Below are 144,179 nucleotides of genomic sequence, written 5' to 3'. Positions count from 1 at the left end.
AAGTTGAACATAAGTTAATCATATAGTTAAACATTAATTTAATTGATTTTTAATCAAAATTCAGTAACTGCAACTGAAAAGCCTGGGAGTTTCTAAATTCCTAACTGCTTTACATAATTGGCCTTGAGTACAGTACAAATATAGTTACCGAATTAGTTTTACTTTTCTTACCATTTGCACACTAGCTGTTCTATGGTGTCTACACCAATTTAGTGTATTGTATCTATGGAGGTGCTGTGTTGTCACCATAGGCTGCTTTTCTAATTTGTACTACCTAACACCCCCCCCCCCCCCCCCCCACCACCTTATGTACATCAAATAAAGAGGAGTTTATAGCTGAAAAGAATGATAATTATTCAGTCCACAGAAACATATAAGAATAGTAGTTTTCTGCAGTATAAACAGTTGTTTTTCTGTACTTGTAAAAATATATTATGTCTGAAAAAAAGGTCTCAAATTGAACTCCCGAGGAAGCGAGCAGTGTGTCTGCAAAACGCTTTGTGAGACCATAATGCTCCACTTTTTTTCACTATGATTTAACATTTTTAATACATCATTAAATTTTATGACATGTGAAATAAAGTTTGCTGGCATTTTAATTCTGTGTTTGGTAACTGGATGTTACCCACCACCGCATGTTAGGACTGGAAAACTGCAATATGATACTTTTTTGTTTTCAGGTTTAAAAAACCTTTATATTATGCCTTTATATTACGTGGGGGAAAAATAATCTCCTATACAGGTAAAAATAATAACATGCTATCACTGAATATGCTGGTTTCCAACTAAATAATAATATAGAGCCTTAATCTTTGCTATCAGCAGTTAATAATCTAATAATTATTACGGTTTATAAACAGACAATGGGGTGTCTGGTGTAGGCCATGCAAGGGTTAAAACATGGGCTTGACTTTGAGCTGTGACATCACATCAAGCTGCAGCTGAACTTCTCATTTTGTGCAGTGAGAAACATTTCCTGCTGGAATCACAATGAATATTATTGTAGATGTCCTCTTGCTGCTGCTTACTATTCTCTACTCTTACTTGGAGTCCTTTGTGAAGTTATTTATTCCTGTGAAAAGGAAAACTGTGAATGGAGATGTTGTGCTGATCACAGGCGCTGGCCATGGCATAGGACAAAATACAGCCAAGGAGTTTGCTAAACTTCAGTCTGTGCTAGTTTTGTGGGATATCAATAAGGTGAGACTATGATCAGTTTTCTTTTCTGAATGGTGGTAAATGACATCACTGGGCAACCTGTAGTCACAAATAAGCATAGTGCATTGGCCTGTAACAAGGGTTCAGTTTCTTGGGTCTTTATTACATTTATGTAAATGTTTAAATGTATTGTATAGCAAAATCCAGTACTGACTGAGAAACAAAGGCAAATCATTATCACCTAAAGTATTGATTATCATTAGGCTACATTTAGATGAGTGTTTGAATGATACTGCAGTCAACAAATGGCCTTGTGAACTTAGTCTTAAGCTACGTACACACTTCCAATTATTATCGTTGGAAAACGAACGACGAACGATCCTGCACGATATATACGAACGATCGTATAGCACCGATCCTGCACATAGAGATAACGACATGATCGTTCGTAGATATTGTACACACAATAGATACGATCGTTTGAGCGATAGAGGAACTATGTGCACGACAGGAAAGTGAACGAACGTTCGTTCATTACGCATGCTCAGACCATGGACGATCAACGAACGACCGTACACACGAACGATGTTCAACGATCGTCGTCCAATCCGATCCGCCAGTCCGGTCGTTCGTTTCCAACGAGTTTCCTCGTTCGTCGGCGTCGTTGGTTACTTTTTTACGAACGATTTTTTGCCCAATCGATTGTTCGTCGTTCGATTGGAACGATAAAAATTGGAAGTGTGTACGCACCTTAAGTCTTAGGCTCATATCACTATGTGATAGTTCCTGTGTTGATATTATTATGTTATTACAGTTGTTATAACATGAATTGAGTATATTGTGTTCAAGAAATGACAAATGCATCACCGCGTCTATCATATTTTTTTTATTGTTTTGTATGCATTTGTTTTATTTATTTTTTATTTATGCTTTAAAATCTCAAATATTTCATTTTTGGTACATAAAAATATACAATATAATAATAATAATAATATAACAAGTGCTGTAACCCAGAATAAACAATCAGAGTTTATCTTCCATCCACCTGACTAAAGTATAATCTCCAATTCTATTATGCATTGTCATTAATAATGTTTTGTTAGTGTCTGCCTAAACAATCCAAGCAGATAGATGATCCTGGTATTTCATATATGTTGGTAAGTCTACAATCAGTGTAGATCTGAATATACAAAATGAACCTGATGTATTAAGGATCTCTAGGACTAAAGAATACTTTGAGAGAACCTGGGAAATCCAGCAATTCTGGAATGGATTTCATAAAAAGCTATTTATTGAAAATGTTTTCAGTCCTGGACCAGAACCATTCTACATTTGCTAGATTACCCAGGTTTTCCCCATAATAGTTTATCTTCTCCAGTCTTGGAGAGCTTTAGAAAATTAGGCCAATTATATGGAAATTGGACAGTCAGAGTTAATTAAGCCTTGGAGTATGGAGTCGGATGATTGTCACTGAATAATTAGTGACAGATGAGCAAACAAATGTGTGAGTGGTCAGCTAAAAGATCACTGAAATGTAATTATTTGTGGGCTATTATACTGCAAATATCATAACTGTTGTACAGCACTAAGTAATTATATATATATATATATATATATTTTTTTTTTTTTGGATGGATTACTGATTGAATCATTATAGCTGAGAACATTTTAATATCATTTAGATTTGTGGACCCACTTTGTCTCCAGGGCAAACCTTGAGAGAACGTGACAGATGTTGAAGGCAAGCAGTAGATAATTGAGGATAGACAAGTCAGGGCAGGGAGAAGCAAAGTCTGAATACAATTGATGTAGTTGAAAGAAAAAGATTCAAATTGCTAGGTAGCCAGACAGGTATCAAACACAGAGAATATTTGATCAGACACATACTAGACCTGCTATGTGTTTAAGCACTTCTAGGTAGCACAGGCAGGTAGCAAACACTGATTGTTAATCTCCTTATTCTCCAATGCGTTTGTACATCTGCAGTACATCAGTCAGTTTAGGATTTCAGGTTTACGATTTGCAGGAGGAGACACTGGGGGGATTACTCCTCGGGGGTGGGCTATGATTTTGCACAACACCACTATAGTAGTTATTACGGTATGCATAAAACTAGGACGTCCCAAATCACAATTTACAATTAACAAGCTAAAATTTTACACCAGAGAGCAGTGTGATCCAACACACACATTGTTTCCCATTGCAATATGCTACATCAAACAGCCCTTACAAAACAAATGGCCTTAAATATACACCTCAGAACACGACAATCCCAAGTTGCATTTTCTCGAAGTCAATGCAATGCTCAAGACTGTGTACATGTACTGTACTGTGTAGTATATGAGCAGCTCATATGCATTGAGCTGTCATTACCAATGAATGGCACAACAGTGCAGCAATGTACTGCTCTTGTATTGGGGTGTAAATGGGCAGGAGAAAATTACTGTAGTATCACAGCTGTTTATGTTTGTTCTTTACTCTAGCGTTAAAAGAGTTGAAAAAATTGATATCAAGAGTTTTAAAGCCAGAAAGGAAAGAACTTCTTACTTATTAACTTAGTTGGTTATAAATTCAGTGTTAGAAAGGTTATTGGTTAAAATATGGGGTCATTGGTTAGTAGACTCATTTAAAAGTTAGGGTTATCTTTATGTTTAAGGTTTTAGGTAGCTGTTTGGGTTATTTCTTCAGATATAAAAACAGAAATCAAAACATTTGTATAGTGGGTATTTCTTAAAAATCCCTTGCTTAAAAAAGTATTTTCGGTTATACCTACAGGATGAGGCTTTTATCATCTTTTGTGCAGCAGTAGACTCAGACTGGAATAGGTAGACAGTGATAGCCCAAATTGCTGGGGGTGCATGTGCTGGCAGGAATCTGAAGATCTATTAGCAAGCAACTTTCTATACCATAGGCACAACCCCTGCCTATCACCCTTAACATAACAATAACTGTTGGTAAAAGCCACAGGTTTTGCATGGAATGCATGTAGTTGATGTACTTATGGGCCTTTGCAAGGAAGTCTATGTTATATAAGTATTTTGATTGCTGCAGTGTCATACTGCTTGGACAAAGGGCCTGATTTATTAAAGCTCTCCAAGGCTGGAGAGGATACACTTTCATCAGTGAACCTTGGTGATCCAGCAAACATGGAATGGATTTCTTTAAAGTCATTTGCTAGCAAATGTTTTGAATCCTTGACCAGATCCATTCCAGGTTTGTTGGATCACCTAGGTTCACCAATGAAAGTTTGTCCTCTCCATCCTTGGAGAGCTTTATTAAGATAGGCCCAAAGAGTCAAAATACTTGGTATTTTACAGCAACCTATAGCACCTGTTGTTTGAATGACTGTACTTATATAATACTTTCACTGGTTCAATACATGGAGACACAAGTTATCTACAGCTACTCCTCTGTTTACTCCCCCCAACATGTTCATTTTAATACGTCTGAGTCATCAAACATTTGAGTATACTTTTTTATGTTTTATAATTTAGAATTTCTGGTTTCATAAGGAAAATAAAAATCTGCTCACTGGCAGATGAGCTCCACTGTTTGATATCCGAATGAGGCAAAGGGTGAAGGAAATATAACCAGTGGGGGCCAAGTCATAGGTCGGGGCTAAATCCTAAGAAACTTGACAATTTTAGTCATTTGTAGCAAGTGGTGACTGCTAGCTTGGCTACCCTCTGCCAAAGCAATACTGTGTAGGTACCATTATGCAAAGTTGGCGATAGACTGAATCAAAACTTCAGATAGTAGCTGGTGTCTGGTTGTTTAAAAAATCATCATCTTTTGGTTGATGGTGCTACATTGCATATGAAGTCAGTAGGGACACCCTAAAAACATTAATTTGTTATTCATTTGTACAAAGGACTGCTGCTGGGTGTTTTTTCTTCTGAACCTAAAAGAGCATAAAACAAACCATCACTGACCTTTCTAGCTGTGTGTGTTGTCAGTTAATGTATTCCTAAATATCTAAGATTAGGCATCAGTCATTTTCTGAAACATCTGCTATGTGTTTACGGTAGAGGTCTGTCAGGCTACATAAATTCTGTTGCAGTGGTAGGTACTAGTTAAAGAACTAGGATATCAGTGCCTCTCCGGTGAACTTTGAAGAGGAGTTTTTCCATGATGTCTATACCTTTTTTTAATGTGCTTCTTAGCTTAACCACCTGGGCGTTTCACTGATGTCTAGATTTCTGTACCAAAAGCGGTACACTGTTTTTCATGAATTTTTTTTTTTTAATTGTAGACCTGTAACTTACAGAAATATGTCCGAACAAGGGTCTAGTAGATACGGTATCATGAATATAAAAAACGTTTGAAACACACAATCATGTAAAAAAAAAAATGTACTTTTAATAAAATTAAATAAAAAACACAAGAAACAGCCTAAACAAGAATACATAAATAAATCAAAAATACTGAAAATGCGATAATTCCGTATACTGTATAGTAATGAATTTTTCTAAAAGACCTTCCTGGTGTGATAAATTTTAAAACGGAGTCCAACGTCACATACCTATAGACAAAACCACATAAATATATTTTATATTATCTTGTATTGGATTGGATACAGGACTTTGAATTGAATCCAATACAAAATATTTGCGCATACATTGACATCATCAGGAATCGCCGAGGGACGTGTACGCGAATGCCAGGTGTTCTAATTTTTTCCGAACTTCTGTACTTCCATGCAAAAAGTGTTAAATTTTTGACATGGAAATTTATTTTAGATTGTAGGCTATAATTCACCGAATTACTCAATAATTACCTTTAATTCACCTAATTACCGCATAACGCACCGAAATATGTTTAAGTTTTATAAATTTTATAAATAAGTTTTTGTATAAGTTTTATAAATTTAATAATAATTTTTTTTTTATAAAACATAAAAAAAATCTTTAAAAAAAAAAACCTTTAAAAAAAATAGTGTATAATGTAATTTAATTGTACAGTAGCTTATAAAATATATATATATATATATATATATATATATATATATATATATAATACAATTATATATATATATATTATATAATGATTTCTTTGTATTGGACTCAATACAGCTTTTTTGTATTGAGCTCAATACAAAGTTATTTGAATTTCCTGCCCCGCCTCCTGCACCGACGCATGCAGCGACGTCAGCGGGAAACCCCAGGGATCTTCACTGCACTCGCCGGAAGAGGACAGACGTGTCCGGAGGAGCTGCGGGGACAGGGTAAGTATATTTTTTCAATTGTAAGCCGATTGTCATACAATGTATGACAATCGGATTGCAATATAATGTTTGTTTACCCACCTGAGAAAAGTTCGGGTTTAACACTTTTTGCAAGTGTTTTTACCCCAAACCAAGGTCAGGTTTAATGGCCAGGTGGTTAAATTGCTTTGGTGGTTTGTCCTAGTTTAAAACTACTGTTTTTTTACTCTCCCACTCAACACATCATATGAAAATGGCATTTATTGAAAAAGTGTGAGTATACAAGTAAGGGGTTGGGAGGTGGCACAGTTAAGGCCTGTAATAAAACTTCTATTTGGTGGCTGGCAACAACAACAATGTGGCAAGGTGATTAGGTGATATTTTGCATATCTAAAACATTTGAAAGGTGGTTTAGTAAACTAACTAATTTAATTTAGGGTGTAATATATTTATAACAAAAGTCTTTCTAATGTGTTGAACAGAAGAGTATTGAAGAAACGGCAAAGGAATGCAGGAAACTTGGAGCCAAGGTTTACACCTATGTGGTGGACTGCAGCAAACGCCAAGAAATTACTACAGCTGCTGATCAGGTAAAATGGTATTATTTTAAATTAAAAAATATGTATTTTTCAAGAAGTCTTTATATGACTGTTTAGTGCAGATGAATCAAAAAACATTTATACAGCCTGATCAAAACTTTTCCACATTGAAGTATTAGTATACAACCCCATGGGACCAACATATATTATGCTAATGAAGTGCTCATAGCTGTGCAAACTCTGATGCAACAGGATCAGAAGGCCTGGACCAAGGAAATGATAATGAATTGTTTTTTAGGCATCACACATGAGCTCAGTGCTATGGATTGCCTGCTAATTATAGTTATGATCTTAGTTCAGACTGAGAGCCCGCCAAAGTGATTATTAATATTATTATTATTATTATTATTATTATTAATAATAATAATGATAAACGGTATTTATATAGTGCCAACATATTACGCAGTGCTGTACATTAAATAGGGCTTGCAAGTAACAGACAGATACAGACAGTGACAGAGGAGGAGGAGGAGAGGACTCTGCCCAGAAGAGCTTACAATCTAAGAGGTGGGGGAAATAATAAACAAAAGGTGGGGGGATAATGATCTTCTGCACATTGTCACTGAAGTATTTTCGAATCTCTCCTTTACATATTTACATATGTTGTGTTATATGAATGTGCCAATTAAATGAACATTTAAATCTTGTTGATTTTTCTCTCAATTAGGTAAAGAAAGAAGTGGGAGATGTTGACATTCTCATAAATAATGCTGGAATTATATTCTGTGCTGATCTACTGGCACTAGAAGATCATCAAATTGAGAAGATATTTGAAGTCAATGTTCTTGCTCACTTCTGGGTAAGTGTGCATTAAAATGATTTTATTCATGATTTAACTACACAGGCAACAGTGCAAATTTTGTATGTTGTCTTCTTTATTGTGAAACCAAATATCTGAAATAGTATTACTATGCCTTTTATATTATGCTAAATGATGTATTATATTAGAGTTCTTGGATCTGTAGCCTGATTATCCACATTCAGCTTTTTTCTGCTTAATACATAATTTAAACCTTGATGTGCCAAACTCAACATGGTTGGTAAGGAATGGGTCATGGCACATATTTTCCAATGTGAATAGATAGGGGGGTTATGAGTAGTTACTGATTATTCCTTTTACTTTAGAGAAAATGGTTGTTCAGCATATGTGTGTATGGTGCATCCACCAGTCAGATGAGCCAGAACAAACATCACAATTATGTGTCTGCAGCCAAAAGTTGACTGCTGGAATATGGATTCTAATGAAAATGTGTACCTTGCCAATGCCTTTCTTATACCTAAACCCAAGATCCAAAATATTACACTGTATATTCAAGCATTTTGGGACCTAAATATTGTGGCTGCATTAGTTCCAACTTGTACTGTAGCTTTATGTCCTAATCCTTGAAATATCAACTACACCTTTAGGTAAAAACCCCTAATGCAATGTTATTGAGGGAAATTATGTCTCATGCTATTACATGTCATGAAAAATTATTCATTATGCAAAAACAATACAGAACAATAAGCAATTCAAACAAGTGGTGGATACATTTTATGCATTAACCTAGAATCTAATTATTACAGACTACGCGAGCCTTCCTGCCAGCAATGATGAGGAAAAATCATGGTCACGTTGTTACTGTTGCTTCGTCTGCTGGTTTTGTTGGAGTCCCTTTTATGGTAGATTACTGGTATGATTTTTAGAAAATAATGTATTACTATTCATGTTACAGTATTTTATTTGTGCGTATAACATTTATTAAAATGCGGCTAAAGACTAGATAATGATGATTCATGTTACCTAAATTCTGGAACAAATGTAATTCTTCCTTAACTGCACTAATAATAAAGTAAAGATGTTAGCAGTTATTTCCTAATAGATAGCTGATATTTTTATCTGGTCACGATTATAATTTGCCCTAGTACTGCATACTGTTACTTATAATATGGGGCACTATCCTATGGACTCCTCTTTGCTACATTAACCAGAAATAACTTCATGACGACAGGAAAGTCATTAATCTGACTTTGATGGTACTTTTTGCCTGGAGATAACAAACTTTGAGATTGTTTGCACATGTCACCAAATTTGTTGTAATAGACTCCTCTGTCTTTATCCAATCATTCCACTGTGCCTGACATTCCTTCAGCTGACTGTAGTTTTCCTATTTTACATTCTTTAAGGTAAAATATGGTGTCTTTGCAAAAAGCTCATATTTTAAGTTGCTTTTCCAGTTTTTATGCGATTTGTTTTTACATATTTTACAAGCTTGCCCAAGGGTTTAGAAGATTAGCTCCTATTGATAAAATTGTTTCATTTTTCATTTTTTACATGTATATCTAATTAAATGTTAAAAAGATAATGGAGCCCATTATGAATGAACTGGTGATCACTTCTAGTTACCAGCAGTGTTATTACTTCTGTCATATGCTGATCACCAAATTACAACATGCACGTTGTAAAGTTGTACAACATGCGCACACTTTTTACGCATGTTGTTTACAGTGACAGTGATCCAAAATGTGTACATAGCCTAACTTCATTTGCATAAACCTTTGCCTTACAGCTCTACTAAATTTGCGGCTCTTGGATACCACAAGGCACTAACAGCTGAGCTTGTAGCACGGCAGATGACTGGAATCAAGACATCATGTCTATGCCCTGTATTTGTTGACACTGGATTTGTAAAAAATTCAAGCACAAGGTAAATACCTGAGAGATCTAAAATGTAACTTTAGCTCATATGACCAAGAACTAATTCACCACCTTTGTTGTTGTTATGCATGCAAAACTGTTAAAAAAAACTTTCACTTAAAATAAAAGTAAGGAAGTATGGTCTTTGTTGACTGCTTGTTCTGATAGCCAGGAACTAGCATTTTCATACTAGTCCAGTGTCCTCAGTACTTTGAGGCACTGGACCTGATTTATTAAAGCTCTCCAAGGCTTGTGAGGATACACTTTCATCAGTGAAGCTGGAATAAATCTGGTCCAGAATTCAAAACATTTGCTAGCAAATAGCAAATGACTTTGAAAAAAATCCATTCCAGCATTGCCGGATCACCCAGCTTTAGTGATGAAAGTGTATCCTTTCCAGCCTTGAATAGCTTAAATAAATGAGACCCATTGACCCAGAATAATGGTGCAGATTAGAAGCTCTGCCTTTGGTGACATGCATGCATATTTTTTTATTAATATTATTTGGGTTGAGTAGGAAATAAAATATTCCTAGTTTTCTGTCCTGGAGACACATTGGGCAGTAGTGGAATTCCATCTTAAATAGTTGTTACCATTGAAAGATTTCCTTTTCATTGTTGTTTTGGTAATAGCTGTATAATTTTGAACTACCCATCACCTTCTGTCCAACAGTCTTTAGAAGAAATAAGGAGGGTGAATCACGCAAATGGGGACACAGCACTAAAAATATATAACCAATAACAAATTTGTAAGGCGGGTTATTGTAGTCTTCCCATTCTTCTAAGCAGAGGTTTCCTTAAATGTTGATGCTTGGAATTATGTTTATATTTCAGACTTGTTCCTACACTGAAACCTGAAGATGTTGCAAAGAAGTTAGTGGATGGCATTCTTAGTAATAAGAAATTGATTTGTATTCCACCTTCTGTGGCATTCGCTTCTGTCCTGGAGGTGTAAGTATACTTTTTTTTCATTCCGGGATTATTTTTTTTCCTACAAACATGCAAAACATTAATTTTATGACTTCAGCTCCCGCTCTCTAAATATATAATATACATTTTGTGACAACAGACAACCTATAAGAAAAATTTGACAGATGAAAGTTTTTAGTAAGCAATACAAAATCTACTTTAGTGCATACAAACACAATACTGTTCCTATTTCATTTTGTAAAATTGAAAAGACTTAACTGTGTTGGGTAAATGCATACCAAATATAAATTATATCAAGACCCAAAAGTGTGGCGGTGAAGCAGCAAATAACTACAATACTCAAAATTGTCCATAGGCCAAGCTTTAAAAACCTTTGCACATCAACAACCTAAATAACAATGATTCAATCCACTCCAGACATCTGCAGCAATACACAACATGTGTTGAGCAATTATTGTTTATGTTAAATTATTTTGTACACATGCACCACCACAGGCAGATTAGACACAAAATTAGTAAAAAAAGTTTCTTAGTAGAAAAGAAATGCAAATTTGTCTTTTCTAGCATTTCTTCTTTTAAATAACTAAAGTTTTATTTCATTATAGCAAAATGTCAGAGTGCACATTCAGTATGCATTTCTATAAGGTTGCTAGATACAATTTTCAAATGTGTTTAGGCAAAAAAACAGCTAAGGTAAAATAAAAGGTAAGAAAGTGGGAATGATATTGTTTAACCATAAGAATATTGTTTAATCATAAGACTGTTCTTGGGTATAACATATAGACCATTAATTAATAAAGCTCTCCGAGACTGGAGAATGTTACAAGCAGTGTTCAAGGTGTCTTGATCAGGGGTAGATAATACTGATCCAAACAAAGCAGACAATGTCACACATAACAACTTCAGCATTGTATTGTTTGTTCTTATATGTTCAAAGCTTGAGAAATGCTTAGAACTGCAGCTTGACATTCCTCTTCTGCCTTGCACACTATCCTGTTGGTCAGCGAGCCAGTCAGCCAGCATTAGTGATGTGTCAATAGGAATATATGGAAGCTTGCATGAGTATGCATATCTGAATGCCAATGGCATGTCCTCCAGTGTTTTGAGCATTAGCCTTCAGCTATTAGCCCTCAAAGAGTGATAATTGACACCTCCTGTAAATATTATTTATATCTTCTATATTTGTCACCCATAAATGATCAGATCTCTTGTCAACCTCTCAAAGATTGGTGTTCAGCATATGTGTGTTTACCTTCCAGTGACCAGCTCCAAGAATATCTGTATTAAGTCTGCTTAACATTTAACCCAGGGTTTCACTGAACCCTAGGGATCCTCCAGAGGTTGCTAGGGGATTCCTTGTTCAAAGAGGAGTTTGTTCTTCTCGGGTTAGTTTACCTGCCACCAATTATATTTTTGGCTATCTGTAAGGGTGGCTTTCTGCCCACTGGCCAAAAACATATGAGGCATTCTTCCTACTGATCACCACACTAAACTACTGGGAATTGTAGATATAGTAATTATAGAAGGGGTTCTTTAAAGACCTGAAGATTATTTCAAGGGTTCCCTCATGTTACAAAGGTCGAGAAACATTGACCTAGATCAGGGGTCAGCAAACCTTTACTATCAAAAGAGCCATTTTGCCTCCTCTTCCACTAAAGAAAAATAGTCTGGAGCCGCAAAACATAACACAGTTTATAAACTTTTAAAAGTTTTAATATTTTTTTAATTTTACCTGTTACAACAAGTGTGCATGTGTAGGCCTACTTTGAAATAAATTAAACACTGAACTATGCCCCTAGAAGCCTCCAGCTTCTAACGTATCATCCTGTTACATTAGAAGCTGGAGGCTTCTAACGTAACAGGGTAGATTTTTTTGATGGGCAGAGTTCTTTATGTTCTGACGATGCCTTAGCGGTGAAATTTTAGGGGTGTTAGCCACAGGTGTCCCTCATTTGCAGCTTTAATTTTGTTCACCTGTACCCCCCAATCTTGAGTAATTGGGGTTCAGGTGCTAGAAGCCTCCAGCAATGTGTAACAGGGTAGATTATTTTGATGGGCAGAGTTCTTTATTTTCTGACAATGCCTTAGCGATTAAATTGTAGGTGGTGTTAGCCATAAGTGTCCCCCACTTGCACCTCTATTTTGGCCACCTGTACCGCCTTCCCCCCGTTCCAGAGAAATTGGGGTTCAGATGCTAGATGCTTCCAGCAATGTGTAACAGGGTAGATTTTTTTGATAGGCAGAGTTTTTATGAATTTTTAGGAGGTGTTAGCCACAGGTGTCCCGTACTTGCACCTCAAATTTTTTTCACCTGTACCCCCGTTTCCAGATAAATTGGGGTTTAGGTGCTAGAAGCCTCCAACAATGTGTAACAGGGTAGGGTTTTTTTGATGGGTGGAGTTTTTAGGAGGTGTTAGCCACAGGTGTCCCCCACTTGCACCTCTAATTTTGTTCACCTGTACCCCCTTCCTGTTCCAGAGAAATTGGGGTTCAGGTGCCTCCAGCAATGTGTAACGGTAGATTATGTTCTGATAGCCTAACAATTAAATTTTAGGGGGTGTTAGTCACAGGTGTCCTCCACTTGCACCTACATTTTTGGTTTTTTACATCTCCCCATTCCAGAGGAATAGGGGTTCAAAGGAGGGGGATGTCATTGTACACACCCATTTGTACACGCCCCGTGGTAAATTTATTTCACTGGTAGATTTTTTTCATTAGAACACCGGATAGGGAATCCCCCTCCTCCGCAATGTCTTGGGAGGAAGGGGATCCCCCATCAGAGATCTCCCCGCGGCAGCCGAAGGGAGCCACAACGAGGAGGCTAAAGAGCCGCATGCGGCTCCGGAGCCGCAGGTTGCAGACCCCTGACCTAGATCTTTATTGTGTGCGTTTCCCCCAAGCTCTTATTCCTTATCCTATAATCTTATATGTGCCCAGTCACCAGTCATATGGATGTGTCACATTTTCAAATTAGGAATAAATAAAAAGTAACAAGCTCACATATATAAGTAATACATTTTTAAAAATGCTGTTACTTAAGAGTTTGATTTTGCAGTAAATTTGTGTAGAGGCTGCTTGCGGTTCTCATTATCTCTGGATGAGCCCAACAGGACAGGAGAGTGGCTGCAATTTTGTCTTCCTTCCTAAAAGAAAACTACATAACCCATGAGTCCTTGCACATTGTTAAAAAGAACTATTAAAAAAAGTATCATAAAGCATAAAATAATTGTTGGATATTATGTAGCCCCCTGAGCCAGCCCTGGTTATATGTTTTATACTACAGTAAAATGTGTTAGTTTATTTGTTCAATTTTCTTTTTTAACAGGTTCCTACCAGATCGGGCTTTGAAGGCTCTAAGTGACTTCAACAATGTTAAATTTGATGCCAAAGTAAAACGCATTGAGAAGGACAAATGAAATGATGTCACCAACATATATAGTTCTTTACAATATTCTCATCCTAATAAGTTTATTAAGAAAGGTTGGCAAAGCCAAAAAACAATGTGCAACAGCCCATAGCAACAAATTAGGTATTGTTTACATAAAAATTAAAATGCAAATTGAATTAAATTTAGCTACATTCACATTTAAATATATATCTATTCCATGGCCACAACCAAATAGACAAAATCTGGGATGAACCTACATGAAGTTGCCTATTGGGCCAGGGATTGGGTAGGATACTTCTACATCCACCATTGGCCTATGGACTCCAGAACCAGATTGTCCTGATTCTGGTGTTGTCCTTATACAAATGGATACAAGAAACCAAGAAACATCTCTTTTTTGGAGGTGCTATGTGTATCTGCTGGCTTCTTGTATGTTGAGCCATACATGATAATGGTGCATATTGGCCAAGGTTAATTTAACACTGGTGGTTCAGTGATTATTTGTACATAACAACAATGATTCAACATGAAAAGAACCTTCCTAAAGGAAAAACGAGTTTACAGAATTGTTTAGGGACTTTTCTGGTATTGCATAAATACTCATTAGTACACTGCTAACTGTAGTTGAATAAAACATGTAAAAACCTAAAACAAACAAAACAAGTTTAAAAGACTTCTTATTATGCATTTCATGGGTTGCAACCTCCTCACTACATACATTCACAATATGTTTAACCTGTTACACAGTGAAACAAACCAGTCTCCTACATCTCTCTCCCTCAGTGGAACGCATACTGCATTCAATCGGGGGGGTGTGTAGAGGAAAATCTGAGATTGGCAGCTTAGGGTGGAGAGAGAGAACGGTTTTCCACACCTATAGATTTTTCAGCTGCCGGCCACTCGAGAGATCATAGATAGAACTCTGGAGATTTTCCAGTCAGCTATCAGATTGTCTTTAGTTCTAAAAACAGAATCCGATGGCAGAGAATAAAAATAGGCTAAGAAGCCTTGTATTTCTGCAGGTCCCATGTGTTTTTAGAGTGTACTACATTTAACTGTTTCTGTGTATTACAGCTCTATACATATTAAGCAGAGTGAAAGGAACCATCTGCTTCATATGTATCTTACATTGAACAAATAAAAAGTATGCAATGTCACAACACAATTTCCAGTGACACTTTATCTGTACAAAGATATTTCCTATACAATTGATTGTATACAAATAAGAGAGTTCATCTACTTTTTGTTTTTTTTTATTTTATAGGAATGACTTAAAAGAAATTGCTTTGTTCAAGCCTGGATATTTTGTAGCGTCAAATTTAAAAATCCAATTGGTTTCTTTTTGTAAAAGTATTTTGTCATATTCGCCTCCTCTTATTTTTATGTGGATGTGGTTTAGGGCAGGAAAACCTAATTGCATTGGGATTGAAGTTATGTTTTAGGGCTATATGTTTACTCAAAGGAGTAATACCTTTGCTGTTAGATATTAAATATATATGTTCAAACGTAGATTGTAATCATTTAAGTGTATTTGTTAAAGGAATGTTTTTAACTCTATTTCAGTCCCTGGCCATATGAAAAAGACATCATCGATGTACCTTTTCCACATTAGTATGCGGTCCAGGTACATCAACATAGAATCCTGTGAAAAAATATCTCTTTCCCAACCACCCAGGTAAAGATTGGCGTAAGTAGGGACACACCGGGTGCCCAAAGCTACGCGCAGTACCTGGAGATAGGTTTGAGTTTCAAAAAAGAAAGTATTTTCGTTAGGGTAAATTTCAATAATTTGAGAATAAATTCAACATAGGTCCATTGGGTCTGGGTCCTTTCTAACAAAAATGTTTTAATGGTCTCAATTCCTTTTACTTTTGGAATGCAGGAATATAACCCTTCCACATCTATTGTTACCAAAAAAGCATCTGATGGTATAGTTAGATCATCTATAAGTTTCAATAGTTCAGGTGTATCTTTTAAGTATGATGGTAGGCTATACAAATGTGGCCTGAGAAATAGATCTATTAATTCTCTAGCTTTATTTGTGAGATTCCCTATCCCAGAAATTGGTCAGCCTGGTGGGTTCTTTAGATCCTTATGAATTTTTGGCAGAGAGTAGAACGTGGCTGTCCTAGCATGAGGTACTATCAAAAATGCCTGTGTCTTTATAATTCCATCTTGAACTGCTGAGACAATTCGAGTGTTATACACTGTTATGAATGTGTCTGATTTAATAGGTGAGATTGGTTTATACCATGTATGATTATTGAGAATCTTATAACCACATATTTCTATAGTGGTCATTGTCAAGTATTACTATATTTACCCCTTTATCTGCAGGTTTTATTGTTATAGATCTATTGTTTTGAAGGGAAAATAAGGCCTTTTGTTGTTTACCTGTTAAATTCATGGGGTATTTTTTTATCTTGATCTTCCTAATTTCTTTTGTCACTAAATTAACAAAGGTTGATATTAGAGGATGTGAATTAAAATTTGGAAAGTTTTGGGTTTTCTTTTTAACTTGTGTGATATTAGACATGATAGGAGAACGTGACTGTTGCTGAATCTAAATTTACGTATTACTCTTTTTCTTCTTTGATGTCCTCATTTTCATGTAGCAATTGGGGGGTCACAAATCATTAATTGTATTTGATTTGAAATCATATATGTCTACATATGTCTTCTTACAATGGCTTAGGTTTAGCAAATAGAGTCTTATGGAAGATTTTTTTTGGGCGAAGAGGTGTAAATCTTTTACCACTGAAAAATGATTGACACTATGATAGGGACAGAAATGTAACCCTAATTTCAACACTAATTCCTCTGTGTGTGTAAATTTATAGCTTGATACATTAATTATGTTAATTATATCCTAAATAATTTTCCAAATAGTTTTTCTAAGGGGCGTGTAGGGTAAAATCTGAGATTGGCAGCTTAGAGTGGAAAGAAAGATTTTTCTGATATAGAACATTCACCTCCCCTAACCTGATGAAGTAGACCCTGATCTGTAAAACGCATCGCAACTGCATATTAGCTTAGTTGGAATCTGTTCCACAGAGTTAAAACTATTGTGTATTTTTGTAGTGAGGAGGTTGCAATCTATGAAATGCATAATAAGAGGTCTTTTAAACTTTTTTGGTTTGTTTTATATTTTTACATGTTTTATTTAAGTATTAAATAAAAATGTTTTAATTTTTAATAGTTTACTAATGAGTATTTATGCAATACCACATAAAGTTCCAAAATAAAAACTCGGTTTTTCTTTTGGTGTATAAACTGGGAAGAGGTTGGTTAAAATCCACTAATCACTGATCCTTTTGTGAAATGAACATTCAACAACAATGACTAGTGCAATATCAATAATTTAATGTAGAGAAAAGTAAAGATAGAAATACACTACAAATAATGTTTACCTATATCATTTATATCAAAATGTGGATTAATATACTAACATTAATAAAAAAGGCAGGGCCTAAGTATTATAAGACTGTGAAAGGAAGTCACTGTAAGATAACACTTGTTTTCTCCAGGCAATGTTCATATTAAAAAAGTTGAAATGTTAAGAAACACCATAGAATGTATAGATGTATTTTTTCATTAAACAGCATCTACATTTTAAACATGACTTATATGTGTACCTTAATCTAACTTGGTATCATACAGTTGTATGTTTTCCACCAATTCCTGTCTAGTAAAAGGTTGCCACAAGAATAGGAAGTGAGGGGAAATATCTCTACTTTACTACAACGTGCATTGGGCCTTATTTATTAAAGCTCCACAAGACTGTACAAGATAATATAGGGGAACTTGGGAGATCCTGCAAACCTGTAATGAATTTGGTCCTGGATTAAAAACAATAGGACGTGATTTTAAAAAATCCATTCCCGGTTTGGTGGATCGCCCAAGATAGTCTGTCTTGGAGAGCTTTAATGATTCAGGCCTATTGTGTGAGTAGGTGTGCTGCAGTGCCAGATATCATGAATGGCAGGCAAACACACCTTCAATTTGCAGATGCATTAGAAAATGTTACTGTAGAAATCACATGCTATATTGTGTGTGTTGATTGGTAAAAATATACTCCAAGTACCGTTTAAGGTGCAGTGTGATGCTTTTGACAGCCCATTCAAATGAATAGACCGCCTTAACGCAACAAACATAATTGAGTCAAATAATGTGCAATGCAACACAGCTGACCTTTCGTTTAAATTGGCCCAAAGGCCCTGATTTATGAAAGCTCTCCTAGGCTGGAGAGAATGCACTTTCATCAGTGAAGCTGGGTGGTCCAGCAAACCTGGAATGGATTTGGTCCAGGATTGAAAACATTTGCTAACAAATAGCTTGAGTTTTAGGAAATCCATTACAGGTTTGCTGGATCACCCAGCTTCACTGATGAAAGTGTATTCTCTCCAGCCTTGGAGAACTTTATTAAATCAGGGCCAGAGTGTCAGACCGAGCAAACATATATAGGGGATATAACTGAGATATTAGGATTATGTTTTTTACCTGATGTTCAAAATTTACATGCAAACGGCACTAAAAAGCAACAGACAGCTTGCACTAATCCCAATCAACTGTTTTTAAGCACAAAAGCTTTTTGACATTCTTTATGCCACAAAAATGGGGAAACATTTTGTTGGAAATTCATTCTTTTTTCTTTCGGAACAGCTCCGCTATTATCTCAGTGCCTAAAGGTAATGGGTCAGGGGTAGACTCCTGAAATCAAATTTCACAGATCTATGTCCTCCTGATGTACAACTGTAAATCTCGAATCAGCTATACAGGTAATTTGTTAAAGGAATGTAGTTTGTTCACTTTAGGTAATTTAAAGTGAATTATCACCCTGCAAGGGATAATTTACTTTGCTTAGAAAATGTGATGGAAATTGACTTTGCTAAGTCGAAATTTTACACAGCTTTAGTATATTATTACTATTTCTTGCACGTGTCAGACTGTCTTATATAGTAAATCATATAGGTTAGTAACAGCAAGATTACATTTTCCTTTACTCACAAGGCAATTTAACTATAGAGGTGGCTGAGAAAGTAAGAATTGGCTCACACCAGTATAAAATATTATCAATATTATTATTGTCAGAGTAAAAGATAACATATCTGGTAATGAAATTAACTCAAATGCATTCATTTATGTTTCTTATTGATGAGATCATTAAGTAAACTTTTTAAGATCAGCAATTGTCTTCTTGCCTGGAACATAAAGTTTAAAACAAATGACCAATTTATCATTAATTCACAATAAAAGATAACATATTCAGCTAAGCCATGATCTACTATATAGGTAACAAGAAAGCAACTAAGAAATCCAGGATGGCAGTTATTACAATAAAACTAAGTGAACAAAATGTATTCCAAAAAATCAGCATTGTAAAGCACTTTTCTTTTTACTGCAAGATTTATTACTGATGCAAGAACAAGTGCCATTATATTGTAAAGAATATTAGGGCAAGGTAATATGAAGATTTCCTAGCTAGAAAAAGAAAGAAACAAATTAACCTGGCAATAAATATTTTCTGGAGGAAAATCTTCTAGCTCCATATGTTTTGACTGAATCTCCACCAGAAATTAATTCCTGAAATCTGGAGCATATGTGTAGAACAGTTTCCTCTAGAAATGGAGGACATGACAGGAACTGACAGGGTAAACAGGTATAATATGGCATTTTATCCAACATACAAAACAAAATCCTTTTAATTGTATATTTAACAGGTACAAAGGTAGAAAATAAAAGGAAATTATAAGGGTTTATATGTTTATATTTATTCCATGGAATCTGGAGCAGAGTTTCATTTGAGTTCAGTAAATTTATAATAAACAAAGAGCAGCAAAGGCTATATATCATTCATTATATATTCTATAACCATAGCTGTGCTAGAATTGTTGAGCAGTTACACAAATACATAAATACAATACAAAAATACACATAAAACAACTCACATTAATTATGGAGAATTTATAACCTCAGGGGTGACCTAAGAAAAGAAGTACATAAATTATTTACATTTTTCGCAATATTTCTATCTTGGATGCATTAGTCTTTTATCTATCTTACCTCCTTATTATTCTCGTAGTTAGGCATAGTAGTAAAATCTTCATCCAAAACCAAAGGATCTATTGGGCTTTTTGTTTGCAGCTGAAGTCCACCTAAAGGCATCATCATTTCTCCATTCATTTGAGGAACAATGCATCCGAAAGTCTATGAATCAAGATAAACAATAGAATACATTTTTGGCATTCACAGAAAGTAATACGTTTGTATAGTAAATCAACAGACTGCACATTTCAGAGCAGAATATGTGATTTTGATATTATGATATACTACTAAATTTACCAAGAGAACTGTATATTTATATACAAACAACAAGAACGTAATTATCTAACTGACAAATGAATGGTAAAATTGTATGTTTTACAGGTAGTAATCATGCCTCATGAGCTGGTGTGTGGGTTTATTATAACTAGTTCTATAAGTAATTAGGATTTAAACAAACTCACAAAACATAGGGTACATAGAACAATGTATACCAAAAAACAGTTAATCTACAGTAAATGACGTTGATAACTGCACTTAGGAAAATATGGCCTTGGATGACCTATGGTGGCCCAAATACAACATTCTCACATGTATTTTCAGTGGTTTTGTCAGTAAAGGGCTCACTCCCACAGGTGATCTTGCTATTTGGGTACCTAAGTACAAGAATTCCATATGTGTGATCTTGTCCTAATGGGACAGGAATGAGAAATCATTTTTTTTTTACCATTTACTCAATATAGACAATATCAGATGCTGCTAACAGGTGCTATCTGTACTTTGACCATAAAGTGTGTGTGTGAAAACATTCCAATCTATATATCTCACAGAAATCCTGCAGAAACCCCACCATAATCCATTTTATCAATACAGTCGTGTAATGTATTTAATTTACTGGCAAGGGTTTTGCACCATCCCCAACCCTCTGTTCTTTCTCTCGAAAACTGAAAAAATAGCTTTAGGTATACTTTATATATCACAACTCGTAACTGTTTTACAGGCATTTTACCTCTTCCATGGGATGTTGGTTTACAACCAGTTTTGGAGAAGGTTGTTGTGGTGGATAGATAGAAAAGGCTGGCATCTGTCAACAATAACAATAAAAGCAAATCATAAAGGGAATATTAAACCTACATTCTGCTCTGCAGGTTAAGTCTAAAACAAAATAATTACCCTGCTTCCTCCTGTTAGTCTAAAATGTCTTCAATTAGTCCTAATAATAACCTATATCCTTTGTAGAAAACTGCATGTTCTCAATGCCTGTGGCTACAATTCATGCTCCTTTTAGAATGCCCTCATTTGTACTCACACTATTGTGCTGTAGAAAGCTAAGACTAAACACCCACATCCCTGACAATGCAAGAAATTATGGGGCATGTAGTTTTCTTACAGGAAGTGGATATTGCAGCTGTTCTGCTGCCCTTTAGTATTTAGTTCGTAAAAGTGAAAACCACCAACAGCCTTTACACAGATTGGTTGCTTAAACCAACAATCGCCAACTGGTGGTCCGCGAGAAGATTTTGGGGGTCTGCGGCTCTGGTCGCCGGCCAGAGGTGCGGACCACGTCCCCCGAGCAGTTACCAGGCTCAGGGAGGTGGGCGGGCTGTGTCCCTGCACACAACCCGCCCACTCTCCCATCACAGGCTCAGATCTTCGATGGCAGAGTGGGCGGGTTTACAGCGTTAGGACGTCACTATGGGGAGGTTGCTCCCTTTCGATTCACAACCGCGCCACCCATGCGCAGTAAGAAGCCGGTAATTTTAGTGGTCCGCGGGACCAAAAAGGCTGGCGACCGCTAGCCTAAACTAACACATTTTCATAATAACATAAGTACTCCCCAGGTGCCCCAATCCCCCAACCTAACGCTGCAGTGTTCACCAATAGTAAGCCCCTGCTCAGCCTCGGGAGACTGGTTTCATCTCTCAGCACACGGTTGCCCCAGGACTTAATGGGCAAGGGATGGCTCCTGGGAAAGGGCTTGCAGAGTCCACAAATTAAGCAGTACAAAGTTCTTTAAAGGCAAATCCAGAGTATAAAGCCAAAGTCATACATGGATGATCAGTCCACCAGAGGAGATACAGAGGGGGTAGGCAGAGTTGGGGTCACATGGGGAAGTTGGTCCAGGCTGCATACAATCGATAGGTCATGAACAGCCAATGAATGCTCCAAACACACCCTTTAACATGAATGGGTTTTTTTGTCAGTTTTTAGGCGTTTTGGGGTGTTTGAAATGCATTTCCCCTATTCTAACACTTTTTTGCCACATAACTTGGTTTGTATTTTCTTTATTAACACTTAAAAGAATCCATACAAAAGCTGTATTGGCATTTATAATTGTTTCAAAGTAAAGTCAGTGTAGACTTAGCCTAAAGGATCCCCACTGCCGGGGAATGTTTTTACTAAATCTGAATGTGAGCTTTATGTGCATACACACAGGTAAACTGTAGCCAATTAGAATTAGTTACAATCTAATCATACCTGGCCTTGTTTTTGAGGCGTTCCATATGATACCACGTAAGACATAACCTACAAATACAAAACAGCAAACATAAAAATATATGTAGCACATTGCTTTGACTTACATGAAATTACCCTGAAGCAGATTTTTAAAAATAACATAAAATGGAATGTGTTATCTGTCTTAAATAGTGGCCAGTCAACATTTTCACAGCAAGGAAGGTTTAGGTCATTATTTGTGTGTTCCACTATGTCAGAGAAAATCTCCTTACAGAGTTCCTAATTATTACATTTTGGCTTTGTACTGGGCTTCATTAGGTAGTGAATGTAATTCACCAAACATTCTCTGCTAATGGTGGATGTGTATAAATTACCAGTACAGTGTTAACAGTAACAGTACATTAATTAAAACACCGGGAGTACTATACATGTTTAGTGAATGTTACCTTTCTTTTTCATAAATGATAGTTATTTTCTTATACATTCGTAATGAGTAAAAGGTATATCATCATGGGTGAAACATTTCAGTATACACAAACATGTGTATTTTCTAATCTTAAACACAGACCTGCCATGTTTATTAATAAATGAAACCGTAGGTATAGTAAAATGCAGTACTAGTAGTGTTATGGTATAAAATACAGGGCATGATATGAACATATCAGTTTAAAAACTGCTCAAACATGAATGATTACCATCTTCCAAAAAGGAAGTAAGGAAAATGTGTATTTAAGATAAATATATATATATATGTATTGTACTTACTTGGTTTGGTTTTGGCTGATTTTGTGACATTGGGTCCAGTAGTTGGGATTGTGTCCCTACATTTGGGACCACCACCTGATTTGGCAGCTGTGCAGCTAAGCCAGGATATGCGCCAAAAAGAATCTGCGGTAATCCTGCATATTTTTGCTGTAACTGTGGTGGGTATATTCCAGGTACCAGAACATTCATGGCTCCCCCCTGTGCAAGACAGGTAAAATTATGTTAAAAATCACAATGTGCTGATCTATATCTTTTTTGATATGGAAATGCTGGTTGCTCCCATACTCCCTTATTGAAAAAGCAGTCGTTTGATGCTATGAAATGTTTTGAATGAATACCATTTCATGCTTTCGGATAAGAAAAAGAGTGAATACAATTTTGTTACAAGGAGTTATTATTAATTACCCACAGCCTAAGGGAGTGCTGGATATGTTACACATATGTGTAATATGCTAAATTGTAATATTGAATTTATGACATCAATATGTACTGCTTTAAATATTTGTAAATAAAAATTGGATTTTTTAAAATTAATTTCGACATGTGCTTGTGTTCTCTGAATAAAAGTCTCTATTAATCCTGTTAAGTGGATAATTGAAATGGTGTTTTATTATATATTGGGATTGGACACACCGTTTATATAGTGGAAGGTACAATTATTTACTATACCGAGAATAATTTCAGAAGAACTCAAGCCATGGTATTGCTTCCGTTCTTGTGTCCTCAATGGTCTTGAATATTTGCTCCTTAAAGGATAATAGGGATAAACAAAAATCTAGCCCAAGCTCCCTTCAATTTAGTGGGGACAAATTGGCAGCTTGATATTTCAATAAATGTAGTTTGTGGGAAAATGGAAGAGTGCTTTGATGACCAGGCAATAGGGACGTTTATTTTGCTCTTCTTATTCAATTACAAAAATGTTGGGATGGGCTTGGAGTACAGGACGTTATCAGCACATATTCCTGGCAAGATCAATAGGTATATTTTTGCACTTATTGAACTAGTATAGCAAAATGCTTTCAATGGTAAATCTGAGTAAGAATGAGCAAACAAAAAAGGGTTCCTTTTTGCTAGGGTTCTCAAACAATAAAAATCTTTTTCAATGTTTTTTTTTTTTGCATGAATGAAATAAATGTATCACTTAATAATACAATATACAGTTTATAATGTTCTGCATTCATTTTTCTGATTGCTCAGCATGTTCTTATATTTACAGCATCCAAAATCTGCCATTCTGTTTGTCGGGATTACAGAATTTCTTGTGGTGTCTCTAACCAAACTTTGGGCCTGATTCATTAGGCTTGAGAGGATACACTTTCATCAGTGAACCTAGGGGATCCAGCAAACCTTGAACGGATCTGGTATGGGATTGGAAGCATTTGCTAACAAACAGCAAATTACTTTTAAGAAATCCATTCTAGGTTTTCTGGATCACCCAGGTTCACTAATGAATTTGTATCCTCTCTAGCCTTCAAGAGCTTTAATAAATCAGACCCTTTGTTTCTGCAGATTTTTAGGTGTGCCACAACTACTAAATTATAAGAAAAACAGTAATATATTAGGTTGCCTCACAAATGACTGTTGTCCTCAGCACAGTTGCCACCCTATTCATCCCTTGTGGCAAGGTGACAATGACTATATTCTTCTATATTCAAAGTTTTTAAATAGGTCATAAGGAATACTTATTTCTCTTACATATATGAATACATTTCTCTTTATAAATGTATTGTCCAGACATTTCATCATTAATGTCCCTTTCAGTTTAATAGGGAACACAAAAATGTTCCTACCAAGATTAACATTTGAGAAATGAAGACTGTCATTCCTAAAACAATATTAAATATTTTGTTGACTTTTGGTTTGTATTACCTGAGGAATATTTGGATTACCAAGTCCCAGCAGAACCTAAAAATAAAAGTAAAAAGCAGACTCACTAATGGATTTTTAATTCTATTTTTGTAAAAATAAATTTAGAGTGTAGATTTTTATACCTCATTACTGTTACTTCCAAGCAGAAGACGTTGTGAAAGCAGCTGAAAAAAAACATATATGCTTAAAAACAAAAATACTAAAAGATACATGCCTGAATTATACTTAATTGTACTTATTTTATACTTACTGGAAGAGCAAGTGATGGGCCGAAAATGAGAACAAATATTGCAAATGTCTTCATTTTCAAGTTAAGGCTAAAAAACACAAATTGTAATATTATTGTCAAAAAGGCATTGCCTAAATATTAGAGCTTCTCCTTGTACTCAGGATTGTTGAATGGTTCAATTATCAAGGTGAACATGCAAACTAAACACTTTTATTCATTCAAGAAGCACTACAAAGACCAGTTCCTTCCAGGGTACCCTTACAACAAGATTATTGGCCAAATATTCCATTGGACATATAATACCAATGGAGTGTCTGAGCACTGAAATACCCTGCTTGTCATCTACCCATCTAAACAGAAATGTACATTGTTTAATGCATTGTAACTTTGTGTAACTGATTTGTCTGCTTTATGCAAATAGCAATCATGCAGAACTAGATTCTTTAGATTCAACACATTACATTGGATTCCTATTTCTTGAACTTGTATGTCCTGGCAATCCTTGGTAAATTAAGAAGCAACAGAATCATTAACAAGTAAAAAAAAAATTCTCAGAAAGCTCAGCCTTTTTCTTTATTAAATTCTAGATCTACTTTAGGGATATTTAAAAAAATAAAAGCAAGAAACCAAGAATTAATAAAAACATTACCTTTGGGTTCAAATTCGTAGCAGAGGTATGCCTTGTCCTACAGTGATCCTTTTCCAAAGAAAATACTCAATGAATTTTAGATGACAGCTCTCCCTCTTTTAAACCTTAGTACCAGACTCCAATGGGCCAATTGCAGAACAAAGAATATGACTCACTGGATTAAAGATTATAATTAGATTTACCACCTTTTCTGTGTTCATTAGGTTGTTTTGTGAAAGTAACAATTATATATTGTACGTAATGCAAAAATTTGACTTAGTTAATTAGTGATATACAAAAGCAAGAATTTATGTTATACCAAGATTGACTAAGTATGGAATCACTTAGGCTGTCAATTAGTTCCAAGTAAGTAAATCTCATAGGAAGGTTCATTAGGTGAACTCAGGGCTTACTAATGGCTAGTTGGTTGCTTATATTGTTATATGTAGGGGTTAGAGTTATTGGTTAAATTAAAGCATAATGCTTAAAGTCATATTATTTTAGGCAGATTTTTTGTTTGTTTTTTCCTTAAACAATAGAACATATGTACAGCTCAGTGTATGGTCTTGGCATGATTATGTGCAGGGGTAAAATAACCTTTGAGCGCATGCATAGGATTTACATGTTCTGGACCAGGCCAATAAAGTTAAAAGAATACAGAATAAAGGGTTGACATTTCTAGATTGTATGACTTTTCTAGGTAAACTGTCAAACTGTGAAATTATGCAGTCCTTACTTGTACATAACAAGAAAAATCTCATGGGCGCCCAAAATTTGTATTTGCATTGACTGGTAAACTTTATATATACTGAATATACACTTTTGTTTAGTAAATCTTGTGGCTTCTCCAGTTTGGGTATAGAACCATGATTCAGTATCATCACCTTTGTTTCGGGTGCTCCTCCCCTTTTCTGCAGGCTGAAGAAATGTGTTGCCTAGTTCAGACTGATGTGTGGAAGCCACTGTTTTCCATCTGGCACAGGTGAACTGAAAAGTTTTATCTGCACTACGACTAAAAGGATCTCTCTTTTGAGTGTCTTAATTTGGTGCGTGGATTTTCCTATCCTACTGAGCAGCTGCAATGACAGTGTTGCCATTAAGACGTAGTCCGCCTATTATTCCAAAGCCCAGGTTAACACATATTTAAAACATTGCAGTTGGCCTATTTGTTTGTTTTTACCATAACATCCCATTTACAGGAAGAAGGTCACATGTGAGTTAGGAAACCAGACAATGGCAGAAACAATTCTGACGCAGAAGAGGTGGGGAGAAAATTAAAACTGAATGTAAACTCTACCAACACACTTTACGTTTTGACATATTTGTTGAGTCTGTCTATAAGTGCATACAATACTTGTTGATTCTGCCAGAAGTCTTGTCAGCTGAAGATGTTCTGTGCTCCCTTTATTTATTCAAAGAAGGGATAGGGAGATGTATGAGGGGGTACTGAGAAGTTCCTGGCTTTGCCCCCTTTGAGATGAAATAGAAAAATGAGTGCGGGGGCATATGACAGCCTAACATCTTAGCATGTAACTATGCAAATATCAGGTCTTTGTGGTTCTTAAAACTGTTTTTTCTTTTAGTGAGAAGCTGTGATGGCAGAGGCACAAACAAGTTTTACGTCGTTGGAGTTACAGGCCGCCATGAAGTTTTTGTTTCTCCAGGGGAAGTTAGCAAAGAACATTCACACTCAGATATCACAAACACTGGAGTAGAAGTGTCCTTCCTACAGCACTGTCAAAACCTGGATATCTGGTTTCAAGACTGGGCATTTCACTGTTGAAGATGAGCCCCGCAGTAGGCGCCCCCCAACCTCAACTGACCCGGCAACCTGCAATGCTGTCCATAAAATAGATAGCCCAGATACTTGACATCTCACGGAGGCGTGTTGGGTTTGTTATCACCACTATCCTAGACATGCGCAAGCTTTCAGCGAAGTGGGTGCCGATATGTTTGAACAGTGATCAGAAGAAGGAACGAGTTGAGGCATCCACAGCTGTTTTGGCCCATTTTAAAGCTGCACAGGACTTTTTGGCTAGGTTAGTGACTGCGGATGAAACCTGGCTCCACATCTATGATCCTGAAACCAAGAAACAGTCAAACGAATGGCGCCACAGTGGGTCCCCGCGGCTGAAGAAGTTCCGAATCCAGACATCGTCCAAAAAAGTCATGGCATTCGTTTTTTGGTACAAAGACAGTATTCTGTTGGTGGACTACCTCCCTCAGGGCTCTCGTATCACTGGACAGTGTTATACTAACCTCCCGGACCAGCTGAAGAAGGCAATTAAGATGAAACGCAGTGGAAAGTTGACCAAAGGGATCATTTTTTTGCAGGACAATACACCTGCGCACACGTCCAACGTTGTGCCTGCCAAATTGATCACCCTGTGTTTCCAATTGGTCCACCATCCCCCCACTCATCTGTATTGGCCGCTTTGGACTATTATCTGTTTCCGAATTTGAAGAAACACCTGAAGGGGCAACGTTTTGAGGACATTTCTGATGCCAAAGATGCTGCAGAGAGCTGGTTTGCAGCCAACCAAAGGACTTTTATTTGAATGGCCTAGAAAAGCTGCAACTACGCTGTACAAAGTGCATCAGTTTTAGGGGGGGATATGTTGAATAAATGTGTTATTTCATAACTCTGGCTCTCTTCTTTCTGGGTAAAGCCAGGAACTGGCCCAGCACACCCTCGTAGAGTGGTAGAGCTAAATAGGTAGAGCTAATAACACACTGTCAGTGTCCCTGAGCTGTGTTGTCACATCAAAGTGGAAGGGAGGAGCACATTATTTTTTGACACATCACCAGGTATTTTCCTATAGGACAGTCAGACTACCTATTGCTTTAATATTAGGTAGTCTGGTGGTGGGGGCAGGTATGTCCTTGGCTTTCTCTTTACAGAATTCAATACTAACTTAAGATTGCCCTTTGCCAAAGACAAAGGAAATGATTTAGGCTTCCCCACTATCAGTATAGTGTAAATTTATAGATTGGTAAAATATAAAACATAATATTCTTGGTAATAATAAACTGTTAAATTTTAACTGCAGGTTAGATTGCATCTTAAAGTTCAAACGGGTATATGGGGTACATAATAAGAAGACATGTATTCTAGTGGGTGAATTTTTAATAACATTGATATGATGTAATAAAACACATAGATTCAACTGTCTGAGACTAGGTTAGAAAATAATTATTTAGTTATATGTCTGAATCAAACACCTATTATTACAATTAAAGCAGATTAAAAAAGAGTATAGTTTGGCTTTTTTTTATAATACATGTCACCGTAAAGAAATGTTTTTATGTGGTGAGTGGATAATAATGTTTGATGTCTTCTATTTTTTCTATAATTACTTGATAATGTAATGTATTTAATCTTCTGGCCAATATTTTTCAGGTTTCAGGTCACATGCCATTATTAAAGCAGTTAACAACCAAGCAGTAATGAGCACTGGAAACTGGAAAGGTTATTTGGGAACGCAATTTTTTTTTTAATATGTTAAAAAAAAATCTGCATTTTGAAGGCCAAATAATGATAATGAGTACCTTTTTAATGTTTATGTGCCATAATGTACAATTGCCCCAGTAGAAGCACTGTGACAGCTACAATGTCCCACATCATACTGCTGCCAATGACATCTTCGTCTGGTCTTCAGGGTCTTGAATATCTTTGACCATCTTCATTTGCCGGGTTTGGATGATGTTACCCTCATATATAAGTATATATATAGTTAATTCATCCCTGCTAAGTGTACTGTATTGAAAAAATGGTGACAGGTCAGTAGAAACATTTTTGGCATAAGAGACTTTTATACTTTAATAAAGAGACTTTTATACTTTAATAAGCAGACTTAAAATATTTTAATATTCTGTTTTTCTTTCCTTTTGACAGTAGTGGTTTTCTCCAGGACTGCAATCCGTTCTAAGTAATTATAAATTATAGACTCATAAACACATATGTTAGCAAAGAACAAAAAGCATGCAGATTCTGTTCTGTCATCCTAAGATTGTTTGAGACCTGATTAGTGACTGTACGACATGCACTTTCACTGTTCCTTGTAGGATGCCAACTCACTGGACAAAAAGCATTAAAAGTCTTTTTTTTTTTCTTCAATGGATAGAGATAAAAGTCTTTGGAAAAGTTTTGTAACGCCATTATTGTTTTTTTTTTTTACTCCAAAAACTTCTATGTCCACCTGATGTTTTTTGTAAATATTTCTCTCTCAGAAATGTATTGTACAGAACAGGTAAATAACCTTTTACCATGTGTTATATAGGACATCTGAAATGACAAAACACCTAACTCTTTCCTAGATCACATCATCCTAGAGTTTGACATTTTTCATTATTGACATTGGCTAGTATGTAAATTAGCAAACGTGTTCATGTTTATTCATACTGTTGGTGAATGTACTTGAAAAGTAACTAGAGATGGACTAATGTTAAAATAAGTATTTGAAAGGTAATAACGAGACAAAGGCTAATGTACCGAGAAGTGCACCACATACACAGTGTTACTTATGTGTAAACAATTGTGTTTGTAATATGTATTATGTTTGTACTAATATGCATTTGAATTTGAGATTGAAGAAAGGGACCTTTAAAAAATGATGTTTTGTCTGTTAAATGAGACTTCAATTAGGATCCTTATCAAATTTATGAATTACAAACATTAAATTGATTGTGTAAAAAATGTTACTAATATTATATTAACTTAAACTATTATGCAAGTTTTTAAAGTGAGACATTTGTTACAATGCCATGTTAGTGTGGACATTTGTGTGGAAAAGAAAAAAGTGTTTGTAACTGCATGTTTATCTACAGGAGTACATTCAGGGTTTGCAGAGATAACATACGTTATTGTGATATATTTTACTATTGTATTGATTCATATATGCAGACTGTGCATTGTCCTTAAAGCCGATAACTGAACTCCAGACACACACTGAAATGCACAAATGAATATGTATAAGGGAGTTGTTTTAATAAGTCTGTCCATTCTGTACTAAGACCTAAATCTACATGCATATCTAGAAAAAAACAGCACTGTTGACAACACCCCGCGCCTGGCCTGTTACTTGGAGAAACCTATCAGGCCACCCGTCTGCTAAATTCAATTAAAAGAAAAAAAACACATATACATAGTGTCAAGCTGCATCATTTTATGCCTTATATATCTGTTTAAAGATTAGTTAAAAAAGCTGTAATGAAGTAAACATTATGGCCGCCATTATTTAAAATGAATGCTTTTTAAGATGCTAGTTACATGGCTCTGTAGCTTCCATACTTTCAGGATAACAACTTCAGTCAGAGAATATTCCTTGGCACTAATATAAATATATACATTAATATTAGTAAACACACATAGATGTCAGTATGGAAATATCACTTGCTCTTTTCTAGTCCAGGTAAATGTTATAGAATCAAAGTGTGACTTTTGTAATCGGTGTAATTATTTTTCCATTCTGTATCCTGTAAATGAAGTCACGTTCTTGGACTGACCATGAAATATTAGGCTTCATTCAAAACAAAAGGTTTTCATCAATGTCACCTGTAAAATAAAATAAAGTTATGTAGATATATTGGATTGGAATGTAAAGTCACTATCATGTGTACAATGTGTCACTATGACACATGTCACCAGCACACACTTATAAGAATTGTGCATATTTTGTTAGGAAGATGCAGAGAAGAAAGAGAGGAAACAGACTGTGATGCAGTTAACAGACCCCAAAAAAACAAGGGGGTTTACCATTGAACTATATCATAATCATTTTAAATGACTACAGTGCAACCTCCTCCCCTCAAAAAATGTTCCTATTTGAAGTAGTTGTGGGATCACATGGAGAGTAGTTGACTGGAGGTTGCACAGAGACATGTATGTCTCCCTATTATCAGATACAGCAAAACATGTAGAGTTTAGAAAATGGCCTATTATAACATAGCAAAAACAAGCACTATTGTAAAGTGGAAAGAAAGGTGATCACAAATTATAGAAACAATAATTGCAAATAAATATTACCATCTCCGATTCCAAAACAGTGGCACCATTCCTGTAGGGAAATGTGCTTATCATTATTTGTGTTACAGCCCTGTAAAAATGCTGTCACACAATGCTCCATCGGGATCAATGGAGCACGCAGTGCAGAAAGTTCTGATCGTGTAAGCAGCCTGCAAAACAATACAGAGCAAGCAAGATACATGAAAATCTCACAATGATCGATGTGTCTAAATAGAAAGCATAAGTAGATTTGACAATATATACAAATATTTTTTGTTCTTTGTTGTAAACAATAACCCACTTGCAGAATTCCAGTTTAATGTGTGCTGGAGGTAAATATGATCATTATTTAATTGTATATGGTTGGCATAGTACTTAGACACAAAATCTTCTTGCAGTCACAGCAGAAAATAATCTGGCAGTTTATCCACAAGATTAACACAAGATTATATGATATCACTTTCAACTGGATACAACTGTATGGACCAGACTATACATTTTTTACACATAAAAAGGCAATAGAATAAAGGTGTCATATTGTGTAAATGGAGAGATTACTTTTAAATTGAGCATGCACACTGAAAATGCAGAGTGGATGAACTACCCAATTTTCTATTACATTCACAAACTATCACATTTTCCTAAAAATACATGTTTAAAAAAAACTAAACTCATGGAAACAGTCCCCCCCAGAACATAGCAAGGCTTTGCAGATTAGAAAGCTACCAGAATGCACCTGAGTGAGGATAAAGTGAACGTATTGAATACTATGTTTGTACAAATGTCATGGGATTAATTCCATCAAGGATTGAGCATTCTATCCCACATGAAAAAGTTCTATATATTAGTGTTAAATATTATTTCATAAAAAAATATACAAACTGTAAACTACCATACCTACTACTTACTACTTACTAAAAACTAACACTTTTGAAAGGTAGCATTGTATTGCTTTACTGTTATGTAATTTTATATAGTACAGGACCAAGAGTAATCCCTGCATTATAAAAACATACCTGTCTATTGAATGTTGATCAAGCTGGTTAAATTGCCAGTGAACAGGATACACATACATGTGGTAGTTTTTCTGAAAATCCTTTACTAAGAGTTCAATGTTATGATCACCTTCCTGCAGACGCTTCTCATTCTCATAGATTTTTTTAACCTATTTTAAAAAATCATAATATTTTATTTATAGTGAAAAACTTTAAGGATAATGTTGATTGAAACAGAACTGATTACTTCATTTATAACCCACATGGTGTAGTCCCCCTTACATTGGTCATGGAGGATAACTCTTTATTTGTGGTCAGTAAGAGAGAAGGGTCAGTGAATAAAGGGCCCCCCTCAATTGGTGATCCAAATGAAATTGGAAATGTGTAGGCTGACGAAAGGTAATACATAAATCATCTGAATTATCTAAATGTTTTCATTTTTATTACTTGAACCCTGAATGGGCTTCTCCAACATTTCCCATCCTTTTAGCCATATGATCTGACCATGTTATTATTACACATTATTATTACACAGTATTTATATAGCGCCAACATATTACGCAGCGCTTTACAAAGCCTGTAGGCATATCACTAGCTGTCCCTCAAAGGGACATCTGTAAACAAGCTGATACTGGCCACCTTCCAAGGGAAGTTTTAGGAAGAAGCACTGAACTAAGCTGTATTAGTGGTCATTTAAAGAAAAAGCTAATGGGCCTCAAACAATATTGGTTTTCAAAGTTAACCATTCATATTTTCACATACCCTTCATATTTTTGTTGGATATAAGTAATACGACATACAGTATGGTATTTTTAGGGGAAAACAATGTGCACTTATGTTTTAAATTGGTCCAAAAATTAACATGTTGAATTCAAAGTGGAGCAGAGCTGTAGAAGCTGTAGAAGTATAAAGACCTTGAGTTCCTCTATGTTTACATAGTAAAGGGACATAGGTAGAGAAATCACAAAATACATTTTATGTTATTGAATATAGGATAACCTTACCTTGTTTCTCTGCTTCTCTGAGAGAAGGCCAGAATTCTCTAGGCCCCTTTCATACAGTTGCACGAGGACATTTTTCAGCCAGTCTCTCATTCTAAATGGAAAATGAGCAAGTTCATAGTCTGTACATGGTGGAATATCTGTGCAAAAGGTAAAAATACATCAGACTTTAACACATAGTGGCACAGGAAAATGAAAATAAATAATATGTACTACACTTCACATACCTATTAATAATAACTTGCTCTATTATTATGTTAGTAAAGCATGTTGTTCTTCATATTACTGACCTGTGATTTCATATTTTCCCTGTTAAAATCCTCAATAATAATTTGAAGCTTTAACCAGTTAAAAATACAACCTTGTTATTATATACAGAGCTTATATTGGTACAGGAAAATTCCTCTGGATTAGATTTATGCAGAAATGAAAGGCCATAATCATTCCAACCATGTAAACGTGTTTTATATACAGTATTACTAAGTATATACACTGTACATAGTCTTGTCTTTACCTACAAATGTATTAACAAAACACTTATTTATGCATTTATATGCATTTTATATGGATATTTTTACATGTAAATGCACATATTCACTCTTCCTTACACTTTTCCAAATAAAAGTTTGGAAACTTTTATGTCTCCCTTATATTTAGGAGACATTGTTGCTTTATCTTTATTATCTTCCATAATATAAAAAATATGATGTCACTTGTGATTTCTCATCAATTCTAATGTAAAAACACATAGTGGTAGTATTATTTTGCTGAATGCTTGAAGCAGATCAGGCTAAACACATTGAGCCTGATTTATTAAAGCTCTCCAAGGCTGGAGAGGATACACTTTCATCAGTGAATCTGGGTGATCCACCAAACCTGAAATGGATCTGGTCCATTATTGAAAACATTTTCTAACAAATAGAAATTAATTTGGGGTTTGCATGATCACCCAAGCTCACCAATGAAAATGTATCCTCTCAAGCCTTGGAGAGCTTTAACTAATCAGGCCCATTTTTGTTTACAATATTCTGCTTCAAGCACTCTGATGTAGTACTATTTAGCAAAATACCAGGAGCTGATGGTTTCAGAAGCCCAGGTATTAATCATTCAGCTTCTTGAAACGTGTTGGATGCACCTATGCCTGGACACTATTCCCTGTGCTGTATGAGAATTTGAGACTGAAGTGATTAAACTTAAAGGTTTGTAGGGTCCTATTGTGTATAAATAATACAATATATATTTAATAAATTTTATTCCCTCACATTTGCATGGCCCTTGATAGTCCAGATGAAGATGACTTCCCTCCTTTGTTCCTTCTAGCCGACACTTTCTTGCAAAGAGATAGCAGTCACTGCTGTAAGTCTTGTTATCTGTGCCACATACCTGAAAAATTACAAAAGAAGTGATCATATCATATTTATTCTTCTGCTACCTATTCTACAAAATGCACATGGTAGCCAGTGAAGTAGACTAGCTCAGTATTTTGTGTGACTGATCATGGTTCTTACTATGGAATTCCAAGGTCATACTGTATAAAAATTAAAGAACATCAGCATGTTCTGCAAATCTAAAAAAACCTGGAAAAGTCCAATTCTAAAGGAGAAACTATACAGATTACCCAAACCACCTGGCTATTTTAAAACATATGGGTCTATTTAGCAATGTTTTCACTCAAGACTTTTATTAGAGGGTTGTTTTTATTTGTATGCTTATATAACATATTTGTTTTACCAGCATCTAGTAAAGATTCCACATATAAAATTGAGACCATGGAGCATTATGAGACCATAGCCTTAGCTGTTTGCTTTTAGACTCTTTCTTTATAATACAGCAGACAGTGAGATGAAAACTGATAATTACTGCTAGTAGTTTTGTATAGAGTAAAGAAGGGGTAAATCCCCTATTGGGTTATTTTTACAGTGATAGCTTTGTCAGTGTGGTGATGCTCCTTTATTATCCAGTTAGTAGTATGAATGCAGTTTGGTGACCAAGATGTATGGTTTAACCACTGTGTAGATGACTGCAATCTCTGATCTGTTTATGCTGTTTGGCAGTGATGTAAAGATCTTTTAGTGTTTAAAGCAGTAGATTGCAGGGCTGTTATCCTTATCTTTTCTACACAAATCTGAACCCTAGCCTTATATTTTCCCTTGAGTAGTTGTACTTGCTGTACCCCTGTCTTGATACTGCACATTGTAAGCTTTTCACCTTGTGAAGCTATAGTAAGTCAGTCTTCCTTATTTCTGCCCCAGCTTTACTAACCCTGGTCTACCCCATTCATTCATTAATTAAGGTTAACCATCACATGTGGGCATTACTATGACTGTTTTAAAAAAAAAGCTATGTACAGCACCCTGCTATCTGCTCTCACCAATATGACCTGCCAGCACTGCATAGAAAAGCAAGGAGTCACAGGACATGACATGAACGACATTTTAAAGGTTTTATCTGATAATTTATTAGAAGGGACAAGAGGGGAAATTTTAGGAAGCTAAGAAGAAAACTTTATCATTTCTGTAAGGAATTTGGACTTCATAACATAAATGTGAGCTGGGGTATTTAGCTACTATATAGCCAGAGTCATAACTCAAAAGCAGCTACATAAAACCAAACAAATCATTTGCATAGTTCTATCAAACACCTCTGCAGACAGAATTGTATTGCCTTATTACACACATCTTTGTTTTATATTTTATACTGCTAAGAAAATCTCATTCCCTTTTATCTTCCCAAAAGATGTATTCTTTGATCAGGCTCTTCTATACTGAAAAATGAGAATAAGTATATGTACAGTGTGCACATTATTTCCCCTTACCCGATCATTTAGATTGGTGGGTTGGCAGAGGTCTGAGTCTTGGCAAGCACAGAATGGGTTTGCACTTTCATCAGTTTTACACATCTTTCCCTTTTTACAGTGAAAGTTGGCACATGGATCTAAAAGAAAATATAAATGTCATTGAAATCATGACTCATGTATGGCACCTAATAGAGGCTTTTATCACTGTCACTATCTATTTTCATTTCAGTGCTATCCATTTTGTAGGACTTTTCTTTTCTACGGTCAAATACAAGTACAATGGAATAACATGTGTGCATTATCTCATTGTTTTCCTAAAATAAAATGAAGCCCAATCATACTTGTAATTTAAGGCATTAAAAAAAAACTTTATTGTATGGGAATGGAAACAAACATCCCTCCATATTCATCTGCTATTTTGTAATTTACCCCAGCCAGGGGTCTAACAGTGGAATTGAAAAGGAGTAGTGGTATAAGTGATTCAATGGTGTGTGGAGGGGGTTTCGATCCCACCACCAGTTTATTTAAAATACCCGGTTTACATGGACGCTACAGCTATATTTTTATATTTTTTGCAAGTGGCATTCACAAAGGATGTGCAGTATTTTAGGTTGGCCTGGTACACAGAGAAGAGCAGCATGGAAACCACAGGGCTGATGAGAGTGTTTGCAGCACTGCAAATCCCTATGCAGCACTCATAGTGCTCAATTTCAATTTGTAATAAGATTTATTCTGCCATCTAGTGGCCAAATATCAGAAAAACACAAAAGTCACAATAAAAAATGCTTTATTTTCTAAAGGTATGAATCAAGTATTTTATATATATATTTATATATATATATATATATATACCTGTACACTCGACCTGTACCTTGTGTTTCGTCGACAGAGGAAGAAAGAACTCTGAGCATTATTAAGCTCATATATATATATAAAAAAAAAAAACTTGTGCAAAACTGGAACTTAAAATGAGGTCTGGATAACATAGAAACATAGGAACAGAATGTTAATAGTACCCAAGCTTGCAGGACTAAGAATGAAACCTAATAGTATTCCAAAGTGACACATATTCTCCACATATATTCCACAATTGTATTATCTTTTATGTATTCATCATCATTTATGTACTCTTCCTCCAACCATCACAGATTGACCAGTGTCACTTACCAGCTAGTTTTGTCTGGTTTGTGTCATTTTTTATGTTTTTCTTCAAACTAGAACCAGTGTCCTAAAAAAAAAAATGTTGTAGTAAATGTTTTTCCCTAAAAGATATATGAAAGCTGCCATTCCTCACCTTCATCTGAAAACAGCGGGTCAAAACACAAAGAGATTTGCTATACCCAACAGCCATATAATGTTTTTTGTACCTAAGCAGTTCCTCTGAAATATACCTTTTATATTTTGACAGGAAGATGCTATGGCACTACCAAGAAATGCCACTTTCACAAAGAGACACAGGGCAGGACAAGGCATGGAAAGTCAGTAATAGCGAAAGGGCAGCAGCAGGGAGACGACATGAAATACTGGTGGCTATTCATGTGAATACATTCTGTGGTTTTCAGCTTCCAGAATTCACTTTCTGAGGCCCTAACCCAGAACATGTTTGCAAATCAGGAAACTTAAAGGATTCAAAGTATTTTAGAAAGAGACAGCAAGTAGACCATAATTAGCATTGCCAGATAAAGACATTGGCAATAGAAGCCTCCATCATTTTTTCTAGTTGGGTGTAGTCCAAAGTTGGTTATAGGCATAGAGTCTTTGGCAAGCTTTTGAAACTAGCGGCTCTTTTACTCCCATGGTGTGGAACTGTGTGGCTGGCAGCTCCCTGGAACACAGCACACTGCTGTTGAGGTACTGGGAGTGGCAAACTCTATTGTGGGTAACCTAGTTTGCTTGCAGCTGCAGCCGCTGCGCAAATCTTACAAAACAACAACCACGCAGCCAAAACCTGTGCTTCCTGAACTTTACTAAGGCCCCAGCCAGGTGCAGTCGCATGCAAGAGGTTGATATCATGGTTGGGATCACATCAGATTGCTGTGGACCACAGGTCTGAAATAGTGCTAAATTTCTTCTTCTTCAGGCATGGAGAGAGAGAACTGTATTATACAGTCCTAAAACAATATTGTGGTATGCCTGAAGAAAAGAAAAATCTGTCCTAACCCCTTCATTTATACCCAGAGGCATAGAGGTTAATGCCTATCACACAATGGGGCAGTCATATGGCTCTATTTTTCAAACAAGGAACTTCCTTTAACAATATTTAGTAGGAATCAATTACCGCCATTCAAACACTTGGACCTGGAAGATTGAATGATTGAAGGAATGTCAGATTCCATGTTTTATAAATAGAGCCCATAGAGATGTTCGTCTCACAAAGTCATCAACAGCTGCCAGTATGTACAAATGTATACATTTTTTTTAACTTACATGAATATTGTGCCTACCTGTACAATACTGTTGTTTAGAAGAATTTCAGCATGTTCATTTGAATGAAAGATAGAAGTTTGATCTGTGCTATTTTCCCTTTGCCCATATTTAATAATTTTGTTGCGGTACTGTGGTGTCACATCAACTCCACTTACAGTGCTCTTCTTGGATTGGTCAACAGTTTCCTCTCCATCTGTTTCAATCTTCTGCATGAAACTATTATCTTTTGGTGTTGTCATGTTTCTGCCTTTGTTTGAATGTATTAAAAAATGATTTTCACTTTTGACCCTATTATAAGAATCACCTTTATCAGCTTTTTTGTTAGTTTCACTTACTAATAAAGCTCCACTTTTTTTCAAAAAGTGATCTTTGGAAGTTTTATTTTGGAGTTTATTATTCATGTAATAGCCATTGGTACTATTTAAAACATATTGTAGGTCTTCATCAATCTCTTCTGGAATATATATGTATTCTTTATTACTATCTCCATCCGATTCTGCATTCAGAATATTTGACTTCATGTGCAAATTTGCATATACATCCGAAAGTTCATCTGAAGGTAATCCATCTCCACTTTGTTCATCATCACTCTCATCTGACTGAATTTTGGGTTTTTGCTCAGAATTTCCTGTGATCCAAAGAACATCGGTATCTTCATTACTGTCACTGGTCTCTTTGCTCCTACCCTCTTTGTCGTATTTATTAGTATATTTGTTTTGTTTCTGTTTGCCATCCAGATCAGGTAGACTATTGATTTTACTTTCTTCACCATTTAAATTTATTAAGGATTCTAGTAGAAATGCATCTAATTCGTGTTTGTTATGACCCATGCTCTTTGTATTTAATCTTCCCTCATTTTGTCTTGATGGCTCGTTGGTCATTTTCTCCCCGGTATTGCCTGTAGTTACTTGTTCTTGCATACTTCCATTTAACTAAAAATTAATAGTACATTTAATAACCGTAGAAAACATTAACAGACATTTCACTTGGAATGAAAAATAATAACATTTACTTCTCAATTTTATGTTCTGTTAACATATATCAACAAATTTTAATTTCTGTGTCTCTGAAAGACATTTGTACCTACAAAGTGTCCTGATTTCTTTATATACAATTTTATTCCCAGGGCAAGTCTCATTACAAATATATAAAAAAATATAGCTATTTTTTTGTGCATCCCTACATTTCCCAATATAGGTTTTTATGAACAGTGCTGATGTATTCACTGATCTATCAATATAAGATATAGAATTATGAATAACATAGTTACCTTAACATATATTCATCCCAAGGTACTAAAGATGACTACTTCAAAACTGACTGCTCGGTTGTGAGATGCAACATATTTCAATTTTTTTTTTCAGTGTGATATCAGAAAACAACATTCAAAAGGCACCAATACTTTGAATAATGCACATAACTTTAATGGCTGCAAAACACGTAATCAGATTTTATCTAAACAACATAAAAATTAGAACTAAACATTCAGCAAAGCATTTATAGCAATTTTTTGAAAAATGTAGTACAAACAAACAAAGTGTTTATACACTGTGTCCCATCAGTGGATTCTGCCTCACTATTACCGTAAGCCAGTTCTGGGGTTTTGCAGCATGGTTCAATTGATAAACATTTTCTTCTTAGTAAAGAGATGAACCCTAAGAAAACCAGCCCAAACATCTGCTACATCTTTGTCAGATCTTATTTAGGTTAGTGACTAACCTGTGAAAAATATATATCTTTTGATGCAAACAAATCTGTTATAGTTGTATGCATTATATATCTTACTGCACAGGTAACGTACCTACTTGGTATACAAATAGTCGAAAAAACAAGCAAATTTTTTTGTGAAGCCTTGGATTACAATACATAACATTTATTAGGAACAGCTCATCCATTTGCAACCTCTTGTCTACAACACAACAAGCTTTTGTGTGTATATCCTTTTCCAGTTAAGTTAAGAAGAGACTACTTCGTGTCCTACACCAGGGACTTTTGCATGCATAATTAAATTTGTAGACACAGGACACAGAAAAAATTTACCACTTGGTGAGTTCCTAAAAAAATAATGCAGGGAATTCAGTACCCAAAATGGATTTCTTCGTGTTGCTAGGAGTTTAACAATTTAATGACAACTCTGCTGATTGAAGGTTAAGTAAAACATACCCTTTGTTCTTGCCTGACGTCATGTTTTACATTAAAAGATGTTGCCTAGAAAAAAATGTATATATGATTATCAAACAAATTAGATTTACTAACTCTGTATACAGTAGATATTTATACACCAATCAGGTATTATACAGTAAACATAAAATAATCTCTTTTTTTTTTAATCAAAAGTGTAAATAAAACAACTATTCCAAAAGATTTGTGTTTAGACACGGTATTGCTGTTCTCTGCATAGAAGATAACTCTGATTGGTCAAAGGAAATATCTAATAGATTTTCATATACTATGGATGAAATATAGAAGCTAACATTATGGACTTGCTGAAGACCTTCCAGCCATACTGACTGTCTGATTTATTATTTTGCAGCAACCTAGGTTTGTGGTAAGATGAAACTAAAACTATATAGTGTAAGTTTCCCTTGCAGTTAAAGCTCATCTTCTGTCTGAATATTTCTTGTACACTAAGCAGTGCTACTTTATTCAGAGCTGGCCAATTAGGATTACTGATAACACTAAACCTGAAGGAATGAATTGACAAGAAAATCAAGACTCTCACATTACGCCTGATTTATTAAAGCTCCCAAAAGATGGAGAGGATACACTTTCATCAGTGAAGCTGGGTGATCCAGCAAACCTGGAATGGATTTCCTAAAAGTCATTTATTATTTGTTAGCAAATGTTTTCAGTCCTAGACCAGATCCATTCCACATTGTTTGAATCACCCAGGTTCACCGATAAACGTGTATCCTCTCCTGTCTTGGAAAGCTTTAATAAATCAGGCTCATTGCACTGAATGGGGGGTTAGGGGGCTTTTGCAGGTGAGTCTGCCATAATGAGCAAATTATGGCAAAAGGCTACATTGGATTTTAGCCCTGAATGAATGATATTGCAAGACCTGTAATATATTCTAGTGCCAAAAGATGTAAAATCCTAAATATGCTGTATCATCCTGTGAAATCGTCTGCTTTGGCTTCATTCAACTCAAGTATGTGTACACCAACACACTCTCTACTGCTTTCCAAAAAAAAAACTGAATGAATACTGAAACAAAAATCAGAATATTTTACTGCAGTTTTACCCCTTTGCTCAGCTTTTTGCTTTTAAAGGTTTTATTTGCTTTCATTCCATTTTAATTCCTGATCATTTTTCTATTGATTTCCTACTGCACAAAACTAGAAAAGGAATTGTTAGTAAGAAAATGCAGCCTGAAACTACCCTGCATTGTTTGTAATTTCAGTATATCACACAACACAAGTACAGCAGAAAAAGTAAAAATGAAATCAGTTCACATAGTAAAGTGGATTATCCACTTGAAATGGATATTTCAATTAAGCAAGTGAATGAAGTAAAGCTCCAACGATTTTACACAAATCTTATCTTTTTTTTTAGATTTACTTGCACATGATTGGGTATTTTTTGCTAAGTGGACTTTCATTACATACCTTAAACTAAATAAAATATCCCGTGCATAGGTAATAATTATTTTGCTATGTGAACAGCCCATATTCCTCTAGTAAATCATTCCCAATATAATGAATGTCCTACCCGGCTTAATCCAAAAAAATGTTTCAACCATGTTGTCATTTGTAAGAAACAAATTTGTGCATTCACTTTCTAACCTGCATCATAATAGTAACAGCACCAGTCTCATTGGTAATGCAGTCAATTTAGTTCTTCTAATCTTGGTAAATTAAATCCAACGGTATGTATTTCATTTTTCAAAAGATAAAAGCTAAAAAATACTCACTGATGAAGCAAAATAGATCCCAACAACAAAGGATAGTACTATGAAAATGTTCATTATTTTCCCTCCTATTAGATAAAAGATAGAAAACACAAGAACTACATTTTGTAAATATGAAATGATTCCGCCTTTAGGCAAGACAAAAACATTCATAATTATACAGGTCACCGTATATAGCTTCTGTAAAAAGTGGCAGAACTTAAAATACTGATTTTTGGCAGGAGAAAAAATAATATAATGTCCTCTAAATTCATAGCATCAGACACATTTTAGTAATTGTTTAGTAATGCTATAAAAATTGCATTGTTTTTCAAAAAACTTCTTTATATCTTTGAATTAGATTGGTGTGATCTGCAGAGAATCATGTAACTAAGGATTCAAAGCAATCATGAGTCATAATTGGTATCATTCTATGCACCATAGACAAATAAACATAATAAAAAAAACTGCTATTTTTCAGATCAATTTGCCCATCATTAGTGATTATGCCAAAAAAAAACAAAAAAAACTGTGCATTGATGTTAATGTGGCCTGTGCATCCCTGTGTATGTTATTTAAATATATATCAAATAAAATCATACCTTAGTAAGTGGGAACCTACAGTATATCCAAGTTGCTCAGTATAGCATTACCAACAATAATGAAGCTAGTCAGGATCTGAAACATTCAGAGTAAGGCAAGAAAAAACATTCAAATCCCTTTCTCTTTATGATTGTTCCCTGACTGGAAGCTAACTGAAGCCCACTGAAGTTGAAATTGTGCTGGCCTGTCATACCCAGTTTGTTTGTAGAGTAATAGCATTGTCACAGACAAAAGTTCAACTAAAGTGGCTGCTGGTTAGGTTTCTAGCAGAGTTATTTTAAGCCTATAAAGGGCTACAGAAATTAATGAAAGGTTCTAAAAATTACCTGCAAAAGAAGATGTGGTTCTCCAGTGTTCCATGTCTCTTGTCTCACTTCCTAAAGCACACTCAAAAACTATTCAGGGACCAGGGGGCAGCTTCCATACTTTTATCCTGAAAAACACTAAAAGGAGCTTAAACTCTAACTTAAAACTAACTGAAAACACTACCTGTGGACACTTACCCTTAAAACGTCTTTTGACTACCTATTCCTACCAACTGACCTGAACAAATTATGTGATAAACAAAGGGTCTATATTGAATAGAGAAATAGTCCTGATTGTTGCTGGGTTCCTGCCTTCCTTCAGTGTGACTGTCATTGTGGCTCTGAAAAAGAGGCAATATAGATTAGATTTTATTTCTGTACTGTTTTTCATAATCTTAGTAAAGGACCTGGGCTACCATACCATCCAAAGAGGTTTGGTGGAAGTAGCTGAAGATTTTTTTTCACTGGAATCTGGAAGCAGGGAGGGGGCAGCCAGCCATTAGCTTAAAGTTCTCAAGATAGGGGTGATGACGGTCATGTAACCAGGGGGCAGTTATGGGAGAGTGCAGTGTTGGGCAGAAGGTTATGTAAATTTTTAAAGTGGCCTGTGTATAGAGGGGAGGAGGAGGAATGTGGGGAGAGAGAAGTGGGAGTTTCGAGGACAGATAGGGTTGTAACAGTAAATGTAGGAGCAATGTTTTAGTAAAAAGAGGACAGACTAGGACTAAAATAATAACAGTAAAAGGGGATAAACTGGAAGGGTATTTTGTTAAATACATATTTTATTATATCACCAGGGTACACTGGACACTACATTATATTACCTGTCATACATAAAATAAAATACTTTCACTCGACCCCCGCATCCCTCATGACACTGTTTCATATTACCCATTACAACAAAACTAGAGACTGTTAAAACATTTGAAATCAGTTTGACAACTTCAGACTGAAAAACATTTCCTTAATGGCCCAAGTTTTATGGAAGTTCCAACAATTACAACAAATGCAAAAGAAGGGAAGGGATTGGATTAGACATCCTCAACCTCTGAAAATCCATCATGGAATAGTTCTGAGCTGACTGTAGCTCAGGCAACCCCCCTCCCTTGGATTGGGATTCCAGATCTGTGTGCCTGTTGGTAAGACTCTTGGATGCAATATTTCTCCAGGTGGTCTTACATGTGTCTGGAGGCGGTCCGAGGACAGACTCAAGTGAGTTTATTGCATGGATTAGTATGTAGACAGTCTTTGGTTTCCGTGAGGAGGGTGTAATCCTATGCAGCTCTTGCTCCTATGTAAACTTGAAAGTGTCTAAGTAGTACCAGAGGGTGTTCCACTTGTCCTATATCTAATTTGGGACCTCAAAAGATGCAGGAGTAAACAATATACCATGGGTTACCCGCAGAGTCCAAAGTTCTGTTCAAAGTTATTCAGACACATTTGAAAGCAAAAATCACTGCCAGCATAATTGCAGTGTCCAGGCTCCTTTTCCTCCTTTGAGGTTTTCCTTAAACATGGCTGCCCGCTACTCTCTATCTATTTTGGAGCCCCAGACGAAGTAAAGCTCTGCCCTGGTGATGGTTTTACAAGGGTTTGTCCCAAGGGAGCCAGGTCTGGATGAGGTACTGCAACATAGGAAGGATCTCACTATGGAGTACCAGTGATTTTCCTTTGATGTGAGCTCTCTGATGCTCCAGAGTCCAAAGTCAGAGTCATTTTTGACAGTCTCTGCTCCTAAGACTTCAAGGCCATGTCCTCAGCTAAAAAACAGATGCCAAGGATCTTGAAGAAATCTGGTCTGATGTTGAAGGGGATGGATGCAGGATAAGGCAAGATACCAGTTCCCAAAGAGCATGGACTTCAACTGCTCATAGCTGACTTTTGCCCCGGAGCTTAGCCAAACTCCTTGCAGGACTGGACGGGCATGCCAATGGAATGCTACAGACAGATTGTCCATGTAGAACGAATACTTAGCAACCCCTCTGTCTGCCCCCAGAGCAGTGATCCCTCTGACCTCTGGATTTTGTCTGATGCACTCTGTGTAGATAGCATATATATAACAAACAGAAAAAATAGGTGAGAGGGAGCATCCTTGTCTGACCCCAAAGAGGATTGGGAAGGGGTCAGTCTTTCAGCTGTTCACCAAAACCATGCAGCAAATGTCGGCTCGGGTAACTGTTTTTCTGTGCTGATCAAATCTCTAGATTTCAGGAAAGCATTGGTACAGCATTATATATATTCTTGTCATTATGAAGTGCTAACCATGTGACATTTCTTTGCCTGTTTGTTTTTCCAAAACTGTCCAGTCTTTCATGGCCAAAACAGCCTGGCAAGATCTAAGTCTACTTCGTTCACACACACAGGAGTCCATAGACATCTATCTACAAAGTTTGCCCTTGCCACCCATTTCATCATCCATACCTTGAAATTTATAATATTCATATTCATTCATATTCAATGAATAAATTTGTTTTTGATAACATTTAAAGAGATGGAAGGCAACTGGTTTGGTGAGATCTGGGGTAGTTCATTTCTTCCAAGCAATCATCCACCCATTTGCTTCTTCATACCCGGGGTTCTTCCCTGTGCAGTGAGCCAGTTGTGAAGGTCCAGAAACTTCTCCAAGTCCAGAAAACCTAGCCCTATTGACTTGCATGGTTTCTTAAGAGTGTCTCGCTTTAATCTCCCCATTTTGGAGTTCCAGTGGAAAGAGTAGAGGACTTTTGGTTTTCATAAACCATACTTTTTTTTTTGGTAGAACAACAACTAATAGATAAATGATCAGAGGAAAATTGATCACTATAATAATTAATCAGTGAAAGGTTGCAGGATTTCTAGAAATCAACCTGCCTGTCTAATAAAGTCGCTGACACTTTTCATTCCACTTCTAAACTCCACTCCAATATCAACTTATTCTTACCTGTGCACAGTTGCTTTGTGTACCTGCAAGATTTCAAATGGCATTCTTACTCCAAATAGTTTTCATCTGGGATACACTAAAATAAATGTTGGCATGCAAACTGACTCGGTCCAACTCTTTTAGTGATGCAGCCAGGAAAACAAGGTTGTCCATATAAGCCAATAATTTACCAGGGTGTTCCTGACCCCTGGGTATCATGCATGCTGTGATTGCAATGTCACCCACTTGGATGTCCTTCATAATCGCATCTAAGTAATATCGTTTCCATTTCCTTGTCCTTTGTGTGTACATATAGGTTGGTGAATCCCATTTTACCTACAAGAATATAAAATACATTTGTGGGGATGTGCATGGAACTATGCATAACATATGTATTTACATCAATCACCAAAAACAATAAAACCACTGACAGGTGAAATAAATAACATTGATAATCTGGTTATAATGGCAGTTGTTTGATTTGAACTCTGTTAGTACACAAAATCACAGTAAGAGGTCACTGTTGTAGCACTCTGTTCAGCAATTCATCTCAGTTATATCTAGTCGCTAGATATGAAGAGGGCTTGTCAATGGAAATTTTGTTTATTTTGTAGGGAATTCTTTGTAGTATAATATCGCTTACAAAAATTTCTCTTATGCATAGACCTTGGGCAATTTTGATGAATTTTGACCAAACTAAAAATAATCAGCATCTTGCTTAGCATGATTTTGTTTAGTTTATGATTGTGCTAATAAATATTAGCAGAAGGACAATAAAGTAGGATTTTTTTCTCAAGGCTGCCTAATATAATAAAGTCTGTCTATTGAGTCTACTAAGTGTGATTTTTTTTACAATATGATCTTGCTGCATGTCATAGACAAAATGGGGACCTGTCACAGTATTTCATCTCCCTACACCCCCTGCCATTCTGGCCCTGGAGAAGGTGAGGGTCCTTACAGTTGTCTAGTTGCCTCTTCCCACCCCCCTACCCACCAAAAAAAAGTTTTAATTCTTAATATCACACCATACCCCTATTTAACTGCCACTGCCAAATGCTCTATTAATGTAGTGACCCGGAACAAACATAAAAAAAAAATGTTCGCTGAAGTCTAACATTGTTCTTGTTTATTTGTTTTTGATCCAACAACACTTGTATGGCTTTGAAATAAATGTATCTGCTATAAAGCTAAATAGAACAGAATGTGAAATACCTGATAAACAAATTTTATATACATTTATTACAGAAAGTGCAATACTCTCTAGGGGCATAAACATATAATTATATCATATATATATACATAATATATAAACTATATAAAGTGCAGTGCAGACACTGATTTGAAGTGGGAGACTCTGATACAAAGAGGTAAGGGGCTGAGAAAGGGGAAGGAGTCCTAAGTTGAAGATGCCGGCTTAAACAGTTAATAAGGCTGGTCTTAAACAGCAGGGGCATTGTCGAAATTTAACAATGGGCCAATGAATCTGAGGGTAAAAGACCATCAGTGGCTATGCAGATTTGCCCAAGAATAAGGGGACTAGGTCGAAATTCTGCATCAGGGCCTATAGGTCTATAAGCATACCACTGCCTGTCTCTCAGATATACTCCTGGGTAGACTACCTATCATATGGACTTTCAAATAAAGACTACAGCTGCCCATTTCGATATACACAAAACAGAAGTGGCTTACTGCTGTCACTATGAAGGAACTCGCTTTCAGAAAAGCCATGCCTGCATGTAGAAAAGAAGTGAACTTAAAAGGCAGAAAAGTAGAATGATGAAAAAGTATAGGGATGAAAATAGTGTATGCAAAAGTGCCCCTTTTACTTAATATTCCATGAACTTAGCCACATCCCTAATATCAATATGCAAGAGTATAGAACCAAGCTGTTCCAAGAGTGAGAATTTCCAAGGATGAAAATAGGCCACCTGTTGCACATTTTTCATGTTTATAATATGCAAACATAACATGTGCAAAAAAATGATTTTTTAAACCTTTGAGTTTAACTCTGTTAATTGCCTCCAGTGCCTAAAATTTATAAGCCCTTATGCAGAAACAAAAGCAAAAACTCCCCCTCACTTTCTTTAAATAAAAATGGTGCAGGGCCAGTGATGGTTGTAATCACAAAAAAGTTGTAGTAAAATATAGTTCTATAGATCCCTGTGATATCAATACTCCAGATAAGGTGAATATTGACAATTTTGTAAAAAAAAAAACTGTTCTGGCTCGTGATTTTGCAGGTTACTATTTTGTGGATACTGCAAACATTAGAAGAGTTGTTGATGAACTACAGGTAGTCCCCAAGTTACATATGAGATAGGGACTGTAGGTTTGTTCTTAAGTTGAATTTGTATGTAAGTCAGAACAGGTACAATATTTTAATAAATGCAATTAGGACAGATCTTTGTCTAAGCATATTATTAGGCAGCGTGGTGTCAGTTATTGTATAAAATCCTCACTGTGAGTTAATCACAAACAAAGCAAAAAAAAAAAAAAAAGAAACTTTATGGAGCCTAGACATTCATTAACTTCTGGAGCAAGCTGATATGCAAAAAGAAACAGCTGCAGAGTTTGTCTTGGTCATTAAAGAGTTACAAGATGTTACAGATCAGCTCAGCTCTTAAGATCACCCACAACCTCAACTGTGTTTAGCATAAGATTCTTCTGCAAGTCATGCAATCTGCCCCCTCCCCCCATCAAGAATCTGTCCTGCACACAAGCAAGCAGAGAAACCCCGTTCGTATCTAGGAGTCATTCGTATGTCGGATGTCCTTTACTCAGGGACTACCTGTACTTTGAATGATACTGACCTGTTAAATGTATCTAGTAAATGTGCTGGACTGCAGCAAAACAAATCTAGCAACCTATCAAACATCCTATGACCCCACCAAACCAATACCAACCCCGCTTATCCCTTATTTAAGTAGCCACACAATACTTTTTTGAATAAATGGCCCGTAGGCCTTTTATTACAACAATAAATAGTCAAATAAAATTTAACAAATACAAATCCTAAATATAAACCATAACTTAAAATAAATAACATAAATAGCCACACCAATAAATTAACATTTCTACCTTATTAAACATTAATTAACCTTATTGCAAAAATTAACCAAGTCTTTTAGCCTTACAGAGTGCTGGTCCTCCTAGGCACCCAGTTACCCCAGTGGTACCCACTGTCTTGCCATGATAAAGGTATATGTAATTTCTCCCAGCCGCAAAACCTCCCAGCTTGGGAACTACATAACCTTCCTATTAACCACAGACCACCACCAAATACTAAACAATTTACTAAACCAAAATTTACCCAAAATACAAGTAACCCCAAGGACCTCAACCGCATATCTGTCAACCAGAACAGAACAAAAAACTCAAACCCACACAAAAACATAAATAAAAAGACAGGATGGAGGGAAACTTTTCTTCTTGCCCCTTCCTAAGTTAATGACCTCCCACTTCCTGGTTCTGACCCTTTCATCCACTTGCCTCTCCTTCACCTCTTCCCCCCATTTATGTCACCTCTCACTAACTTCCAAGAATAAATCAACCCTTTGCTAGCCTGTTTCCCTGTATGCCGGCCCTCCTTTATGCTCCTTTTACTCGCTCGCTCCAGGACTGACTTTACAGACACTACAAACGAAAATATGTTTCAAGTTGAGTGCAGCTTATAAATAAAGTCCTATAAATTTGTGTCATGATTTACCCGGTCTGCTAAATAGAAGTTAATAGAAAACAGGTTGCAGGCTGGAAAATATATATTGACCTGGCATGAAAACATAAATTACCTTGATAACAATATGTTCCTATTCTAAAGTATTTTATAGCTTTTCTCCTTCGGGAAATCCTTTTCCTCATTGATATTCACATTTTTTTGTGTTAAACCACTGCACTATTCCTGTGTATAAGCTATGGATTTAAACCCTAATGTGAAGGCGGTGTTTGGGACAGTGTTAAACCTTACATGGGGTTAATGTCCTGCTCCCCTCTCATTGACAAGGTTATTGCCCAAGGCCCTCAAACACTCAATTCCAAGCATTGAATCCTGAGAATAAAGTTACATGGTGCCTCAAGCATGAAAGCACATTTTCAATGCAGGAATGGAGTAACTGGGCAGTATGAAGAAGTGGATGGGGATGGGGACTGAATTTTTTAGGAGAACTTTTCACCTTGGCCTAAATGGGCAAACATTTAAACTTGTAGGCCTTATTTCCAAAGACAGTGACATATTACAAAATGACTTGACACAATGGTAGCAGGCACATACCAGATTAAAAATACTTTTGAAAAATATTTGATTATGCACTAAAGCTTTGGAAAGAGCATAGCTTTCTGTATGTTGATGAATAATTACAAGATTTTTTTTCTTTATTAACCCCCCACCCCCCAATTAAAAAAGCCCTTATTTTTACTTACCCTGTCCACATTTTGATACCTTTTTGATCCAGCCCTAGTGGTCCATGGTAAAACAGCAATCATATCATTCTGTCCAGCCTGTTGTTTACATCTTTCCTACGGGGTGCACCATCAGGCAGGGTGGGTTTTTAGTTCTCCAGGACTGGGTGGTGCTCACACATGATTACATGAGCTTCAATCATTCCTGGATCCTCCTGGAGGAAAAAGAGAAAGCTGCAGTGACATTACCAAACCATTTAAAGGACTGATAGAAAATGCTTTATATAATAAATACATACATGGCCAAAATATTGACACCCTTGCATTTATGTCAGAAAATACACCACTTCCTAAATTGGGAGAAATAACCCTCCAAATCTGGGGGACCTGGAGCAGCTGGCAAAGGAAGAGTAGTCCAACCTTGGAAGGTACAACCAAGTAATGCAACCTTGATTGTTATAGGAAGTGATTTCCATCAGTTATTTCTTCCAAACAGTATGCTAACAAGCATTAAGCTGAGGGTGCCAGTAATTTTGTCCAGGCCATATTTGACGTTTTGTGTGAAATGTCTCTGATTTTTGTTTTTGTCTTGAGGAAACCAGGCATCGCTCATCACCTGCCCAATACTATCCCAACAGTGAAGCATGGTGGTGCCAGCATCCTGCTGTGGCGGTGTTTGTTAGTAGCAGGGATTGGAAGACTAGTCAGGGTTGAATGGACCAAAGTACAGAGATATCCTCAATGAAAACATGTTCCAGTCCTCAGGACCTTAGATTGGGCCAAAGGTCCACCTTCCAACGTGACAATAACTTAAAGGCACAGAGTAAAGTCAACACAGGAGTAGATTTGGGAAAGCTCTGTGAATATCCTAGATTGGGTCAGCCAGAGCCCTGGCTTGAACCCCATGGAACATCTCTGCATATACCTGAACATCCAATCTGACTGAGCTTGAGAGATGGCAGGCTCTGCAAAGAAGAATAGCAGAAAATCCCCCAATCCAGGTGTGCAAAGTTTGTTTCATCATACCAAAAAAGGCTTGCGGCTGTAATTACTACCAGAGGTGCTGCCACTAAGTACTAAGGGGTCTGAACAAAAATAAAAAAAGTGAATGGGACCTGAATACTTTCATAAGCCACTATATGATAAATATATTACATATATGTATATATATATATACATTTTCATTGTACAATAAATTTAATAAGTAATACTCCAACAAAACTGCACAGAATACATTTAAATTAAATTCAGTAATAAAATTAATAAATCAACTACATAATAATAAGTAAAAAAAATACTACAAAATAATTACATACAAATATTCATCTAATCCACAGGCTTTAAATCATTTGAAATTAGACTTAATAAAGTATATTGCAATTTAATAAAAAAGATCAAAAGATCAACCAATTTTTGTTAATTTAAATGTGGTTCAATAATTGTATATGAACACATATGGTTGCTGCTGTCAGTTTGCCATAAGTAAGCAAAAAAAAAAACAAGTCAGCAGCCAACTGCATAAGTTATTTTTACTTTCAGACTGAGGGTGGCCTACTGGCCTATATTTATGCTTGTACTAGACAGACTTGGTGAAAATATTTTTGGGTTATGGCTTGGCCTACTCTTGGGTACAAAAATTATCCTACATGTCTCTTCCTCTGCTATACATTCCATTTATTTATTAGGGTAGGAAAAAGTTTAACTTTTGGACAGTGGTGTATCTAGACTATTTTGCACATGGGGTGTTTTTTCTGACAACCCAAAATTTTGAGCGTGTATATTTTATGATATAATGTAAAGATATAACAATGATATTATTTATATTTTATCATATTTTATAGTTTATTATTTTTAAGGAGGAAGGAGATAAATAAAGTGAAGAAGAAGAGAGATGAGATGGGAGAGGAAGAATAATAGACAGTAGTGAGAGGCAATAGACAGTAGTGAGAGTTTGGGAGACTGAATAAGATGGGTAGGCAAGTTTGAAAAATGGGTTTAAGAGCTCTTTTAAATGAGTAGAAAGTAGGAGCAGGCCGAACAGGACGAGGAAGACCATTCCAGAGAGTCGGGGCACCAAGTCTGAAATGGTCTGAAGTTTTTGCCCCCCCCACATTTGTTGTTTCTGTATATCCAAAGTAATAGGCAATTACAATTTGAATTGTAATCATATGACTGCTATTTTCTATTTGCGAAAATAACAATTCAACTCAAACTTTTTAAAGTTGGCTTTAGAAAACATTTTAAACTTCTAGCTCTGTGCCATTTGTATACTCTTCATGCATTAGTTCCCACATTTATTATCGTTCTGCTTCAAAGGCAAAAATTATGCTGCAAATGCAAAATTATTCAGCAGGACTGAATTCCACTGAGTGATTGGGTGACTGCCATGGAAGCTGTAAAACCTCGAAATAAGTTATCGCTATAATATTAAAGTAAACCAACAGGTAATTTTATAACAGCAGCTGTAAGGGTTAATTTACTGCCACCCTTGTACGTAAGCCCCAGCAGGTCTGTTCATTCACAGAGTGGCACAATGATATAACATAGAAGCTGTTAGCCATGATGGGACTTGTAGTTGGCTCTGATTCTGACTTCTGACTGCCTTGACAGTCCGAAGCTATATTGGCAGGACCCAATGGCACCCCCAGGGTGGGCCGCCTACACCACCTTACCCTCACGGTACCCCACTACTTTCAGATTATCTGTAAAAAAATAAAATATAACAGCTAAGGTTAACAATTTACTAACATGTTAACAATTATGGTGAGATTACAGTGTGTTTGCCACTTCTGGGTTCCTCACATCAGGAACTGCTGCCTCCCTGAAGACACTGCATGGTAACCTCCCCCTCCATAGGGAATGAATAGGAGTGCTAGTGAGCGGTACTAGCTTTGCATTTACCACAATTGTATATTTAAAAGTTGGATGGATTGACCTAAAACCTAATGATATGGCAGTATTTAAACAATTTAGAACACCAATTTAAATGCTTGTAAATATATGAATTGTATAAACAGTAAAAAGTATACAAGGGAATATGTCTGTAAAGGTTATCTTTTATCCAGAAAACATAAGTGCTACTTTCCCTACATCTTACATTGTAAGCTGCTTTGGGCATGGTCCTCTTCTTCATTTGCAACCCCTATTTATGGTACAGATCTGCGTTATTTGTTGGCGCTATATAAATACCAATAAGAATAATAGCAGTGTAAAAGTCAGCCATGTAAATTAGTAAATTTAGTCATTGTGGGGAAATATAATTGAAAAAGGGCCTTGCTGTTTCTACCTTAACATATTCCATGGTGATTAGGTAAAGGTGACAGAGTTACTCATTCAGCTTTAAATTCTGGGGTAAGTTCCTGACCCTATTTAAAACTGAAGAATTAGTTTGGGTAAGCTAGCAAACACCTTTAACAAAACAGAACAGAAGTTTGATGAATGTGACTGATTACCACTAGTGAATATAAACGTAGTAGTATCTCCCATACTTTCATATTTTAGGAGTCAGTTAAAGCGGATCTAAACCCAGGGGATTTTCATCTGTTCCCATCGCGAGCACCAACATCTTCTTCCGTCTCTGTGGCCATCTTGATTGGCCGGGTCAGGATGATATTTATTCAGTCCCAGCACCCACAAGGGAAGCTAGGATGTGCTGGGGATCCTTGTAACCAATCCTGAGCTGTGCATGTGCAGCTCAGTGAATTTTGACAGATGGGACAGTGATCAGACAGGTAAAATACCTTTTGCAGGGGACATCACCTGCCCCTTTCTACAATACAGCCCTGCCTATTGCCAAACTTTTAAAGTGGAAAAGACTTTATTACAAGAAAATAGCTACAACAGCCCCATAATGTTATGGTAATTAAGCGATTTATTTGTTTAATGTTCATTTACTTATTTTTATATGATATAATATATAAAATATAGTAAATAAAAATTGGCACACACAGCCACAAACTGTTGACAAATTGAAAAATTTATTTGGAGGACAAACCGAAAAAGTCTATTTCTATAAACAGAATTAACAAACCTTAAATAATTAAGGTGTAGAAAGCTAGTGTGTGAATTACCAGCACAAAATAAACCCAGGACTGTATTTATTTGTGTGTTTTTTTTTTTTTTTTTTTTTAATATCTGCACGAAATTAGCTTTAAAGCACCTTTTAATTCTCGATCACCTAGGCAAAAACTATCAGTCCTTAAATATCATAGCTGTTTTTTCAGTGCACGTTGTACAATTTTCTAAAGAGAAGTAGATCCTCTTTGCTTTGTAAGCTACTGAATTACCAGCACAAAATAAACCCAGGACTGTATTTTTTTTTTTTTTTTTTTTTTTTTTTTTTTTAATATCTGCACGAGTTTAGCTTTAAAGCATATCTAAAAAAAATCTACTATATTAAAAAACTATCAGTCCTTAAATATCATAGCTGTTTTTTCAGTGCACGTTGTACAATTTTCTAAAGAGAAGTAGATCCTCTTTGCTTTGTAAGCTACTGATTAAACATGCATGTATATGAAATAACATCACGTTTTGTCCTTTTATTGTTCCACTTCCTTTGTTCCATGGCTATGCTTTCACCCTTGCCAACAGTAAACACCTATTACCGTTTTTGGTATTCTCAATTACACAATACCATGACCAGGGCTACAATTATCAACCTGCACATACATGCAAATCATCAACTGGGAACCACAAATAAAAGCTTGTTGCATTTTACTTAACATAAAAACATTAATCTACAGCAACTATACAGTTATGGTATTTTCAGTTTTCTCAGAAATTTGATCTCCCATTATATGTATATTACTGTCTACATTGACTCCTGGGATAATTGATAGTTGTGTCCTGTGGTTGCGATTTTACAAAACAAGCAGGAATACATGCAGAAATAACTTTTCCGATGACAGCTTCTACGTGGAGGAGTGATAAAATCATACATACACCAAATATGGACTTCCTTCCATTTACGCAGGCCCCTACTCTGCATGGACAAAGGACTAGTATACCTAAACTATAAATATATATGATAGAATAGTAAACCACTATTTACTGAATAATGAATCATTTTACCTAGGAAACTCTGAATGTAGTTCTGTTAGTATTACCTGAGCTACTTCAAAACATTGATGTTGGCAAGAACTGTATTTGTTAGAAAATATTTTAAAATAATTTGAAATGCTGTTACATAAATAATATTAGGTTTTATTTGTCAGACTAATAACATACTGTTCTGGTAATGACTGAAAGGGTCACTCTGACCAAACTAACACTAGAGATTAACAGGTTGAATGATCAATTTATTTTATTAGATTTCCTATAGTATGAAGCTTAGGTCACAAAACACTAGATTCCTTTTATTTTGAAATGGGAGAAAACTGTTCCCTACAGATACAAGCATAGGTCAAGTGACTTGTTTTGCCTGTAGGCCTGATTTATCAGAGCTCTCCAAGACTGGAAAAGATTGATTATCATGAGAACCTGGGTGTTCCAGCAAACTTGTTATGGATCTGGTCCAGGATTGAAAACATTTTCCAAATAATAGCAATTGCTTTTTATGAAATCTATTCCAGGTTTTCTGGATCACCTAGGTTTACCCATAATAGTCTATCCTCTTCAGTCTTGATGAGCTTCAATATATCACGTCCGTTGCCTCTGATAGCAATTCTTTGATCCTGCTAAAAAATATGTTGTTACCTTGCCCATTCATAGCAAAGTTATGGAGCCTGGCTCATATAGAAACTACACCCTTTAATAGGCTTGTGAGCTTCCTGTATAGATAACGAGGCAGCAAGCATGCATGGAATTTGGTTTGCCAAAGCAGAAAGGGAACTAAAAATGTGTAGCCTCCTTCCCTTTTGACAAAAACCAGACTCTTGCCTTTCCCCAGTGGTGGCAAGGGCCATCGTTGGGGGAGAGGGTTTCATTTTTAATGCCTTAAAACAAAACAAAAACAGCCTTATTATTGAAACCAAAAAAATATTAGGCTTAGGACCTTCCTGGATAGGAAATGGGGCAGAAAGCATGTGTGTCCCCTCTCCTATCTATTAAATGTCCTCTGGTATCTGGCTTGCCAAATAAGGAAATAAGAAAAAACTAGCCCTTATCCTTTTTGGCAAAAAATACCTTAAAAATAGCAAGGACCACTCATCCCCACAAAGCAACTCCTGTGTTGTGGGGGTTTGCGGTTGGGGAGCTTATTTGGAAAATGAAAGGTGGGCCTATATATCTGCCCAATCACCCTAGGTAATTAGTATAGTACCCCTAACCCAATCCCAAAAGGGTTAAATCATTACTAGAAAAAATGACACCACATAGGATAAAAAAAATCTTTATTATTTTTTTCTTTACTATTATTTATTCATGTGGGATCAATTGATGTGTAAATAGAAACCAAAACCATTCTTTTCAGCAGCCTAAAATCCAGTCTTGGATACTCATTCTGTCTGCCTGGTAGAAACTGCTGTCAATAAACTCAGCCAGGACATCTGGAAATGCACACACTTGTTAGCAAAATTTAAAGGTTTTATGGGTGAGGAAAATTGTTACAATTGTCTACATTCCTAGAATCCCTATTGATCCTCATCCCTCAATTATTTTTCATGGCAAATTTTTGACAATGTAAAATGAATGAAGTAAGCACTGCTTATTCTCTTTAAGGCAGAATGTAAATAAAACCATGCAGAACACAACACTTATATGTTTATTACAGGTTTAATTAGATATATTTCTAAACTGAGATTTCTTTGGTATACAGTTAAATTACTAGGTTTACATACATAAAGAATGGGCAAAATAAAAAATGACAGTGCATCTCAATAATAACGCATTAGTTTTTGTTTTCTTTAATCAACCCCCCCTCCCCAGTTTATTATTCGTTGTCCCTATTATTAGAAATAATTTGTTTCACTTCATGGCCAATTCAGATTTATTTGGTCTATTGATGTTGGACTGTAGAGAGGAACTAAATTTTACAAATAAAAACTTTGTGGGCAGGTTCATTAATGCAGGGAAGTGTAACGTCCCTTCTTAAAAAAAAATTAACTTACCTGTTTGATCACATTTTTTTTACATTCACCTGTCTTTGCTGTCTCTCGCAGTCTCCACCATCTTCTTCCAGTCCTTTTCCGTGTAGTAGCTCTTTTTACATTCACCTGTCTTTGCTGTCTCTCGCAGTCTCCACCATCTTCCTCCAGTCCTTTTCCGTGTAGTAGCTCGCTGCATGAGTTGATTCAGACCTGGTGGCCCCAGGGAATGCCTGAATACCCAACATATCCCAGCATCCTATATTAAGCTTTGCATGTGCAGTACAGCATTGCAAACAAGCAGGTAAGTATGTTTAATTGCAGATGGAACATCTGCCTTCTCACCCTTTTATTTGTGGAACTATGGTTCAACTTTAAGCATATTTGGTAATGTTGTATTGCACTAAAGCAGGCCCAAAAACTTCAAAAGACTATCAATGCACCACAACAGACCTAAGATCGGGTCGTACTTTTATTTTTTGAGTCAAACCACCACAATGCCTGACAATGTGTTCCTGTTGGTGTGGTGTGTTGTATTTATGTTGCTGTTCACAATTAGTTGCACATCAGTACATGTATGCATAAAACAGAAAAACTGTGATTTACTGCAAAGCATATGTTCATGCAAAGGTTGCTGGGGGTTCCTTGAGCAATGAGCAATTTGCGTTTCTCAGGTCAGTTCAAGGGACACCAGTGACATATTTGGCTATCTGTAGGAGTGGCATTCTTAGGCTACGTACACACGTGCAATAATTATCGTTGGAAACGAACGACCGTTCGTCCGATAATCGTTAATAAAAAAAGTGCACAATGACTGGCCAACAACGCAGATGAATAAGGAATGTTGCCGGAAGCTAACAACTGTCCTGGTGGATCTGATTGGACCACAATCATTTGCTATCTATTGTGTGTACGGTCGTTCAGTGATGGTGGATTGTTCTGTGATACACTTTGTCCTGTATATGTCACTTCCTGCATTGTTCAAACAATCGTATCTAGTGTGTACATTATTGGTGGATTATATTTGAACGATAGTATCGTTCCAGCAAATAATCATGCATAATCGTTGATCGGTTGTTAATCATTTGTTTTCTAATGATTACTTATTGCACATGTGTACATAGCCTTACTGATGACCAGCAATGTAAAAAGCATTCTTCCCACTGACTACCACATTAATCTACTGTGAGCTGTGAATATAGTAATTATATCAGGCATTCCTTAAGATCTGAATGTTATTTCAAAGGTTGCCCCATGTTTAAAAGGTCTAAAAAGGCTGATCTAAATGGACCCTTAACAGCTAAAGGAGGATTTGCAACATTCATTTTATTTGCTTACACCATTTAACAATATTTTTTGCTGTAACAATTTAAATGTTAAAACTTGAGTTGGTACTTAAAGTCTATCTATAAAAACTGCATGTCCACCAGTGACTGCTTTTCCCACATGGTTACAAAACAGAATGTGATATGGGTGACCCATTCCAGGGAAAGCTTGCACCATAAACATTGGTGTGCGTAAACTAGGCACAGGATTGAATATGCAGAATTTAATGTATACACATTAAAGTAGTGCTAATAAGGGTGACAACTTACTTTAAACATAAGCAATGGCTACTCCTATAAATTGTATATTTATTATATATATACAGTTAGGTCCATAAATATTTGGACAGAGACAACTTTTTTCTAATTTTGGTTCTGTACATTGCCACAAAATAAATTTTAAATGAAACAACTCAGATGCAGTTAAACTACAGACTTTCGGCTTTAATTCAGTGTGTTGAACAAAAAGATTGCATACAAATGTGAGGAACTAAAGCCTTTTTTTTGTACACAATTACTTCATTTCAGGGCCTCAAAAGTAATTGGACAATTGACTCAAAGGCTATTACATGGACTGGTATGGGCAATTCCTTCGTTATGTCATTACCAATTAAGCAGATAAAAGGCCTGGAGTTGATTTGAGGGGGGGTGTGCTTGCATGTTGAAGATTTTGCTGTGAACAGACAACATGCGGTGAAAGGAGCTCTCCATGCAGGTGAAACAAGCCATCCTTAAGCTGCAAAAACATAAAAAACTCATCCGAGAAATTGCTACAATATTAGGAGTGGCAAAATCTACAGTTTGGTACATCATGAGAAAGAAACAAAGCACTGGTGAACTCGGCAACGCCAAAAGACCTGGACATCCACGGAAGACAACAGTGGTGGATGATCGCAGAATCATTTCCATGGTGAAGAGAAACCCCTTCACAACAGCCAACCAAGTGAACAACACTCTCCAGGAGGAAGGCGTATCGATATCCAAGTCTACCATAAAGAGAAGACTGCATGAAAGTAAATACAGAGGGTGCACTGCAAGGTGCAAGCCACTCATAAGCCTCAAGAATAGAAAGGCTAGATTGGACTTTGCTAAAAACATCTAAAAAAGCCAGCACAGTTCTGGAAAAACATTCTTTGGACAGATGAAACCAAGATCAACCTTTACCACAATGATGGGAAGAACAAAGTATTGAGAAGGCGTGGAACAGCTCATGATCCAAAGCATACCACATCATCTGTAAAACATGGCGGAGGCAGTGTGATGGCTTGGGCGTGCATGGCTGCCATGGCACTGGGACACTAGTGTTTATCCATGATGTGACACAGGACGGAAGCAGCTGAATGAATTCTGAGGTGTTCAGAGACATACTGTCTGCTCAAATCCAGCTAAATGCAGTCACATTGATTGGGAGGCGTTTCATAATACAGATGGACAATGACCCAAAACATACAGCCAAAGCAACACAGGAGTTTATTAAAGCAAAGAAGTGGAATATTCTTGAATGGCCAAGTCGATCACCTGATCTGATCCCAATTGAGCATGCATTTCACTTGTTGAAGACTAAACTTCCGACAGAAAGGCCCACAAACAAACAGCAACCGAAAGCCGCTGCAGAAAAGGCCGGGCAGAGCATTAAAAAGGAGGAAACCCAGCATCTGGTGATGTCCATGGGTTCAAGCCTTCAGGCTGTCATTGCCAGCAAAGGGTTTTCAACCAAGTATTAGAAATGAACATTTTATCTTCAGCTTTTTTTAATTTGTCCAATTACTTTTGAGACCCTGAAATGAAATGATTGTGTAAAAAAAAGTCTTTAGTTCCTCTCATTTTATGCAATCTATTTGTTCAACCCACTGAATTAAAGCTGAAAGTCTGCAGTTCAACTGCATCTGAGTTGTTTCATTTAAAATTAACTGTGGTAATGTACAGAACCAAAATTAGAAAAAAAGTTGTCTCTGTCCAAATATTTATGGACTTAACTGTATATATACTAGTCTCTATAAGTCTCTATTGCTGATCCCATCTAAAAATAAGTCAAAGATTATTGAAAATGAACATTTTCCAGAAGAAAACACCAGCAGTGGAAGGATATATGTTTCTCACTTACTAGATTTCCTGTTGTGTTTATATATGGTAATGTTAGGTAAACTTATTTTATATGTTTCTATATTTTATATAATAGAAGACATTTAAATAATATCCTGACCTGACCTGTGCTATGCATTGAGCAGGAAATAGTTGTGACGTGTGTGATGTGTGTGACAGAATGTGCGTGGGTCTGTAGTGTTTTCTCTTACATACAGAATGTAGACAGGCAGACAGAAGCAATCCTCCAAATAAAGCTCAGACTGGTCATCTAATTAAGTGGAAGCTAGAACAGTTATTTGGAAACCACAAGTTTTAAAGCGGATGTTCACCTCTTAAACTGGTGGAAGTGTGGGTGTAATAGCGGAGACACCTTGTGGCATCACACAAGGCTTCCTAGCAGATGATTGGATGAAACATTTGCTGTTTACTGTTTAAATTCACTACATTCAGGAAAAGTTTTATTCACAATAGCAAGGAAAAATATCCAGATCACACAGCAGACTGTGGAGCAACTTCTAGTGGGATTTATGGCACAGGTAAATATTTTTGCCTAAGAAGCAATCTTTTCTCCTACAACTTGTAGAAATAATGAATATACAGATCCTCATGTGAAGTGTAATGAAACCTGAGCTGTAATATTTAAGGACAATATACTTATAACAAATGTGAATAGCACCTAGTATGAATTTTATTTCCATTTTCCTGTATAGCTTTTAGTATTATCAGCAATAAAGATGGAAAAATTATGGTCTTAGTCATATATTGGTACTATAGGGGTCACTATGTTTAGAGTAAAGTTATGTGGAACTGTACAGACAGCTGTGTGTACGGAATGCACTCATAGGTAGATGCATAAACAGAATGCCTTCACTGGGAACTATAGATACAATTATGTTTTCAAAATGCATTAATGGAAATCTATACATACAGCTGCAGAATGCACTCAGTATGTATAGGCCTAATAGTCTAAATTTTGTAAACTGTAAGAATTTTAACAGTTGGACTGTAGAAAAGAGGAAAATTGTTCACAGTGATAAACTCAGTGAAGGGACCCGTCAAGGTCACATAACAGTCTCTTCTTCAATCACAGAGTTCACTATATTAGGTTGAAATAACTTTTTGGAATACCATAGACTGCAAACTAAGGGTCAATATTTAATGAATAGGAAGACCAAGGTATTTGGAAAAACTATGAAATATATTAGACAGTGGAGAGCAGTATAAAAAGACCCCTATTGTCATTCTATTTCAGTTTACAGTTGTGTTTTACAGTATTCTAAAGCAAACAGGCTTAGCTCACTTGGCAAAGCCAATCAGGAACCTGTTTTTGGTTCAAAGGATATGCAAAGTTTTTTTTCCTGTGAAGAGAGAACAAGAAGTAAATGAAGTAGACTATAACCTAAGCTCTTGGCGTCACAGAACAATACTACACTAGTACTGCTTTTAGAACAATAGAACAGTATTATTAGAATATCAGATTTAGCTTTTCTAATTTTTGATTAGGCAGCGTTCTTTAAAAAAATCAAATCACTCAAATGTGGCCATCATTTGCCAGTTCAGGAAAGTAGTATAAGAGTGCACTAAATATTGCTTGTTTTTTTATCATCTACTTTTCTCCCCTATGTAAATCATTTTCAAACTAGTTTGCCACTCCAATATATCCCTGCCACAGCCAATTTTAGCTCTGAGTAGTGTTAAAGAGTTAGATCCAGTGTTGGTTTTCATTGGTAAATCCATGCTGTGTAGGTTTGCCCTCTCCATTTGTTTTGGTGATTTTTGTCTCCAAGACTGAAAGGGATGGGAAATCCAAAAAACTTACAGTTGTGCTTGGGATACCCCAACAGTTTTTTTTAGGAGGACTTCTCTTATCACTTTAAGGAGTTTAGTTATGATTTCCTGCTATGTCCCAGGTCAGGAGGTAAGGGAATAATTCTTTAAATCCAAACAAACCCCCAAAAAACTGCACTTAAAGCCTAATTGAATCTTCAGTATAAATCAGCCACACATATTCCAGGTGGATCACAACCCAAGGTGTTTAATGCAATACAGTTTGCTTTGTGATTAAAGCAGCCACAGTCTGGTAGAAGATCCTGCGTCCTGCATGTGCAGGTGGGACCCGTGCCCTCTGTTTCTGTGAACTTTGGTGGAAATGTTTGTTCACTTTTTGCCCTAGGGATGCTATAGATCGGTAAAAGGGTGGGTTTCCTACAGTAAGTCTCCCCAGTGGGAGGGACTGTTCTCTCCAATGGGGACCCAGACAGCAGGATCCAACACTTCTCTCATGATAATAAGGTTTTGCTTAAGGCTCAATTTATAAAACAGGGATTTGGACATTACCTCATGTAAATCTTCCAGGTCCATGTGGCAATGGCATTAATTGATTCCCATCAGGGGGAATGTCAGATTCCCTGTTTTTTAAATAGAGCCCCTAGAGATAAACATTAAATGATCCATATGCCACACCTTGTACATATCCATATATATAAAATTGGATGTATCTATGTGTGTATGTTCCACCATCACTCGAAAAAGGTATGTAGACATTTCAACCAATCTTGCTGACATATGACTGAGACTCACGTGAGTGCACTGCTGCTCTTTGTACAGTGCTGTGGTATATGTCAGAGCTTTATTTGGATGAAGCGCATGGAGACATTTCTACCAAACTTGCTATTTTCCACCATCACTAGCAAACGCATCAACACATTTCAACCAAACTTGCTAGACATATGACTCAGACTCATGTGAGTGCACCGCTGATCTTTGTACAGCGCTGTGGTATATATCAGAGGTAGATTTGCATGTATGTATATATGTATGTGTGTATGTATTGCTCAGTGACAGTGTGCCCTTTGCTTAACTCTATAGCTTTATTTGATTCCTTTTCCTGTATAATATAAGATTGCAATAAATATTTAACGGGCAACACCGAGTAATCACCTAGTATTTCATTAAAAATAACATAGGTATCTAAATAATTTCAGTAATTTTAATATATATGTAAGCTGGGTGATCCAGTATTGAAAACATTTGCTAACAAATACCAAATTACTTTTTAGAAATCCATTCCAGGTTTGGAGAGCTTTAATAAATGTCCAATGTGTTAGTATTAGTTTTCTTGTGTTAAATTGCTGTTTAAATCATCTTAAACGATCAAACTTTCTGAGCAGAATGACTCGTGACAGTGGTCACTGCCGTTGTCTCGATTAAATATAGTAAACATAAACAGCACTAAGAAAAGAATGCAGCTTCAACCACAAATTACAGCGCAGAAACAATTAGCTGGCTGCAACAAAGAGAGAGAAAAAAATAAAAGCCAATTTCTCAGAACACTTAACAACTAGGTTCTTATTTTAAGAGCACGTTACATGCAAAGTGGTGATGGTAACCTCCATGCTTTCAATGAAAACGTGTAATTTTTAAAGTCACACAAATTTAAAATAGTACTGGTATTAAGAACTTTGTGTGATGAATCCAAATACAGTACAGTGCTGGCAACCTTCTTCTGCGTTACACTATGGTGGCATACCGCATTATACTTACGCGTTTTACAAAAAAAAAAAAGACACATTTTTTCTATTGCAGTTATATAGCATAGTATATTTCATTTATGCTGTGCAGGTTTTTACTGGTTTATCCTCTAAACCTGCCCTGGTGACCATTACCACAGAAGCAGAAAGTTTATGGGAGATTCAGTATTTCTATTCATTACCTGTTGTACCTCCAATAAAAAAAGTGAAGGGAAATTATCAGGTAGCTGTAGATGGGGTAAAACAAAGAAATAAAGTTTGAAAAAACAGGAAGTTCCAATGTAATGCTCATAATGTCATATATTGGTGACCAACAATAAAACTCAGTGGGCAGTGATAGCACAACCTCTTCTTGCATCTTGCAAGCAATGTTCTTTTTCAGGTGCCAAAAGCATGACAAATGTAAAATTCTAAATGATATCCATAGCCACATATATAGAAGATCCAATCAGCTATGAAGCAAGTAAAGGCTGGATCTTCTCTTTAACACTAACAAAAAAATAAATGTATATAATATTGCAATGTATCTTCTTGCATATTACAACAAATACTAAAAACTGTATTATGTCATTTCTTTTAAGGTACATTGTGCATCAATGAAGAATATTGTATTGTGCATTTGCCTCATTAGCCTGGTTTTAGGCTACCCTGTAAGTTGAATTTATAAATAAATAATAAATAAACATTTCTGAAATATATTTATAATTTTTTACAAAAACTTTATTTAACTAAAATGTTTCTATACAGGTCCCTGACTCTCATTCTGACAGTTCACAAAATGTTGAGGTGAGATGACATTTAAAATTTATTTCTGGTTATGAACATCTAAAATTTGCTGTTCCTTATTTCCAAGCTTTCATCTCTTGCTGGTATCCATAATAACCATTTTGAGTCTACTTATTCTTGATCACTGGCTTTTCCGACATACTTGCCTTAACTGATGGTAGGGATCATGGAAATGATTATATGCTGGGCTGTAGTCGGACATCATTTTGAGTTTGGCATGCCAGCCATATGATGAAACAAGCTCCACCCTTTGTGTTATGTGATGTTCACTCTACAAGCTCAACTCTTTGTATTGTGTAGTTTCGGAGAGAATAGTGTCATCATCTTCTCATATGTATAAATGTATGTTAATGTATTTTGGAGTAATATTACTGAACATTAAAATATTTTTTCTAATTTATGCAGGGTGACAGTAGATCTTCACAATCAAGGAGCTCAGAACAGGTTAGTAATAATTCAATAAAAAAAAAGAATATTGGAGAACCAGAAGTAATCATTACATAAAACACATTTATGGAAGAGGCAATATGTCCCAGAGGCAGACAACCACAGCCGGGGAAAACCTTCAGAGCCTCCTGCTAAAATTTTTTTTTAATTTAGGTTTTAAGATGCAACCACATAAACATCTTTAGGCTTCTACTGCTTAGGCAAGGTCAAGGGAAAGAAGAATGTGGGGGTTTTTAGCCTTAATGTCCTTAAATTTCATTCTCGGGAGTTTAGAATAAGAACATCTCCCAAAGTACATTTGTCATTTACTGCCCTAGGAACCGGTACAAAGAAAAGGCAAAAAATCAGCTGTAACTAATTTTTGAAAAAAACATTATTTCTTTCATATTAGTTATTTTTTTCATTTTCTGTTATTTTAAAGGAAGAAAGACTCCCAAACTTTACCGGATACTTAAGAGTGGTTGAATCTTAAACTGACCATGTGCTAAACAATCTGTTTAGGTTTACCATGCTGTGTCAGGGTCTATCTTAACAAATTTTATTTATATCCAGTTAGCATCATTGTTGTTTTACATAGCTGTAACAGTGTAGCATCTTTACAGGGATTCTGTTTTATGGGTGACTTTAAGAATTCATACACTGTCAGTCATCCAATTCTGATCATTGTTTGGTATGATTAAGCTATTTCCTTTCTCCTAAGGAATTGAAAAAAGCATGTCTACTGGTTAGAAACTTTGTTTACATATATAATATTCTTGATGATATTCAACGATGCCAAATTATTTCCCCCTTCTTTAGTGGGTACTTATTGAAAGTTAGATCATCAGGGATAACTGTTTGCATGCCATATATATTATTTGTAGGCATTTCCAAGAAATGTCCTGTGTTTTTTGCATTTTGCAAGGAAAGACACACTATTTATTGCTACCATGTGTGTTTTACAATGCTTAAAGCTTTAATTTTTAATTTTAAATCATTTTAGCATGACTCAAGTGAGGAAACAGCTGTTGATCATCAAACAGATGAAGTTAGTGGTGGACTACATGAAGGCACTGTCGATTATATCTCAGCTCCTACTGACAGCATAGATATTGAAGAACAGTTGACAGGTGTTGATGATGGAGATAACCAAGAAAACCTTGAACCAGCTCACTCCAGTGAACACGGCAGACAGGAAGGTGATAAGGAGAGAGAATCCCCTGACCATGCTTCTGGAGAAGATGTTGATGATCATGATGAATCTGGCAGCCTTGAAGACACAATTGACAATATCCAACCTGTAAGTTCATTGTGTAAGACTGTTTTGGGAGAAAGTTAGACATGCAAATACATAGGTATACATAAGAGTGTAATAAAGAATTGAAAAAAAATCTTTTTTTAAATATGTTTTATATTAGCAAGGGCCATGATTGTACATGTACTTTTATATTTGCTGTTGTAGTTCTAGATATGTGATATGTATTGGGATTTGTAAATTTATAAACATGTCTTACAATAATTTATTTACATAGGCCTAAACGTAATCCCCAAACCTTAAATGTGCAAAGTAGTTAGAGCAGTGTTTCCCAACCTTTTAACATTGGGGAACCCATGACTTTCACCTTTTTGGGGAACCTCTTCCATATTTATTGTATCTACAGTTCACATTACATTGACTTAGTGGTCATTGGGAACAATGCCTCCTACACCGCTGGCCAGTGAAAAGGCTGCCACCCTTACAGATAGACAAAAACATCATTGGTGTCAGTGGTAGTAGACCTAAGAGGCACAAACTACTTATTGCTCAAGGAACCCCTAGCAACCTGTAGAGGAACCCCAGGGTTCCACGGAACCCTGGTTGAAAAACACTGAGTTAGAGTGTTAGAATAATGTGCTTTAAAGACACCCTGTCACTAAAATAAACAGCATGTACATGTAAAGAAGAAAGATCTGCAAAAAGAGACAAATAAAAAGTGAAAGTTGTGAAAGACCCAGTAGATGAACAATCCCGGAAGTGTCAGTCAGCCTGCAGTCTTTAGAAGACCACTTCTTACCAGTAGAGAGACTTTTGCAGGGCAGAAGAGGTTTTTTAATTCATGTTTCCCTGAAACTTTACCTTATGGGAAAAGGTCCCTTTATTATAAGGAATAAACCCTGTTAATACTGGTTATCTCCAATACTAAATGGATTATGATTTTTTTTTTTATTGCACAGGATGTTTCTGAAAGTGAAGGTCATCCAGAGAATGACATCAGTCGGTTAGATGTTGATCTCAGCAAAACAGATTTTGACGATAAACAAAAAGATGATGAAGATGAAGTCAATGGTACTGATGATGAAAATCAAGAATCAGATACCGATGATGGTGATGGTGAAGATGCTGAGGATGATGATGATGACTATGATGATGATGTAAGCATCAAAGCAGGAAACAGCAAAGAGGCCAATGAAGACTGTGGGTATGACAATGATGAAAATAACAAAGATAAAAAAATTCAAAATAACTTAATCAGCCAAGAGTATAGCTATGAATCCAATGCAGATAATATGCAAAATGATGACTCAAATGCATTAATGAACATTAACAGTGACCTTAGCAAGGCTGGTGGCAGTGCCTCAGTAGAGAAAAGTGACAAGGTAACAAAAGAGAAGAAGCAAGGATTGCAGAAGACTTCAAAAATTTCCAAAGGTTCAAAAGGCAAGGCAAGAAAAAACAAAAATGTGGGTGCATCTGACAACAGCAAATCTGTGGAGGTAAAGCAGGGGCCAGTAAAACATGAGAGCTTAGAAAAAAGAGATTCTAAAAAGCCAAGTAGCTTAGATACGGGGTTCCATAGTGCACAAGAGCATTCAAAGATTTTTGATAGTGTCTCAAAAGAAAAAATTGCTTCAAACGAAGAACTAAACTCACCAGAAGATGACAACTCACCAGAGGACCCCAACTCACCAGAAGATATTGACTCACCAGAAGACTCTGCAGAGGACACCCACTCACAAGAGGACTCCCACTCACAAGAGGACTCCCACTCACAAGAGGATACCAACACACTGACAGATATTCACACAGCAGAGGATAAACAATCACCAGAAGACACTCACTCACCAGAAGACACTCACTCACCAGAAGACACTCACTCACCAGAGGACACTCACTCACCAGAGGACACTCATTCTTCAGAGGACACTCACTCACCAGAGGACACTCGCTCATCAGAGGATACACAATCACCAGAGGACACTCACTCATCAGAGGACACTCACTCAAAGGAAGATGTGAATTTAAAAGCAGATGATGTGCAGTCTAAGCTCGGCACTAGTTTGTCAGCAGAACATTCAAGTCCTTCAAACGAAGATGTCACTCAATCCAAGGAGTCAAAAGAAGACACTACTAAGTCATTGGAAGATAGCACTGATTCAGATGAGGTTGTTAGTAAATCACAAGAAAATATCAGTGTGCTTAGTCATAGTAAGTCCAAAGAAATTTTGGTCATGAAAACAGACCATAAACAATCAACAGATAAGGGAAGCGAAAGTAAATCAGAGGAAGATGACCAATCCAAAGAAAATAAAAGTAAATCTACTGAAGATACAGAGAGCAAAGAAAATTCCAAAGATGTGTCAGCAAATGACAGCAAATCAGATGAATCTGATACCACATTAGAGCAAGTTGAAAGTAGTGAGTCAAAAGAGGACAGTAAGTCCAATAAATCTTTCGAACTGAGGTCTATTGTGCTAGGAAACAATACATTGTCTGACAGTAAATCTTCCAGCAAATCAGCAGAACTTAGCAGCAGTTCCAACGAGGACACAGATGAGGAACATGACTCAGACTCCACAGATGAGGATAACAAAGTTAGCACAACATCAGAGGAAGATGACAGCCAAGAAAGTCATTCTAAAGAGAGTGAGTCAGTTGAAGTAGAACATAGAAGTGAATCCAGTGAGTCAGAGGAAGAAAACAGTAGAGCTTCAGTAAGTTCCGAAATCGATAGCAGAAGATTAATGTTTGGTTTTTACAACAGGAAAGCAATTGGAAATGATAATGACTGTCAAGATGGTTATTAGCCTAAAGAATATTTAAAAGCAACAGTTACTAACAAGTACCGTCCACTGATTTGAATGTTGTTATTAAAATAAGGTGAAAGCACTGGTTTTATCATACAGCACAATTTAAGTAAAGTCATCATTCCCATGACAGGATGAGTAAAAAGCAACAAAACCATTTAATACCAAAAGAATACCTCACATGTTTTTTCCTGAAAACTATAAAACACTGGAAGAGTTATGCAATTATAGCCAAATTCTACCTGATCTGTTTTCCTTTTCAAATAGGTCAGAGATGCAATTACTAAAAATCTTTTTCACATTTTCAGAAGTAATTTAAAGACAAAGCAATTCGCAGCAAGAACAACCTGCAAATGCACATTGTGCAAAACTATCCCATAACAATAATGATTAGGTCCCTCATGTGATTACAACAAAAAGTGAAAAATGTATAGTTGTCATGTTTTTTTTACCGTGCATTCTTTCTGTCCTTTTACAAAGGATGCGTATACCAAAAAGAAACTTATAAAAACATAGAAAGACATAAAAAGCATCATCCAATACATTCTGGCCACCCTTGAAATGGTCCTCAATTATCAAAGTATGTGAATGTGAAATGTTTCATACAGCATGTATTGACCAAGATTGCCAATATTGTAGAATATTACACTGAAAAAATAAGTACATCAGTTGTTTCTGTAGGATAATTCTTTCTTCCGAGACATTGGTATATAAGAACGTATTTGTGGTGCAAAGAAGAAGCACTGTTCTTTGAATCACGTCTATGGTTTATAAAAGAGTTGTCTCTGTCAATTTTGAGTTAACATAACAGGAATGGAGGACAATTCTTCTGCATTGGGTAATAGATTCCAGTTGCTTACTTTGGTAAGTACATCCTCGGTAAACCTTGTTAATACCTGCAGCACAATCAGGCATTTAACAAAGAGAAACAGGGAGTCAGTGAGCACAGGGAAGAGGATGAGACCATCAAGAGTAGCAAGGTTGTAGAGCTAGCAATCATGTCAGGTCAGAAATAACATGAATATTTCTCAGGTGTCAGTATGGACAGACATGCACTTTTTTGTGGCTAAATACATCCAGACTTCACTTTTTTCACAAGAGGAGTTATGGAATAAGCTATTTATAAATGTATTAGTTTGCAGCCTCTTAGGTCACTGCAAGTGGTGAAAATGGTGATGAGATAAAATGCATGAGTATGAAATCTACCAGATAAGATGTTATATAAGAAAACCAGACCAGAATCAAAGACAAGATAAGGTGAGCAGATCAGGTCCTGTTAATACAGGGTGTAGTTATACAGGGTTATATGACCTGCTTCCCATAATGTATGTGTCTGCTTTTGGCAGCACCATGTTCACAGCACAATCAATTATATTATTTATTATTTTTATTGTAAAATGCATTTTAAAATTACATTTAGCAATTGGCTTCCCCACATTATATATAAACTCCATACCTTTATTGGCCACCATGATTTACATTTTAGTTTCTGATAAGAGCTTAGTGATGCCATATTTATAAAATGTAGCAGTTTTGGCAACAATAATTGTTTTCTTCCTTGTGGATTTCTGTACATTGTGAATTGAAGATTTGTTTGCAGTTAAAGTGTATTCAAACCAAATAACAAAAACTGAATATATGTTACAGCTCACGAGTCCTTAGATTTGCTGGCTGTGTCATTTTGGAGGCTAAAAGCATTTTCAGTATAAATGTACCTGTTGATCTTAGAAATACAGTGTTCTTGTCAATTCCTTTGAGACGAAAAGCAAGAACAATGTTATCTTTCTATATGAACTTTGCAATCCCGTCAGCTACCATGTAGAGAAGAGTAGCAAAGACAGACATGTTTGAAGTCCAGCCAACCAGTGGCAACCATCAATCCCTCTATAGATACAGAAGAGAAGCAAATATAGCCATCTAGGGACAGGAAGGGTGATATTTCATTGATTCCCAGGTCAAAATAAAGGGAAAAAATTAAATAAAGAATACAATGCAGGCATTTAATTTAAGGACTACTAGGCTGCAATATAATAGGTTTTTGTTTTTAGGTTTAAATTCGCAAAGTTGAAAAACCTACAACTAACTATTAGTAACATATATAATATTTAAAGTTGGATGAACATATTATATCACAATAATCATTTAGAAATTGAATAATGAAACATGTTTGTATAGTATCTGACTTTACTGACTTTTGCAAAACTGATGCCACTGTTTACTTAATGGAAAATGAATAAAGCTATGTACGTTAATTTATTAGTAAATTTTACTTTGTTATAAATAAATGGATATAAATAAATACTATGGTTATATTTCGTTTTCTGGCTATTTTTCATTTGTTCACTTTGTTATTATTTGTGTATAAAGTTATCACAGTCAGGTATTCCTTATGCATATTTTAGGAGGGAGTATAGGACAACACAAACTGATATTTATATTTATATCATGAACAAACATTAATAAATGTTGTAATGTAGCATTTACTCATAAAACCAATAGTTTTGTGACAATAAATATTTTGATTCTAAAACAAAAACATGTATTTATGTGCAATTAGTTTTTAATAGCAATTTTCAAAAATTACAAAATACAACAAAAAAGGAGAGCAATAAAATCTGGATAACAGGAAATGGTGAAGTGAATTCCCCAGTGTAAAATGGGACTTCCATTTAACAGAGCAACAAGATAAATAAAGGCCAAATGGCAAAAAATGAGACAGAGGCAGCATTTGAACAATATAAAATATTAGGGGAAAAAAGAACAATACTGACTAAAACGATTTTATCACAATAAACAGTATTTTGTGTTTGTGTAGGAAGCCATATTCCAAAAGTAAATTCACAAAAGCCATCAATAAATATTCATAAAAGCTTATGCTAACACTGAAGATCAATGCATATTGAACTATCTATTTAGAATAATAATATAGTGATATAGACATAGAGGAAATGAAAAAAAGGCGGGATTATGACAGAAGGATACAGGGAATGCCTACTGATATGACAACTACACTCCAACCACCTGTTTGAAATAATATCAGACGCACTGCTTTTCTGGAGAGAATGAGAGAACTCGGATGAAGGTTTAAAGTAGTCTCCCAGAGATCTGATGACATCGACTCAGGAATGTCCATCTGGATTCTCAGTCCCTAAATGCTGCATTACTGGAAGCCAAGAGGAGAGTGAATGCATGCTCCATACATGAAAGGCCAGATTTTTTAGGGTTTGGTGGGAGTGTTCTAAAAGCAGATGTCTCACAAGAAAGGACATGCAATAAGAAAGCTATTTATCCTTGCCTTGAAACATTACAACTTGATGCGATCTTCTGTCCAGCCTGGCTCAAAACAACAATGTGGACATGATGAAACATTTCATTTTTTTTTTCAGAAGAATTCTAACATTGCATATAGGCAGTCTGTCACATTGGCACCTTTTTCTTAACAGGAAATGCCTTGAATACAAAACATGATTACTGCCTAACTGAAGAGCAATGGTTAGACAGATTAGACGAAAGATTTAAAGTGATGTGGAATTTATAATATATAGCACTATGTACTGGCTGATGAAATGTAAAATATTGAACATGCAACAAAGTAGATTCATGGTGTTGTAGAGCTCATAACACGAGTTGGACAGCATGGGACAGTGAACATACAACTTAACCTTAAATATATAACATAGGACACAAAGAGTTGGCATTCAATATATGACATAATAAACACAGACACAGGGGCTAAAGACCTATGAGATTGTCTTAAGAAAGTCTTCCTTTATGTAGCCCCATTAGAATACAAAGTTCCTTTTCTTTTGGAAGAACAGAAGTTAGCAGTAGTGCTAGTAGTTTCAGTTGGGATGAACCCCTTACAGTATATGTACAGCACAGTGTATGGAGTAGGGCAATGTGGAACATATAACGTTCAGCACAGTGTAAAGATGTGGGTGGTGTGGAATATGGACTAGCAGTCGCCAACCAGTGGTCAGGGGAAAATTTTGGGGGTCCGCTGCTCTGGCCAGTGCACCCCCCAAGCGCGGTCAGAAGACGGACCCCGCTGGGGGGGTGCACCGGCCGGAGCCGCGGAACACGTCCCTGTACAAGTCCCAGGCTTAGGAAAGTGGGCAGGTTGTTTCCCTGGACATTACCCACCCATTCTCCCATCTAAGATCTGCAATGGGAGAGTGGGCGGGGCTATGTCACGATGACATCACTATGGGGGAGGTTTCTCCCTCTTTGCCTGACACCTGGCTCCCAGGGCATGCATGATCAGGAGCTGGTAATTTTAGTGGTCCACAGAACCAAAAAGGATGGTGACCACTGATATAGACTGTACAGCCCAGATGTAGTTTCACACTACTCTCCTGCAGTATATTGGTTTGAAATTATTTACAACAAGTACTGGCAAACAAAAGGAAGATGTGTTAAGCTGAAGTCTTGGCAAGCTACACTTCGTGTACAGAGCTATCTGTTTATCACAACTTCTAGCATTTACTACAAGTAAACATGGCCCTGTCTGTCCAGTCTACCAGTCTACTTGCTGGTAAATCATATAAAGCTATGTATCCCATCATTGACTAAGACATTTGTGGCACTGCCTTATAGTCCTTACTGCTGCATATGCTCAATTAATGCAGATATAGAAATTCTGACCAATGAAATTCCAAGTCTCAATACCAAATCAACATGTGCATTGTAGATTGTTAGAAACCAGTGATTAAAGGGCAATTAAACACCGCTGAGAGTAAATGCTTACCCAGACATTATTCTCACAATCTTAAATTGTATTCTATACCTATAGATATGTCCCAATCATATCATGGGACGCAAGTTGCACTGTACTAGCATTCAGTTGCTTCTAGGACATTGGTACGCAAAAGATGGCATCTGAGGAACAAGAACTTATGGAGGACCATTGACCCCCAAAGCAGGCTAAGCCAAGGGATAAATGAGAGGTATAACAAGCCAAATTCCAGAATCAGATAACGACTGAGGATAGAGTTAATAGATATTGTATACACAATCAGACAGGCTGTTCAAGGGTAGAAAGATTTTTTAGTTGACTAGTCAGGCAAGGGTCAGTCCAGGTGGCAGACAACTAGGTCAGACAAAAGCAGGACAGCAAAAAACGGTAAAAATCTTACTAAAATATATATATTATAATATATATTCTGTATATGTGCACATGACTGGTAAAATAGTTTATACACGAGGTTAAATTAGTTTTATAACACTTTGGTGAATCTCCAACCAACATGGTGCCCAAGCAGTCAAGTAGTCTGTCCAGGAAATAAGCAACAGGAGGGGTGTGGGAAAACAGCCTTTGAAGTTCTCTCCTGTTTCCAAACTGATCACAAGCTGCATCTAACATCTTCATCTGCTGCATTGAGTAGTTTTCAGAGGATACCAGCCTCCCAGCTTACTGAAGAGCCTCAGCTCACCCAACCTTGCAATGCATGTTTAGTAGATCCTTCCTGCACCACACAGGATCTTCCACAGGCAATAGAATATACTAATAGGTTTAATATACTAATGGGTCTAAGTACATATAATATACAACATGTGTGCAGAGTATGAGAATCATCTATAACACTAGGAATGAGCAGGGAGATCCTCTCCTCTTAGGACAATGATCTGTAAGAGAAGTAGAGGAACCTGTCCCTGTGGTCCCTGATTCACAGAGACTGACACAGATTTTGGATGACTCCTCCTGGATCCCATAGATAGATCTTATGTAGCCGCTGTAATGATGTCACAGGGCTAAGACAAGGGACTAACCACGTTTTAACCATATTTAAATTTTTTATGGCAAAACAGACTCTCTAGATTAGGCAGGCTCATGCGTTCTAAATCAGCAGGGGGGGGGGGCTAGGTGTCCTGAAACTATTTAAATATTACATTGCAGCCCACGTATCTAGGGACATAGATTAGTGTCGTCACCACCAATTTAAACAATGGGTAGCTCTGGAATAGACATTCTGCCAGACACCACTCCACTTACTGCCATAGCTTCCTAGACCACCCTTCCAACCTACAAAAATTGGAGCTCTCGCCCTCACCGTCACCTCTCTTCCCAATCCTAGGCAACCCATCCTTCTCTCCAGGCATGGAGCAAGGTTTCTTAAGCTTCTGTCTGCCAACATTTGTAGAGCCCATCATTTTCTTTAGCCTTGGGTGTGGATGGACAGGGATGACATAAGCTATCAGCCTCTGGGACTAGACATATGAACACAACTTTCTCATTTCTTACATTCATTCCATCGGGGGGACAGGTTCTGCAGATCACGGACACCCTTTCCCTGGTGTGTACAATGCCCCCCCCCCCCCCCCATACTTATTGGCATGGGAAGGGGTTACCTTTACAGAGGCTCAGGAGACACACTGTTTTGGAAATATAAGGCCTCCATCAGTATCAGATTTCAGGAATAAAGCTACAAATTAGTCTCTAGATGGTATCTCACACCTCTCACAAAACTCCACCGGTACTTCCTCAGTGAGTCAGGACACTCTATAGAATAGAAGACCTCATCTCCTCTGCTAGAGGGAGGAGCAGACAATTTTATAATACCTTATAAAAATTGGTCTGAATTCTCCTCCTCTCAGGAATATAGGTACCACCTGGGTCTGACACAGCCGGAGGACAATTGAACCCCATTGGTGGGCAGGATCGCTTAGGGCACACAAAGTGGATGGATAGGACACACCTAGCCCCCATTATGTATGATAGATATTTATTTTTGTAGGCACTGGTATATCTCTCCCATGCATGTTCTTTCCTGCACACAAGCCCTTTGAACACGGGTGTGTACCCTACCTGATTCAGGCAACAGTTAGCCAAATACCCCTTCCCCCTCCCTTATATTCCACCCCCTTGTGTCCCCTCCACTATCCTCCTTCTTCCTGAACCAACCCCACACTATTCCATGTTTTCATCTATTTTGATTATATAAATTGAGCAAATTTTTGGTGTTCACTTTTATTTATAAAAACTGTACTACTGCTTGCATATTGGTTATTCATGTTGTAATATTTTTCTATCCCAGAAATCCTTAAATAAAGTATGCTTAAAAAAAGAAGTAATTGGACGACTACAGAGGAGGAGAAGATAGAAGTGTAATGGTGTTTTAGGGTGGAGTGGAGTTCAAATTTAAATTATTATTTATTTTGCTAGCAAAACACTAGCTCTTTTACATTGAACAATGTGTTAATCTGGTAAATGTACTAAATCATTTTATTATAGGCTAAAATGTTTTGGAAAGTAGCCTAGTGAGTAATGGTATACCTGGAAGCATACAATGAGGATGATTAGTGCATAAAATGTGGCGCTCTTGCTGAATTAAATGAATGATTACAGCAGTCCTATTGGACTGGCTGTTACAGTCTACTCATGGGGTTTCGGAAAGGCTCCCTAGTGAGTAATGGTATACTTAGAAGAAAACAATTGGTATGCTTAGTATACACAGTGTGATTCTCGTGCTGGATTATAACAGTGATTACAAAACTGACATTGGATTGGCTGCTGTACTGTATTTATGGAGTTCTAGTGTGCAGCTTACCTGACAATTCAGTTCAACATTGAAGTCTTTGTGCATGTGGTCGGGTATGTGTCCTCTTCATTATTTAATATATTTTTTATTGTGTATAATCAATGTTTCCATCTTTACCTAAACATTTTCAAGCTGCACATCAATTTATAATACATTATTAAATAATTTACTGAAGAACAGGTATTTAAGGAAGATGAATTAAAAGTATTGAAAACTCTAATCTAAAACTCTAATCTCTAATCTAATTAGGGAATCCTAATGGAAACTCAGATGCTGCTCTGCAATCCACCTTTTTAAACCAGTGGTTATATTATAACTGTGGTGTGATGGTAGGACCACTGTCACAATAAAATTAGATAGTGATTCTGCCCTATGGTTCAATATAACACCAATGAAACCTAAAAAGAGTTAGATGAGGTCCAATATTTATTTGAAATTGATTAGAGATCATGTGGTCATGTGATACTATTAAAACTAATAGGGTAATAAATGAAAAATTGGTTGCAAGAGTTACAAAAAAGTTAAAATGTTGTTATCCAGGAATTAATGGAAGAGGTCCAAAGCTGCATTTGTAGCTCCATTGAATTATCCTTATCCTTAATTTCATTTGGACACTGCTGGGCATTATCAAAAATTTAATCATGTAAAAGATAAAGAACAAAAATATAAAGTTATTTACTGAAATCAAGAAAATCTGGGGCTGTTTCTTGGTAGAATCCCATATTGACATATCTTTTTACATTTTATATACAGCATGATTCATCGCCCACACCGCCTTGGACCATAATTAACATCTGCAGTTCCTACAAGCTATTTTTTGCCATGACACCAAGCTAGATGTGTAGCAAAAATGTTGCTATTCTAGTAATAAGGTGATTAGAAACAACTGCATAAAACATGTGCATGTACAGGTATAGCAACAGCAAAAATGATTAAATTTCCAAAAACATGCAAATTATTTATCTTATTTGATCCAAGTACAAAAAAATAGCTATATGATGCATTCTTCTATCAGCAATAAAACAGCAGTCTTTGTTTTTGTAAGTACCCCCTGAAGTTTAGTTTTAAGTTTTCATAAATATCTCTTAATGCATTTTTTCAGGACTTAAAAACTGAAAAATTGTACTTTTAATGAACAAAGCTAACATTGTAAAAAGCAGGGTTAATTTGATTAGTTTAGCATCCGTCGTTTCTGAATGTATTTACTTATTCCTTTTTTTACTCTACAGATCTGTACTTGAAACATGAGGTCCCTGTTTCTTTTTGGATCATTGCTAGGTTTAACCCTTGCATTTCCAGTAAGTAGAATTTTTTTTTTAACAATGTAACTGCATTTACAATTATTGCATTTACAATAAGATCTGATTACAAAACAATTTTGGATGCTGCTAGTTTCAAATTGGTAATTTTACCCATGCACACCATTTGCAGACCAAATTGATGCCTGATCAGAGGTACCATATATCTGTAAATGATTTATTTTAGTGGTATACAAAGAAGCATCATTTTTAAATACTTACACCAGCTGGGCCTAAACATGTTCTTTCAATTCTGTTCTTTGCACCCCTTATAAATTCACTTTGTCCACTAGTTAAAGTGAATTGTTATTAAATCTGAGAATGCCAGGGCATCTAAAATTGAAAGATAAAATATATTTTACTGGGTAAAACACAACTCAAAACATTGCTACAACAACAAGGGGTATGTATGCATTTATTTTAGCCACAAAGAGGAAGCAAAGGAAGGAGCAGCTATGGTGCCCTTTGTGGTGCATCTGATCTGTTCATACATTCTATCTTCAAACCCGGAAAACATTGTTTGACCAAATTAAATCAAGACCCTGCAAAATGAATTTAGAAGTTTGTGGTGAGGCTGTGGGGTCAAACTGAATCTGTATATAGTATAAGTAGGGTTGCATTATTCATTTCAAACATGTATGTGTAATAGTTTTGAAAATTCAAGACCGCAATTGTACCTTCTTTGTCTGCCAGTTTCTGATTGCATCTATAACATTACCTTCCTGCTTTGATAGATTAGATAATATTTGTCAATGTCTTGCAAATTGTTCTTCACAGTTTTAATATATATATATAGTACTGAATTGTCCTGAAGAAACAAAATTGCTTTTCAGCATTACTGTGATGTTAAATACAGACTAAAAAAAAAGTTTGACATTAAAATAAAATGCATTCGGTTTGTTGGTAGACAAACTGAAGGGAGGTTCTTCTCAACTATAGTAAGTGAATGTGCTGATAAGTTGGTAATAGAATTTGTTTGTTCACTAATTACTTACTGAAATGTACATAGCATGCATTGGGGCACTGGAAACCCAACACACCTTTCTGCAGTCTACCACAATGCAGAGTAACACTACTGTACTTTTTGTTGCATTTGAACCAAATGGAATGGTCTGGGAATAGAGGGATTCACCATCAACTATACTCACATTTTGAAAAGAATAATATAACATTGTAAACTGTAAAGCATTATACAGATGGTGCATACTACTATATGTACTAAGCTGTTCTGCACCAGTGAATTGACCAGCAAATGGGGAGAGTGCAGTGGTGCACCTTCACTCACCCCCCTCTATGGAACAAACAGTACTGTATGTACAGAGCTTTTCTGTTACTATCCTCGCTAAAAGCCATCAGTAATTATTACTTTTAGTGACCGTAACTGAGCATTCTTACATGGTTTAAGAATGTAGACATGTGCAGTATTCTCCTTAACATGGGTACATTTCTTGCATGTACTGGTATTGGTGCTTAGATACTTTCTATAGGAATTATGTATGCTTAGGCATGTAAGTTATTTCTACTTAATGTTTTTTTTGATAATTATTGTAATATTATAACAAATAAAAAACTCTACTAAGTTCACAATTGAAACAAATTACATTTGGTTAAAAGGTCATTGTCCTACTTATATGACCCACTTATACTCACCTTCTGTGTGCTTTCCCACCAGTTTCTGTCAAAGAGGTAAAAAATGGCTGGTGTTTTTATGTTTTTTTTATTTTTGTTGAAGATGCAAAAAAATGCAAGAACAAAACCACCAACACAAAAAAAGTGTACTGTTGTGCTTTTGGGACCTCCCCTGAAGAGGAGGAGCCTTACGTCCTTGACCCCCCTCCCCGAAACCTAATGCTCCAGACAGGGAGACTGGGTTAACTTGACTTCTTTGCAGGCAAGCCAAAACCAGCCTGCCAAGGAATAACGTCAGAGCTTGCCTCAAGGAAGACTCCACTGTTGTAGAGTAACCAACCATAAGGCCAGGGAACTTTCCGGAATGTCAGGCTGTAATGACACCAACACCCTCTATTCGTGGACACACACAGAAACAATCCAGTGATGTGACATATAACCATTTGTGACTTACAGGTGCCCTGAGGGGGACAATTCACTGCTTCTTAGCCACATGGCAAGATCACAGGTTCTCTATTCTCACCAGTGTGGATTTGGTCCAGTCTAGGAGCTAATTCTCAGGGCAGTCCCTGGCCTACTCCAGCCCCCGTTCCAGAAAAGTTAAAGCTGGCTCCTACCCTTTTAGACATTACCATCTGGTCCATCCTTTTAGGCGGTACTTATCCACTGCCGCTCCCTGGTAAAGGAAGAGCAGTGTCATTCCAACTCCTAACCACTGATAGGAGCATATACTACAATAGATCTCGGCCAAAAGACAGAGAACTTCACCAGGGTAGAATACTGTTATGTGCCTCAATGGTTGACATCACCAACCTTATGTAGATTACTATACCACCCAACACAGAGCAGTATTTAAGTCCTGAAGGAGTGGCAGGAGAACATGAGAAAGGTAAGTAAAAATAGGTTACAGGGTGGGCTGATTAGAGACTCTGACACTTTGACTAGAATAGGCAAAATGAGTCCCTTTAAGCCTGTAAAGTAAATTTAAACTTAGAGTTACCCCTTGTACCTATCAGAAGTATCTTCTGAGGAAGACATGTCGCTATCTAGGAAATACTGTGTTATAATGACACTAACCAAATCTTTTTTTTTTCCATAAGACCACAAGACTTCAGGAGACCAAGAAAAACCAGAATATAGAGAATGTGACTATGGAAACTGGATACATGGAAACCTATGGAAGTCATAGTCAAGGAAAACCTAGACACGAAAAATCCCAGCAACAAAATACAGAGAAAGTAAAAACATACATAAGACAAAACGTGCCCACCAACGATGTTACTGATGAAGCCAAGCCAACAGAGACAATGATTAATAAAACAAAAGGGATTGCAAATGAAATGTTTAGTGGCAGCTTAAAAAGTATCAAATATTTTCATAAGCGAAGTGCTGAATCCTCTAATGAACAGTACTTAAGTGAACCAAATGACTCCACTACCTATTCTAGTCTAGATGACACCTCAGAAGAAAATGGGAATGGTAACCCAGGTGATACAAGTGAAAATAGTGAAAATAGTGAGAGTACCAGCTCAAATGACTCTAACAATACAGGTTCAAGTGAACCTAACAATTCTGTAGGATCTTCAGAATCTAGCAACCCTACTGAATCAAAGCAATCAGATGATCTCAGCAGTTCTGAGGAGATCACCTACATATATGATTCCCAAGAAACTACCCATGATGAATCCAGTGAGTTAACTACACCATCTGTTTTGAATGGTATAACTGACCAATCAGATTCAAGTGAACCTGAAACACAAAACAGTATTTCTACAACACCAGATGAAAGTTTTGACAAATCTAATGAATCCACAGATTCCAGCGTGGAAGAAGATGCTGAGCATGTTTCAAGTGAATCCCAACATGCCAGCAGTTCTAATGAATCTGATGGCCAAAGTGACTCCAATAAATCCAGCAGTTCAAGTGATTCAAACACATCAAGTGATTCATCAGAATCTGACACAGTAGAAAAATAGATTTTAAAAAGGAAAATAATATGTTACCTCAAAATGTTGCCTTTTACCTGATTATGTTTAAAAAAATGATTGTTTAGTAGATTTGCGTTTGACAATTTGCTTCACTCTAAATTTAATGTATGGGTCAAGCCAACATCTAGCTGTAGATAGAGTATGAAGGGATAAGAAATCATGCCATGCAGGGCTCCATTAGAGGGATTTACCTTGCTGACAACAATTTTCCCAACATCTGTAACAAGGGCACAGCCAGAAATAAAATTCTGATAGGAGTTCCAGCCTTTCACTATTTTGTGGATGGAAAATCATCTTTATTTCTGTCTGTGTTAGTGCTGGAAAATTCTTCACAAATCCTTCCAAAATACTGTGCAAAGCAGAGTCCTGTAATGTGAAAATAACAGGGGGTTTATCTTTTCTCCACTCTATCTACAGCTGAGAAAAAGAAAGTTTTGAATGGCCATACACTTTAACAGCCAATGTTCAGATTTTTATGTTCTGATATTTACTAATATATTACACACTTTATGTGTTGTTTATATATCCTAATATTGCAAACTAATATATCTACATCCATATTACTATATGTAAAAGAGCAATTCAGTTATATGGATTAGTAGCTGTAGTTTGGATAGCAAAAAATATATATATATCAGCATATGCTAAATATGTTTATATAAAAATCATGTGTCAATTTTTGCGATATAGTAAATGGTAAATCATGAATATGTTATTGAAACTTGCAATTGAAGTTCCAATATCAGAAGGCGTACATGCTTCCTATTTTTAGACACACTATTAACATTGTCTTTTAAAAAAAATAAAATATTGTTTTCACATTTTCATTTCACTTTTTCTTTTTATCTGCTGATCTTTATCAGTATTTTTGCAGCCACATATGATTGCATCATATTTTCCAGATTGGTGACAAGCACTAGGTATATAATGTATATTAATATGAACACTTTCACAAAAACCTGAAGCACAATTAGAAGCCATTGTCAGAACACTGTCCCCCCATAACAGGAATTGCCTGATTTAGGAAAATTAAAAAAATATTTTTTACATGATGTTGTTGAAATTACATTTTAGTGGTTAGGTTAATATTTTTTTATTCTTTTACTGTATGTATACAATGTTTAATCTTACAAGTAAACACTTCTTACATGTGAAAGGATTCACAGAGAACAATAGGTTAGCCAAAGACACATCAGAGCATGAGTATACAGAACAGTTTGTATGAAGCCTTCAACAAAGTCTACTTTGTGTTTAAATGTCAGCTTGAACTATTGAGGTTTGTCACAACACATGGGTATAATGTAAAGGAAAACATATAAAAGGATTTTAAAGAGTGACAGCCATATAAAGTATATCCTATTTTTTTGCCATACAATATAATATTTACCTGGCTAACAAGAATATTTTTTACATTGTATTTTTTTTTTAATTGTACCTTTAATGAATAAAGAATATAAATATATGTGTTTATATGTATATATATAATATACATATACAAAAACAATACACTGTTCATTCCATGTAAAGGTGCATAACCCCTTCATACCTAGCCATAGAAACAAATCTCATATGTTTTGGAACTGATAAAAACGTTCAATACATTTTCAATGACTCATAATAAAAAACATGTTGTAGGGTAAAACAAACAAAAAAAGACCATAGACAGCAGATCCAGATTTGGAATCACTAATTTGTATCAAGGAATATGAAATACTAAAATATATTTAATTATTTTAGCATCATAAAATGTTTGACAAAGCACATTTTGTATGTCAAAGAATAATGAAGAGATATGTAGGCCTATATACTTCCAGTGTATAAATATTTCACTGAGAAGTTTCAGAATATAAACCAAAAACTGGTGTAATACTCATCATTTGCTACAGACACCTCTAGCTGGAGTTACCTACATAAAGCCACAGTAGGGCTGTGGGTGCTGCCTGTGGGTGCTTTTCATGTTTGTGTTCATATGGTCCTGGGTTTAGCTAAATGTTGCATGTTTAGCTGAACCTAGTTTGAGCCAAACACAAGTCCAATGAACACAATGGCAGCAAGTTTAAAGGTAAATAGTGGGCAGTGCTATCAATGTCCGATGTTTGTAAATACATTTACCGGTAATTATTTTAAGAGCTCAACATGAGGTTAGGCAGCCCCTTTCACTAGAGCATCAAACACCATCATCACTACCACATATTGCCATTCAAAAAGTTTTTTAGTATACATTTCTTTCTTAGTGTCATCCTGGAATGTTGGGGTACACTTTATCTTATGCAGAGGATGAGTCTCTATTCCAGAGAACCAAATAATAAAAAATCCTTGTCCTCTGCATCATTCGCCTGACAGCCCATGGTGGCTTATTAACACACAAGGAAATAGGTTGAATGACACTGGGATTTTTTTAATGGCAGAGGAACCACGTAGCACTTTTTAACAGGGGGCTTGGGAATCGGGCTTATATAGCAACACACAGTTAGGTCCATAAATAATTGGACAGAGAAAACTTTTCTGAATTTGGTTCTGTACATTACCACAATGAATTTTTAAATGAAACAACTCAGATGCAGCTTTAATTCAGTGAATTGATCAAAAAGATTGCATAAAAATGTGAGAAAATAAAGCCTTTTTTTAACACAATCATTTCATTTCGGGGGCTCAAAAGTAATTGGACAAATTAAAAAGCTGAAAATAAAATGTTCATTTCTAATACTTGGTTGAAAACCCTTTGCTGGCAATGACAGCCTGTAGTTTTGAACTCATAGACATCACCAGATGCTGGGTTTCCTCCTTTTTAATGCTCTGCCCGGCCTTTACTGCAGCGGCTTTCAGTTGCTGTTTGTTTGTGGGCCTTTCTGTCCGAAGTCCAGTCTTCAACAAGTGAAATGCATGCTCAGTTGGGTTCAGATCAGATGACTGACTTGGCCATCCAAGAATATTCCACTTCTTAGCTTTAATAAACTCTTGGGTTGCTTTGGCTGTATGTTTTGGGTCATTGTCCATCTGTATTATGAAACACCTGCCAATCAATGTGACTGCATTTAGCTGGATTTGAGCAGACAGTATGTCTCTGAACACCTCAGAATTCATTCGGCTGCTTCTGTCCTGTGTCACATCATCAATAAACACTAGTGTCCCAGTGCCACTGGCAGCCATGCACGCCCAAGCCATCACACTGCCTCCGCCATGTTTTACAGATGATGTGGTATGCTTTGGATCATGAGCTGTTCCACATCTTCTCCATACGTTTTTCTTGCCATCATTCTGGTAAAGGTTGATCTTGGTTTTATCTCTCCAAAGAATGTTTTTCCAGAACTGTGCTGGCTTTAGATGTTTTTGAGCAATGTCCAATCTAGCCTTTCTATTCTTGAGACCTATGAGTGGCTTGCACCTTGCAGTGCACCCTCTGTATTTACTTTCATGCAGTCTTCTCTTTATGGTAGACTTGGATATCAATACGCCTACTTCCTGGAGAGTGTTGTTCACTTGGTTGGTGTTGTGAGGGGTTTCTCTTCACCATGGAAATGATTCTGTGATTATCCACCACCGTTGTCTTCCAGGTCTTTTCGCATTGCCGAGTTCACCAGTGCTTTGTTTCTTTCTCATGATGTACCAAACTGTAGATTTTGCCACTCCTAATATTGTAGCAATTTCTCAGAAGGGTTTTTTCTGTTTTTGCAGCTTAAGGATGGCTTGTTTCTCCTGCATGGAGAGCTCCTTTGACCGCATGTTGTCTGTTCACAGCTAAATCTTCCACATACAAGCACACCCCCCCCAATCAACCCCAGGCCTTTTATCTGCTTAAATGGTTAAGACATAAGGAAGGAATTGCCCACACCAGCCCATGAAATAGCCTTTGAGTCAATTGTCCAATTATTTTTGAGCCCCTGAAATGAAGTGATTGTGTTAATAAAAGTCTTTAGTTCCTCACATTTTTATGCAATCTTTTTTTAACCCACTGAATTAAAGCTGAAAGTCTGCAATCCAACTGCATCTGAGTTGTTTCATTTAATTTTTTTTTTTTGTGGTAATGTACAGAACCAAAATTAGAAAAAAAGTTGTCTCTGTCCAAAAATGTATGGACCTAACTGTAAATGTGGGATGCACTTGTTTGTTATGTACTACAATTGTGATGTTCCCAATCTATTTAAAGAGCAATAGGCTGGATATCTGTTTTGATTAACCAAAATATTCCACTCTCTGGTGAAAAGTTAGTTATCTTATGCAACCTTCAAGAGCTATATGCTCAGCTGCAGAATTCTTCTTTCACTCAGACCTTCCTGATCTGAGCACTTCTTCCAGACCAAATTATTAAGGAAAATCCAGCCAGAGACAGAAAACATTTTTAAACGGAGGTCATGATTGGGAGCCTGAATATTTCTATTTCTTCTGGTATCATTTATAAAGTATTAAATATATTGAAATGCTTTTTTTGCTACTATTTATGGAAATTTAGGCCAAGATCTCAGGTTAGCACAAGGCCTATTTTCTATAGAAGTTCAAAAGGTATCACAAGAAAATAAAGAAACAAATAAGTGTTAGTTGTGAAAAAGTGCCTCCCTAAAATAGTTCTGGGGGGAAACGTTAGATGAAAGGCTTTTCATTGCACTCTGCTATACTCTGCAACATCATTATATGTTGGCATGAGTGACCAAGCCCTTCCAGTAAACCTAGACCTTCAATTATAGTCGGTGAAACAAACATGTTGGCATTGCAGGGACATTTTTTGTAAACTGTGTGGCCATAGCAAATGTTGACATTACAGGTTCTTATGGTGAGAATACGCTTAGTGATGTCACCTCTGTGGTCTGATTGGCTAAAGGAGAACAAGGAGGGAGTTTATATTGCAACAGTTTCCAGAAACTTAGCAGACTAAATCTGTGCTCTTCACTCTAAACTTGAGAACACATTGAAAAAAGGTAAGAAGAGCTTTGATTCTATTACACTGTGCTCTTTCACTGTCTGTTTCCTTCCATTTAGTGTTTTATTGGGATTGTGTTGATAAAAGTGATACATTGCAATATAAGTTACAATTCTGGGTGCAAGTGGTATTGTAAAGAGTGTGGAAATGATTTTCTCAAGCAGTAATATTCATTCTGGGTTAATGCAGAACCTCTGCTTGACTCATACAATATGGTTAGAAAATTTTAGCAACACAGGCCTCACTGCTAGAACAAATCTGTTCCTTTAGTAAATGTGCTTCTGATAGTTACTAATTTATCTGTTTTGAGCTGAAAATTTAGATACAAACTAAAACACCAAATATTCGTAAATGTTCATTTCAATACTTAAATACTCTAGGCCTGTGTTTCTCAACTGATGTTTTGTGGAACCCTTGGGTTCCCCAAGATATTGCGATGGTTCCTTGAGCAATGAGCAGTTTGTAAACTAAATGACACCAATGATCTTTATAGCTATTTGTAAGAGTGACATTCTTCTCACTGACCACCAAACTAATGTACTATGAGTTGTGGACATAGTAATTATAACAAGGGTTCCCTAAGACCTTTAAAGGGTTCCTCCATGTAAAAAAGGTTGAGAAACAAACACTTCTGTAGTCCATCGCAACCAAAGTTCTCAGTCGCTACAGAAGACAAGTGCAAGATGGAATCTGATTGGATGAAGTGGGGTAATTCACATATAAATTAGCACGTAAGAATAAAAACGTAAATAGGGCTGCATGTATTGAAAACCTTTTTCTGATGTGGTTCACAGTCCTACATGGGATGCCTTTAGACTGTCTAAGACTTGTAACTACAATACAAGTCTTGAGCTGAAAGTGCATGATGGGATTTGTAGTTTCTAAACAGCCAATGAGTCATCAGCCTTCTAAGTCTGTTTAAAAATACATATAATTTATGGTTTTTAAAGCAATCCTAAAAAGTAATAACACATTATGCTATTATCTGGTTATATAAGATGTCATAAGAAAAATACAAATGAACAAATTACAAATGACAAATTACAGATTATTTTATAGTGTACAAATTTGATTGTTTTAGTATTGTTTAAACTGAACAAACATACATTTTTAAATCTCATCTACCTTGACCTAAATATCAATCAGGCTTACAATTGTTTACAAGTGACATAGGGGCTAATTCAGATATAGTTCTGATGTTTAGGATGCCTATGTGGGTGTGAATTACTAAGGCTTTCTAGGCCAGCATTATCAAGTAATACTGCAGGAAAAAATTACTTATCATTTGCTTGAACTGAACAAATTACTTGTTTGTGTGAATTGCAAAAATATGTAAATGCAAATTCATTGTCAGTCATACATCCCCATTGTCAGAAGAGCTTTTTCTGAGGACAGATTATACAATGTCCCACAAACAGGTGAGTTTAAAAGAGATTTTAGAATTGAAAAAATAAATGTACAAGGTTCTAAACCAGGTTTAAAGTTCTGAATTACTACAAATTATCTTGGTTTATTTATATGTAGCCAATAAAAGTAAAAAGAAATGTCAGAACATGTTTAATTTTATCCAACCTTTGTTACAATAATAATTCATTAAAATTGTAATTAAACATTTGATGGTGATGATACTGTGATGAGAATTATAAAGGTAAAACATTACAAATCTACCATCTGGTGACTTATTATGTCAAAGGAAACATCTATGGGATCAGGATATAAAAAAATTGCTATTATAAATACTAATATATGTTTAATATTTTCTCTGTGTTATTATGCAGTTGTGAGTGATCATACATTACATACACACATGATCATGAATATACTCCTAAAGCTTGTCATACACTGCACACATCCATCCTTGCTTTATAACACACATGTGCACCCCAGATACTGCTAAGCATCCAAGGAAAACAATACTGTCAATGTTAATAAATTGTGCTGTTTTGAACAGCCTAGATCTTATAAAATAAAAAATAGACAGTTTTTTTTTTCTAGACTGGTAAGGTGTAAAACTTTTTAGCATATTTTTAATTGATGTAAACAAATAAAAACATATAGTTTTGGCTTTAATAATACTTTAGATGTTTGTTTGTTTGTTTGTTGTTTGTTATATCTTTATTTCTTTTTTATGATTTTTATAAAATGTATTTTTTTAATTAATATTGTTTGATTAAGGAATTCTTATATTCATTACATATGAATGTTAAATACTGAAAAACACATAAAATTAGGATATTCCAATTTTACCTTAAAAACAATAAATAAATATATTTATAGAAATATATATATATATATATATATATATATATATATATATATATATAAATATAATATATTTATTATATTATTTGTAATTGACGAGTTAAAGGAAATTCTATTCCAGAGATCATTAACTGTTACCTATTGTGTATTTAATACATAAATAAATATCCCCTAACTTGGTATTATTTTTTCGACAGACTCCTTTAAATGTATTTTAAAGACCTTTATAAACCTATAGACCTTAATATTTTAAACACAGACCTTTATACACCTAAACAAGAAATACTTAATCTAATTTGTTAACATCCGGGGATTATGTACTTACCAGCTCTGGTTTACCAGGCATGTGATGGGTTTAACCCTGGCAGAAGGAAATCAGTACAGCCAAACCTTATATAAGGTGTATATATATTTTAGACAGCTTCAGTGAAATTAGGTTTTCATTTTAATCCATGTGGTTTACCTGTAATTTGTGTTAAACATTTGAGGTATTGCATCAGTCATGAATCTGACCACAAACACAAATAGCAAACGGTTTTTGAAGAAATTTCCAAATCATTTAAACTAATCCAGAAGGAGAAGACTTTGAACATTTTGTGGTCAGTGCCTCTGAACACTTCTAGTGCAGGCATGTAGTAGGGAAAAGTTTAATATTGTTGTTTCTCATTTTTATTATAGCATTGTCAGCTTTAGTTTGCAATATACATAATATTAATAAAAAAAAAAACTACCAGTGTAGAAGAAAGTCTTTAACCAGCTGTTCACTTTTCAGAGTCAACTCATATCTAGAGGGTTGTTAACTTTAAATTTACCACCATACCTAAATGGCAACCTGAAGCTTTGCACCTAAAGGGTCAGTTCACCTAAACAGCAATGTTTTAGGAAAAGTCATAGCCTGGAGTCAGTCCATCACTTCTAATGTGTTTTGCACATTGATATACCTTTGTCATACTTTTTGCCTTATTTTATTTTTGCACTTGGAATATTTGTGTTTTCATGCCCACTTTTGAATGTTTAAGCCCTTTCAATGACTTTCTCCACAACCAGGTGTTCAAATGCACATATTCTCACCAAAAGATCCCCTAAAAAGATAAAACAAACACATAGTTAATATCAACAATCTGCCAAAAAATGAAACATATTTGTTTTCAAACAAAACTTTGTTTTTTTTTCTATTTAGGTCAATTATTAATCTTTGTAATGATACATATGTTCCAGCAATACAGCAGAGTAATAGGGCATATATAAAAAATGGAAGGTAAAAATACAGGGTAACCAAATTTCAAACAAAGAGAGGATAACATGACAATAGAAAAATATATATAACAGTAACTAACAATTCTTATGCCTACAGAAAGGTAAAATGAAAATGACGATAAATACACAGTAAAAGTAGAAGATCATAAGACCTTATTTAGTATGTACTGAAATATCAGTGGACTGGTTTCCACTAAAGACAACATCTCAACATCTAGAATGGGTTAGAGTGGTAAGGATACAGAATATGTCAGATTTTTATTGATGTTTATGACTTCATACTCTCTGATTGTTCTGATCAGCAATGTCAGGGGTAAAAAAAAGCAATGGTAAATCCATTAGAACAGGAATTAAAGGCAAATCTTCCATTGATGACACTTGTTCATATGACAAGAGATATCCCTCACATTGGAAAAATTTCCCTTCCTGTAAATTTTATGAAATAAAAAGTAAAGAGAAATCTCCCTAATAAGTCACAGGCAACAAAAAAAAAAATATGTAAGCAATTTAAACACTCCTATACTCTATCCAAAATTTAGTAAAAATGCTTGGGGTTTAAATACACATTAGCCTACAAACCTTATGCCTGAATTGAGTTCTTTAAAGTTAAAGCAACTTTGTCAGTTAATTTATCAAGGCCTGTAAAAAAGAAAGTACATACTGTAGATGCTTTCTATAAGTCTAATACACGGCAATGCTATGACCCAACATTTCTAAGTGTGTGACATACCTGCTCTCCAATACGTGGTGCAGATTTTTCCCCCAGCTCCTATGCCCTGTAATGACATCTTCCTATATCCCCTAAAAGTGAAGCTTTATACTAACTCCTTATCTACTGAAAACCTTTGCATGAAAGTCCCAAACTAAAACCACATTGATGATCTGTAGCCAGAACAAACTGATTGACAACTTTCCTTTTTTAGCTCCTTTTAAGAATCCTAAATATAGCTGAGCTCTGTTGGTACCTGTTTTAAAATATGATCCATAGACATTTAATAGCAGGGTGCTGTATTTGAGCAGTGTGTTGCATGATTATGCCCATTCATAGTCCAATAAGTATGCAGGTTTCACAATGGGTATCTGGAATAGTACTGTCACCCTACTTGCTCTCTTTATTGGCAGGAGTGTGTCTGGAGTTCTACTTTAAAATGTAAGCTCATTTTCTATGCTCTCATTTTAGCTTTATTACTACTTCCTCGATTATTGTACGCCTTTAATATTTAAAAAAATAACCATAAACATGAATAAATATATGAAATTTAATTAAAGTATATTTTTCAGCAGGAAAATGAAGCTAGCCCTTGTATTCATCTTTCTTTGGGGTTTCAGCAGTGCATTTTATGTAAGTATGAATATCTATTAGTGATATTTCACAATTTATTTATTTGTATTATTTGAAATTTTAGGTTTTATTTTTGTGTTCCTAAAGTCAAAACCTAGTAAATGTCAAAGTGGGAAAGGGGTGCTATCTGTATTCTCACTGGGAAGATTCAATGAGGTTGATCTACTAAAGGTGGTATGGCTGTTCACACATCAAAGTTAATCGATATAACACCTAGCTTAGTAAATTAGATGAAGCTCTGCTGACTTATTTCATCCAATTTTCTGCATGGAAGACCCATTTTTTTTTTTTTGCATTTCCTTGCACTTGATTGGTTATTCTTTCCAAAGTGGACTATCACCACATTCACTATCCTTTGCAAGGTGATAATTCACCTTGGTGAGTGAACAACCTAAATTTCTTTAGTAAATCACCTGCAATGTGTTAGTGACCACAGGGGTTGATTTACAAATAAAGTTTGGGCTGTCCAATTAGAAAAATGAATAATCACTTTGCAAAGGAACGTTTACTGTAATGCTTTGCTAAGAATACCCATATATGTGCAAGGAAAGTCAAGGGAACTTTGTTTGCACATGACAGAATGAGAGAAGTTGAACATCATCTCATTCACTAAACTTAAAGCGTAAGTAAACCCAAAACAAAAAAAAATACACTTACCTTCCATCCCACAGATTAGTCTGTCTGTCTGAAGGTTTCTTCGGGTCCAGCGTCGTCTCGGTAGCCGTCTTCGGCGCGGCACAGAGGGAGTGCCAGGCACCGAAATCTTCTCCTTTCTTCTTCCGTGTTCTTCTTCCTACATCCTTCGATCTCGCACTGTGCAGGTGCGAAATTGGGTGACGTAGATTGGAAAAAAAATTTTTATTGACGAAAAGGCTCCTTCTGCACATGCCTGAGATGCTGGGACATGCGCAGAAGGAGCAGCCAAGATCCTCCCAAGATGCATTTAGTCGGCTCTGTGCTCCCATTCATTCTTGATCACCTAGGCGATTGAGACTTAAAGGGGCAGTTCTGCACCCTTTTTTTTTTAAACACTAACAAACAAAAGTTTTACTTAAAATAAAAGGGTTATCTACCCTTTTATGTAAAGTAAAAATTCTGAGTTTAGGTACGCTTTAATGAAAATTTTCCTGCATAGTGATGGTTAAACCCATATACTTTAGTAAATTAACCCTTACTGCCATTTGAATCTAAAGGGAGAAAAATTCCAGAATTGTGCTTTCACTTTTGGGTTACAGGTTTTCCAAAATCTAATATTAAAAAAGTATTATACACAAATAAGCCAAAACAATTCAAACACCTGCCTAATATTGTGTCTGACCCATTGAGGCTGTACAATGGCTTCTCTTGTAAAACGTCTGTGCAGGAAAAGAACTAATAGGATGGGGCAGTTCTCTAAAATTATCAACAAATCTGTAATTTTCCTAGCATGTTGTCTGAGGCATTTTATTTATAGGTTTTCAAAAAATGACTAGACAGAGCCTAATTCTTCAAAGCTGTACAAAACTGTACAGAGCTGGAAAAAGAGTCAAACGAAGACCAGTAACCCAAATTTATATAAATACTGAAATCTAAAAACATTTCAGGTATATATATATATATATATATATATATATATATATGTAAAATCCTTTAACATAAATGCTTATGTTTATGTTATCTTTACACACTTAAATGCTCCACTTTGGAAACAACTGATCAAAAATAAAATCTATTGGTCATAGATGCTAGTGATGCATTCAAAAGGATCATCGCATTAATCTGTATTCAGATTGATTCTCCAAGACACACTATTTTTTTATTCAATCAGATCAAACCTAACAGTTTTACCTAACCTGATCAGAATGATCATATCGAATTGTGTGTGACTATCATAAAGATGCAAAATGTTATAGCTGTAGCATGAGCATTTCCTGCAAACAAAAAATCTTGATTTTAACGTTAGGGATATATCTGAATGTCCATCCCTGTTCATCTACTAAATATTACATGTACATTTCCAAAAAAAAAAGACCAATAATATAATGTAAATATCAGTGTTGGCTAGTGTTGGGGAGAAACTCATGAAAAGGAATAGTATAGTTGGTTGTTTTTTTTATATATATGAAATTCCTTTCCTCTTTTTGACTTCCTTCAATGCAGTTATAAAAGTAAAGTAAAAGTATTCAAATTAAATTAGAGTATCAAGCGTTTATCAAATCTTTTGTAACTATTTATCCAGTACTATCTTGTAAACAACAGATTATAAACTTTTTTTTTTTTTTTTCAAGATAAATCAATTTCGAAAGTGGAAAGGCGATGATTCAGATGAAAAGGGGGTAAGTAAGCGTTCACTGGTGGTAACAGAAACAGTTTTCTGAAGCTGAACACACACACAGGAAAGATAAAGATTCTGAACTGAAACTTAAGCTGCGTACACACTGCCAATTTTTGTCGTTGGAAAGGATCTTTCACGATCCTTTCCAACGACAAGGGAGTGCACGATGCATGAACGGTGCTGTACATACAGCACAGTTCATGCTCTATGGAGAGGGGAGGGGGGAGAGCGACGGAGTGGCACCCTGCTGCGCGCTCTCCCCTTCACTTTAATTACGATCGGCTGTCGTCCATCGTCCGTGGATCCGGCAGGTCGGTCGTCCGGACGATGGACGACACCGACTGTACACACGGCAGATTTTCGCCCGATAATTGGCCGATGCCGATTATCGGGCGATAAAAACCTGACGTGTGTACGTAGCTTTACTTTTACTTTTACATAAACGAGATTAGTAAATTGATTCTATTGTAATGAAAATATTAATAACAAAATAATTATTATGAAAAAAATATAATAATATCAGTAATAGGCATTATACAGATATCAATAACAATGAACTAATGATAATATTAACAACAGTAGGAATAATACATCATTTAAAGTATATGTAAAGCCAAGCCATTTTTTATTGGTTTATATAGAGTAGGGCAGAGTAACGAAACAAGTTTTTATTTTGCTGTCTCTGTCCCATTGTGATTTCTATTATTTCCTGTTCTGGAGAAGAAACAGGAATTTGAAGCAAGGTGAATAGAATTCCAATTTTAGAGAGCTATCATAAGAACATGTTTCCCAAATAGATGATTTACCCTCACTTCTTGCTTTAGTAACAACTCATAAACTTTGGATTATTCATTACCCTCCATCTGTTTATGACAATAGACACAGACACAAGTGGAGGGGCATGTCTCCCTAGTGGGGACACAGGCAGAAAAAAACCCAATAAGGATTTTAACCCTTTATTAAAAATGAAAATAGGAACTTGTATTTACATACACTTTAAGTATTGTAAAATTCCAACCGAAAGCTAACAAAAACCTAGGGATATAATAGTATAAAGCAAAGCTTGCTCTTTCTTAGCATTCCCTGCACATTAAAAATTCACAATTTTGTGTGAAGAAGATTCTGGAATGAAAAAAAAAAAACACATCTCAAACAAAATCTGCAAATGATATTTGGCTAGTGAGTATATTTTGTAGCTGTGAGTAGACAGCTGAGTTATTTTAACTCAAGTGGAAAGTATTTTGTAAATGTGCATGTATGTGTGGGACCGCTGTTTATGTGTTTTGGCAGCATGCAACTACAATTACATAATTATAGAGGAACACCATACACACCTCCTGTGCTTTGGAAGAAGGATAAAAATGAATAACAGTCATTTAAATGAAAATGCTGCCCAGTAGAAACGTGATGGTGCTTATTTTACTGACATGTGCTATTCATGTTCAAAGTTAGATTGTTAGAGATAAATGAGACCTTTACTTGAACCTGTGCTATAGTTGGATCTGTCGCCAGGCCACCACTTCGGCTAATATATAACTTGTGTATGATGAAATGTGGTCAGATAAATGCTTCTTTCTCTCCGCAGCTCACAAATCTTTGGTGTCTTTATAGCTAATGTATGGTTAGGGTTGAAAGAAATCTCTTTTCTTTAAACAAACAAAAAACCATCAAATGAATCCAAAACAATATAAGGATAGTGCTTCAGGTGACCAGTAATGAGCTGGTGCAAAAAAAGGGAAGAACACACTTGCCAATGAGAACCCCACAATCCTTTGTGTATAATAAAAGATCCCAGGGTCTCAAACTCAAATATATTGTTCATTGAAAACAATGGGCCTGATTATTAAAGCTTTGACATTTTCATCAGTGAAGCTGAGTGATCTAGTAAACCTGGACTGGATCTGGTCCAGGATTCAAAACATTTGTTTTGAAAGTCAATTCTATGTTTGCTGGATCACCCAGCTTCACTGATGAAAGTGTATCCTCTACAGCCTTTAGGCTTTAATAGCTTTAATAAATCCGGCCCAATGTATAACCATCTACCTCTGATAAGTGATACCTCTCATAAACATTATCTTACATTATACAGTCTAAACCAGTTTTTCTCAGCCAGGGTTCCATGAAAGCCTAAGGTTCCTCCAGAGGTTGCTAGGGGTTCCCTGAGCAATGAGTAATTTGTGCCTCTCAGGTCAATTACCACTGACACCAATCATGTCGGCTGTAAGGGTGACATTCTTCCCACTGGCCAGCAATGTAAGAGGCACTCTTTCTTTTGATCACCACACCAATATACTGTGAGCTCTGGATTTAGTAATTAAAGTAGGCGTTCCCTGAAGATCTGAAAGATCAGAAGTCTTTCTTACCTGCCAAATAATTGTTACGTATAGTAATGCCAAGAACAAATAAAGGGGCACTTATATAACCTAGAGCAGACACAGTAGGGTTTATTTACTTGTTCATTGAGACTGTTTAGCAATAGAATGTTCAATTTGGAAAGTGTGTGTTTACTTTGCCCTAATTATCAAAATGAAAAAGTGCCTTCCTGGATGAACAGTTTACTTATAATATTACATTTTAATAGCCAGTAGAATATTTCACATTTTACCCGCTCTTACAGTACTTTTCTGCATATGGAGATTTACTGCTTTTTTATATATGAAGACTACACTTAATTTCTCCCAGTGACAGTGGTGGCCTAGCGACAGATTTATTCATAGCATTATGTCACACGGACAAAAAAACCTTGGTACCGAACCTGCCATTCAAATGCCTCATGGCTATCATTGCATGAGGCAATGATAGCCATGTGGCCCCTAGACCCCCGAATTCAGAAATGGGAATCTCCAAAGGTCTCATAAGGCCTTCCAATGATCACCATGTAGTCCCTGGACCCCAGAAGTCAGCATTTTTGTAAATGGGTATTAAGTCTTTTGTTATATATCCACGTATCTTCTTGTCTCCCACAGCATGTTTCTAATCACACCTGAACTATGTCGGTAGTTAATGACTGTTCTCTCTAATATTAATTTGGTGAAAGGCCATAGTTCAGGCAAATTTAATCTTTTAACTTTACAACCATTGTTCTAGCCCTTTACCGCTTCCTATATTATATTTTCATGTACATGTGTGTTCACACTTATAACCCTATTTTTCTTCCCAACTTTCAGGTAATGAGGAATAGATATGGCTATTTTTTCAGACGTGTACATGCCCAGGCACCTCCTAAATACATAACTTATGCTAGAGTAAGTAACTACAAATTTTTTTAGGTATTTTGAATAGAACATTTTATTAATAGATTACACTAATACAGCTTTCTTTCAGAAATTATATAAGGGTCTAACAGATTTTTTTATAAGTCAGTTTTTTATACTGTACTGATATGATACATTGCCATTTGGTACTATTTCCTCATAAAAAGTTTAACAAGGTTTGAGAATGCTAGGGCTGGGGGCTAAACAAAGCCTAAACATAGACAAAAAACACGAACATTCATTTTAGAATCCTGCCTGTATGCTACACAGTGGGACCTTTGCTTTCGGGGTGGAAGCAGAGATCTCTCTACAGAAGTCCAATATGTTCCCTTCTGAGTCAGCAAACTTTCCAAATAGGGGGGGGGGGGGAGATTGAGCTTTTCTGCTTGCACCTGAACACATTGAAAGATCAGGCTAGGAGATTTCACTTTTAATGAAAGCTGTTCATTTTGGGGGTAAGAAATTGATGCTTTTCTAGAAGCATAGAATATATCTGGGAAATAAAGCTTTTCCCCCCTATTAGAGAATATTGAATCAAGTTGTTGTTTTTTTGCCATCCTCCAGATAAACTGTGCATAGATGGTTTTATCTGGGATATGTTGATTTGTAGTATGTTTCTTTCCCTAGTGCTTTATGGACTTTAGTCTTTTTTAAACCTGACTGACTATGTAACTACGTATTTTAGGTTATGTTTGAATATATATAGGATCACTATTAAGATTTAGCCAATTGGTTTTTACCTCAAATGTTGTACAAAAACAAGGGGACATCAGCTGCAAATAAAAGGAAGAAGATTTTAGCACCTATATACGAAAATGTTCTTCATAGTAAAGATTGTTAGATTCACCTATTACATTTTTAATTTCTTTTCTTCACTTTGTTATCACATGAAATAAAAGATGTAACAATGATTTTTTAAAACAAAATAATTTTGATCTACATTTATAATTGCTGAAACATAAAATGTAAAATTGTAAATCTAGTTGCCCTTTGACATATGTCCAAAGAGTGAGTTGGCAAAGAGATATTTCATTATCTATTGAGCCTGGAAAAATTCAAGATGCATCTCAGTTACAGCAACTTGTCTATGTGAAACATTTAGACTTTTCCAAAATTAAGAAATTTAAACTGCTCATTTTAACACACACTAAAACTACGAAAAGTAAAAGTATATGAGCCCCTTTGAGGGATAGCTAGTGATATGACAATGGACTTTGTAAAGCACTGCGTAATATGTCGGCACTATATAAATACTGTGTAATAATAATATTATTGCTCTCAAATAAGCAAACAGATTCTATCTGTCCCCTTGAGTAGCACAGAAGGAGGATACTGATTGCTATGGTTAAACATACGCAGTTCTTTCCAAAGTTTTTTTTTTGGGAATATATTCTAAGCTGTTTGATAGAACTGTTCTTTTTATTTAAAATGGTGTATTCAGAAAAAAAGAAAAACATATTTATTATAAGCAATTATTCCCATAGTAAATTGATAAAAATATTTTTTTGTTTTGACGGTAAAGTGAGCCATGCAGTGTAAATATTCATAAACACGACCAAGTGAGCACATGTGGGTTGGTAATGTGTATGGATAAATATAGAAGTTTGTTTTGCTACTTTTGGGAACTGTTTCCTGTTTGCAGAACTTCTGAGTGCTCCAATGCACATTTAGTTTATACTCTGTAGTAAAATCATAACTTTACTGTAGAATTACATTTCTGTTCTAGCAAACACCATGCATATTCAACCTGGCATGGACTCATCTAATATTAGGTTTTATTATTGTAACAAATAAAACGTACCAAATTATAATTTTAGCTACAGCTCTTTTTGCTTGGAAGTTTGAGTTTTTTTTTATAATATTAACCTTTTGTAAATACAGAAAAATCCATGATCAGAAGAAATTGTTACTGTTCACTAACCAAGTTTATGGTCAAGGCTAAATGACGTTGCCTTTGATTTATCAAATATGTTCATGTATTCATACAACCTTGTCACATACTCTACCACTTGAGGCTACAACCATACTGATGATCACTGCAAACACTTAGTACAACATTGTCACATCATGAAAACCAGCTTGAGAAAAACTATGCAGCTGTGGTTATGGGGTGACAATGTTCTGTTCTTTAATGTCTCCCTGCCCCACATTTTTCCAGTAGAGACTCAAAGAAGCCTTGGCCACCAATATTTCATGGGCATATCCCATTGCTACCACCATCACGTAGTCCACCCTAGGCAATGTCATGCAGCAGTTGCTGGAATGTGTACATGTAGATTGGAAGCTACAAGCTGGATAAAGCCAGTAGTGATGACATGAAAGAAACAATTTAAACATATGTATTAAGCAGCATTATTTTAGACTAAAAAAATACACGATGCTTTAGCAATTCAAAGTGCATTTCGTTACTGATGCTATGAACTTTTAGTATTTTGCATTTTTTAGCCAATTAGAGCACTAGGTTGTATTTTATATATGTGTATGACCGCATGGTCCTTTTGCCTGGTACTTAGCCTGACACTTTTCATATATGGAGGATATTTAAATAATTATTTTAAAAAAAGAGAAAGAGAGCTACATTGTTTCTTAAAGGTAGTGATTTAACCTTTAACACATACTTATGGTTGACTTGTATGTTTCATTTTTTGATAATACATCCTCTCTTTTTTTAGGCTGGAGGTTCCTCAGAAGAAGAAGATAGTTCTGATGAGGTACTTATGATTAAGAATATCATTGTAGCTTTGAAAAAGTGTAGTTCCCAGATACAAAATGCAATGTGTAATCACATATCCTGTTTTTAATTTGTGTGGTTTTGTGACTCATATATTGTTGTATTTCCCAAACATTTCTTTTTTAAAACCACAGTGGAGGTTACCCTCAAATATTACAGACAGCAATATAACATCATGTATGTACAGGTTTCAGATAATAATGGTAGATGCCAAGAAAAATATTCACTTACTATATAACTTTTATGATATATTAACTTCCAAAATATGGCAGATATGTTACCAATGTATTAGAAATATCTTAAATAGCTTCTATTGGCAAAGCTGATTTTTTTTTATTCCTCTTCATGTCCAAAGTTTTTTTGCATTGAGATGGAGTGATGGTGCTGTCACCAGAATAAATGTCCATTCATTCCACAGCTTTGTTAGCAGTTTTCATTTTAACATATAACGTTTGGATTTCCTTTCACTTTCTTTCAACCAGGCCAAATAGAAAGTGTGAAAATCTGGATTTAGAAAGTAATGAAAATAGAAGTTTGAATCATTCTCTGTACTATCTGTAAAAAAGTGTTTTGGCTATACACTAAGTGTTTATCTTTGTATAGACTGTAACATGTATGCAAACTCTACTTTTTTATTATGTTTGTATACTGTACATGAATACCTTAGGTCTCAGCCTATAGTATTTTTACCAATTGTGCATTTTTGCATGGCTCCCTGTGGCTCACTCCTTACTAGCCACTCCTTACTAGCAATGCTCCTTCAAAAAGAACAAGTGTCTGCACATGTGACAGCAGTAAGTGGTAAGTACCGCTCACTGCAGTCACTATTTGTTCCTTATAGGACCGACGCAGAGAGACACTACGTATAGCCTCTCCCCAAAAGGCACCATTTCCAGGCATGAGGAAGCAGTAAACACACCTTAACCCCTCTGCCAGTGTGAAATAACCCTTAATATTGTAAATAAAAACCCTCCGAGTTACCATTTGCAGTATGAAAATATTAACCATGAAAGTAAACTTCAAAGTCATGCTCTTTGGAATTTATATTTGTAACTAGTGTATGTAAACAATGTATTGTTTAATATAATATACTAGACTAATTAGACTGTATGTGCACACAGCAGGAGGAGTCAGCCGATGCTGGTAAAGATGGAAAGAATGCCGCCTCAGAAGAAGCTGGAGGAGAGGGAGCAGAGGGAAAAGGAGCGGAGGAAGAAGAGGCAGATTCTGAAGGTGGTGAAGAGGAAAATGGAGGAACTTCTGCTCCAGAGGTGAGAACATACTAAACATGAAAATTAATAAATTATGGTTGTCAAATATGGAACCCAATTTGGATCTCTCTGGCTGTGACTTCAGGGGGTAGGGCAGACTAACTGCACGGAAAGTGCTTGTAGCTATAAACATATGGTGGGCAGGAGCCTGCCCCAGTGTGGAAGGCACCAAGAGACTCTGGCATGCACATGACACCAATTATAGCCATAGCCTGTGCATACAAGAGCTGCTGTGGCTGTAAAGTAATAATTATTCTTGTGAAGCATACTAATTATCTCTGTGAATTGTGAATGAAACGAGAATTGTAGTGGAGGGAATGGCAAGTTAATTTGTGCTGAAAAAAACCCATCTTAGTAGTAAATTTGAGCAGTTGAGGGTGCTGCACAGTGAATTCGAAATAAAGAGCAGTTATGAGCAGTAAAGAATGTGCAGCCAGCAGTCAATTTACTGTACATTGCAAGGTGAATTGGATTTTGGGATGGCAATGTACAGCAGGGTGCATCTATGCATTGTAATTAAACTTCAGAGTTTAATGCTTTTAAACTAAAAAAGGTGCTGCTCAGTAAATTTGAACTAAAGAAATGTCATTCAGTGTTGTGCAGTGGATCTGAGCTAAATAGGTTGTAGCTGATCAATGGTTTTGGTTTGAGAAAGTTTTATATAAACCTTTTCAAGTACCATTTAATTCTGTCAAAGTGTGCCAATGGAACTTGAGTTTGATATGCCTGTAATAAAAGTTGATGGTTCATATCACAATGAACTGCTAACCCTTTTAGTTTCTACCCATTCAAAGGTTCAATGACATGCCAAAACCAAGTTCCTCTATGGCCAAATTTTGTAGACTCTTTGACATTTTCCTGGTGATACACCAACTTGTTATCATCTTACCATATGATTAGGTTGAAGAAAGTACTGCAAGCATGAATGAGACAGGCACTGAACAGACGAGTTCTGCAAGCGAGAGCAGCACAGATGTGCAGCCTACACAAGCCGGCACCATAGAGCCTGCCACTACACAACTTGAGGATAATGCTGGTGTGGCCACTGAACTTCCTAGGAGCAGTGACCATGAACACTTAGGCACTGAAGAAGGAAGCAATGGAGGTGTTGCAAGCACCACTACTCCATATGATCCAGAGTATAATGAGTACCAATATGAAAATGGTTATTATGACCATGCAAACGAAGTTGACCCTAGAAGGGTCAGAGGTGATAACTATGTTAGATACGAGGATGAGTATGATCCTTATGCACACCAGTATCAATATTATCAATAGAAAAAAAGCCAAAAGGTTACTTTTATTTTGTTATTATTTTGCTCTGTACTTTCTTTAATATGAATTATATGAATTAGGTTTAAAACCTTTGTCAGATATTAAACAATGAGAATATGCACATTCTCTACTTTTTTAAATTCATTGTACGAATCATCCAGTCTGACAGTTTAACTCAGGTTATTACTTTGTTTAAAGGGGTTTTCTATTTTTTAGAATCTGACCTTTGAATACAGGTCCCCCTAATATCAAAAAGGACCTCTTACATCTCTACCAACAGTGAGATTATCTTCTTGCTAATGTTTACAAAAGATAACTCACTGAAGTTTCCATGCCATCATAACAATATCAGTACATGGAATGTCTGCCATGAGAAGTTTAGATTAGAGTGGATAACAAGGTGGGGATCTGAGAGTAAGCCAAGGCTTTTCATTTCTAAAAAGTGGAAAGGTTCTTTAATAATTAACTGCAAGTTGCTACAGCACTGAAAGAGCATACTGGTATACTATACCTAGAGAAATATGGGGGCTTCTATTGCAGAAATCCTTCTGAAAATGTTAAAAATCCTTACTGCTTAGTAGATCTCTTGACTTCAATGCTTTCACATTATAATAAGAAAGCCAGGAGAAAATCACTTCTTCAGCTGCGTCAAGCCAGAGAATCAATATAGCAGCACGGTCAATTGCAGAATGCTGAGTATAAGAATAAACATTATTTTTCAGCATGGGTATGCAGTATGCTATTTTAATATTTTCTTACACTGTCTCAAAAATATAAACTTTTGAACAAAATGCTTTTTAATATACTATATCATAATTCATTTAAACAAAAGAGGCACTGACATTTAACATAGTAAAGTATAGCTTAGTATTAAACAATGGCAAATTTCGTACTTGTAATGGAAATAAATCATCACGTAAAATAGCTTTGCAAAGCCAATCACTTCTTTAGAATAAAAATATACCTGTGCCTGCCATGTTAGGTAGGAATTGCATAGTCTTTAGTTCTCTGCAAATACTTTATTAAATTATATTACCTGCTTTTTATTCTTTGCCATAAAATATGTTAAAATGTAAAATAAAAAACAAAATGTTTGCTATATATGAGAGAGTCTTGTGTTTCAATCTATGCTAATTAATTTCAAGATAAAAAGATGTGTTGAGTTATGTTTTTTACAGAGAGGAACGGAAAATTTGGGTTAGATTTAGAAGGGTCCCTAATTTCCACATCTTCCAAACAAACAACAAATAAACTTTGATGTTTAAAATCTCCGCAGGTATAATGTTTGCAAAAAAACAATATTTTTAAAGGCTGTGTACTAATAAATAATTGAAATGGTGGGGAATATCTGCAGCCAAACCCTGTAAGGTATGGTAGTGCCTTGACATTATAATTACAAATATAGGAATGCAAACTATGAAACACTCTGGCATAGGTCATTCAGTAAGTAATAACCATTTTAGCCACCAAGTTCTCTCATTATAATAATAATTGTGCACTGGGTCAATGTTGGCATGCTCAAACACATCAAATTACAGGTCATAACGCATGCATGATTTTAATTGCCATGCACTATTCATTTATTATTTATTTAGTACACAAAAAATGTTTCTAAATGTGCTGCATGCTAAATTTTGTAATCTTTGAGTTATTTTAAAACTTTTAAATATGCAGTGTTAAGTATAACCAAACTTGGTAAATTTGCCACGGCAGTCCTTTTTCAGGCACTTCCTGTTATAGGGTGACAAGGTACTGCATTGCATTGACATTCGGTTATAGGAACTTTTAATGGATACTACAAGTGGTCATTTCAACAAACATCATGCAAGCACTCCTATTAAAATCAGGACGCCTACACTGGTAAATTATATGGAGCAATCGCTGGATTGCATTCATGTAGACAATGAGTGTCAGTAAGGATCCTGCAGGAAATCAGTAGAACTGAGATTCAACAGACAGAGAGAACTTTAACAAACTTTATGGCATCCATTTAGGTTTTTACGTACTTTAAAATTCATGTTAATTTGGCTGCTGATACCTCTGGATCCACTGATCATTTTGATATTTAGTACCCACTAAACATAACATTACGTAACATAACATCATTCAAAAGCCCATTCTTCTTTTTTGAGCCATTTTACCATATCATTTTAAAAGGTTTAGATTTCAGTTTCATGCATCCTTTTTTTACACTAATTTTTTAAAGCTAAGTTCAGACTAGCAGTTTTTTCAAGTGGTATCAGTGTGGTTACCTGCAATAAACTGCTTTAACTTTGAAACAAATGGGGGCGTTAACTAAATTATTTTTTTTAGGCATTTATTTGTTGTAGCATTTACATGCAGTTATTCAGATTCTACATGCAGTATCCAAGAACAGTTACCACTTACAAAAATGTATTATTTAATATTATTATTTAATGTACTGCTTCAAACCCCAAGCAAACCACTACACAAGCATTAGATACACATGAAAAACCCTGCAATTATTGCCTGTTACTACCTACAAATATTGCCAATGGTCTGGCACCTGAGAGTGGTAAACTCCTCAGACTGGGTTTAGACTAGCCATTCTTGCAGAGTCTCCTTTGGTTTTACAAAACAAAGATGTTAACATTACACCAAATTTGTCCATTTATTTTATTTTTTTTACAGGCAGTAGGTGCCATTTTTTGGAAGCTACATGGTTTGCTGTCCCTGTTGCTTAAAAAAACCTAGCAGTGACAGCCTTTTACCACGTCTGGGCTTACAGGAATGATAAATGATACAGTAACATATCTAGCCTATACTCATACACATGTCATATATCAATCAAAGTTAATACAAAATAATAAAACATTAAACTCCAGGTTACTCATTGACACTTTCAGAGTATCATTTTGCACAGCAGCAGCTGTTTTTTGAGTTGAGTAATGGTCGGTGGCAGGAGCAGAGGAGCTGAACATAAAAGTGTCCTCTAAACTTTTTTTTAGTATGTGTATCCTTCGTTTAAAAAACTAGAAGCTGATTCTTTCTTGATCTCTCCAAGGTTCAACCCACCTATTACTGAAATATCACATTTTGATGGGTAGAATTTTTAGCGTAACAATAGAAAAGTATTGCCATGAGGTGGTTCATGTTCTATAAGTTTAATTAGTTTCATCTTACTTGTATTTCTCAATATCATTAGGTTGAAGAAAGCACTGCAAGTCAAAATGAGACAGAGACTGAACAGTCAAGCACAGCCAGCGAGAGCAGCACTGAACAGCAGCCAACACAAGCTGCCACTATTGCACCTTCTACTGAGGCACCTGATGCCGGGGCCAATGAAATCCTAGGCAATGAGGAAGGAAGCAATGGAGGTGCTGAAAATACTCCTGCTCCATATTATCCTGATAATGGGTACAATGGGCATTATGACCCCTATGACCCTTATGGAAATGATAAGGGTGACTATTACAGAAGATATGAAGAGTACTACAGGCAGCAACTCTATGCTCATCACTACCAGCATTATCAATAAATAATACCACCAAACCAAGGGCAAAATTAAAAAATGGTAAAAAATTAGGCCATTTATAGATTATTTAATTTATCATTCTCTCTATTACAATTCTTAGAATCACATTATTGTTTTTATAATACACTTCAGCATTCCCAGAAGAAAAAATTTTTAGTATTTATGTAGAAAAAGGTTCTTTAACTTTCTTATGCATTCACCTTACAAGTGTAGACTCACCATTCAGGTCTGATTATCAAGCTCAGGTATCATTCTACTTTCTGTTATCAAACTTATGACAATGGAGATGCCTAGTACAAGTAAAAAGTAAAAGTGAAGCTCATCTTTTCTTCATTTTCCTTGTAAGTTTGATTTGTGAAGCAGAACAAAAGAAGCTGCAAACCTTTAAAGTTATAATACTATCATTTGTGCCTCTTTCCGCTTTGACTTATCCAGGCTCTTACATGTTGTGCCCTGTGGAAGATTCTGAAAAGTTCTCAGTTGTTCCTTGGGAACTATGGAAAAAATTAAATGTTATGGATGTTGTAGATAACTGGGGAAAAAAGAGCAAATCCTACTGGGCACATGCTTTTTTAAAACCTTTACGGGTAATAATCAATGCAAAATGAATATAACTTCAATGTACTGCCTTATAACATGAGGAACCTATTTATAAAACTTTGAAAGGCTTTTTTATGTAGTAGCTTTTACAAACAAAAATCAAACCAAAGCTATTGCTTTTATTTGATAATTTGCTGTTTTTCATTACTTTGTTACTTTCTAAACATTTCTTTCTTACGTTTTCACTGCCAAGCAAAAATAGGCAAAAACTATTACATCCAATGGAAGGATTACGCAACTCTCCTCAGGGTAGCATAACTGTGTTTTGTTGTGGGTGATTTTTGGCTTTTTTTGTTGAGTAATGCTTTATTCTGCACTTTCACCACTTTGTACAGCATTTTTTGTTTCCTCAACACAGTTTTACTTTATAATGTAGCAGAAAAGTTTGTAGTATCAACGAGCAAATAACTTATACATTATGGTAAAATTTCACGGGTTGTTTTTTACATACTTGTTTTATACTTTACGTTTTTATCAGAAAGATCACCTTTATCATTCCAAAGTAAAATGTTAGTATTCCACACACAGTCAACATGCAGTTCATATTTGTTAGCAGGCATACCTATTATTTAAAGGTAAATATTAATGGTGTTGTATCTGTAAATCTTTCATATATATATATATTTTAAATTGAATTACAATTTTTTTTCAATTTTTTGTGAAATAACAATTACCACTTTATCTTATTATTAGGGTATTTAAATATTCCTCATGGATTTAGCAAGTACTATAAATTCAATTTAAAAGACAACTGACATACCACATTATATAATTTAATGCATGGCTATCTAGGATTTGTGTAATTTGTGTGAGAGCTATTACCTAGGTATACTATGAATAATTTCCTGAAGCTTGAAACATTTGTATTACTTTCAATGCACACAGTTACTGTTAAAGAATGCCTGGGACTGACAATCTTATATTCTTTAAAACCATCCTAAATATTTTATTTAGCTGCTTTTTGATGCTTCTCAGGAAATGTAATTAATGATATTAAATATAAAATAAACTATTTGCTGTATATTTAAGAGTCTGTGTGCTCAATAATCCCTAATCGCTAAAAATCTACTTCATTCACTTTATCACTTTAAACAAAACTGGATCATATGCTAAGAGTTATAACCATTGCACTTTCCCTCTCTTTGCCGCACTTTCTCTAGAGGTGTCACAATTAAAAGCTAAATGTTATAGGAAGAAATATGAGGGCCAGAAAGAAGAGAACCAGAGTTATAAAATAACACATTTATTCAACATATTCCCCCCTGAGACTAATGTACTTGGTACAGCGTAGTTGCAGCTTTTCTACACTGTTCAAATAAAAGTCCTTTGGATGGGCTGCAAACCAGCTCTCAGCAGCATATTTGACGTCAGAAATGTTCTCAAAACGTTGCCCCTTCAGGTGTTTCTTCGAATTCGGGAACAGATAATAGTCCGAAGGGGCCAGGTCAGGTGAGTAGGGGGGATAGTGGACCAATTTGAAACCCAGGGTGTTCAATTTGGCAGCCACAGCGTTGGACGTGTGGGCAGGTGCATTGTCCTGCAAAAAAAGGATCCCTTTGTTCAACTTTCCACAGCGTTTCATCTTAATTGCCTCCTTACGCTGGTCCAGGAGGTTAGCATAATACTGTCCGGTGATACTAGAGCCCTGAGGGAGGTAGTCCACCAACAGAATACTGTCTTTGTTCCAGAAAACAGACGCCGTGACTTTTTTGTCCGGTTTCTGGGTTCGGGACTTCTTCGGCTGCAGGGACCCACTGTGGCGCCATTTCTTTAACTGTTCCTTGGTTTCAGGATCATGGATGTGAAGCCAGTTTCATCCTCAGTCACTAACCTAGCCAAAAAGTCCTGTGCAGCTTCAAAATGGGACAAAACAGCTTTGGATCCGCCAACTCGTTCTATTCTTCTGATTACTGTTCAAACATTTCGACACCCGCTTCGCTGAAAGCTTGCGCATGTCTAGGATAGTGGTGATAACAAACCCAACATGCTCCTGTGGGATGCCAAGTATCTGGGCTATCATTTTTGCGGATATTCGCTGGTCCTCAATAATCAGCTCATGGACAGCATCGCAGGTTGCCTGGTCAGTTGAGGTTGGGGGTCGCCCACTGCAGGGCTTATCTTCAATGGGGAAATGCCCAGTCTTGAAACTAGATATCCAGGTTTTGACAGTGCTGTGGGAAGGACACTTCTCCCTCAGTGTTTGTGACATTTCAGTGTGAATGTCCTTTTGCTCACTTTCCTGGAGAAACAAAAACTTGACGGCCCGTAACTCGAACAAAGTGAAACTTGCTTGTGCTTCTGCCATCACAGCTTCTCACTAAAAGAAACACAGTTTTGAGACCTGATATTTGCACAGTTACATACTAAGATATTAGGTTGTCATATGCCCCACACTCATTTTTCTATTTCATCTGGAAGGGGGCAAAGCCAGGAACTCCTCAGTACCCCCTCATATATTAGTGGATGGGCCATGTGACATGCACCTGTTCCTGTTCTTTTTGGCAGGGTCTTGATTCTGAACCTTACACCTTTTAGGTTTTGTAATCTACAATAACATATCATTATTCTTGGGACAGATAGAGCTGCCTAGGACAAGGGCAGGGGATTCTGCTAGCCAAATCAGGTCTTCCAACATCACAGCCATATTCCGGTATAGCCTTGGCCCTCCATCAGAAGCCTCACCTCCTGTCTAGAATCTAGGTTTTGTTTTAGGTACACAAGAGATAATATCACGTGATCATATCAATGTTTACAACTAACAGTGTGGACTGGGTGTGTACTGGACAGCAATGGCTGGATCTCTGTCCAATTTAGATATTTGTATGCACTTTGGAGGGACAGACCCACTTTCCCTATTAGCTTTGTCATACACACCTAAAGCTTCCTTATCTTACAAATTATTCATCATTGTCCCTCAAGAACCCCAGATCTCTATTGAATATATGGAGTGGGTGCCACTAACTTCTTTTTGTTTGTCATAAGGCCAGGACATTGTAACTTATTTCCAATCACCACAGTAAGCCCATTCAAATCCCTTCTCTATATACAGTTACTAAACACTTGTGAATATGCTGCATATTACTCACTAAAGACTACCCTTCATTTTCTCATATTCATAATGTTGCCACACACATATTCTTCATATGTTCCATTGGCCATCTGGTGGCCAATGGAGCCTCATTGATTCTTACTTTGACACACAATTGTTTGTATTGTATTTGATATTATATCCTCAACCCAAAACTTTTTTTGTACCAACCTGGGTTTGGTTCATTTCCAACCCTTTGGCAGCCTATAAATCTTTGCTTAGAGGGTGACTGATAAGGCCTACTAACCTGCTAAACCAACACTTAAAATTTGTGAAATGTAATTTGGAAGCTACTAAAGAATTTAAAAAAACATCAATTCCATCTAATCAAAAACTTAATAAAATAGCATACCCATCATTACTTTGCTAAGAAGGAGCAGATAAGCTCCACTGATGCTTTAATATTTTACATGAATACTCACAGAGCTGACATAATGTTAGTCCATACAATACACTGTTTTGATTTGCATTATCCAACTATCTCTTGAAAAACAGACTTAACATACACACTAGCAACTCTCTTAAGGTAACTAGCAACTCTCCTAAGGCAACTCTCTTAAGGCTAACATGAATTTGGATGAATCTAATGATCTGACATGCCACTTTACCAACCTCTTAAACTAAATTAACATGGCAGGTACTATTGATGTAGATCAATTGAATAGCAGATATTGCTATAATATGCTTCTGAAACTAAAGAGCCTCAACTTCCTCCCCAACTCCCTTACAAAATAAACTTTTTAAAATGAAATTTGTCCTGGTGATTTTCCTATCCAGGTTCTGGATATTTATCAGTATTTTCCTATAAAACAAAGGTGTCCACTCACTCATAATATAACAGAAGCTTACATTCACCTGGACTACCCCCCCCCCCCCCCCAAAAAAAAAAAAAATCATGATCTCTATCAAGTTAACTTCCCTCTTTTGATTCATAAATTGAAGGGCCTTCTGAGACAATTAGGAAAAAGTTCAGATTTCCTGGATAGGTAGAAATAACACTATTAAAATGACATGATGACATGAAGTTCTTATATTGCCTAATAGTCCTCCCCTTGTCTGTTCCTATATGGGGGTGCCACATTTACACGATTAGTATAATGCATCTAATACCGCATCCCTAACTCCTTTGGAAACCTGCTATGAAAACTCCTTCTGTATTTTTTTTTAGATTGAATAGAATCCTGTCTCTGTCATTACTGTGTACCTGGCTTGCTTCATCTCTACCTGCCTACCTCATAAGCTTACTAAAGTATCCTTTACAAGGGGGTAATTCGCTTTGCTAAGTGAATAGCGATTAAGGATGTAAATTTACATCATTATTAAGTGGAGTTTTCTGTATGGTTTTAACACATATTTTTATAAATTTTGGTGTTTTTTAACATACATTTCATTTCACATACATCTCCAAAAATGCAACCGTGTAAAAAGAGTTTGGGTTTATTTTTTTAATTATCAAGATATATATTGCTATCCCTCCTGTCTGTTATCTGGAACCACTTACTGGTTTGTATAATGCAGAAGTGGATTTTTAAATACCACCACTTCAAATTTCTTGCTGTCTGGCAGAATGTCAGTGCCAAAAATTAGTTTTGATCCTGTGTTGAAAGTGGTTTTACATTTTTAAATAGAGAAAGGTTACACAGATCAAAATTAGGAATTATACCTGCCAACCTGCATAGGAGAATCTTCCTGGGGTCTGGTTCTAGTGAATTACATTAGACAGAACACAAATAAACAGTAAGAAAATTATCTGGAAGACATTAGCAGTTCTTTAAAATATTGTACTTATTCCTTTTAAATGATGATTAAGGTTGTACAAGGGGTAATTAATGTATGCAAAAGACATCATGATAAGTCACATTTCATATCTTTACACATATGCCTATAATAACCAAGTCTCTCCTGTAAGCCTCTATAATTTGGCCATATTCCAAACTTCTTAGTTTTTGGTACCTCTGTTATTATTACTATATCCACAGCTTACAGATAGCCAAAAAGGCAGACATTGCTCATTGCTCAAGGAACCCTAACAACCTCAGGAGGAACCTTAGGGTTCCATTGAACCCTGGTTGAGCAATACTGATTTATTCATTTTCATTGGAAAGGGGTTGCTATTGGGTGGAAATAACCATTAGTTTAGGAAAACATAGGCAGCAGTAGCAAAGGGGGGCAATTTTTTGGTCCTGCACTTAGATAGGAATAATACATTTTCATGTAACATTTTAAAGTAGAATGCAGGTTCACTTTAAACAAAACTGAAAGTACATGATACAGGCTCTGCAGAAAACATTAGGTTTTAATAAGGAATGTGTTACATTACATCCATATTACACAACATTTTCCAAAAACTGAAAATTTCCCCTACTGATCACAACATGTCTAACATCAGACTCAGTTTGAATTGTACAGGAAATGATCTTTATTTCCAGTATTTCATTTCAAATAAAAATACAACAGATCATGGTTTGAAGAATCCTAATTAAATAAATATGTTACATGATAAGCAAATAGATAAAAAACACAAACCTAATTCAAGTGGCAGAATGGAAGAGAAAACTATTTCTTGAGCTTCCTTTCGTGTTCTCAAGTAAACCACAAATATCTTTCTTTGTATGACTGTGGTTAGGATCACTTGTATTTCTCGGCTCATCTCCATTTGTGGCGTCTCCAAAAATCTACGTACTGGAAAAACTGGCTCATTATTATTATCAGAATGAAAAACATTACATTCTAAAAATATTCCAGTTACTTTACTTTCCCTATGCTGGATGTAATATAGTCTGTGTCCCAACAGTATTTTGGTTTTCTAATTGTTTCTACCGCAAAATGTTTTTAGTTTAAAATAATCCAGTCACAGTTTCCCGGAGCTGGTGACAAAGACATCTCAAACACAAAAATCTGATTGGTTGTCACTAAGTTTATATTTCTGTAGTAAGAGACAACTAGTCCCCAAATTCTTCAGCTGATGAAAAGATAATACAAGCCAGGTAAACAATATATTTTATACCCCCCTTCCCTTATTTGTCAAGTAGTAAAATTTGATCAATCCTAAATTGTAAATAATTTTCAAATTTGTGTTTTTGTTGTTTTTGTTTGTTCAAATATTTTTTTCTTTTCATAGTTTGTAATTGTTATATAGATGATGAAGCCATATTTGCTTAGTATATGCTCAGACCCTCCATCCTGCTTTGCACATTACGCTAAGGCTGTGCATTACTATTTTTTACAATGCAAGCCACGCTGCAAGTCTATGGCCTGATTTATTAAGGCTCTCCAAGACTGGAGAAGATGGGTGAACTTGTGTGATCTAGCAAACCTGTAATAGATCTGGTTTGGGATTGAAAACATTTGCCAAATAATATCAAATTACTATAGGGAACCTGTTCCAAACTTGCTGGATCATCCAGATTCTACCATGATAGTTTATCTTCTCCAGTCTTGGAGAGCTTTAATAAATCAGGGGTGTGAAAACATACTCCAATATTTATAGCATACCTTAATTACCTATGTGGTTATATATGCTGCGGTACAGTCGATAAAGTGGTTAACTTGGGCTGGATTTCCACAAAAGCATGATCGCATAAATGTATGTATAAGACATTATAAGACACTTTGCAGGACATCCAAGCAGCTTCTAACATTCCAATGAGTGTGAGAAGATTCCCCGACATTTATAGCATGGCCTAGTTACCCATGTGATAATATATGCTAGGGTACAGTAGATACAGTGGTTGACTTGGGCTAGATTTATGTCTATGGGCCACAAAAGCATGGTCCCATAAATGTGAGATCAGGTAGTTCCCTCATTTCACTGAGCTGCCTACCAAAGGGCAGTGAATAGAAGGAAGTGTGTGCACTTTTTGTTTATATTTTCACTGCAACACAAATTACATGTAGTACTGTGCATTGTAGTATGATGCACCACAGGTCAGCCAACAAAGTACATTGTTTTAGCATTACCACAAAGCGTGGAACTGGGCTACTGAACAGATGTGAACTGGACCTAAAAGATTAGAGAAAGTTTGTTTGCAGAAGCACATTAAGCTGTGGTTACTTCAATCATCCAGGCCAAAGTTCAGTTTTATTTTTCATCTACACAAGATTGGGTTTTCATAATAGACACTATTCAGATTATTTACTGCTTTGTACTTCAACCTTGCAGTAGCTATAGAATGCTGTTGTATATCATGAATGCTTGTTAGTAATCATATTTCTAAGATGCTGTAAAGCAAAAATGAAAATAAATGGGTTTTTTGGAAAAGTTTACCATGTTGAGTAAGTGTATTTTTAATGTAATGTCATACATCGTGTAGTTAATCTGCGCAGTTTGGTTTTCTTACAATAAAGATCCATGATTAAAGTTCTACAAAGTTCAAAGCTGATGTTAGTTACATAAAGAAGTTATACACTAGTTTGTAGTCTGTAAGTAATGGTAAGCTTTCTTATGCGGGGACCTCACGTGCGGCCCCAGATATCACTTAAGTGCTATGGAAAGCTACCAGAGACTGGAAAGACGCAACAGGATGTGGGTGCAGTAAATGTGATCTGGTGGTTATACAGCTACTCAACTCAAATATTCCTATATAGTGGGGAGACTGCTGTGGTAAAATAAAAAATACATGGACAACGTTATGGCATCCCAAATCTTGTTATTTGTAGCATTTGTGTAATTTCCCTGAGCTGCAGTTGCAGTTTTATAAATGAAAAGTTGTATAAGGTTTAAACATTTAAAGGGGTAGTACTGATTATCGTATGAAAAAAAATGTTAGGAGGGAGAACTTAAATGCTAGGAAGCTAAAATCAGATGTAAATAAACCCTTCACTGGCTTTAAAAGCATGTTTTCCCACCTATACTTTACCTTCGATTAAAAAAAAAAATCATAATGTAGTACAGATGTATGTTCTCCCTGGATCTGCATTGGTTTCCTCCAGCTTCCTCCTACATCAAAAAACATGCAGTTAGATTAATTGGCTTCCCATCAGAATTGGCCTTAGACTGTGGTAATGACATATGACTAGGGATGAGCAAGAATGCCCCGGGCATTCTTGCGAAAATTTCCTCAAACTTCCAATAGTTCCGCAAAATTTCGGCGAACTGATTCACAGGGATTCACAGGATTCCCTAGGAATCCTCCTGTTTGCGATCCCTGGGGCACTGGAGGTTTAATAACCTCTAGTGCCCTGGGGATCGCACACTCTTCTCAATGAATGCAGCCACAGCTGCAATCATTGGGAAAATGCCCGGCAAAGGAGAACCTCTTGACATTGTTATATACGGTAAGTATCTCTTACAAATGATACATTTGTTACAGATACAAATGTATCATTTGTAAGAGATACTTATTTTACAATGTCAGGAGGTTCTCCTTTGCCGGGCATTTTCCCAATGATTGCAGCTGTGGCTGCATTCATTGAGAAGAGTGTGCGATCCCCGGGGCACTAGAGGTTATTTAAGCTCTAGTGCCCAGGGATCACAGAGGATTTTCCGGGCTGCATGATCGGGCCCCGGAAATCCTCCTGTTCGACGAGAGCTCGACCTCTCGGCGAATCAGAAGGCCGTTCTCGCTTACATTTTCTGTAAGCAAGAAAGACCCGATTCGCCGCAAGATCGAACCTAATATTCTCACTCATTCATCCCTACATAAAACCATGGTAGGGACATTAGACTGTGATCCCCTTTGAGTGACAGTTAGTGAAATAACTATGGACTTTTTATAAAGTGCTGCATAATATGACAGCAATATATAAATTAATAAATAAATTACTTGGGACATGTTCCCATCTGTGCTGCACCTGACCCAGGATAAGCATTGGGAGCACGGAGTGTAGTTGCTTTTAAGGGACAGTTGTACTGACATCAGAAGTACCATCAATAAATTAGCATTTAAACTACTAATGCTTTTAATGAGTTTTAGAAGATAGTAGACTAAGGTCTCAGGTTTAATTGTCAGCCAGTACCCTATAGCAATGGAGTTTGTATTTTCTTACTGTATTTCTGTAAATTTACTCTGGGCACTACAGTTTCCTTGTACATCCCAAATACTTGTAGATTATTTGGTCTCCCCTGGTGTGATAGATTATGTTAGAGAATTATGGTACATTAGACAGAGACGCTCTGAGAGGTTATTAGTGACATGACTGTGGAGATTGCATAATATGTCAGCTATAAAAATATATAATAATAATAATAATAATAATAAAAAATCCACCTTGATAAATATAAATCAAACTCTGCTGTAATAAAAATAAAAACCACTAGATGTCACAGTCTAGATACATGAAAAATTTTCCAGGAAATATTTGGTTGTGATAGCATCCGATAGGAAGGTGAGGAGGTGATTAAAAGAAAAAAAAAAAGCATCCGTTAAAAAAAAGACTATTGTTGAAATACCCTGTAGATGACCTGTAATTATTGTGTCTTGTCCACAGAAAATGAAGACTGTTATAGTCTGGCTCTGCCTCCTTTCTAAAGTCAGCACATTTCCAGTAAGTACAGTTGGGACCCAAATACAATCTGCTGAGTGGACATAAATGTTTGTGTTATTGCAAAGATTGTTTGTTCCTGTGGTCTGCTGTGGTGTCTGTTATTTGGTGGCAGCACACAGAATAAAGAATAATTCAAAGTGACAGTCCAGGAACTAGAAATTGAAAAATAACTACTAAATATTAAAGCACATGCAAACTTTAACAAGAAGCTCCAGCTGATCAAATAATTTGTTGCGTGGTGCACTGTTACATTTATTAAGTTCCTAGTTCTCTTTAAATACCAAAAATCTTCCTTTATATTATAAACTTTTGTTGCAGAGTTAAAGGAGTTGTATGAAACATGCACAGATAATAAAAAATTAAAATGATTTCTGCATATACAGCAGGGTTCACATGGTTCATCATCCTCAGGCCATATGCATATGATGTGATTGGCTCCATATGATGCCTAAACCAAGGTGGCACAGGGCTTTTGATAACAAGAATATATGAAGGCGATTTTATATGGGAGCACTATAAAAAATAAAATACTATAAGTTTTACACTCCAGATTTCTTTAGGAAGCATGCACTTAATTTGAAAAATGAGACTAGATCTGTTTAAGGTATTCTAATATTAAAATATGTTTCTTTGATTATAAAGACAGAACCACCACCAAATGCTAAAGAAGAAAAACCTTGCTGTGTTGAACAACCACGTGTATGTATTCATTTTTTACAATGAAAAATATTGTCTCTATACCATTTTATCGGAGCATTTGAGCTCATATTTAAAAATAGGTTCAGAAAGTGTTTTTGTTGGCAGCAAAAGATTAGTTAAAATAAAGTCGATTAACAAATATACAGTACAGAGTTCCACTGTCATGTCCGATATAATATCAACATAAATCAGTGTGTTAATCATTCATGAGCAAGAGAAGATCTTGGTCCTGATGCATTTTGTCGTATTGTTTTTTTCAGAGGAGAGCGAGACTTACATCCATAACTATATAGTATAGAACAATATTCTAAGGCTTAGTAAGAGCTAATGAATTACTCTTCTTAGTAAGAGCTAAGAAGAGTAATTCATTAAAAAGCAGGAAGGATTTGCTCTTTTTATGCTTGTGAACTAGCAGTATATACTATATATATATATATATATATATATATATATATATATATATATATATACCATTTTTATTTAAAACGTAACAAAAACTTCAGAAAAGTTATCTGAACTAATTTTTAGACATGTTTAGTGTTTGAGATTTATCCCAGCGCAAAATATATTACTTTCTTTTATTAAGAAACAATTTTACACATTCCTTGGCTAAAAAGTTGCCAGACATGTATTGTATGATGTATTTTAACAGTTCCTAGTACCACCAACTGGTAGCAGAAAATTATAATCGTATTTTTTTATGTATACTACTATCTATGGGTATATAGTGCCTAATATCAATTAGTTGGGTGTAAACTGATTATTTTGCTAGTTTTTGGAGAATGAAAGTTGTAAGCTCTTTTGTCAAGTGGGCAATATTTCAGTGCCTAATTCTACTTATATTTCACATATGTAATCCAGAGTGAAATATAGGTAACTTGTGGATTGTTACTGCTTAGCATACTGAGGAATGTGCATTGATCACATCATACAGCATAAAAGAGATTTAACAATGTTCTCTCTGTACATTGACAAAAAGATCTTTCTCCTTGTTAATGCAGTATTCAATATCTGATAATCTTTTTACTGTGTTTTTTTATATTATTATGCAATTTTTATATTTTTATTTCTAGTTACTTTTAAAGGGATATGATTCCAAACATGGTGTTAACATATATTTATTTGAATTTACGCCACAGAAGGATGTCTCAAAATCAAACGTAAGTTTAATAATTGTTTTTAACTATTTCTATAACTTCTGGTTATTTGGTAAAATGAACAGTTCTCATTTTAGGCTAACCTGGGATGTGTTAGGGTATGTTCACACTAGCGTTTTGCAAGCAGTTTTTGCAAAACATTGAAATTGACAGATTTTGCAGCTGCATGCAGCATCTAGGGGCTTGTTTGCCACCCCTTATGCAAGTGTTTTTTACCATTTGAAAAGATTGTTTTTCAAGCAGTTTTAATTCAAAGTAAAAAAACTGAACCACCCTGCTATGCCATGTAGTCACTTGAAGACTGATCTTCAAGCACAAAACTTCAAGAAAACTTAGCATAAAATATTAACAAGCAGTGTAGAAATTTGGAAGCCCTTTGTCAAGGAATTATGAATCATGAATTATAATCATGTCCAACCCTTACCAATATTTTAAAATAACGCTTCACACTAGCCAATAACTATATAGGCATAAAACAATGGACAATTACAAATAACTTAATATTATACACAGAAAATATTTTTACCACAATCTTTTTGTGAGCTTGCTCTTGCATGAGAATTTCATGAAGAAGAGCAAAGTTTTCCCAGCCATATATATGGAATGGCTCTAAAATTCAATGTGAATTTCTAAATGACCTCCACGACTTTTATAAGCTCAAATGATTCAGATGATTGGGTTAAGATTATTATTTGGTAATTTTTTATTAAATAGTCCACTCAGATGTGCAATTTCAGTCTATGGTAAATTAAAACGATCATTTGCTTTTTGTATCCTTTGGTGACTGGTGGTAAAATTTTGTGAGTTTAGGTTCACGTTAATGTTGTATGAAATGTATGCTTTCATTTCTAAAGTTTCATTTTGTTTGAAATGATCCAGGTGAAAGAAGAAAATGCAAAACCTCCAAATACTACATCAGAGGGTAGAAGGAATTCATCTGAAGATGGAACCCAGAATAAGTTTGCAGCCACTGAAACAAATACACCAGATTACCCACAGGACTTTGTTATTCCTCAAAGAAGGAACAATTTACTTACTGTGAATACAGGTGGTGCAACAGTTAGAGAAACACCTATGAATCTTTCACTGGCTAACATTCATCAGAATAAACTAGATACTAAAAACAACATCAGTACTAAAACTATTACACAAAATGTTACCGAAATGTACAGAAAGGTAAAAAATGATATTGAGGTGGGGGATGAAGCAAAAGGATCAGAAGTAGAGAATAGTAACAATGATGTTGATGGGTATTATAGTACAGATTTGATTACATTTACTGACATTCCAAGCTATAGTGATACCAAAGTTACTGAACAAGACCCAAATTTACGCTTTCCTTCTAAAGATGTAGGAAATGGTCAGATAGTTGACTGCAGTGAAACTGATGGCCTGTGTAGTAACACATCCCAATATACAGAACAAAGAACAGTTATTCATCCAGCAACACATAAAACTCATTATCCTACTGAAACTGTGACACAAAGCAGTAAGATCCAAATAAATAAACCAACTGACAGGCATACAAAGCCGGTGACACAAAGAGATAACAAACAACCTCACAAACCTAAAATAAATAATAGGCAGTCCCCAATCACATACCTCATTCCCAGATATGGCAAAGGTAGCAGCACGCAAAGCCAAAGATATGCACCTTATGATCGCAGTCATTATCATTTGTATTATCGTCATCATCACATACAAAGTTCTTCAGAAAGTGCAAGTGACAGCAGTCAACAATTGGGTTAAAATAATGAAAAACTACCTGTAAGAGCAAAAAAGCAAAAAAATAAATTATAGTATCTAGTATCCTCATAGTGAGTACTCAAGTCTGCTGCTGTCCTTTTTTGTATTGACATATTTGGGCACAATCAGTAAAGTAGTGCAAAGAGAGAAGGTTGTGCAAAATATGGTTACACAAACATCCATTGAGCTTCAACCAAAAAAAAAAATGTAAAACCTGCAACCACAGAATGCTAAAGGTACAGTTAAGAAAGGCAAACAAATAAATAAATCATGGACATAATTGCTACAATAGGGAAAAAAATATGTGTGATAGCGTAAGAAAATTTAATATTCCCAAGGTTATTAAATCTAAGGTATTATTTGATACATATATTAGGATATTTTATGCATTTAGACACACATCCCGCATTTTAAAGTAATCCAGGACTGGCAGTCAGCTATATTCATCTCCTCTGGAAGTCTATTTTACATTTTTTCAGAACTTACTGTATATGCTTTTTTCTCATACAGATTAAACTTTTTTATGTGGGTGCAGAGGATGACCCCCTTGACTTTACAATGAAACAACTTTACACCAAATTTACAATATCTGTACAATTATATACAGAAGTTTTATTTTAAGACATTCCAAGTGCTTTCTAGTGATTATTAGAACTCTGAACATCCCTAGATCTCTTTACATAAATAAATTACCTTTTTGCTTTATTAAATTAACCCTGCTCAGTACATAATATCACACAGACAACCAAACTTTAAAACAAACATATAACTGATAACCAATGACACTTTGCAAAATGGTGAACTTGCCAATAAGATACTCCTTGTGTCATTAAACAACGGTAAAGAAATCCGCATAGGGGGTCTACTTAAAAATGTTTTCACTCAACTTTATTCTCAATTTACATGTTTTCACTTTGCATTGCATGAGAAACATTTTATTTGTTTTCTTTTGGGAGAATTTTTTGTAATATTATGGTGAAACTTGTGTGAAAACATTTATAACTCTTTTGTGTTCATAAAAAAAGTAAGTAAAGGTTGAAGTGTGGATGGGGGTATAAGGAGGAGGCAATAAAATGTTAGGGTACTAAAATAACACAAATATGTTTTTGCCACTATTATGAATGAATGCATTTTATTACTCCACCTTCAACAGACATAACTTTTTAAAAGAAACCTGTCAATATAGAAATAAAGGTTTCTATTGCTCACTTGATTTTTAAGTAAAAGCTCTAGAGCTGTCAATCTGATCATGGTTTTACTTCATAGTTAGTTATTGCCCCAGGTGGAGTATGTTGGCCGTTAAAAGTTCGGAATTCATTAGTTGAACGGTAGATAACAGCATGCCTAGATGGTGACTATACAAGGTAATCCAAGGTAAGCACCTGGAAAAATCAAAACTACTTTTGTATGTGGGTTCTCCATTACTGGAAGTGTTTAATGCTCATTTCTATTTAGGGGGCACTTTTACTAATCCTATCCCCTGCTTCTACACTCTTCTCCCTCTTGTGTAAATGGTCCCCCAAACATCTTCTCTTCAGTGCTCCATCCACTGATCCCAGGCCTGACCTACGCTGCAGGGCCAGTAGAATGTTGAGGTCCCACCAGCAACCTGGAATACTAAAAGGGACAAGCTCAGCGAGGAGAGGGTGAAGAAGAAGTGAGGGGTAAAGTATGTAAAAGTTCATTTTAAAGTTCCCAAAAATGAGCCTTTAACCCTGTTTTTGTGGACCAGGGGAGGTGGGGGCATTGCAAGATTGCAAGGTTAGTTTTGTCTGTTTCATTGAGCCAAAAAAGTCCAAAAGAAGTCCAAGTCCAAAAGAAACCAAAAATATTGAACATGGAATCCGATAGATTGCATATTACAGCAGCTCATCACTATTCATGGTGACAACAGCGAGAGTGTTAGCGCAGAGTGATGAATAAATAAACTCTTGGGAGCTTTTGAACATTGCACCATTGAACCCCACCTAAAACCCTTTGTTTGCCTATCCATTGATTTGGCTTTGCTGATCCCTAAGATACTGTGCCAGTTACCAAAATATTCAGCTTTTTTTATTTAAGTTTCATTAAAACTGGTGTTAATTAATTAAAATGATACAGTAAGAAAAAATTGAAATAGTTATACAATTAATTATATTACTTTTGTAAGCATGTACAAGTTCTATGTCTTTGAGTATGAAATGCACATTAGAAAACCTATTTGTGTTTGCTATATTTATTTTCAATAAAATGTTACACAGTTCAATGTTTTTATGTATTTTTTCATGAATTATGTAAATATGCAGCTATCATACAGCAGTGCAGTCTACACCTTTGTAGATAATGATCATTCTGTACAACAAAACTTTTAATATTAATAGTCTCTGCTGTTGTTAATATGGTAAAATGCATATATGTTCATACAGTATATATGGTGTTAGAACTTTTAGGTTCTTTTGGCTGTTAGTTTGGGAGGGTTTTCCCTTTCTCTGTGTGGTAACCCACTGTCTCTGAGATAAGAATGCTTTTAATTGTACATTTATCCAAATTAGATTTAACATTTTATTTATTCATTTATCATTACAATCTCAATCAATCATTGTGATCAGCTGCATATATTTATTGTAACAACCATGAATCAAGTGCAGTAAATATTCTAAATAACAATTGATCTGACCATTATATTTCATTATATTTCCCTTCACCTCCTAGATTGTAAGCTCTTCTGGGCAGGGTCCCCTCCTCCTCCTCTCCATTCATTTGCCATTTGTCATTTGAAACCCTTATTTATTATACGTTGCTACGTAATATGATAGCACTGTTTATTATTGATATTATTATAATATTATTATTATTAATATTTGGAATAATAATTGTAACATCAAGGGGTGTATTTCCTAAATATTTTCACCCTAGATGCATTCTTCCTTTCTTTGGAAGGTAGAATTTTTTATTGTGACTGCTGTGCTCTTTTGATAGTTGGCCACTAGGTGGCCGCATGAGTCTTAGGTAATATGTATTGAAATTAATGCCCAGGGATATGAAAGGCTGTGAGCTCAAATACAGCAAATTGACAGGGAAATTATTTATAAATGTAATCCCAATTGACAAATTTTGGATTCCTTTTAGGAAATAATGGTAAGAATGCATAAAAAATATTCAAGTAATAATAACATATTGTTCTTTCAATTTTATTATGATGATTAACTACTTTTTAATATAAAATATAGGATAATCAGCTACACTTTATATTATCAAAAACTCTGTGTACAATCTCTTTACAAAGTACCTTCCATGAGCATGTGGATGAGTACTGTCATCTGGGCCTGGCCAGCCAAGGTCAAAGATTCAAAGAAAACTGGGTAAAGATGAATGCAACAGACTGACAAGGGGAGCAAGGACTGGATATGGGCCCTTTGCTAGGTAAGTGCACCATAATGTGTGAATATGGTGACCTCAAAATTCTTCCAGTGAGATCCTGACAATGCTGAATTGTGCTGGGGTGACCTCATCCAAGATTTGTGACCTTCAGTGTTCCCAGGATGTCGCTGGAACCGTTAAAAGTAAAGCTTGCAAGCATGTGATGCTACCTTCACCTAGGCACCACGATTTTGTGTTTCTTTATTAAAGCAGAACTAAACTAAAGAGAGGTGCCATGGGATAATACCTGGATCATGGACCCATTAATGCTGGAGGACAGCACTGCGGGAGTTAGGTGGCTGCATTTATTTGATTTAATTACTGCAAAAAACTTACACCTATATAAAGAGTTGACTTCTGCTTTAAATATTAGGCAGCAATTAAAGACGTATCGCCATGTTTTTACCTCCTATAAAAAGGTAGATGTCCCTTGTTTTGTTTGTTTTTTGTTTTGTTTCTTCTTACTATTTTTTTTCTTTTTAAATAGGCGCAGCGGTAAAGATTGAATTGGAAGCCCGTGGCTGCTAACATGCTTAGGTATAGGCTTCAGACTGCTCCTTCTATGCATGCACAATCTCAGGCATGAGAGGCTTTTCCCGCAGTGTAAAAAAAGTGCTGATCAAAAGCATTTATATTTTTGCATGAGGAAATGTCTCCTGATCTTGTGCCTGTGCAGTGTGAGATTGGGTGACGCAAGCAAAAGCCAGAAGAAGATGGTGGTGCCCACTGGTTCCCCCATGCTAGTACGAAGAAAGGATTCAAGACAGAGCACATCCGAACAGAAGCCAGTTGTGGGGGGATTGAGGGCTCTGCAGGAATAAATCTGTCATCTGGTGTTCTCTAATAGCAAATCTTTCAGGGTAATGTATTTCCATAGAAAATCTTTCAGGTTGATGCATTTCAATGGCAGTAACTGATTCTCCACCAGGGAATGTTTCAGTGAATGTCGGATTCAGAGTGTAAATATTATCAACCATTAGTCTCTGATCTCAGATTTTGGTTGAACTAACATAAACCTTCTACAAATGTAAGTAATAAAACCGATAACATTAAATAAATTCTGTGCAAATTCTGTCAAATTGATCAGATCAGTGAAAATATACAAAAAGAATAATACATTTCTGCTCACAAGTTATCTTATTTAAATTGTGTAGCTAGGATAATGAAAGATAAAATATAAATGATGGAAGACTTCCTCGACTTTTGACCCCAACATCCAGTGGGACATGTTTAAAGTTTGAGGGGCCGTCTCCTCCAATTGGCTTCCTTCCACAATAAGGATTTAACTTATTTACTATTGCATTTGGAAAAAAGCTTTTACCGTGATGAATCAAGCTTTTAACTTCTTCCCATCAGTGGCTAATAAGGTTAAATAAAATGTAAATAATACATCTTTTCCCAAATCTGTAAATGTGTTATACTATCCACACTTTAGCCTGTCAGCTAGAATGTATTTAGTATGTCTCTACCTTCAGATGTTTTAATTTTTCAAGCTTACACAGCCAAGTGTAAAATATATAATGTATAATATTCCAAGAAAAGAAAAAAACAAGCTGTAGTTTCATGCTTTGCTCACCAGAGGTCACTGTAACCTTTCAGTAAGAAGAAAACAGCTGTATTTTATTGCATTGAACATCTGGCAGACATTTGCTTGCTTGTTACAATATAAAGGACCTTGTTCTTATTTATATGATACCAAATATCAAAATATTCATTCTCTTTATCAGTGGCTTACCTTGTAAATCTGACACCTAAGGCTGATGATTTTAAGTAACCCTACCCCACCTGAAGGGTAATAGCTGCCAGGATAGGAATAAAAACTCCCCTCTTCCATAATATAGTAACTTCTAACAAACATTTGGGGATGGGGATGGTTTGCATCACTAATGAGTAATATTGCAGTCAATTTAAAGCAAAAATTGGTCAGCAAGTATTGCACATTTGCAGGTGTAGTAAATAGCTGCTTCTCCTGTGGTTACTTCTGCTGCCCCATATGTCAGTACAAGACACAAAAGATGGAGGGAGGAACCACAGCAAAGAGAAAAGGTATTTGGCAAACCTGAAAGTGTGGAATACCGGTAACTGCAGAGGCAGCAACACAGGCAGGTTTGATGGGGCAGAACTATAATAAGTACATACTGTTACTTCTTCTTTTACCAGTGGCCCTGTAGACAGGATTACTGCATGGTCACTAACATAATATTCCTGGCACACACACTTTTTGAATCTGCAGGGGTGGTCCTGTCCATAGGGGTCTTATTAAAGGGGAGATATATTGGGTATTACACAAGGATCCCACTGACGTGTGCTAAACATCTATATTTGCCTGTGTGAGAATCACTGGGCCTGATTTATTAAAGCTCTCCAAGGCTGGAGAGGATACACGTTCATCGGTGAAGCTGGCTGATCCAGCAAACCTGGAATTGGATTTCTTTAAAGTAATTTTCTGTTTGTTAGCAAATGATTTCAATCCTGGACCAAACACATTCCAGGTTTGCTGGATCACCCAGCTTCACTGATGAAAGTATATCTTCTCCAGCCTTGGAGTGCTTTGATAAATCAGACCTATTGCTGGGCAAGGAGCTTCCCCTGGAGAAGATGATCTGGCAGCATGCCCACATGAGCTTTCTGTGCACACTGCACAAAATGCACACATTTTTTATGCATTGGTGTCTTCTATCAGAATGACTGCACTCTCTTTATCTACATACCAGTAATCTTTGCTAGCATGGTACCCTCTTGGGGTGTCATTAGTGTTCTACTTAAGTCAGCCTTTGCCCCCTAACACATGATGATCTGTATGCCCCTGTGTTTCATGTCAAACACACAGAGCTCCATACAGCATGTCTCAACAGTCTTTGGAAAAGCATTACAATAATTGGGCACCATAGGATGCCACTATGTCACGACAGCATGTCACCCTTTGCAAGGAGGTTCTTTGCTCTCTGACTTTAGGTGGTTTTATCTTTCCTATATTCCTCTCCTTTCTTTTCCTATGTTCACTCTTCTCTCTTTTTTTTTCTTTTTTTTTTTTTTTGGAGATTGGCATTAACTAGTTTTCTGCTTTTGTTCACTGTTTATTCTTCTGTGTTTTAGGACTGTAGTTTATAGAAAGTACATGTTATTTATGCAGTAATGCCATGACTATGGACTATGTAAAGGGCTGCGTAATGTCAGCGCTATATAAATACAAGTAAATAATAATAGTAATAATAATATAAATAGTTAAAAAGGAGCAGAAAGAAAGGCCTTTCCCTTTTGCTATGTTTTGTTCTTTATTATCATATTTGTTATACTTTTCTCTTGTTCTGTTTTACACACATACTCATTAATCTGTTGTTGTATTTTGTTTTTACTTCTAAAACACCTCAAAAAAATAACTAATTAATAAAAAATGAGCTGGATCTTGGAGCAAAAAGCAGAGTATCTCTTTATGATCTCTGGCAGGGGTGCCCACACTTTTTTTTAGCTTGCAAGCTACTTTTAAAATGACCAAATCAAAATGATCTACCAACAATAAAAATGCTAAACATTTATTTATTTATATAAATACCGAGTATACCTTATATTTAAAAAATATATTTTGTTTACCTTGCATACCAGCATGAATATGTATGGCACAAAACAATTCTGTACATTTTTGGCCATTACCTTTCTCTGATGACGTCTTAAACTGAATGGAATCAGCCAAGATTGCATAGTCCGGACAGTAGTTGCTGGTAGCCAGCCTCGAACAGACTTCTAAATGATCATCAGTCATGGTGGAACGGTATTTGGACTTAATAACTCCTGTGCACAGTGGAGTTTATTTTGAAAGGCAGGGCTCCGAGATCCACTTGCGTTGCCTTTGCGATCTACCGGTAGATTGCCGTCCATGTGTTGGGCACCCCTGATCTCGGGCATACAGGGTCCAACAAGAGTCCTAGACTGCACCATCAACAACATTGTAAAAGTTTCAGAAGCACTTGTTCTTGGATTCCTAACTTACGTGCAGTACCCTTCCATTTTATTGACACATCATCAGGTTCGCCAGGTTTTATTGCAATCTCCTGGTTCTCTCAGGTATACCCACAGTAACATTTTTTACATTCCACTGTAGTGGTAGTACAATAGGCACAACCTACATTAAATTGTCAATTGTATTTTACATTCAAGAGCAAATCAGCATTAGGTGGACTTTATTGGCAGGATAAACAGTTATTTCTTCTAGATTAGAAAGAAAATGTAAGTCTACATTTACCTGTAATAAAGTGGTGCACCACATACTTTTTTTACTTACTGAAGCTGGGATTTAATTCAGAGATTTTTTTGTAGCTTTAGATAAAATAGAAAATAGGTATGAACTCTCTCTGTAAGTGTTCCCTCTAGGAAAGTCATCCTCTCTAACCTTGTTCTGCTGATTGTTAATAGGGCAGAATATGAAGCCAAGTTATGTCTGCCATCAGAACAGACCTGTCTGTATATTGCCATGGCTGTTTGTGTATTGTTACTACTTTAGATATATAATTGCTTGTGTCCTGTCACCATTGCCTGTGTATTGGAGCCTTGCTAAATAACCCATCTACAAACAGCCTGTGATTACCTAACAGAACTGTTATAGAGACTCTGAGATGCATTTGCTAAAGTAATACAGTACAGGATTTTCACATAGCAAAATTATTATCCCTTTGCAAGGAATATCTCACTAAGCTTAGTTAAGATTCTTTCCAATTATCACCATATTCACTAAGCCAATTGAGTTATTCCTTGCAATTTACTATATGTATGTACTATACATTACTTGTACTATAGGTATTTAGAAGATGATTTTAAAAACTCAAAGCCAAATAAAACAAGTATAAAATGTGACAATTTTTCTAGTTGTTGGAGGTATATCCATACTAGGGTCCAATTCAACCCAAAATTGAAAGGCCTGATAAAGACAGAGATATGTATTAAAAAAATAGTTGACATGTTATAATAAATATTTACTCCTAAAGATCTACTCCATAAAATGCACGGCTATAGGTTTAATAAACCTTGCATGCAATATACTGCAGGAAAATATATTTGTACTTCAAAACCCAATATTCAAATAAATGAGGATGATATTATTTTAGTAAACAAAATATGTTCTATGGTTAACCGTTTAACCTAACATAAATATATGCAGGTGTACATACATGTCTTCATGTATTTTAGGATTATTTAAAGCATTTATGTTTACTCTGAGCAGTCCTCATTTGACCGTATGATAAACTGATTGGCAGCATTCCCGCAAACTGTACTGTAGTAAGGAGCATGAACCCAGTAAGGAGTCCTGAACCTACTGCCAGTACCAGCCACAAAAAGAACATAACAACATTCCTTTCCGGGAGATATAAGTATATAATGTGTTTCTTCTCTAGCAACAGTACAAGCAAAATCTAGGTTTTCAGATTCTTGTCTGACCGTACCTTGAGACTTCTCTTTTGATGACTCAAAACCAAAATCTCACCTATCATATATTGTATGCAGGTTGTGTTTTCATAGAAATTTTGTTGGAATAGGTATGTAAGATAAAAATTAAATGGAATGGGATGCGTACCCAAAACACAATTGAGATTAGGACAAAAAGAAAGAGAGAGGTTTTTCAGCACTGCGTGTAAACAACAGAAAGTCTTTTTACTATGTATTTATAGCATAGTGCAAATAATACATTGACACCTAGGTGGCACTAAATAGAGTGTATCCTAGTTCAGGGTTATTTGGGACTTTTTAGTTGCCCAAAATTTAATAAAAGTCCTTAGGTAAACATCCAAGTATATGAGCTGCAGCCTTTTTAAAAGTTAAAACCGACGCGTTTTGCCAGAGGGATTGGCTTCCTCAGGGGTAAGTATGAGCTTGCAAGGTATAGGCTAAGGGATAAAAGGATAAAGGAATGCTATAGGTCTCATGGTTTTTGTCCTGAGGGAGCGGATTATATGTCTGCGAAACATGTCGAACAATGTACCTTTAAGAACCAAACGATTATTGTATAATAATTACAACAATTATTTAAATAATGTATCACTAAGAACCAAATTTATCATTGCTCAATGATTACAACAATTGTTTTTATATGACTATTGTACTTTTTATGTGCTTATTTAAATAATATGTAATTGTAATATTTTAAGAAAACTTCTATAGGAGTTTATTTATGAGATTATATATGTCCTAAAAGTCCCTTGAATCACTTTTAAGATTTTGTTATTGTTAGAACAGAGTTATACCTATAATAAAATATTTAAAATACCTGGAACAAAGAGCAGGATCCATGTGACATATATATTCCAGAGAGAGTCTTGACATAGTATCCATGCAGACCATACTGAGGCAAATTTAGTATTGGTAAAAATACTGGAAGTAAGGTCCTCCATGAGCACAATATCATTATGTACTGAAAGCACATACCCACCAAAGACTGGTTTGGAGTTTTCCAAAGTATGGGTATGCAAACTTAGCAGCCAGACAAGTTGCCAGTAAGTTTTGAGATGTATTGTGGTGTAAAAGGAAGAATGCCAAATCAGACAGAACAGTTATAAGTGGTAAATTTATACGCCAAGAAGGCCAGCAAGTCCCAGAAAGGACTAAAAACTCGAGAAAACCAGAAAATATGCAACATGGAGCCAGCCTCTTTACTACATATGTGTACATCCAACACATTTTGGATTCCGCAGTGAGGAAATGGTGCAATCACTCTGGAGTTCTTTACCAACAAGATATAATTTGTATCCTATTTCTTGTTATCTACTACTGATTGTAGAAGATACATTATTTATAGGCATGTAAAAGCATCTTGTTCCTACATGTAGCATCAAATGTGAATCCCAATTCCTATTCCCTAGCATGGAAAAAGGAAAGAGTAAGGTTCGTTGAAGAAGCAGGCAAAACAGAATAAACTATCAATAACTTTTACTGAGAGTAATCCTTACTCAAATACAAGAATTCAAAAGCTATTTGTGGGTGATTAAACCTAGACCTCTACAGGAAAGAGTGTAAAATGTGGGAAAGTTGTAGGGCTCTCTCAAAATCAAAGTTATACCCAGAGGTATACCCACAGCTCTGTCCAAACCTGCCTCCTGTCCCAGTGTAAAAACTGGGAGTCTCTGACCTTAAATAGGCATAAATGGGGCAGAGCGGGTGATACGAGTGATCTAAACAAAGACTTTGTACATAAAGACCAGGTCACAGAAATGGAGGGGTGCAAGCGAAAGTCCAACTCCCCCAAGGAGGGGAGCCAGGGAAAAAGCTAATAGGGGGACTTTACTAAAAGTTTGCTCAAAGGGCACCCACTGTTAAATGTTGACATGTCTGCTCCAGAACTCAAACCTGCCTGGGAGGCAGCTCAAACCTTGGAATACCAGTATCTCTCTCACATTTCAAACAAAATAATACATTTCTACTAAGTCTCTATTTTACTGTGAAATTACCTAAAGAAGGGAGCTGGTATCTGAATCAGAAAAGTTTGTAATAGATATAATACTCTGGGTAGGAAGTAATTTTGATCACATTTTTGAGGCCAAAGTATGAGATAATCTGTGAGGCTCATCAATCTACGTTTCTACCGATGGAGGAAAGAAATGGTACAAAATTATAAGGAACAGAAGGTCATCAGCATAAGCTGTTTTTTTTTCTGTTGAGAACCGCATAGAAGTGATAACAGAGACATTATTGGAAGACCTAGGGTAAAAATGAATATGATAGGAGACAAAGGACAACCCTTCGGCCTCTCATTCCTGATAGAGAAGGCATTAGAGGTTACACTATTTACCTCAACGACTGTAGTAGAATTGGAGTAGAAAGCTCTAATCAGGACATCGTATTTACTGCATACCAAAGGGTAGAAAAGTCTGCAGCATGAATGTCCAATCAACTCGAAAACCTTCTAAGCAGTGGAAAGCAGTAAGGTGGGCCTGCCTAGAGATGTAGCTGCAAAAATCCAATTTATCACGCTGGTGTTATTATCTTTTGCCCTGGTCAAACTGTATTATTTATGCCCTCGAGTCCTTGCATACCCTGCACCTTTGAGGACAAAGAGCTAAAATCAGATTTAATGTGGGGCCAGAATATCAGCAAAGATCTTGAATTAGGGCAAAGAAAGAAATCCAAGTTTGGAGTTTTCCCAGATGGGACCTGCCTAATGGCCTTCTAAAGTTCCTCAATTGAAACAGGAACCTCCAGAGAATCTCTTCAGATGACAAATGTGGCAGAACCAACTTTGGTAAATAAATTCTGAATATCAACTGCTTGTAGAAAAGAGTGAGAAAATGTCTGTGAGTGTTGAACAATATTATTCAGTTTCTCATAATAATCTCTAAAGCCTGATGCTATATCATTAACCAAAATAGTCACAGTCAAAATGGAGAAGTTGAAGAGGTCACTACTAAATGAAGGGATCAGTCTGGTTTGGAGAGGTCACATACAGGATGAAAGGGTCTTAGACAAGTTGGAGGGGTCAGGCAAGTACTGAGAAGTTACAGACAGAATAAAAGGGGTCATATTCAGTATGGTCGGGTCACAGTCAGAATTGAAGAGTAAAAACCTGTGAATCATTCTTCATGGTGTAAAATAAATGTCCAAAAATTCCATAAAATCCAGTTGTGAGATTAAAATCCCTTTCTAATGTTGGTGGATTATTTTTTGTTTTAGACATTTTTGTTCATACACTATTACAATCATAAGTGAGCCTTTCCTCGGTATGACCTATGTATAATGGTGATTCTATGCTCTGTATACAGTGAGGCCCTCACTGTGCTTTCCTTGAACATAAGCAAGTTGTAATAGTAAGGATAAAGATTAGTTTATGTCTCTCAGTCACGTATATATAGTGAAATAACATAATGTAATAAAATATGCCAAAAGCTGGATGTCTTTGCTGCAAAAGCAAATGTAAGTACAGGTTAAAGTCTCGTGTCTTCCCAGAAAATTCAGTTTCCTGGCATGCAAACACTAAACATGCACTAGGGAAGTTTGAAAGAAAAGATTTTTGCTGACCTTATTTTCATATGTCTTTATAAAAAAAAATATGAGGAAAAATATGAAACAAAGTGCAATATTTGTTTTTTATGGGTTGGAAAGAAAGGCAGACAGACAACCCACCACGGGCAAACATGCCTACAAAGAAATGTAATAAAATCCATGCTTATAAATAACACAAAGATTGTGTGACCCTACAATCAAATCTAGTTTGTGCCAAATACAAATCTTGCAGTACGGTATATGTAAATCAATCATTGGACAAAGTTATTGTGATTTTACCTATCCATGTGTTGGGTGTTAAACTACACAAAAAAGGAACAATAAATAAAAATGGACATGATTATAAAGTGATCATGATATAGGCATTTTGATTACCCACAGCGTGCCCAGGTAAGTGTCAGAGCCAACAAAAACTTCCAAGAAACAAACCCCCTAGTCAACACAATAACAACATTGTAGCTGTGCATAGTGAACTAGATCTAGTAATCTTGCTTATCCATTTTGCTGCCCTGCGCCTGCTTCCCTACCTGTGTAACATTTTACTCTCTCCAGTCATAAAAAGTCATTTACTTGGCTAATCTATTGCATGGCTTCCACCACTGGTAATGTGACAGAAAATCTAGGATAGGAAAGGCTAGAAACCATATAAGTATTGTATTGGTGCAGATTTTTCCTCACTTTTACAGTCTAGTCTACTAGTCCGGACTACTTCCCACCACTACATATATCCCTTCCTATTCCTACTAGATTGTAAGCTCTTTGGGGCAGGGTCCTCTCCTCCTGTGTCTGTCTGAATTTGTCTTTTATTTGCAACCCCTATTTAACGTACAATGCTGTGTATTATGTTTGCGCTATATAAATCCTGTTTATTATTATCAATAATAATAATAATATTAGTCAAAAATTTGTCAAATGGGGAGAAGAAACAAACAACTTGTTTGACCTTTCATAGATTATTCTCTGTGTTAAATCTATTTCCTAATCTTACTGGCAGTCTCAAGGTATGATAAAAAAAAGCAGGTGAACATGGGGGCAACTATTTACATGACACAAGAATGGAGTTGCCATAATAAAGTAATAAAATTGGGCTTATTTCTATTATACTGGGACATTTGCTCCTATTCCCTAACTGGCACCCGCACCCAAAGAAATATGGGTTGTAGCCATTGCCTCTGGGTCTTCACAGTTACTTTAAAAAAATAATTATAAAATCGGATTCACCAACCCTATCCCATGTCTCCTTTATTTTGTCTCTGGATGCAAAGCTTATAAAATAAACCACAATGTACCCACTGAAGCCTTAAATATAGTTCTACTTAAGATGTTTGTATCACCTAAGCACATGATAGGTCCATATGTTTCCAAATGTTATAATGAGTGTAACATTTGAGGCTCAAATAAGACACCTACTCTTCAGAAAGTAGCACCTCTATAAGCAGCAATTTAAAAAAAAAAACTGTGAATGAAGAAAGTTGAAGAAATAGAAATCACTTTGGCTCTTGGCTCAGCAAACAACAGACATTCTACTGAAAATGGGATTCATTTCAATTGCTGCTTTTCTAGGTCAGATTTTTTTCATAAACACTACTAGTAGGATGGCACCCAATATATGATCTATAAGTCAGAATTCCGAGTATTTATTTTAAACCAAGGACACCAAAATTAGTGATAATATTTGTCAAGCAAACAGGAGGTAACATTTTACAGAGATGGTGTGTTAATTGTACAGCTGATGAAACACAGTGCTCATCATTTCCTATTGACAATAATGCAGACTGCTGGCGACAGACAATGTTATTGTATGTGGCTGGGGCTCTGATGTCACTACATGATCTTGCCAGTAAATTTTTATAAATAGATCTGAATATCTTGAGAAAACCATATAGCTGACAGCAACGTCATGTATAAAAAATAACACAGCTATTTTTTTTACCTTATAATTATCACATTCACAGTGGAATATATGATTTATTTAATTTTTTTTTTGCTACTGGTTTTGTCACAGACGGGACAATTTTTCATCAATGACAATCACTTATGAGACACACCACCTGCTACTGCTTTGTACTTAGCACAGTTTTTCTCAGATTCTTAGGTGTGCTCATAGAATAAAGCACAGCAACGCAGAACCTTTACAATGGAGCCTGGCCTTCAGAAATCTTGGCAAAAACATTTATGTGAGACCTCTTCTCAATAAATTGGTTATAGAAATATAAACCCTGGATGCTACTTAGTTTGTGAAAGTACAATGTAAATTAAAGAAATGCCTATTTTTTCAATGAAATAGGTTTGTCACCAATTCCTCATCCTTGCATGTCAGTACTGTTGTCCTCATCTGGTCTTCTTCCTGTTTACATGCACTTCAGCATTTGGCTGCAATTCATTATCCTTAAAGGCCTTTGCAATTGTGACAAAAGTAGCCTATGCCTGCAAAATGGATTTTTGTAGTCTTAACCTGAGCAATTTGCAACAAGGGTGTCAATGCAGGACCACAATTGGGTAATGGTTTTCAATTTTTAACATAGATAACAGAACACGGACAATTCTGGAAGGATCTGACATCCAGACTTCAAGGGGTAAGTAGGCGCCTAGGATGGAGGTTGCAACACACTGTGGGTGGTGAATATAATTGGATCTCAGACTGAACGTTTCTCTTGTTTGAATTTTATACAGCATGTTAAATGTTGGCAGTGCCAACGTCCAGGGTATGTGTCAGCCAATTGCCCAATGTTGCACTAGCCTGTACAATGTGAACTGGGAAATATATCAATATTTTCCTAGTCTGTTCTTGCCGTACACCTACAAAATAACATTGGGGGGCAGATTTGATCTATTATACTGGTCGATAAACATTTTCTTCCCAAACAGATTAAAGTCATTTTAGGTTATGTTTGATGCACAGATTCTATATATGGTATTTGTTTTGCTAGATTGGCTCTAGTTTTTGAAATAATGACCTCAATAATAACCTCATAGAAAACTAATGAAACATGAAAATTAAGCAAAATTTAACTATATATGCATATGTATACAAAAATAAATTTTTCAAATATTTAATGTCAATATATTCTATATTCAGAATATTTACAGAACTAATCACAAAGAATTCATTGAAAAACTCTGAATGATTTCCTTTTATGCTGATGATCAGGACAATCATGTTAAAGGCTCCAGCAGTAGTCCACCATCATGTGTCTATCCCATCTGCCCTGATACCTTTCTTCCATCACCTTTATATCTTGATGGAACCTCTTCCCTTGTTCCCCACTGAAATTGTCAAGGTTATCTGGAAAGGTTTGGAAAAGGCTATGGAGATAGTGTATCTTTATGCTCATAGTAGCAGATATTTTTAAAGTTTAAGAGCAAGTTTGTACCAGTTCTTCATAATTTTCTGTTTCATGGTTACCCGAGAAGTTCTTGACAACCATGACATTCAGTATCAGTCATGTCTCTTGTGAATATTGAATCATTTATCATTTCCGAATCTGGGATCCATCAAAGATTCCTGCTTTTAATTTTTTAGTACTCAATACAGGGAAGAATCTACAAATTTATTTGAAGCAATCACCATCCTTGTTCAGAGCAACAAATTGCCTAATTAAACCCAACTTTATGTGTAGTGGAGGGAAAATGATTTTTTCTTTGTTAACCATTGTCTCAATAATGATGTTCGCTGCACCTTTTTTCATGTTTTTCCTTGGAGGCCATGTCACTTTTTTCCAGTGATCCTACTTTGCTCTACTATCCCACAAGCAGATGAAACATGGGTACTTTGTGTATCCATTTTGCTATCCAAGTAGGAAGTTCACCATTTTTAAATTCACATATGGACCGTTGGTGTTCATGATAGCACAGCTTTTGTAAGATCATTTGGATATTTTCATATTCTTCTTTAAGATTTGTTGAGTGACCAATTGGAATTGATGCATAACAGTTGTCCTATAAACCACTGTTTTAACTTCCAGTCTCAGACAGTTCTTTTCTTTTAGACTGGATGCTAAAAGTTCAGACCCTTGTTTTGACAGACTTAGGTGACATATATTAAATCATTGAGCTCTTCTTGGGAGAACTGCTGGTTTGATGAAACACTTTCTTTATATTCACTTCCACTGCTAACTCCTGGATTACACTCCAAACCCTGTATATCCTCCATGTCGGATACAGGAATATCAGGGAGTATACTGAACATTGGTATGGGAACATCAGCACCATGCGGCACGTTTCCTCTTGCTGATTCCAAATCAAGGTACTTCCACTTTTTTTTCTTGTAACGATTGAAACCTTTTACCTTCACAGCACCAAAATAACAATTATTATGATTATTTTGGGCTCTTGCCATAACATAGGTACACCAAATTTCAAACTTTTTAGTTTACAATTTTTCCACTGCCGTAGACACTCTACACAAGTTTTGCATACCATATGGGGAGCCCAATACTTATCTTAGTCCCCCGGTTTATTACCAAAATATGCAAGATATGCTTGTTTCACAAATCCTTGTAATGTTTTTGCTGAGAATATTCACCACAAATGTAGCAAAATACATTAGGGTCATGTAAACAACTTCTTGAAGAACTCATATTTCTGTAAAAAAAGAAAATGTTAGATAAAAAAAAAAGCAAATGAAAGTTTCATAATTATAATGCTACATTTATTATATAAAATGCAAAACGTGTGTGCAAATAAAGATTGATAATATTATGCTGTGTTAACATTTGATGTTGGTAAAATCGTCTATTCCCGTTCCTGTATCACAAGAACTAGAACCAATTCAATGAAACTGATGTCATTTCTGGATTCAGCAGACCTGAAATACACTAAATATATTGAAAAATCCTTGGCAAGTAAAAAAATGTTTTTTTGTTGAGCTGTGTTATCATAAAAGACCATCCAGTGCAAACATTTATCTGGAATAATAACATTCATCAATACATTTGTCCATAACAGTCTTGTGGACCTTGCCAAGCTTGGTTCAGACCAAATGGGAGTACTATGTGTACATGGCAATGTAAAAAACTTCCCTACTCCTGTACTTTGAGTGAAGACATCTAGTGGAACTCTAAAGCATGTCATAGGCGTAGTTAAGAATTTGTTACACAAAATGTAGTGTTGGGTTGTGATTTTCTCTGTTTTAGGAAATGTGGGGGAAACATCAAGTAACTAGTTCTGAAAATGTGTCTAAAATAAATGATGTCACTTTTTTGCCTAAACCTTAAGGGAATGCTGATAACCCCACGTCAGAGGTACCTGAAAACATCCTACTGTCAAAATTGTAAAAAAAATGGGTCCTAAAGCTGAAAAAATGGACATACCAGTGGCCAAAGTAAAAAAATGGTATTTGCATAGTTATGGGATTCCAATCAGGCAAAAATTAAAGGTGATAAATAAGTTACCCCAAGAACTAGAATTAGGCCTGGTATATCTCCATTTTGCAATATTATTATTATCTTGTATTGATGTAGTGTGAACATAATACATTGTGCTGTACAGACTCTGTAGCATACCAAACTGCTTTTTCTGTTCCCTCCTGATAAAATAAGCAATAAAAATTTGCAGTGCGGGAGAAGCCCAAAATCAAGGGTCAATTTTTTTTAAGAAGATCATCTTTAAAGTGTGACTTGTACCCAAACATCTGTGTTGGATTTTCTTGTTGGAGAATTTCCTTCAATTCTTGTCCTGGTGTAACACCCTTTTTTTACAGACATGAAGGGAAAGAATCTGCTCAACAGAGCCTCAGAATACAGTAAAACCTGACAGGAAGTCCAATTCTTCCCCAATCTATACAAAACTGAAGAAAAAAAAAACATGGGATAACATAAATTTGCCCATATTTAATATATATATATATATCAAACATCCAGCTGTGCATTTTTATCATTTCTTTGCACGATGGCATGTTTGGTATGAAAGCAGACCCAGTGGCCCTGAGTTATTAAAGCTCTCCAAGGCTAGAGAGAATACACTTTCATCAGTGAAGCTGGGTGATCCAACAAACCTGGAATGGATTTGGTCCAGGATTCAAAATGTTTGAAAGAAAATGGCAAATGATTTAAAAATCCATTCTATGTTTTCTGGATCACCCAGCTTCACTTCTGAAAGTGTATTCTCCCCAGCCTTGGAAAGGTTTCATAAATCAGGCTCAGTATACCTTACTGAGAACCAGGTAACTTTACGACCCATAAGGACATCTGAATGTATTTAGAGTAAATTTTTTGCATGATCAAACGTATTTTACAGGAAGTAAGCATGTTCAAATATATGTATTACTTCACACTTTCCCAAATTGAATAGGTGAAAAGTGTAATATGTGGTTTATGGCCCGTTCACACTTCTCTGGTCCAATAAGTTGCATTAACACACATATGTTAATGCATTTAGTGTTGTGCATTACTGTGCATTGTGGTATAGCAGCTCATTTATGGGTATCAATGTACTGCAACAGACCAAAAACTTCACGTAACCCTTTTTTCCACTGCAGTTCACCACAACCCAAGATAAGTGCATCACTGCTGTGATTTGTAATTTGTGATACTATGTGCTGTATGCTGCAAGTTTTTGCTGTTACAAGCACTAAAACATGAGTTTTATCATGTGTTACTGAAAAGATATAGTCTAAATAGGTCCAAAAAGTAAATACTATACTTGCTATACTGAGCAAGTATAAAGGCTTATGGAGCCTGCTATTGCTAACTTCTCCTTCTAAAAATGCATAATGCCTAGCTGTCCTGCTGACTTTCTAACTTTTGGCTTACCTTACTACTGAGCAAAAACAATAATGCAGATCATGAGCTCTGAAAGCATTCTGACATCCCTTGCAAAATAATCAGCAGTGGATCAACACCAAGACAATTAGCATTTTCTGGTGAAGGTTAGCAATGGCAGTCAACCTACTTTTTCTTTGTACAGGTTTTTCTATAGGCAGTAAGAGGTCTCGCATGGAATTCTTGAAGTTCAACAAGTAAAAGTAAAGTCAAAATTTCTTCCTTTATGTGACCACTGTCCAACAATTCTTCTAGCTCCATTCATATTCATAGTAATTATCATGTTAAAAACATATGTCATGGAAAGTTAAAACTGGAATGTTTTTTCCGGCTAACATGTGGATTATGTATATTTAAAGAAGTTCCTATACAGTGAACATGTAATTTTCGCTATCTGTTCCAACCAAATTCTGTGAGCTGACAAAACATAGGAAACAAGATTTACACTGCTAGCATGCGCTATTTAACTTGAGTATGAAATTACACCACATCCTTCAATACAGTTTGTCTTTCCTGTAGTTTATTATATATGACAGCAAAAGCCACTTCATTTTGCATCCGTTTAAATATACAGTTGTGGGATACTGATTCAATGCAAGATGGTTTTATAAAATGTTACACTGATATTTTATTTTGAAATTGTGATTTTGTAACATATCCCCCCACCTCTCACTCTATACAACAAATCAACACAAATAAATGAAATCCATTATTATGGAGTCATAAGTGTGGTGCCCTTACATAAGGGATCATTATGATCAGCCATTTTATTAGGTACCTTTGTTAATTTGCTTTTTAATGCAAATATCTAATCAGCCAACCACAACTCAATACATTTAGGAATGTACACAATGTCAAGACAACCTACTGAATTTCAAACTGAGGAAAGAAAGGTGATTTAGGTCATTTATGTGGCATGTTTGTTGGTGCAATTTGGGCTGGTCTGAATATTTCAGAAACTGCTGATCTACTGATATTTTCACACACAACTATCACTAGGGTTTACAGAAAATGGACTGAAAAAGTGAAAAAATATCAAGTGAGTGAAAGTGCTCTGGCCAAAAATGCCTTGTTGATGTCAGAGGAGAATGGTCAGACTGGTTTGAGCTGATAGAAAGGCAAGAATTAATCAAATAACCACTTAATAACCTCCCCAGCGGTAACCCCAGAGTGACTCGGGGTAGAAAAAAGTTGCTACAAGTGGTAACCCTGAGTCACACTCGGGGCACCTTGGAACACCTATGGGAAGGTTAGTAAATAGAGCGCTTACCTGATCCTCCGGGGTCCCGCGCCATCCAGCGCTGCGATCTCTGTCTTCTTTCTTCTTCCTGCTTCTGCATCCGATGAGTCACCAGGGGAGTTCCCGGTAACGTTGGTGCGTGTGTACGTCCCGGCCGGGCGGGGGGGGGAAATTCAAAATCCATTTGTATTGCATTCAATACAAAATAACTGTATTGAATGCAATACATTTTTATGTGTAAAAGCAGTACATTGTTTTCAAGAACATTTTTTTACAGTATATATGTATAATACTATGAGTATAATATGTATTTTTTTTTAATTATTTTTTTTTTTTATTAATTTTTTTTAATATATAGATTTTTTTTAATTTATTCAATTTATTGTTTTTAAATGATTTTGTGTTTCAAACTTTAATATAATCATACTATTATATTATACTGTAAAATACATTTTCATGAAAAACAATGTACCGCTTTTAGACATATAAAACTGGAAAGAAATGAACTGCTAGGGAGGTAGGCAGAAGAGTATCTCTGGAAAAAGAACTTGGTAAACTATAAAACAAATGGGATGCAGCAGCAGGAGACTACACTAGCTGCCTCTTCTGTCAGTTAAGAACAATCACATGAGGATACAATTTAGAGGTCTGATAATTCTTAATTTGTGCTGCAACATTTCGATGGTTGGGTCAGAATTTGGTGTCACAACATTCATCTTGTCTTATTAATGGTTCAGGTTGCTGCTGGTGGTGTAATAGTGTGGGAAAGATTTTACTGGCACACTTTGGGTCCTTTAACAACAGTTGAGCATTGTTTAAATGCCCCAGCCTGTCCTAATATTGTTGCTAACCAAGTTCATCACTTTATGACTGCAGTGTACCATGTCACATATCTCAAATAATTGTAAACTGGTCTTGAATATGACAATGAGTTCACTGTACTCAAACGGCCTGCACAGTTACTAGATCTAATTCTAATAGAGCATGTTGTGTGTGTGGTCGAACAGGAGATTCATATCATGGATGTGGAACCAACAAACCTGCAGCAATTGCATGATGAGTTGAGAATATCATGCCAATGTGAATAAAAATCCCTAAGGAATGTTTTGAGCACCTTGTTGAATGTCTGCCATGAAGAATTACCTGAAGGTGTATCCAAAAAAGGTGGCTGGTGAGTGCACTATGGGCGCCCTTACATTAGTGGCTAGCAGAACAATGGTCACCTTACATTGTTGGTCCTTAAAGAGGGGGTCCTTTACATCAATGGTTAGTAGAAAGAGAAGAGCCCACTTACATTGGTAGTCAGTTAAAGGAACTCTTCTATTACAAGGAAGGAAAGTGGAAAGAATTCAACGTGGTGACCAAAGTAGTGCTGCCTTACATTTACCTTCAATGTAAAATATACTCCATTACATTGATGGTCAATGGGAAGAATGCCCCCCTACCTTACAAAAAGCTAAAAATACCACTGGTAATCTACAAGAATAGATTCTCCACTAGTCTCAGTCTTATAGGTCTGCTCACTGACATTTGTGCAACAGTTAGGCAGGCATCATTACATTAGAGATTATTCCATTGTTACTTATTACTCACAGCACCCTTAGCAGCACTTTCTGGCAGAACCCTGGTTAAGAAAGGCAGTTTTTGAAAATAAAAATTATGTGACTATGCATACATCTAACACTGCAACTGGGTAATGTGTAATGCCCTTTAGAATAGCCAATACAAGCAAGGTTACAACTATAGACACAACAGACCATTTGAGCCCAGAACTGTCAAGATACACAGCACTTTATGCAGGTAGCAAAAAACTTTTGGAAAATATCAAAACCAACAAAAAACAACACATGTATACATAACAGCATGAGAACAACAAAAAAAGAAATCATTTTAAGCAGAGATATATTGCAAATGTTCCATGATGTCATATCATGAATAGGAACCTATCTATGACAGATGAGTCAGAGTGTGTGCGTATTAAAACAGAGAGTACTCTGATTGTGTGATCTGTGATTGGAGTCACATAACTAGGATTTTCACCCCACTTTATTTTATTGATTGTTTTAAATAATTGTGGCATGATGGAGGCCAGAGTAAATAAACATACTATAACCAACAACTTTAGTGTAACTATTACACATAGCTGAATGACTCACAGCTGTTCCTGTGATTTTAGCACATACAGGACTAATAGCCTGAAAGGTTGTGCTTTGTTTTCGTCATAAGACCAACATTGGAACAAAGGATTAATTATTGTTATGGGAAATTTTGTAACAACCACAAAGTCATTATGAACGCACCTGTTCTGTGCCTTGGTTTGAACCCAAAAAAATCAGCCTTACCCCCTGCTTTCAGTATAGTTAACCAAAGTGTGACCATTCTGGCTGTCAGTCTGACATTTACCGTGATCACAGAAACAAAAAGAAAAGCACACAAGCTTACACTAACTATGTAGTGAATATCTCAGTACATTATCAACCATGTACCTTACATGTGAATTTATCCAACAGTAGTTGGGTATAATGCAACTACATTTGCCAATTTACAGTTCATACCTTGCATTTTCATTCGTTTTTACATTTGCTCTCTAACTTTTATATTTAAATACAAAAGACAAGTTAAATAACAAAAAATATCCCTTGTACTGAAAAAATGTTTCTATAGGAGGGTTATTAGCACCTTTTGTGGGAATACTGCAACATTTGCGTAGTGAATTGCTTCTAAAAATACCTCTAAATGTTTATTAATAATAAAGTGCATTTCCATATAGACAGTAAAAAAGTTTTTTTTACATTATAGGAAAGCCCCTGATGACACATACCTGATCTCTGCCATGCGCAGATGGGGCAGACTCCAACCTCCTGTATTATGTGATATATGTATCCCAGGGAGGCTCAGGGATTCCTCTTTAGTATTTACCTCTATGGCAACCAATTTAGGAGGAGGGTGAGGT

At 35.9% G+C, this 144,179-nt stretch overlaps 6 protein-coding genes across 8 annotated transcripts; 4 read left to right on the top strand and 2 right to left on the bottom strand.

Moving 5' to 3' along the window:
* The first annotated feature begins 965 nt into the window (after window positions 1-965).
* Window positions 966-17,576, top strand: LOC140326695 (estradiol 17-beta-dehydrogenase 11-like). The gene is made up of 7 exons (XM_072405532.1): window positions 966-1,200; window positions 6,844-6,951; window positions 7,628-7,759; window positions 8,527-8,633; window positions 9,510-9,647; window positions 10,471-10,587; window positions 13,892-17,576. The coding sequence occupies exons 1-7, from the start codon at window positions 991-993 to the stop codon at window positions 13,980-13,982; spliced, it is 903 nt and encodes a 300-aa protein (XP_072261633.1). The 5' UTR covers window positions 966-990; the 3' UTR covers window positions 13,983-17,576.
* An 829-nt stretch (window positions 17,577-18,405) lies between these two features.
* On the bottom strand, window positions 18,406-25,400 carry ODAM (odontogenic, ameloblast associated). Of its 2 annotated transcripts, XM_072405531.1 has the most exons (9): window positions 25,338-25,400; window positions 25,210-25,251; window positions 25,088-25,123; window positions 23,219-23,416; window positions 22,475-22,522; window positions 21,006-21,080; window positions 20,018-20,161; window positions 19,903-19,937; window positions 18,406-19,155 (listed from the first exon to the last, which is right to left on the bottom strand). In XM_072405531.1, exons 1-8 carry the CDS (start codon window positions 25,389-25,391, stop codon window positions 19,908-19,910), a joined length of 627 nt encoding a protein of 208 aa, XP_072261632.1. In that variant the 5' UTR covers window positions 25,392-25,400; the 3' UTR covers window positions 18,406-19,155; window positions 19,903-19,907. The 2 variants fall into 2 exon arrangements, with proteins under 2 accessions (XP_072261632.1, XP_072261630.1); XM_072405529.1 differs by lacking the exon at window positions 18,406-19,155 and having other exon boundaries at window positions 19,843-19,937.
* A 4,087-nt stretch (window positions 25,401-29,487) lies between these two features.
* On the bottom strand, window positions 29,488-43,778 carry SPARCL1 (SPARC like 1). Its single transcript, XM_072405528.1, has 11 exons — window positions 43,660-43,778; window positions 43,082-43,146; window positions 41,332-41,376; window positions 39,186-40,100; window positions 37,909-37,969; window positions 36,760-36,878; window positions 35,207-35,327; window positions 33,948-34,084; window positions 32,965-33,113; window positions 31,970-32,118; window positions 29,488-31,498 (listed from the first exon to the last, which is right to left on the bottom strand). The coding sequence occupies exons 2-11, from the start codon at window positions 43,133-43,135 to the stop codon at window positions 31,470-31,472; spliced, it is 1,779 nt and encodes a 592-aa protein (XP_072261629.1). The 5' UTR covers window positions 43,136-43,146; window positions 43,660-43,778; the 3' UTR covers window positions 29,488-31,469.
* An 18,396-nt stretch (window positions 43,779-62,174) lies between these two features.
* LOC140326692 (uncharacterized) lies at window positions 62,175-72,810 on the top strand. The gene is made up of 6 exons (XM_072405527.1): window positions 62,175-62,227; window positions 65,803-65,871; window positions 65,969-66,007; window positions 66,413-66,451; window positions 67,437-67,733; window positions 68,648-72,810. The coding sequence occupies exons 1-6, from the start codon at window positions 62,219-62,221 to the stop codon at window positions 70,496-70,498; spliced, it is 2,304 nt and encodes a 767-aa protein (XP_072261628.1). The 5' UTR covers window positions 62,175-62,218; the 3' UTR covers window positions 70,499-72,810.
* Window positions 72,811-87,789: 14,979 nt separating this feature from the next.
* On the top strand, window positions 87,790-108,691 carry IBSP (integrin binding sialoprotein). Of its 2 annotated transcripts, none has more exons than XM_072405526.1 (7): window positions 87,790-87,864; window positions 92,667-92,727; window positions 94,995-95,042; window positions 98,209-98,286; window positions 100,968-101,006; window positions 102,148-102,297; window positions 106,739-108,691. In XM_072405526.1, exons 2-7 carry the CDS (start codon window positions 92,674-92,676, stop codon window positions 107,069-107,071), a joined length of 702 nt encoding a protein of 233 aa, XP_072261627.1. In that variant the 5' UTR covers window positions 87,790-87,864; window positions 92,667-92,673; the 3' UTR covers window positions 107,072-108,691. The 2 variants fall into 2 exon arrangements, with proteins under 2 accessions (XP_072261627.1, XP_072261626.1); XM_072405525.1 differs by lacking the exon at window positions 106,739-108,691 and adding an exon at window positions 103,198-104,673.
* Window positions 108,692-115,185: 6,494 nt separating this feature from the next.
* On the top strand, window positions 115,186-120,922 carry LOC140325333 (uncharacterized). The gene is made up of 5 exons (XM_072403159.1): window positions 115,186-115,281; window positions 117,186-117,242; window positions 117,885-117,941; window positions 119,015-119,101; window positions 119,978-120,922. Exons 1-5 carry the CDS (start codon window positions 115,186-115,188, stop codon window positions 120,845-120,847), a joined length of 1,167 nt encoding a protein of 388 aa, XP_072259260.1. The 3' UTR covers window positions 120,848-120,922.
* Window positions 120,923-144,179: the final 23,257 nt, after the last annotated feature.

This window comes from Pyxicephalus adspersus, chromosome 3, assembly GCF_032062135.1.
Source record: "Pyxicephalus adspersus chromosome 3, UCB_Pads_2.0, whole genome shotgun sequence".
Lineage (NCBI taxonomy): Eukaryota > Metazoa > Chordata > Amphibia > Anura > Pyxicephalidae > Pyxicephalus > Pyxicephalus adspersus.
The sequence above is the reverse complement of the archived record's forward strand: the minus strand, read 5'-3'. Positions and strand labels throughout refer to the sequence as shown.

Excerpts from the sequence above, each read along its gene's own strand:
- IBSP (XM_072405525.1), top strand. The coding sequence starts at position 92,674 with ATGAAGCTAGCCCTTGTATTCATCTTTCTTTGGGGTTTCAGCAGTGCA. Across the intron at positions 92,728-94,994 it reads GTTTCAGCAGTGCATTTTAT|ATAAATCAATTTCGAAAGTG; the intron begins GTAAGTATGAAT and ends TTTTTTTTCAAG. Across the intron at positions 101,007-102,147 it reads AAGAAGATAGTTCTGATGAG|CAGGAGGAGTCAGCCGATGC; the intron begins GTACTTATGATT and ends ATGTGCACACAG.
- LOC140325333 (XM_072403159.1), top strand. The coding sequence starts at position 115,186 with ATGGTAAGCTTTCTTATGCGGGGACCTCACGTGCGGCCCCAGATATCA. Across the intron at positions 117,243-117,884 it reads CTAAAGTCAGCACATTTCCA|ACAGAACCACCACCAAATGC; the intron begins GTAAGTACAGTT and ends TTGATTATAAAG. Across the intron at positions 119,102-119,977 it reads AGGATGTCTCAAAATCAAAC|GTGAAAGAAGAAAATGCAAA; the intron begins GTAAGTTTAATA and ends GAAATGATCCAG.
- SPARCL1 (XM_072405528.1), bottom strand. The coding sequence starts at position 43,135 with ATGAACATTTTCATAGTACTATCCTTTGTTGTTGGGATCTATTTTGCT. Across the intron at positions 33,114-33,947 it reads CAGAGAAGCAGAGAAACAAG|GTTAAAAAAATCTATGAGAA; the intron begins GTAAGGTTATCC and ends TTTTTAAAATAG. Across the intron at positions 31,499-31,969 it reads CTGTTTTGGAATCGGAGATG|GTGACATTGATGAAAACCTT; the intron begins GTAATATTTATT and ends TTTATTTTACAG.
- ODAM (XM_072405531.1), bottom strand. The coding sequence starts at position 25,391 with ATGAAGACATTTGCAATATTTGTTCTCATTTTCGGCCCATCACTTGCT. Across the intron at positions 23,417-25,087 it reads GTAATCCAAATATTCCTCAG|GGGGGAGCCATGAATGTTCT; the intron begins GTAATACAAACC and ends TGTCTTGCACAG. Across the intron at positions 22,523-23,218 it reads ATCAGCCAAAACCAAACCAA|GTTATGTCTTACGTGGTATC; the intron begins GTAAGTACAATA and ends TTGTATTTGTAG.
- LOC140326695 (XM_072405532.1), top strand. The coding sequence starts at position 991 with ATGAATATTATTGTAGATGTCCTCTTGCTGCTGCTTACTATTCTCTAC. Across the intron at positions 1,201-6,843 it reads TTTTGTGGGATATCAATAAG|AAGAGTATTGAAGAAACGGC; the intron begins GTGAGACTATGA and ends TGTGTTGAACAG. Across the intron at positions 8,634-9,509 it reads CCTTTTATGGTAGATTACTG|CTCTACTAAATTTGCGGCTC; the intron begins GTATGATTTTTA and ends TTTGCCTTACAG.
- LOC140326692 (XM_072405527.1), top strand. Across the intron at positions 65,872-65,968 it reads GCCTGGTTTTAGGCTACCCT|GTCCCTGACTCTCATTCTGA; the intron begins GTAAGTTGAATT and ends GTTTCTATACAG. Across the intron at positions 66,008-66,412 it reads ACAGTTCACAAAATGTTGAG|GGTGACAGTAGATCTTCACA; the intron begins GTGAGATGACAT and ends TAATTTATGCAG.